The following is a 144,179-nucleotide window of genomic DNA, read 5'->3' on the forward strand; positions in this document are numbered from 1 at the left end:
TTTCTTCCAACCCTCTTCCGATTGGTAAAGAGATTGACTTGGATTCATCTCTTTCCCATCCTGTTCTTCCTGAGTGAAACTCTCTTGTGTTTGTTCTTGACCAACCATTGGTCGAAAAGAGTGTCGACGCGGTTCCGCCTTCAGTTGTTCACTCTGTTTCGGAAGGGAGTAGTGATCATACTTCTCATGTTCTTCTCATCTCCTCATATTCTCATGAATTGAAAGGGGACCCTCCCAACCTGGTTGTTCAAGAGAGTCCTTCTTCTATTCCTGCAGAGCATGGGGATAATCATATGATACCCCCACCAAGTAGTTCTATCATATGTTTCGATTGGGGTCCATTGACTGCTTTTTGCCTCCCATCTTTTGTGCCTTTCTAGATTACAGTAGCCTATAATATGGTAGTACCTAGCACTATATTAGATGAAGGTGTGTCTGTTAGCATCATGTCTTCTACTACTTGGCAAGCTTTGGGTTCCCCACAACTTGTGCCTATCACCCAGAATCTGTTGGCTTTCAACAAAGGAACCAATCAACCTTTAGGGATCCTTCTGAAGTTCGCTATTACTTTGGGAGGAAAGACCATCTATATAGATGTGATGGTAGTCCAAGGTCCATTAGATTTCAATATTCTCCTTGTACGCAACTATGTTTATATCATGGGAGCTCTTATTTCTTCGCTTTTTCATGTGGTTTGTTTTCCGCATGAAGGGAGAATAGTGACCATTGATCAATTGCCGTTCATTGGTCACCAGGCACCTCCTTTGAAACCATCATCCCCTATCGGCTCTTGTTTTTAGGCAGTACCTTCCCCACCATAGGTCAATTATGTGGCTACCCATTTTGTCTCCACCTCTACTGATGATCATACAGATGGTATAGTACATTATGTATTGGGACATGGAACCCGATCTATCTTTGGTACCAAATGACATGTATTCCTCCCATATCATGGTCCTTCCATCTAGTGAAGACCTCTTGGGAGCCATGTTCTCATATGGTCCATGAACAGATGCATGAGGATAGTTCTTGGTCTTGCATCAACCTCGTTAAAAAATGAAACAAAGGGTGTGAGCATAGTTCCTTGTCTTGTGTCAAGCTCGTTAAAAAATGAAACAAAGGGTGTGAGGATAGTTCTTTGTCTTGTGTCAACCTCATTAAAAAAACGAAACAAGGGTCTCGAGGATATTTCTTTTATTGTGTCAACCTCATTAAAAAATGAAGCGACTCCCTTTTCCAAATCGAGTCTTTGACTAAGATCTCGTAAACTCCCAGTTGAGTCTTTCCAAGATCTAGAAAGTGAACCTTCATTTCATCCATCTAGTTGATTGAAATGAAGCCTGGGGGGCATGTACCTCGATTGGGTCATTATGCGGGGGGCATTAAAACTTATAGCAAGCATAGCTTTTCGTTTCAAGCTTGTGTAAACATGAAACCGAATCCAAGCATAGTTCTCCATGGTTCAAACTTGTGTAAAAATGAACCCATGCCCAATTTACATCTCATGATTTCCGTTTTCATCAGCTAATTAATGCTAGATGAGCCTTAGATGTTTCATTCCATCGCCACCATCTCTTTGGCCGATTGTATGCTTTCACCTGGTTGTTTTTCCTTTCCTGAGGGACCGCATCGATGAGTGGTTTTATTAGCCAGCCTCTTGACCATTACACGTTTTGAGCAGTTCCACCGTAATTGGAACCAGTTGCTACCCTTTATACCACTCGTTCCTTCAGGATGAGTCACCTTTAAGCTCTTTTCTTAACTCGTAAAAATCAAATGAAAAGATCGTCGAGTTTTTTCCCTTTACTCATAAAAGAGAATAAAATGGGGGGTCTTCTTTCAACTCTTTTCCAACCCTTTAAAAGCGAAAATATGGTCAAGCCCTTATCATTTTGAACTCGTTAACAGATGCAACACGTCATGCGCCCAATATAAGTTTACCCCTTTTTCAGGCTGGGAGGCAGTATTTACGAAAAATGTACTCCTTGACTGAAATGGTCAAGTGGTTCTCTCAAGTATCGTTTTCTACATTTTCGAGCTTGAGAGACACAAATGTACGAAAAGGGACCATGTCGAGTTTTCCTTTACATGTCTTTTTCAAACTCTCTAAACATGAAAAAGATACCGAGTTACACCTTTGTCAAACTCATTAAACCATTAAACAACATCGGATTCATCACCATGATGAACATGAGAGTCTCCTTCCTAGGACTTGTTAAACTTACTAGGTCAAATTTGTCCGAAGGATGAACTTACAGTGTAATCATATGCTATCCCCTTCAAGCTTGCGATTAAAAAATAATTGGGGTACCTTCTAGAAATGGTGGGGGAAAATTTGGAAATCTATCAGTTGTGTCGGCAGCTCACTCTTGAACATGATACTTTTTGCTTCGTGTCAGGTTGGGATATCCTCCTTTGTATCATTGATCTTCTTGGGTTGGGCCATTTATTTTTTCCTTCCATTTGATCTACACCACGTCATCATGACCACCAATCCCATGGATCCAAAAAGCTACCAAACTTCCAATTGTGTCGTCGATATGTTCAAGAGTTGTCCTTCTGCAGTTACACTTACCTCTGATTCTTTGTATCATCCAAAATCATTTTTCATCCTCTCATCTCATGTCGATGATGTGGGATTCATTATGGCCCTCCTTCGACATGGTCGCTTTCCATCGAATTCAACTCATTATCCGGGAAGTTGACCGAGAGACTCCTTTCCGATACCTTAGAGCTTGCATGCCCTAATGGCAAGTTCTTTGCACTCGACGACAAGCTCACATCATTGGCTTTTGATTGAGTGATTTCATGGGTGTTTGACTTCAGTTCCTCTATTCACATTCCGTAGATTGTGCTGATAGTACCTTGAGGACCATTGTCATTATTGGTGGTTTCTCTCGCGCATGTTAACAGTTTACATCATCGACTAGTAATTAAGCAACTTTCTAGCATGTTCGACATCAGCACATCTATTCACATGTTAGAATTTGTATTTTGATCGAATTGTGTTGGAGCGCAAGACCCTGGACTCAGATCACAAAATTCCAGGTTGTGAAGTGATGTGACATGGTTATGATGACATCCATGTCTCTTTCAGATCGTTGGATGCGACCAGACCATGAGTTATCATATGTGATCCTTCTCATTATTGGATGGATGCGACCATACCTTGGTTTCATTATGATCCTCTTTTACGGATGGCTGCACCCATACCTGGATCCATTTACATGATCATTCTCTGGATGGCTACATCCATGCCATGATTTCATGTATCATTTGACAAAGATCTTAGTTTATGTATATGTATCTGTACTTGGTTGCAGGTTTTCCGACAGCAGACTGGTTCCCCGCACTTATTTATAAATCATTTCATCCCTCACTCTAGCTCGACCTTCATGCTTTATGGGGCATCTGTTACACAAAATTTTGTCATTGTCCCTGTACTCCCCATTCCTTGATCCTAGAAGACCTCTACAGTGAACCCCACATGCTTTCCCTTCATGAAGAAACCCCCATTGTGTCCCTCTTCATGAGCAAATCAATTCCCTTTTGTACCATTTCCCCTGAAACTCCTGTTTTTCCCAGTTTACAAGACCGGCACTAATGACCTTTGTCTCCCCCGTTCCTATGTGCAAAGATTAGCACTATCCATCGCACCGATAGGACTGACTGAGTTGTGTTCCAGTCACTCGGTCCTGTCATGGAACATTTTTTAAATTAGGAGCCGAAGCTTCCAGCTCTAGAAGCTTCGTAATGGAAGTATGGTAAATGGTTTGGCCAGATGGGGTCGAGGATGTCAATTTGGGATCCCTTCCCCTATAATGATGGAACTACCCTAAGGGATAACACATTCTCCCATGAGAAGAGGATCTATCTCCCATCCATTCATCTTATATAAACCCCCCTTTTTCCCAAGCACAGGCTAGTGTTAGTGTTGAAGTGTTGATATTGGTGTGCTTATGCTATTTTGGTTTGGAGTAGATAGCAAGCTATTACTAGTTGTAGCTATCTAGTTGTGTGAGGGAGAAGTGTGATTTGGTTTGGAGTGAAGCCTAAAGGGAAGAGCCTTAAAACTATTGTTGATTGAGGCCATCATGGAATGCTAGCAGAAGTGTGTGGGAACCTAGTCTTGTTAGAGGAAGACTACAATGTCAAGACAAATGGTTGTAATCTCTCTTTGATATTAATACATGCAACTATCGATTGATTTCATACATGTTTTTTCATATTATACATTCAAGGATTAATGTTTCTTAACTTGTTAAGTAGGTTGAATTACAATTTGTTTATTATCATGTTTGTTGTTTATCGTTGTTTACTTGTTTCAAGTGCTTTAAGAAGGAAGCGAGAGATAGCTGGAGCAAGGAAACAAGGACATATTTAAACAGGATAAGTGGACTAAGAGGTAGGCCCTCTTATTTGGTTCTAACCTAAGGAAATCTTCCATAGAATTATCTGTTATGGCTAGACCCATTATCGGGCTACAGGAATTCATTCGTGTCCACACTTATAATTTTACTTCACCACAGGCCCTCCTCTTTGGCATGGATTGCAGTGATTTAGGTAGTGTACATTCCAATTTAGTTCATTGATTTATGGTTTCTCGCTATTGTTGTACAAATTATGGATTGCATTCGATGTTGTTTATATCTATCTTACATTGTTACACAGAGTTAATCAACAGAGTAATAGTAACCAGCTGGAATAGATGTTAGTTCTTGTGTGGCGTGCCTTTACTTTAATAGCTACGAGTTGTGATTTAATTCTGTAGAGTGTTTTTATATCTACATGCATGGCTTGATTCAGTAATTTAGATCAATGACATCTTTTACAGTTTTTCTATATTTTCTTATGCTTGGCTGGAGTGTATCGGCACAAATAGTGCGAACTCCATTGAAACAGTAAGACCTACCCTTGGGTTTACAATTAATGTTGCAGTCTGAGTCAATTAAGGTTGATTAAAACAACACTACTTTTTGGTGCCATTGCCGGGGATGGCAAGTTGACGATACAGTCAGCCAAGTTGTTTGTTTGATATAGAGTGCTCCTAGTCCACAGTTGTTGGGCGGTAAGACGAGAGGTAATAACATGTGCATCGCTCTAACATACCTGGGCGGACTCACCATTGTGATCACTAGGACACTTAGGACATTTTTATGCTTTGATTAGTGTGTCTTTAGCTCTTCAGTTGATGGGTGGTAAGATGAGAGGTAAGAATCTACACATCGCTCTAACATACCTGCACGGGCTCACCACTATCGAAGGCTAAGATCCTTAGAGTGTGATTTAATACACATAGGGTCCATGTGTGCACTTTTAGGACTTACAGAGATACTGAAATCACCCCCACTCTAATAAGTCACAGGAACGACGGGTCGTAAAAAGGAAATGAAGGGTGAAGATTTGGGAAGGAAGACATTTATCTAGGAATTAATCTCCAAGGGGAAAGAGGACAATCTAGCTCTCAAAGGAATGCAAGGAAAACAGGGCCGCAGAAGGCTATTACTCCCATAGTGAAAGCAAAAACCTCCAATCCCTCCACCTCGAGAACGTATCTTTCTAAGGCTAGCACTCATCCATGGTCAAGGATTTGATTTATGAACAAGAAGGGGAAATTAGTAGCCAGAATTCGAGGATCGAGGGTCAAGGGGAAACTAATGGGGAACATCAGACACCTGAGACGGAGAGGCATTTGTTGATTTATCAATATCCTGATACATGTAGTGCAGTGAAACAGCAAGCCCCAGGAGTATCTGAGGCATTAATCACGTCTGCAGGGCCATCACAAACGCACCTATAGGAATGTCTACTACAGAAATGGTTAGAAGAATTAATCATGGGGGACAACAACGATAACAATGCTAAAACAGACACCACTACCACCACCTTTGAGTTCCCAATTGGGAATCTCAGGGGTGAAGCTCCTATGAAGAATATTCCTCTATCATCCTTACCATCCTTTCAGGGGATAATTGTGGAAGATCCAAATACATTTATATTTGAGTTTGATGTATTGTGTAGAAGTTACGATTATACAACAAATGCTCAGAAGTTAAAGTTATTTCCTGCTACCTTAAAAGCATCAACCTTGATTTGGTTCATGGGATTAGGCCCCGCTTCCATTTCAACATGGAATTCTATGAAGGAGACGTTCTTGTTAAAGTACCAAGACTATTGCAGGACCAGGGACTTAAGGGAAGAAATATTTAGAATGACACAGAAGGAGGAAGAAAGACTGGAAGATTATGTGGAACAGTTCCACTACAATCTGCAGAGGTCTAAACACAATGATTTAGACCCAGAAATCTTGAAGACTATATTCATCAGAGGAATGAGGGATGACTGCCTTGACACCCTGAACCTATTAGGCAAAGGGGATATATCACAAGAGACATTCGCTGAAATTATAAAGCTCTGCCTACGATGCTCTCGAGGGTCGTCTAGAGGAAGGAGTACAATCCGAGATGCCTCTGTTCGCATACAAAAATCTGCAGGCAGAGGAGTAACCAAAGCAGAGATCAGAAATTTGTTCGAAAATTTCAAGACCGATATCCTCATTACTATCTCGGCCCAGATAAAAACAACACAAATCAAAAAGACACAAGCAGAATCTATTACACCCCTGGTCGTGTTCTGTCTGACTTGTTGGAAGAAACATCCTTACAGGGAATGTGAATTGAACAACATCGGCCTGTGTAATATCTACGAGTTGAAGCATTCAACAGAGAAGTGTCCAAAGCTTCCTAGACTAAAGGAAGTACTCAGATAATCAAGCAAAGAGGTGCAGTCCTCTTACTTCATCGCACCAAGGAGGCCATGGAAACTACAACCTCTAGGTATGTCTCAAGACTTTTCCTCTTTAAACTCATGGAACAATGCATATAATAACCAACCATATCCATGGAAATGCTCTACCCCTCCTTCAGCTCAGTTCCCTTCACCCTGGAACCAATGGTCTCCATCTCCTCCTGTCCAATATCCTCAATCCAAACCATACCCGTCGAACTAGAACTGGAGAGGAAAAGCTCAGAATTCAGCTCTGCCTGCACCACCCATGCAGCAATAGCTACAGTTACCTCCTTTCCAAGCTCCTGCTCCTCCACCACCTATAACAGCTAATTCAGGGAACACTGATACACCTGTAACAATAGATTCAATTGTTGTTACGTAGGACCCCTCGTACCTTCATAGACTGGCCGAACCTAGGATGACTTCACAACCTGAATCTGATTTCCTTAGGGAGTTGCAAAATCTGTATGTACGAATTCCTTTGCTGCAAGCCCTTAAATAAGTACGCATCTATGCCAAGACAGTGAGAGATTTGTGCATCAAGAAGCCTAGAAGAAAGCCTGAAGACCCTTCCACCATACATGTGATGGGAAAGTTATCCGAATTAATATCTGCACAACCTTTCCTTACTAAGTACAATGATCCAATAAATCCTACAGTCACCGTCTACATTAATGATCAGCGCATAGCCAATACATTGATTGATATTGGGCCTGCCATTAATGTAATGACAAAATATCTCTTTATCGCTCTTGGGCTACAAAGAGTCAGACACACTCCTACTGTGTTGGAATCGGCAGACAGGTCCCGTGTTAAACCCGAGGGGATGTTATAAGATATAGTGATTATGATAGCCTCCTGGAGATACCCTATTGATTTCCTTATTCTACATCCCAAATCCAATTTTGGGGGCATCCTTTGATCCTAGGGAGACCTTGGCTAGCCACTGCAGATGCATTCATAGGCTGCAGGACGGGATCCATGGTGATCTCAAATGGCCAGGCAACCCAAAACCTTAATATTTATCCCCAAAAACCAAATGTGGATGTGTACAACCCTTGGTGGGATGAGTTGTGGCCTGAGTCAGATCTTTCCCTGCCACTCCTCACTCTGGGGAAAGCCCAGTATTTCAAAAATGAGATAGAAGATGATGTTATTAATGGTTTTATTAGTAATTCACTTTCTGTTGCTTTTGTTAAAAATGCAAATGAGGAGGAAGAGGTGGAAGATATAGATTTTGAACAAATGAGAACAACTCCGAATATTGCTAGCAGTCCAATTGAGATTGAGGCTAGAAAGTTTTTTAATGTTAATCCCAATTTGACTGTTGAGCATAATAAATAGTTGTTACAGCTGTTATATAAGTATTAAAAGGCATTTGTATGGGATTATACGGATATGAAAGGGATACACCCTAACCTATGCACTCACCGTATTTATTTGAAGGATGGCTGCAAACCAGTTAGACAGCCACAGCGCGCATGAACCCTGCACTAAAGGAAGAGGTGAAAGAATAACTACAAAATGTTGGGTTGTGTTATATTCTTTCCACGTAGTTAACAGGGAGTTTGAAGGGCACCCGTAACCCCACTTTATGGGGTCCAGGGCAGTGCCCCAAAAAATTTTGGTTTTGGACCCTATGACAGGTTGGGTGGGCCCACCTATGGTTTTGTGCATGATTTTCCCACATGTTTTTTGGACGCGATGGTTTTTCAATCCATGGTATTGGACGCGATGTTTTTCGGTCCATGGTATTGGACGCGAAGTTTTTCGGTCCATGGTATTGGATGCGATGGTTTTCAGTCCATGGTATTGGATGCTTCGGCATGTATAGATATGTATTATAACATTGAAAGGAACATAATGAAAAATCAAGCTGGTAGTCCCAGTTTTGGGATCCAGTGGGAAAATCTCTATGTATATGTGTTTTATGTGTTATGCTCTTGCATTGTTTATTTTTCTGTGTTTTAGAATTCATATGCAGGTAATTTCTGTACGGGGTTAAAACCTACATTTGGTATCAGAGCTGTTTTGGCTTCAAGGGGACGCCTTTGTTGCTGAGGGGTTTCGCTCAGGCCTATGGTAGACCCTGTTCAGTGGGAGATCTGCGAGATCGATTTTGGTGGTGAAGGAAGATGGCGAGCAGTGGAAAGATGGAGATCGAGAAATTTAATGGTCAGAGTTTTGAGTTGTGGAAACTCAAGATGGAGGATCTGTTGGTGGATAAAGATCAGTGGATCGCGGTAGATCTAGGTATTAAACCAACGGGCATGATAGATGAAGAATGGAAGAAGTTGGATTGGAAGGCAGAGAGTACAATACAATTGTGTGTCTCAGATTTAGTATTGCTGAATGTATCAAGGGAAGCTATGGTGAAGGCTTTATGGGACAAGTTAGGGACTTTGTACCAATCTAAGTCTTTGGTGAATAAACTATTCCTACGGAAAAAGCTGTATAACCTGAGGATGAAAGATGGAGACTCGACGACAGAGCATCTGAACACATTTAATACTGTGGTAAGTCAGTTAGAATCTGTTGATATTAAAATTTCAGATGAAGATAAGTGCATCAGTTTGTTGTGTTCTCTACCAGATTCGTGGGATAGTCTAGTTATTGAAATAGGCAGCAATGCAACTGCCTTACATTTTGATGAAATAGTCTCATCCTTGCTGATGGAGGAGATGAGACGGAACAATATGGACAGCCAGAATGGTGATGCCTTGTCTGTACGAGGACGGTCCCAGAACAGAAACAAAAATAAGTCATCGAGTGGGAGATCTAAATCTCTAGGAAAACCTGTTAAGGTGGTGTGCTGGAAATGTGGAAAGGAAGGGCACTTCAAAAGGGACTGTAAATCTAAAGCTCCTGATAAAGGAAAGGGATCTGATGATGCTCCTTCTATAGAGGTGAAAACCACCTCAAATGAAGGGGGGGATGTGTACTTGGCTTCTTCAAGTACACATGTAGATCATGAGGCATGGTTGATTGACTCAGGTGCATCCTTTCACTTCACTCCCCATAGAGAGTGGTTCTGCGAGTATGAGAAATATGATGGTGGTGATGTCTTCTTGGGGGATGATAGGAGGGCTAGAATCATTGGTCGTGGAAAAGTAAAGTTGAAGTTACAAGGTGGAAGGGTTAGAACACTTCCGGGTGTTCTATATATTCCTGCATTGGCTAGAAATCTGATTTCTGTAAGCAAGTTGGATGATGTAGGTGTAAAAACAGTGTTCGAGAAGGATACCTACAAGATGGTTCGGGGAGCACTAGTATTGATGCGGGGAGTTCGGACTGGAACTCTGTACAAGCTGCAAGGTAGCACTGTTATTGATGGGTGCAATAGTTCTGTGGTTCCTGAAAGTGGAGCAGAAAATCTAGTGGTCTCTGGAGAGAAGACCATGTTGTGGTAGCAAAGGCTTGGACATATTGGAGAAAAGGGCCTTCGGATACTTCATGGTAAAGGTATGGTAGAAGGTATGAGTAATAGCTCTCTAGATTTTGATTTCTGTGAAAATTGTGTATATGGGAAGCAGAATCGGGTGAGTTTCCCCTCTGGAAGTAAGAGGGCGAAACATATATTAGAGCTTGTGCACAGTGATGTGTTTGGACCTGTGAAGGTTCCATCACTGGGTAATTCTATGTACTATGTATCATTTATAGATGACTTCTCAAGGAATACATGGATATATTTCCTTAAGAAGAAATCTGAAGTCTTTGACAGGTTTAAATAATTCAAGGTTCTGGTGGAAAACCAGACAGAGAAGAAGATAAAGGTGCTGAGGACAGATAATGGTGGAGAGTTTTGAAATAAGGAATTTGAAGAATTCTATAAGAAGTGTGATATAGCACGGTAGAAGACTACTCCATATACACCTCAGCAAAATGGAGTTGCAGAAAGAATGAATAAGACATTGATGGAAAGGGCAAGAAGCATGCTCAATGGTGTCGGGTTAGGACAGGAATTCTAGGCAGAGGTGGTGGATACTACATGTTACCTGGTCAAAAGGTCACCTTCATCAGCGTTGGATGCTAAGACTCCACAAGAGGTATGGACTCGTAAGAAACCCTCTCTTTCACATCTGAGGGTATTTGGATGTGATGCATATGTACATGTTCCAAAGGAGAAACGAACCAAGTTGGATAGTAAATCTAAAAAGTGCATCTTTATTGGGTATAAGGATGGTTTAAAGGGTTATAAGCTTTGGAACCCAATAACAAGGAAGGTAGTGTACAGCCGAGATGTGGTGTTCAGAGAGGTGAAAGATATTATTAAACAGGAAGTTAAACCAAAGGAACCTGAGAAGATAGAGTTTGAGCTAAAGGAGGAAGAATCAGACTCTACAGCAGAGGAGGAATCAGAAGATGAAGAGCCACAAACTCCGGGTGTAAGAAGATCAGCTCGAGAAAGAAGGCAGCCAGAAAGGTATAGTCCATCTGCTTTCTGTTCAAATTTTTCTTTATCCATTACTGATGACGATCCCAGAACTGTGAAGGAAGCGATAGATTCAGAGGATGGAAAACCCTGGAAAGAGGCCATGGTTGATGAAATGGCATCTTTGCACAAAAATGAGGCTTAGGATCTGGTGGAGTTGCTAGCTGGAAGGAAACCCATTGGCAGCAAATGGGTGTTCAAGAAGAAGACAAATGTAGAAGGAAAGGTGGAGAAATACAAAGCTCGGTTGGTAGCAAAAGGTTATTCCCAGGTGCCGGGAATTGATTTTGGTGATATTTTTTCTCCTGTTGCCAAGGTAACTTCTATTAGATTACTTTTATTTGTTGTTGTTGCTTTTGATTTTGAGGTAGAACAGATGGATGTGAAGACAACATTTCTTCACGGGGATCTGGAAGAGGAGATCTACATGAAGCAACCTGAAGGCTTTGCAGTGAAGGGTAAGAAAGAATTGGTATGCAAGTTAAATAAGTCTCTGTATGGGTTAAAACAATCACCAAGGATGTGGTATCAGAAATTTGATACATTTATACGGGGACTTGGCTTCACCAAAAGCAAAGTAGGTCACTGTGTGTATTTTAAATTAATTGGTGACCATGTTATTTATTTGGTCTTGTATGTGGATGATATGTTTCTGGTTGGAAATGACAAAGAAATTATCTAGGATTTGAAGACCCAATTGTCCTCCAAATTCGACATGAAAGATCTTGGTGCTGCAAACTATATTTTGGGCATGGAAATTAAAAGAGATCGAGCAAAGAGGAAGCTCTGGTTAAACCAGAGGAAGTATGTTGAGACAATATTGCAGAGGTTTAATATGCAGGATAGTAAATTGGTGAAGGTTCCTATTCCTGTAGGTGTGAGGTTATCTGTTGAATAATGTCCCAAGACACAAGAAGAGGAAGAGGACATGTCCCGTGTTCCATATGCAAGTGCAGCCGGTAGCCTGATGTATGCAATGGTCTGTACTAGACCAGACATTGCACATGCAGTGGGAGTATTGAGCAGGTTTATGTCAAAACCAGGAAAGGAGCATTGGACAGCAGTGAAGCGGGTTTTTAGGTATTTGCATGGCACTAGTGATTATGGTCTGTGCTACCAAGGAAGACCAGGATTGGATAGAGTGTTGGATATTCATGGCTTTTTTGATGCAGACTGGGCTGGAGATCTGGATCAGAGAAGATCTACAAGTGGGTATGTGTTTAACCTATTTGGAGGTGTAGTCATTTGGATGAGTAAGAACCAGTCTGTAGTGACACTATCAACTACAAAGGCAGAATACATGACAGCCACTCATGCAAGCAAGGAAGCAGTTTGGTTGCATAGATTGTGTTCAAGTATGGGGTTAGTACAGGAAGCTATAAGGATAGACTGTGACAGCCAAAGTGCAATTTTCTTGGCAAAGAACCCTGCATATAATTCAAAGACAAAGCACATTGATGTTCAGTATCACTTTGTGAGGGATATGATAGAAGACAAAAAGGTGTTGCTGGTAAAGGTGGACACTTTGAAGAATACTGCAGATGCATTGACAAAATCTGTGAGCTCTGAGAAGTTCTCTTGGTGTAGAGAGACAATGGGCATTTTAGGGCTGGGAAAATGACTAAGCTCTCTTGTGGCCCCCTGTGGAAAGAAAACAACAAGTGGGAGAATGTTGTGTTGTGTTATATTCTTTCCACGTAGTTAATAGGGGGTTTGAAGGGCACCTGTAACCCCACTTTATGGGGTCCAAGGCAGCGCCCTGGAAAATTTTGGTTTTGGACCCTATGACAAGTTGGGCGGACCCACCTATGGTTTTGTGCATAATTTTCGCACATGTTTTTTAGACACAATGGTTTTTCATTCCATGGTATTGGACGCGATGTTTTTCGGTCCATGGTATTGGACGCGATGGTTTTCGGTCCATGGTATTGAATGCTTCGGCATGTATAAATACGTATTATAACATTGAAAGGAACATAATGAAAAATCAAGCTGGTAGTCCCAGTTTTGGGATCCAGTGGGAAAATCTCTGTGTATATGTGTTATGCTCTCGCATTGTTTATTTTTCTATGTTTTAGAATTCGTATGTAGGTAATTTCTGTATGGGATTAAAACCTACACAAAAACTCCTGAGTGCTAATTTTATTTATCCAATATCTGATAGTCAGTGGGTGTCACCGCTTGTCATCATTCCTAAAAAGAATTGCAAGTGGAGAGTCTGTGTTGATTATAGAGAACTCAACAAGGCCACTTAGAAGGACCATTTTCCATTACCATTTATAGATCAGGTCCTTGATACCCTCTTCGTAAAGAAATTCTTTTCATTTTTGGATGGATTCAGTGGCTACAATCAAATACAGATTGCCCCAAAAGACCAGGATAAAACAACCTTTACCTATCCTTGGGGAACCTAGGCATATAGAGTGCTACCTTCTGGGCTATGTAATGTGCCAGCAACCTTTCAAAGGGAAATACTGGGAATTTTTTCTGACTTATTGAATGACTGTCTAGAAATCTTCATGGATGATTTCACACCTTATGGAGATGCCTTTGAAGTAGCATTAGTCAATTTGGAAAAAGTTTTAGAACGATGTGTACATACTAATGTTGCCTTGAGCACTGAGAAATGTCACATGATGATGACTAAAGGGATCGTGCTTCAACACTACATTTTTGCTGACGGAATCAAGGTAGACCCTACAAAAATAGAGGTAATTCTAAAAATTCTAACCCCCAAAACACAGAAAGAGGTATGTAGTTTCTTGGGGTATGCAGGGTATTACAGAAGATTTATAGAAAAATTTTCAAGAATTGCATCGCCATTATTTTCCTTGCTCATGAAGGATGTTGATTTCTTGTGGATAGGGAAGTGTGAGCAGGCCTTCTTAAAGCTGAAATGTTTTGTATCAGTAACTCCGGAATTGTGAGGACCTAATTTGGAATTGTCGTTTCACATAGTTACGGATGCATCGAACATTGTTGTAGGTGTTGTTTTGGGCCAATTGGAGGATAAGAAACCTTATGCTATTTACTACATACGTAAAAATCTAACTCCAGCTGAGCTCAACTACACAGTGACTGAGAAGGAGTTCTTAGCAGTCGTGCACACCATCAATAAACTCCTGCATTACATCACCGAATATCAAGTATTTGTACACACTGACCATTCTGTCATTCATTTTTTAATGAATAAGCCAATTACAAATGGTAGGATTACACGCTGGTTATTGTTGTTACAAGAATTTGATATCACTATTGTAGATAAGCCTAGAAAAGACAATGTAGTAGCTAACTTTCTTTCTAGGCTAACTATTGATGACAGTTGCACTCCTACTGAAGATTCTTTCCCTGATGAATATCTTTTTTCTATTTCTACTTACTCACCTTGGTATGCAGATATAGCCAATTATCTTGTTGCAGGGAAGTTTCCCCAGTATTTTTCCTCCAAGGAGAAAAGGAAAATTATACAAAAAAGTGCTACATATACTTGGATAGATGGGAACCTCTACCACACTGGACCTGATTTCCAGTTTAGACATTGTGTTAGAGAGGACAAGGTCTTTGATATCCTTAAAGCCTACCATGAGGAACCTTGCGGAGGACACTTCGCAGAAAAACGAACAGGATACAAAGTCATTTCAACAAGCTACTACTGGCCGACAATATTTTAGGATGCCAAGAAGTTTGTGAAGGAATGTGATAGTTGTCAAAGGATGGGCCAACCACTGTAATTAGATGAGATGTTGTTACAACCCCAGATCGTCATAGAACCTTTTGAAAAGTGGGATCTATATTTTGTAAGACCAATCAATCCTTCATCTAGACAGAGATCCTACATCTTGGTTTGTATTGACTATGTCACGAAATGGGTCGAGGTGAAGGCACTAACCAAAGCCACGGAGCAGGCTATCTCAGACTTTCTGTTTGAAGACATCTTCGTCTGGTTTGGCATACCCAGGGAGATAGTCACAGACAGAGGGCCGCAGTTCACATCTCATAAGATCCGAGAGTTGGTCGAGAAATATAAAATCCATCATAGAATCACAATACCTTACCATCCACAGGCGAATGGCCAGGTAGAAAGCACTAATAAAGTCATTGAGGGGATCCTTACTAAGACTGTGGCTAGTCATCGAAGAAATTGGGCTGACAAACTTCCAGAAGTGTTATGGGCATATAGGACTACATGGAGGAACACCACTAGATTCTCACCATATGAACTTGTGTATGTCAAGAACCCTTTATTCCCCATTGAATTTAAAATCAAGACACTAATGATAGTATTGCAGGTCAATTTGGATTTGGCTACAGCACAAAGGCAGAGATTGAACCAGCTCAATGAATTGGAGGAGAAACGGTTGGTTGCTATCCAACAAACAGAGATTATCCAGCAATAGAGAGCTAAGTGGCATGACAAATTTATAAAGAAGAAACAGTTCCAGAAAGGAGATTGGGCTCTCTTATATGACTCAAGGTTTAAAGACTTCAAGGGTAAGCTCTGCACCAGATGGCTAGGTCCTTATGAGGTAGATGTAGTCTTTGACAATGGGACTGTAAATTTGGTAACCATTGACAGTGCAAGGACACCATTACTTGCAAATGGGCACCGTCTTTGGTTGTATCACAAACCTACCTCGAAGGATTCATTTGTCAACATTGTCACAAATTCAGATCTATAGGTTACAGGAACAGGGGAAATCCCCCTTGTGCTGCAAAAATTTTAATTTTTCTAATAAGTGTAACAGCTGAAAACCACCTGGTGGTGGTTGTTACACCGTCAAGCAAATAATAATAATAATAATAATAATCTGGCTGTGAAAACCTTTCTCAAGCACAGATAGACACTTTTGTAGAAGTTGAAAACCACCTGGTGGCCGCTGTTACACCCTCTGTAACAACATTTGTTATTTCAAAAGTATATCATATGATAAGTGTTGTTACACGATCTTTTGTTCTTTATCTTTTTGTAAAATTGAATTAATATATATCAGTCATCTTGGTTGTTACACCTGTAACAGCCGACGACTTTTCAAGGATAAAACGAGATATTTTATTGTAATAAACAGAAAAAACATCACCATGAGCCTCGTCATCAGGTCTACGTTCGCGTGTCTCAATGCCCGAGTATGATTCGACATTGTGCCGCCCATTACTTCGCCCCACGTCACCCAGGTACGTCATCAAGAAGGTAATATTGCATTCGATTTATTTTGTAATTATGGCAACTTAACATGACTATTGATGGCCGAGGACGGCTGTCATAATTAAGCTGGGGAGGACGAACCATATTGCAACATGAGCATCGCATGATTTGTAATTATTTGAAAAATCTAGCAATTAAGGCATGTGACCTGGGAGTTATTGTTACTTAATGTTGAATCATACCAAAAAGGGTAAGGGCACTATTGACGAGACCTCCCCATGACTCACCATTAAGGCAAAATTCATTGAGCAGTACAAACCATGCATGCCAAATCCTAATCCAAAATCTTCACCTGCACCACCCTACCACCCTACCATTTACTCCTGTTGGAAGCACTGAATCCCCATTCAGAGTATTCGGAGAGGAGGAAGATAGCAGTATAGGTTGAAACAACTAGAGTGTATGCCAGAGGGAAGGTAAGCAGGTGAAACAACACTGAATTGCAGAAGCAATGGGAGGAGCAGTGATACGACACGAGCCAAGAACTACAGAAGCCTTAGAAGATTGCCCTGAGGCATGCCAGGTTTTCAAGGATGCAAGCTAGTTCGAATTCTTCTAGAGATTGGAAGGATCAAACAGTGGTGTGGACATGGAATTCACAAAAAACCTGGAAAGAAACCAGGCGGAAGTCAGACGACTGAAATTGGAGGTCATGGAAGAAGTTATCACCAAAGTAACAAGATTTCTAGCAGAAGGGAAGAGATGGTTTACTAGGAAGGTTAATGATCCCTCACTGAAAGGGGATTTTCTTCAGGAAAGCGAGTCGTTGGTTAAGGAAGGCAAGGGAATTGATAGGTTGTCACTCGCCCAGCCATGGGCGGATATTTCTCTCTTCCTCATTAAGTACATTACTTGTGAGGGAAGAGCAGCAATTGTCTTTAATTACTATTTCCCATTGCTGAACCATATTTTCCATCAGTAGCTGATCAACCTTCCATATTTCTTGCTGGGAAATATTAGGCACATGGCCGCAGCTGTGAAAACGGCTACACATCCAAAAACGTGTGTTACAAACCATGGCCTTATTAAACTCATTGTGTTGGATGCCTTGAGCTGACAGGGGAAGAATTGGGAAGAGTTCATGCGTAAAAGGCCCAGGACCACTCGCAAAAGGGAAACAGAGATGGTTGGGGAAACTCTAGAGGTAACAAAAGAGCAGCCCCAGTCCTCGACAGTGAGGGTCAGCAAGAAGACGGCTAAAAAAACAATTGGCGATAGAGGTTGAAGTAGAGGATAAGGGTTAGCGGGCACCCAGAGTCCCCATCCACGTCAAGAAAGAACAAGGAAGCAATTTAGCAGAAGGACGAGGAGAAAGCTCAGCCAGAAAAACCTCCTTCACCTAGTAAGAGTGAAACCCAGTCTTTGTTTTCGAAAATTGAAATTTTAGAAAAAAAGATTAATGAATTAAGGGAACAACTAGCAGTAAGAAAGGCAGAGCCAAGAGCCATAGGGTTGGATACTTTGGCAGAGGCTGTGGATAGGGCCAGTAAGGGAGAAATCCAAAGCACTCTGTGTGTAGCCTGTGTTGAGAAGTTGGTGGAAGCCGGATTCAAAGTATGTGCAACAGACACTACCTCGAGGGGGACTCAAACTGAAAACTGGGAATCTGTTACACCAGAACTTGTCGAGGACGTTGCTGATGCACAAGAACCAAGAACCCAGACAGTACAATCCACAGAGAGTGATCAAGCTATGGATACGCAAGAACCCTTGGCTGACATTGTTGTTTCACCAAGAACAACAGTGGAGGAGGAAATTAGCCAAGTGGAGGAAGAGAAAGATAACATCCATGAGCCGATGGTCACTGTTGCTACTACACAAGAACCAACAACAAAGACCAAAGTTGATCCGAAGGAAAACAATGAGCAAAAGCCTATGGATATTACCGTTGCCACACAAGAACCAACAGTAAAAATGGAAGCTGACCAGGAAAACAAAGAAACTGTGATAAAACCCACTAACGAAGCTGTTGTTACACAAGAACCAGCAATTGAGGTGGGACAGTTTCACCCTCAAGAGGCTGCTACACCTTTAATTGATGATGGGAATGAGATTTTGGGGGTTAATCAATATCCCTTTTCCTTAACAAATTAATCCTGAGGCCTATGGGTTATGGCCCACAAAGCCTATCGGAAGCATATTGAGGCTATAAGCCTTTAACCATGGACTTACGTTAATATCGAAGCCACCACACTATCGGCCTTTTCCCCCATCTATCAGGAGCATTACATATATCGGGTCTTAGCTTTAACCCTTCAACCATTACAATTTACACAATACAAAGAATACATGGGAAACCATAGGAATTCCGCCTAAACATGGACTTCAAACATTATAGACCTGCCTCTATAAATGTCGGCGGGTCCACCCTTATCGCTCTTCGCTGCACCGATTCCCAATCGCCAATAAGGAAAAGCTCCAATTTCCGATTAGTTTATCGGCGATATCGCCATCAGCGTATCGGCCTTCCACTGCACCACTGTCCAAGACCTCTGTCACTCCGATATGCGATCACTGATTTCCTTTAAACTGTCAATCTCGATCCTCGATCCGACGGTTGACATTTGTTTGCGCAATCGCTTATCGCCATACCTTAAGGTCTATGGTCCGCCTTCTTATAGCAATCTGCCGATGTGATAAAGGATCTGGACCATTGATCATTTAGATCCAATGGTTCCTGTGTGTTCTTGCCCATTTCCTCCTTAATCTAATCTTCCTCGTATTCGTCCGTCGCTTGATGGATTTCTGTGTTTAATTATAGGATCTGCCACAATCTACACCATACTCATATAAACAATACCTCATTAATTAATGGATCACCATCACACCTGATGGTCGATCAACACACATAAAATTTGGATTTGAACCCGCGACATATATATATATATATATATCTATATATATATATCTATATATATATCTATATATATATATATATATATATATATATATATATATATATATATATATATCTATATATATATATATATATATATATATATCTATATATATATATATATATATATATATATATATATATATATATATATATCAGAATCGAAAAGAGACATAACACAGACATGCTGGAAACACAAACACATATTTATTATAATAAACGCAGCATGATTACAGCTAAGGCATTTCAGCCTTAGAACAGAGTCTCCTCTGGCTACATTTTTAATCACTCTATTCTCACACTTTCTATCTATATTACTCTGTCTCTCCTCTCTTCTCTAATTTGAACACGCAGGTTCAACACACACACATATATATATATATGGAAGCATTGTTGGATCGAATCACGGAAGGATCCGATCAATCCTCTAGTAAAAAGCCTGAAAGCTCTCATACGTATGCATGCATATAACACATGGAAGATTACATTTTATAAAGTCTTCGAGACTTATCCATTCTGTCTTTAAATATGTTTTAAATCTGTTTTAAAGCATATTTTTCTCCTTGTTTTGCTCCCCTGGTCCACGCCTTCCTCCTTTTTCCGCTTTGGATTGCTCCCTTTGACTAAGGTTTCTGGATGCTCTTGCATCAGACTCCTGAGGCACAAAAATTTATGACCTCTTGGCCATATGCTTCTCCTGGTCCTTAGCAATTCTACCCACTGATATTTCACTTCCTTAGTGGAACTGCCTTCATGGTCTTCTGTGAGCTGCAACCAAGCCTCTGCAGTAATAGTCTTCGTCTGCTACCTGATACCTCACCAAGCTTTCCTCACTCAGTCTTTTGGCATCCTTCAAGTTCTCTCCTCTGGAACCATATGAGCACCTCATGCTCTAGGTTTGTTGCAAGTCGTCTCACCTTCTGCTGCCACTATCTGTATGACAGTAAGACCACAAACTCTCTAGCTTTAAACAACTGTACCCCTTTCCCTCTGGAATCCTTTAATCTTCCTTTGCACACAGAATCTTCGTCTGCTCTGATACCAAATGATGGAAAGAGATTTTGGGGGTTAATCAAAATCCCTTTTCCTTAACAAATTGATCCTAAGGCTTGTGGGTTATGGCCCACAAAGCCTATTAGAAGCATATTGAGGCTATAAGCCTTTAACCGTGGACTTACATTAAAATCGGAGCCACCACACTATCGACCTTTTCCCCCATCTATCGGAAGCATTACATATATCGAGTCTTAGTTTTAACCCTGCGGCAGCAACACTTTACACAATACAAAGAATACACGGGAAACCATAGGAATTCTGCCTGAACACGGACTTCAAACATTATAGACCCGTCTCTATAAATATCAACAGGTCCGCCCTTATCGCTCTTTGCTGCATCGATTCCCGATCGCCGATAAGGCAGAGCTCTGATCGCCGATTAGTTTATTAGCGATATCTCCATCGGTGTATCAGCCTTCCATTGCACCACTATCCAAGTCCTCTGTCACTCCGATATGCGATCGTTGATTTCTTTTAAACCGTCGATCTGGATCCTCGATCTGACAGTTGACATTTGTTTGAGCAATCACTTATCACCATACCTTAAGGTCTGTGGTCTACCTTCTTATAACAATCCACCGATGCGATAAAGGATCTAGACCATTGATCATTCAAATCCAATGGTTCCTGTGTGTTCTTGCCTATTTCCTCCTTAATCTAATCTTCCCCGTATTCGTCCGTCGCTTGATGGATTTATTGTGTTTAATTACAGGATATGCCACAATCTGCACCATACTCATATAAACAATACCTCATTAATCAATGGATCGCCATCACGCCTGATGGTCGATCAACACACATAAAATTTGGATTTGAACCCGCGGCATATATATATCTATATATATATATATATACATCAGAATCGAAAAGAGATATAACACAAACATGATGGAAACACAAACACACATTTATTATAATAAGCGTAGCACGATTACAGCTAAGGCATCTCAGCCTTAGAACAGAGTCTCCTCTGGCTACATTTTTAATCACTCTATTCTCACACTTTCTATCTATATTACTCTATCTCTCCTCTCTTCTCTACTTTGAACATGCAGGTTCAACACATATATATATATGGAAGCATTGTTGGATTGGATCATGGAAGGATCTAATCAATCCTCTAGTCAAAAGCCTGAAATCTCTCATACGTATGCATGCATATAACACATGGCGGATTACATTTTATAAAGTCTTCGAGACTTATCCATTCCATCTTTAAATCTGTTTTAAAGGAGATTTATCTCCTTGTTTTGCTCCCCTAGTCCACGCCTTCCTCCTTTTTCCACTTTGGATTCCCCACTTTGACTAAGGGTGTTGGATGCTCCTGCATCAATTGATGATGCATGCGGGAGAACGACAGGTCCTGTTGAAGGATGGTGTTCTGAGAAATTGTTGTTATTGGCAGAACTGCAAAAGTGGAAGCAGCTGGCACTCTCTCTACAAGAGGGAGCGATTCCACACAATGTGCATAAGAGAATGATGGATTCCTTGAGAGAAAAATGGTTAAAGGAAGAATGGGAAAGAGAAGAGGAGGCACGAAGGCATAAAGAAATGATGAAGAAAAAGGATGAACAGTTGTACCAGCTGCATCGGGAGGTCTTTGACCTAACTTTTGATAAGACCAAACTCCATGACCTCGCTCTAAACCTGTTAGCCTACAGGCGGTCATCCCCGTCATACCCTGTGTTCATGTGGGAACGTTACTACTTATTTCAGTTGAGGGCAGTTTATGAGAACAAGTCCTATATGGGTTCTTCAACCCGCACCTTTTTGGAAATTTTTTGGTCCTATGATTTTGATGATCATAGTTTGCTATGCGAGTTGTTCTTGCACAATATGATGTTCAAATACGTGAGCACAAAGATGGTGGCGAATGACCTTTCTTTCATGGGAGACTTGTAGTTGTGGGCATTCCTCTCATTTATGAGGAATTAGATTGAGTGGCACCTAGCCAAGAAAACAATAGAGACCAACGAGGAGAAGACATCATTGTGGGTCAGGGCTGAACCAGGAATGGCCTACGAACTTCGGCGAGATTCCAGGCAATTCTTGAGCACTCCAAATGAGAGATCGATCGGCCATTCACAGAAGGTGAGGGTCTACCTCAACTTGTTTGCAAACATGAGCCAAGCGCTAGTTGGATGTGTCAAGCGCACTGAGGCCTGTAATGCAGAATTGCAGGACGGGGACCCATTTGAGTACAAGAACTTTGTGGCTGCTATTTCACGGGTGTCGGAATATGCTTATATTGTGTTGAAACTGGGGGCATTCTGGATTGGCATCAGGTTCAAATTCCCTTTGATTTGGTTGCCATTGGAAGAGTATCAGCCCAATTATCGGTTATGTGATTATGAGGAGGAATCATGGCCTTGTGAGTTGATGGCCGATCAAGGATTTAGAGCTCTAGGCAATGATACTGTTGTTGCATACAATTTTATAGATTTCCACCAGGGGCACAGTAGAAGGATCTGAGATTCTTCATGGGGACATGCATTTGCTTCAGTCGGGATGAGATGTTGGGTGTGGTTTTTCACCCATTTTATACACCTTCTTTCCCTTGTTTTGACCTTTTTGTCCTCCAGGCCTGTGCCCTTATATGACCAAACTCCCTGTTTTCTTACCTTTTTAATCCATTTTACTGTCATGTTACTTTGTTGTATTTTACCGAATAATACGAGGCTTTATTCCTTTTTTGTGGCTAACTGGAAGAGCATTGAAGGAGTATGTTGGGAAGTTCATCTTTTTCATGTGTTGGATCACGAGAATGAAGCTATGAAGAAGATAGGTAGCAGGGGTTAACTGTAGGAAAGGGTAGAACAGTTCATTGTTACACCCTGAGTGCTATTACAGATCATTGCTACATACTAGGTTTTGTTACAGGTTGTTGCTATTACAGATTGTTGTTACACATCGGGTGTTGTTACACCTCACACAGATCCGTCGTTACACCAACAATGATGTCATCAGCTATGACTCGTCATCCTGAACCACCGTTTTCTCAATGTTGTTGCGCCGAAGCTGGAAATGTGGGCACTATTCCACAGAATAGCTGGCGATAGTAGGATTGTTTATTTTTGAGGTAATAAGACTCAAGCAGTTGCAACTAATGTATTAGGTTGTAACTTCTTTATTTTTGGATCAGCATGAGAATCGGGAGAATCGGGAGATTCTCATGACTGATCTATTTTCTAATTTTCAGGTTGTAATAATTATAAAAGACTCGACTTTTTATGTATCAACAAATGGCATATAGAAGAGTACTGTTACTCTATTTCTATAATTCTGAACTTATTTTAATACGAATGAGAAGGTGATGCTGTTATTACTTTCCAACTAATTCGTTAATCACTTTTTGTGTTTTTCCTGTGCCCTGCTGAGGAGGAAGAGCCCTCCTCTTTGGTAGGGATTGTAGTGATTTAGGTAGTGTACATTCCAGTTTAGTTCATTGATTTATGGTTTCTCATTGTTGTTGTACAAATCATGGATTGCATTCGATGTTGTTTCTATCTATCTTATGTTGTTACACAAAGTTAATCAGCAGAGTAATAGTAACCAGCTGGAATAGATGTTAGTTCTTGTGTGGTGCGCCTTTAATTTAATAGCTGCGAGTTGTGATTTAATTATGTAGAGCATTTTTATATCTACATGCATGGTTTGATTCAGCAATTTAGATCAACGACATCTTTTACAGTTTTTTTGCATTTTCTTATGCTTGGCTGGAGTGTATCGACACAGATAGTGAGAACTCCTTTGAAACAGTAAGAACTACCCTAGGTTGACAATTAATGTTGCAGTCTGAGTCAATTAAGGTTGATTAAAACAACACTACAGAGAGGTCGATTATAGGGGGGCATAGAGGGAAAGATAACCAACACCAAAGATCTATTGGGGCTATCATTAAGGGAAAGAGGATCCTGATGAGACGAAGTGGACATAGCTTGTCGATTCAGCATAAGGGTCATCGGAAACAACAATAGGCACAAAGGGGGTTGAGCAACAATGGGATTCCATAGGTTTCTAAAAAGCCGAAGAATGTGCAGATGTGAGGGGAGGAGACGAACAAATATTGTGATGTGGAGGAGAAATATGAGGAGGAGAAGTACTAATAAGTGAATTCCCCGACGAGTATTTATCCTGATTATGGACCTCCTTGGAGAACGTCACATGTGACTTCAGCTCAGAATGTTAAGATCTCCTTCGTTCCGGGAACTAGTTTAGTAGGTGGCTAGTGCGATGGCAGAAGAGGCACCAGAACAATGTAACCTAGTAGTCAATCCACTGGAAGAACCGTATCGACCCCAATTCCAAATCAATATTCTTCGGAAGGCCTCCCGAAAATCTTATCTTGACAAGAATCGAGGCAACTCGTTTGTCTCGGGCACCCACAATCCTAGGCTACAAATAAATGAAACGCCCGATCGATTTTCCAATTGCCATCAAAGCATTTCTAGTGTAGAAATCCAAATGGATTCCTGCGAGTTTGACCCACACAATATCATTTCTCGACGTGTCTAATAAGGGGTTGAAGCTAATATACCACTTGTGTAGCTGAAGGAAACTTCTTCCCCTCACCCAGGGAGCCTTTAGAACTTTCTCTGCATCATCAATATCCATAAAATTAAAACTAAACCAAGCATTCATCAAAATTCTAACCTTAGGCATGTACCCTAACATGGTCGACTAGGTCTTTTGCACCCAGTCTTGGATATCTTTCTCATAGGGATCTGCAAAAATCTAACGTCCAACAAGCACTCGCTTATGTAATCTTGCCACCCGATCCCATGTTACATCGTATCTGAAGCTAAACAATTTTATTTCAGCGCTAGAGTTACTAGGACGGGCCTCCTTCCTCATGGTTCTCTTGTTGCGAGGAGAAATGAAAAGATGGGCATGTTGTATAGAGTCAGTATATATTGAAAACTATCCAGAAGGATTGCATGAGTGTCACCATTTGCATGTAACATGTCGTCCACCACCTTCGGTTGAGATTCCAGCCCCTGAGACTGTTCCGCATCCACCATTGCTTGAATGAACACCTCTTGTGTAGCCACGTCGGAGTCAAGAAGGGAAAGTACCCCATCCATATGTAGCCCACCAAACACCATACCTACTCCGATATATCAATAAATGACTAGTCAGGTGCACTATGTAAGGAAGATCCAATAGATCTCGATCCAGATTCAGAGAGAATGTCTCAGGGATGTGGAAAGGAATAAATATAGTAACATAAAATGCATACCCACTTGGAAAAAATAAATGATCAAACGAAACCTATATAGAGTGGCAGCACAGGACCTTGGGATCCCCAGATATGACAATACCACTACGACCCCCTGAATCAACAGATGCGCCTTCCCGTAAACCAAATACCACGATCAAGAGAGGGCATTAAAGCAACTGCCAAATTTCCATAAATAGCACAACCCCGCAAGAAAAGGGTCGATCAAGGATCCAGGAATATGAGAAATCCCGTAGTGGAAAAGTCTAGAAGATGTCAGATAGTACTTGAATGAACCTCAAGAAAGTAATCAAAACCCCCCCCGAAAAAAATCTGATAGATGAAGCAGGTGAGTCAATTCCCCAGAAAAAACACAGTGAGACCAGCAGCACCTCCGAAAGAACGTAGGGAGAACAACCAGGGAAAAACCATGATAAAAAAGCCTCAAGAGCTTAGCAAAAACTACAAATGACTAAGAACAAAGGTCCAACCACACCATTCCCCAAACTTCCACCACAAAAATATGGAGACATCCACATCAATGGAGAAATGTAATAAAATCAGCTCAGAAAAAATATGTATATAGTCACACTAGCCAACCAATATCAATAAACTCCTGTGTAATAGGCTCTAGACCCACAACAGTTCCACCAGAACCAAGTAGGAAAAACCCATTTCTTATATAACATCAGGTGCAATGAGCACATAGTCCATAGATTCTAAACCAACACAAACTACATCACCACCAACAGCACCCGCACGGCCACCCAACACTACTCCCACCACTACACCATGGACCATAGATATAGTTGAAACAGGAGAAAGCATCACATACATACCACTCATGGAAAAAAGGATGTTAACCCACCAGGGGAACCAAAGAGGGGCCAACCGAAATGAGAGATTGATCTGGGGGAGAAGTAGTCAAAGTATTCTCTAGAGACGAGGATGGCGGCCAGCAAGAGAAAACACACATGGCCACCTAAAAAAAATCAAATACAAATTAGAAGAGGGACACCATAATCATCTGAACTGTAAGAACATTCGTGATAAGGAGAATGAAGAGATTTTTCATAATAAGTATTATAAAGTCATCTCCATCATACCATGGGAAATCCATGTGAGAACCTCACGAAGCGAAAAATAGAGAAATTGTTTATAACAAGTATATCAAAAACCCACATAAAGTCAATCGTTCCTTGCAATCCGAAAAAAAAAAAAAATGGTGCCACTACCCACCAAACCAGGGCAAGAGGCACACCAGTCTACTCACTCTCTCCTCACGGTCGATTCATAGATCTAATAGAAGGCTCCCACAAAGGCCTTAACAATAGCATTGCACATCACCATCTAAAGGTGACTTTTCTCTAAAGGATTTATCTATTTGACATTGCCACCGTAAAACAAATTTCTACCAAAATATAAGAATATCTATTCAATGCAAATATCTGAATAGAACTGTGAGTCTTCGCATTAGCCGGTCCCTTGAAACAGTTTTGCAGGTCATACATATTTTCCAAAGATACCACACCCTTAGGCATGGGGATTCCTTTGTTCTCCTGAGCTAATCCTTGCAAGGCTTTCTTGTGCCCATCTTCATCAATGAATGCATCTTTGAACACATTGACATTTTCCATGAAGTCTAGTATTTGTTGGTCATCATTAAAAACATGAAAATTAGTAAAGTTATCTGGCACGAATGTCCTATAAATAATCTCAACTGAAAATCCATCTTTTAATGGTGACAACCTAGCAACAACGTTATCTAATGTATCTGTAGCAACATTATGAATCTAAGGAACAAAATTAATATTAAAATCTTAGAAATGTGAAATGAGATGCTATACCTATTGTTTATAATTTCTAAAATTAAGCGACACACAATGAATATTATTATGTACCTGGAGTGCAACAATTTTTTAGTCACCTGTTACATTGAGTGCTTCCACTTTAAGGTCAATGGATTTCTTTATGCCTAGAATGAGTGCTTCATATTCAACAATGTTGTTTGTGCAATCAAATTCTAAGCAACATGAGATCATATGTTTTTTCTTTCGTGGGTCTATTAAAATACAACCTGCTCTAGAACCCTCCTATGTCTTCAAATCATTCAAAATACATTTTCCAAATATTAGCAATATTAGTGTTAATTCCTACACTACTAATATTTACAGATATAATACAAGAGTCATTTGCACCAATTGCATTTCAATGAATGTGCTCCGACAATGTATTTGGCCGTATGTGTGAAGGTTGTGCTAGATAGCATCAATGATCAACCTCTAAAAACCAATCTCCAAATATCACTTATGCATAACTGATAGGCTCATTAGACGCTTAAAGCGTTGTGATGGTATGCTTTATAAATGTCTCACTCTCAACTCAGTTTTGATTGTTCTTTCCCTTATACAGAAGCCACAAATGTGACTATGTAGAAAAATATCCCTACAACGTACTAGACTAGTCTCTACTCAACAACAAACCATAAACTTCTGGAATGTCCACAATGAAAATATCGATACATTGGTGAAATCTATGGTCTGATGATAAATGGATTATAACATTGTTAAGTTCACCAACTACTTGTACTAAAGATATATCTAATTGAATAATTATGGCATCGGTATTTTCCCATTTAGCATTGATTTTCTTTGCAACAGATAGAGGCATGACATTTGCAAATGCACTAGAATCAACTAGGAAATTATGGACATTATAATTAAATATCTCAAAAGTTAAAAGAAATGGGGGGAAAGTAGACCACGAATTTACATTTATTGCATTAACAATCAATTCAAGAATGGTTGGAGTTATCAGACAAAGCTTGAGAAGTAGAAACCATTCTACCTGACGAAGGTTGAGATGCAAATGCTTGGATGAGAAATTCTCATTTCCCTGCTATCTTGGCTAGTTCATAAATGGAAATATTTGCACAAGCATTTTTCATGTCTTCAATAATGTTGTAATCAATGTCTTCATCATGATCAGGGTGTGTCAATGTGGTAGGTGGTGTAACTTTTTTTGGATACTCGAGGTGGTGGACTTATTCTTATTTCTCCCAGAAGCACCTTTCTATGACTATGTACTCGTAGAATTATTTTGAGTATCCTGAGCAAGATTACTAGGTGGTAATATTTTTCTTCATAATTTCTTTCTCACATCTTGTTCAACCACTGGTCCTTCGCTTCTCAATTTATATTCCTTAGCAAGTTGTTGAGGAGGAGCATCACCTGCTGGGAGCTCACCAACACTTGTCGATCATTGTTAAGAATAAGGTCAAGAGTGAAAATTTCATCACCAACATTTGATTTTTCCTCTGTCGAGGCAGGTTCATCAGTGTCTTGTGTCTTCTCAAAATTCCCTTCTGCTGTCAAATTTTCAATAACATTTCCACTGAGGGCATGTTTTCTTTGAATGGGAATCTTGGTGAAAGTTACAATAATTATCCATGCCCAAGTTCTCCACATTAAACACAGCATTAGAGTTTTGTGCATACTTGGCCTATTGGTTGAAATTCTTCTTAACAAACTGCTTAAAATACTTACTATTGTTATAAGCCTCGCTTGACTTCCTCTTAAGTTCTGATACTTTGTTGATTAATAAATGTATAGATCTAGTCAAGTTGTCCATATCAAAAGGATTTTTCTCTTTAGCTTTGGAAAAAGAGGCTTGTGAATTCTTAGAAGTGTCTTTGTAGTCCTTTGAATCCTTATGATCAGTGATAATCCCAATAGACCTTGCGTCCTTTTCAACGGAAATTTCTTCTGCAAAGATACGAGTCAGAGTTTCTTTTGCAACACGCTTGACAAAAACTGAAATGTTAGTAAGCAAGGAATCAATATAATAATATTTTGTAACATAATCATGTAGTTGAACATATATGGGGAACTTATTCAAAAATCATGTAAACCTTTGATTAAAATCTTTAACGTTTTCCTTTTCCCCCATCTTAAGATTTCCAAGTTCTTTTAATAACATGGTTGGATTTTTATCATCAACAAACTTTTCTAAGAATAATTGTTTAAACTCCCTTCAGTTATGGATTGAATTAGGTGGAAGGCTATGGTACCAAATTGATGCTCTACCTTCTAAATTATAAAGAAATAATCTACAAGCAACATCATCAAAGCATACCTCTAACATCCATAGATGCAAGTAGAAATCATCGATATGGTCCTCGACCTTCACTTTCTTGTTAGTATCGTACTTTGTAAGCAACTTTTCTAGGTGTTTTGGTAGAGGATGAAGATTGCTCAGAAGAGAAAGAGGCCCTTAGGCCATCCAATCTAATTGGTTATCAGCCATGTCTCCGTTATCCTCCTCCTCTTCGCTATCTTATTTCAAAGAGCCTTCCTCTTCATTGTTCAAATATTCGTTGTAATCAAGATTTTCTTCTTCTCTCGGTTGTTCTTCGTCAGAAATTGAAAAAATCTTCCCCCTCTCCATCTAGATTTTCATCAATAGGTGGAGGGTCCCCTTTTTGACGTATTCCTTTAGTATGATCAACTTACTCTTTAAGGGTTGCAATAACCAAATCTTCCACTAAAGAAACCAATATGCCATGATGAGTCGTCTCTTTCTTTATTGACTTATGAGGAAGGATAGCAGTGGCAGGAAGTAATCCAAGAGCTCTAGAAAACTGACGAGTAATAGGCCAAATTTTTCAAAGTTGATTGTAAGTGACTTCAAAAAAAAATTCTAGACCTAGATGAGAGGACTCTCATTTCTTAGGAATGTGAGTTGGAGTTGAACTCGGACTGTCATTGCCTTGCGCAAAGGGTTCTTTGTTAGAATGTCATTAATTTTCAGCCATAAAAGGGTCTCCTTTCTTCTAGCACCATAACTGTTGATGGTGTTGGGTGTCACAAATAGTAATGGGGTCTCCCTGATATGAAGTCCCAATTAGACCTCACACCATTTGGAGTAGTAGCCCCAATAGGAAAGTATGGCCAGTTTCCATTATCTTAAAGATTTACCTTGGCTGCAATAAATGACATAAGAGAAACACATGTACTTTTGAGATAAAAAAGTAAGTTAGCCTTGTGATTAAAGACACGTGCATATATTTGAAAGAGTTGTAAGTAATATTGTGAAATAGTTCACAAAGAAAAGACAATCATGAAAGAAAAAGACACATGATTCAAAGAAACATACTAAAGCCAACAAAATAGTTCATTTTCATTAGTATGAATTAACACAAGCAAATATTGCAAACAATGGAAGAGTAGTCTCATAATCATTCACAACACATGCATGAAAAATGTGTCAGCTCCAATAGCTTCAAATTATGGAGTGAAATTTCCAAGATACATCATGACAATAATACAAAACTTATTCCAATATTCAAACTTTAAGCAACTACGTGCTTCTCAAAAGCCTATTCTTCTCTCCTATGTCTGCTTGAGAAGCCAAGGAGAAAAGCCCTTTGCTTGAGCTATGAGGGTGTATATGAGGTGACTCTTCACCTCCCTTGTGACTCTTGATCTCCCCTCATGACTCTTGAGCTTCCATATGACTTTTCAAACTCCTAAGAGACCTTTATACTTATATATGACTTTATAACTTTCTTGTGACTTTACACATTCCATGTGGGACCCTCAGTCTTCCACGCATTTTAAATTTTTCACATTCTTGAAAATACAATAATCACATCCACAAATAATGTGGCAAAATGATGACTCATATGACTCTTGAGATGACACTTGGACAAGACAAGACTTAGAACTGATGACATGGACTCCATTGTAGAGTGCTTATGCAAAGCTTTTCTTCTTGCTTCCATCTTTATATCTTCATGATAGATGTTGAATGTTTTTCATCTTTCTCCTCCAAAAGGCTTGAAGATATGGATTTTTCTATTTCATCTTGATATTCCATCTTCTATCGCGATCTAGTGTCCCTTTATCTTCTTGTTTTATTATCATCCTTGTCTTTGTAGCTTCGTAAGTGTTCTTTTGCATAATTTCCTTGGCATCCTCTGTAAACAACATTCTATAATGTCAAGATACAATACCTACAGATGAAATTCACTCATGACAAGATGACATCAATCTAAAAATATCATAATCTAACTCTCTTTATGCAATTCATTGATCAGACACGGGACTAAGTGTAGGACAAAGGAGAAGGTTCAGGGATTGTGTAGTGCATGGTTCTAGAAGGTAGGAATGAGGGACTGATGACTATGACAATGAAATGTGACAACACTGTGATGACCTTGACCTCATTACTTATCACAACAATACATGTAATATTGTTGTGTTAAATGACTACACCAAAGTCTCATTTAATAATGCTTTAATCATAAGACACTACAACAATATTCACTATTGACAATGGACATATAAAAATCCCTTGAATTGCATTCTATTGCACGCTAGGTATCTGTAACCACCACTCCCATATCTACCCACTTTCACCAACCTGTTCGGGGTAGACATGAGATGAGGGCTACTATGATATGACTCAATATCCTAGATCACATTAAGGAAATGGAGTCGTAAAAAGAAACCTTACTGACCTTCCTCGGGAAATATAGGACCCACAAGAGCTAAACAACCACTCTAGGTGTCCAAAACCTTAGCTTACATGTATTTTTAGTGACTTGGACTCCTGGTCACATGCATAAGTTTGCATCCATGCAACTGTAGGCCTCTAGTCATATGCATAAGCCTACAAGCCAACAAATGTAGCCTCAAATCCTTAGTTCTAAGCCAGAGAATTCAAGATATAAGCCATCATTTAAGGCTAGCCTCTAGACTACTGCCCAAAACTTGATAGAACTTTTCAAAATGATTAATGACACAAGGAAAAAGCCATTGATGTAGAACTTAGTCAAGAACCTGACCTAACCAAACCTAACCAGGACAAACATTTTGTCAAACATACACTACCAAGCTTTACCACAATCCCTCCAAAACCAGTCAAGGGATCACTAGGCCCTAAAGAAGCTTGTATGCCTTCGGATTTCTTCACCAATACCTTGAGGAATTTGTTTGTCTCGAATCTCAAGCTTTACTGTGTATCCCTCCATTACCGGTCAAGGGATTTCTAGGATCTTGGGAATTTTCCTAAGACCACCTCACTTGGTTCCAAAACCATTCAACAATCCAAATCTCAACCAAGTAAAAGAACCCCATCACACCATGGCTATCCAGAAGAAAGGAAATGTTGAAACCACTCTCACACCTGGAAAAACCCATGTGAATGCCAACAAGAGAACCAAAATACATACATGCATGTATCATGCATCCATAAATGAGCTAGGAAATCATACATGCAACATGTTACTTGCAAGTAGTCCTGTTGAAGTTGCTTGACTCTAGATTTCCTTACGTGATCCTTGTTTTCCTTTTATTTCTTGTCCTTCTTTTGACTTGCTTTTTCCAATGCTAGAGTGCTCCAAGAATGCTCTAAGTGTGCAATAAAGAGAATAGAGAGAGAGCTCCACCACAGAACTGTCAAAAGCTGTGAATTGATCCTTAGAAGCCTTTTTATCATTGAAGCCTTTAATTTCTTCATTTTCCTCTATTCTCCTTCAATTTTATCTTCACATGCAACCTGTGACCTTTCACCTTCCCTTTCTCCTATTTTCCATCATTTTCATAAATAAATGCCAAACAATGTATCTTTGCATTTTCCAATGCCTTTGCCTTTGCCTTTGCTAATTTCCTTAGCCATAATAAACCAAAATGAACACCCACTAGGATGTTTTGCCCAACATTTAGCTTGGAATACGTGTCCCATGACCATGGTCTTATTTTTCCTTTATTAACTTTATTACATGGAATTTTAACCCGAGATTGTTACAATATTACTTTGGATGGGATCAAAAAAAGAGTCGTGGGCATGCTCAAGTTGAGTAGGAATGGCTAGGTTGTGACCGCTCAATTGTCCACAATATTTAGTTCAATAATAAATTCCTTATTTACCTTTCATGTGGTGGTTAGAATGCTTCCACAGTGATCATATCTAATAATGAGCCTTATGCCTTGTCTCTCAAGATGGATGTATATAAGTGGCTCACCTAGATTTCTCTCATCAAGAATCTCTATAAGAAAAAACTACATCTCCCTTCTCTAAACAACATCTAAATCAACAATAAGAAAGGCATCATTTGTAGCTTCGCTCCCCTCAACTCTATGACATGTCTTGCTTGTATTTTGCCATATCATTTTACAGTGCATGGCCTTTGTAAAGCCTCTCATTGCTATCTTTGATCCCTAGATCCTCTCTTAGGCAAGAATTGAATCAAGGATGGCCAACATCCATTTCATTTTACACAATGATATGACAATACATAATGCATGACGTATCTTGTATTCCTTAATGCATGTCTACATGAAGACATGTCATTGGTTCTCTTTAATGTGAAATACCATTATGTAGTTTCATCTTGGAAATAATCAAGTAGTGTTCTCTTCTACATTGGTGTGTTTGCAAACCACTTGCTTCAAACATCACCTCCGCCTTTGTAATTTATAGATTTTCACTATCCCTTTGCTCATCTCACACATGTGCTAATGCTCTTCTATATAAATATGAATGCATGTGATCTGAAATATTGTCAATACAAAACATAAATATTTTGGAAATGAGAAAGTTGAAAAAATCTTGAAATAGTAAATGTGTATATAAGTCTTTTAAAAAAAATTATCATCTAAATTATCTATCCAATTTTAATTATATATTTCAATAAACCTATTATATTTTATTGATAAAATTTATAAAATTAAAAAATATTTTAATAAAAAAAATGATAATTTACAAATTCCTTATTAATAAAATATTTTAATAAAAAAATTATAATTTACAAATTCCTTATTAAAACTCACATCGTAAATTGATAGTTGAGACTTTGCGTGTAGATGAGGTTTTTAAAATTTATTATTTCTACACATAAATATAATTAGACATAATATGAAATATGATGATCTATAAACTATTGTCGATATTCCACTTGATAGTTCGTCATAACATATATGATAAAATTATGCTTAAAAAATCTAAAAATCTACACTATTACAATTTTATATCTCTTTAGATTTATATATTTGTAGATTATTGTTAATAGTGTATGCATTCGAATTAAAACTATGAAAAAAATAGATAATGATGAAATAAAAGCTTACAAACACATTTAAGATACAATATGACTTGGGAAACCCTTTCGGGAGAAAAATCAAACTAGAAGGTGAGGTTGCTCCACTCTCTTTCTCTAAATGAAAATATGACTGTGAATACAAAGAAGTATAGTTTATGGTCTGTGGGCTACTATAGTGCACAAATCTTCTATGTGTGCTCTATCTCCTATCCCTTTCGGCTATTTTTGTTCAACTATGGAATAAATGCACTAGATAGAGTATAACCCCTTTTCCTCCTAATGGCCTGGTTTTAACAAAGCCCAATAGCCTACTAGTAATTAGATTTGACTACCTCAACTCTTTAGCAAAGTGACAATATACATTGTTATAGAGTCTTTTTCATCATAATCATGTGGGTAGCCCAATTCCTGTGAATTATGGGGGCTGACTTGACATCCTATTGAATCATGGTGGTCAAAACAGAAATGTCAAGTCCTAAGTGGCATAACTTTTGCATAAGGACTCTGATTGATGCAATTCTTGTGTCCTTGGAAATGCCTTTGGATATAGAATAAGAAAAAAATATGTTACACTAAAGAGGCAAAGTTTTACACCAAAATAACGTCATTTGATCCTTCAACATACTCTCGGATGGTTTCAAATCCTAATTTGCCAAACTAGGTCTCATTGGTTAAAAAAAAATTGTGAATTGATTCATCCACTCTTTCCACTCTAAAAACATCAAAGTAGATGACAAACAATATAATAATCCAATCAAAATCATATAATATTTAAAAAATAAACTTTTTATTTGTATAATAATATAAAATTCCAAATTAATTTCTCAAACTTGAATTAGGAAAAATGTAAATTTTTTCCACAGCTTTATTCTTACGAAAAGAGTTAAATGTTAAATTCATGTCAAAGGATGAGTGGTGAGATTGCTAAAGGAATGCATTGAGGTTGGTGGATTCACCTAAGACTCCATACGATCTTGAGGTAGAGGAATCGAGCATCAAAAAGTGTGAAGCCACTACCATTTCGATTCATCCGTGGAACGCACTAGGGAGAAGAACGTGGAGCCCACCACTTAGGGTTCGGCAGACAGTACATGGACAACATGGAGGGCACTACAGAGTGAATTAAAGCCTGGGACGGAAATTGACGGGCAGTTTAAAAAGTAATTTATTTTTTTTTCGGGGAATATCGTGAGAACTGCCGGCCATTTTTTATAACTCGCCTTTCATATGCAGTTGGTTCAGAAATCGCGTGAACACTTAGTTCAGACAAGTGTGTTGTGATTTTCATTTGTGAGGGAAATACTCTGGTCTTACCATCGTCCCATTGCTTGAGTCAATCAAGTGAAGGCTCTTGTGTTTCACAAGAACAATGCCAATCAAACCCCGTTGTTGCAATCCCTTCTGCTGTTTTTCAGCAGTTGAGAAACGACCCGATCCCACTTCAGCAGGTGCTCAGACAGCGCCTTCAGGTAGAATACTTTCGTTTATGTCTCTGGATATTGTTAATAATAATGTGGTCATTTCACAGAAGTCCCCTCCGATTTTACAATAAGCGGCCATCATCGCATGGTTCTGCACAATGACAATACTAATGTTGAATGGTGATTGTGATTTTGATTATGCAGAGAGCGGTCCAGGAGTTTCCCATGATGTGGCTGATGTTTCAGGAGTCCCCGGGTGCGATAAAGCTCCACCCTCGGGTTCTTCTAATGTTTCCCGTTGTTGCAATCTCTTCTGCTGCTTTTCAGCAGTTGAGAAACGACCCGATCCCACTTCAGCAGGTGCTCAGACAGCGCCTTCAGGTAGAATACTTTCGTTTCTGTCTCTGTCTCTGTATATTGTTAATAATAATGTGGTCATTTCACAGAAGTCCCCTCCGATTCTACAATAAGCGGCCATCATCGCATGGTTCTGCACAATGACAATATTGTGCAATACTAATGTTGAATGGTGATTGTGATTTTGATTATGCAGAGAGCGGTCCAGGAGTTTCCCATGATGTGGCTGATGTTTCAGGAGTCCCCGGGTGCTATAAAGCTCCACCCTCGGGTTCTTCCAATGTTTCACTGAAATCTGAGGGAGAAGATGTGGACGCCAGACTCAATGCTGAGAAACGACCCGTTACCACTTCAGCAGGTGCTGCGCCTTCAGGTATGTCTCTGGATATTGTTAATAATAAAGTCCCCTCCGATTCTACTTTCGTTTATCTCTCTGGATATTGTTAATAATAATGTGGTCATTTCACAGAAGTCCCCTCCGATCTTACAATAAGCGGCCATCATCGCATGGTTCTGCAAAATGACAATACTAATGTTGAATGGTGATTGCGATTTTGATTGTGCAGAGAGTGGTCCCTTTTCTCAAGCTCCTCCAGGAGCTTCCCATGATGAAGCTTCAACCTCTGGATCAGATCCCATTAGCAGCATACGTAAAGATATTGTTGGAGTCGAGGATGTCAATCTCGATGACCTTATGAACCACATATCTGAACTTTTGAAACTAAGGGAGGAGGTGGGTCACGATCTTTCATATCCATCTGATAATACTACGATTCATATTCTGATTCTCATTATTGTGAGATGTCTGATTTGAACATATTTCATTTCTTGCATTTTCTTAGGGAAAGCAGCAACAAGCATCGAATCTCCGTAAGTTTCCTTGGCCCAATGTTCCAGGCTTGCAGAAATTAAAGGAGATTGTGTCAATTGGACCGGACTTGCAGAAATTACAGAATATGCTGTCAGCGGCATTACAATTTGGTTCTGAATTGGTGGGTGTTAATTTTATTGAGAATTTCATAAGTATCAAATATGAAAGAAAGATTTACATTTTCAATTTGAAGTAGAACTTTTATTTTGATTAGTTTTAAGCTTTTAATATTGACGTGTTAAAATAAAGTATTTTTTTAGTGTAAAAAAAAATATTGATGTGTTAAAATAAAGTTTTTTTAATGAAAAAAATAAAATCATATATATCTGATATGTTATAGATTTATGATGTTAAATTTGGTAGAACTTAAACAAAGAAATTATATATGTATGCTAAAATTCTAAAGTATATTTAATAAAGTAGATATAGATGATATTGGTTTACTATTATAATAGTTTATAAAAAATTATATAAAAAAAAATGATAGGACTATTTATTTATATTCTATATATAAATCAAGTGGAGGAAATTTAATTGGACTATTTACCTATAATTTATATAAGAATTATATGGAGGAAATTCAATAAATCTATTTGTTCTTTTATCTCATGTGTAAGATTCCCAATGATAAAAATTTCGATAGATCTAGAACATCTTAGTGTTCTAATTTAAAACAATTTTTCATTAAGAACAAGAACACAGAGAAGATCTAGGAATGCAACCCTTTTTATTTATATTATTAGTTGAAAAAAAAATACATGCCCATACAATAAAATCGGAGCTCTTGCAAATGGCATGCACGACTGTTGGTTAAGACACTGACCTAAGACATTGAAGCTCAATTGTGGACCTTGGATGGATCCACCAGACAAATTCACCACGTGGTTTTCGTCCTGGGATCAAAACTGGAAACTGGCCACGCCAAATTCTCAAGAAAACACAATAGGATAGATAACCCAGAATGATCCAAATGCTTAGTTTCTATCCCCTTTTATAGGCTTGATGGACTCTCTAAAGACCCTATTTTATTATTTTTCCCTCCAAAACCAAAGGCAAATACCATGGGAAAATACCACGGTAAATACAATGGACAAATTCTATCCATTTTGACCAGATCAAGAAAGGGAATATTACAAATCCTCCTACCCAAAGATTGTTTTCCCTCAAGCAATTCACTATTATCCACAACAGAAGTATTATTACTAGGATCCCATGCAACCCAGTGTGTTATTCCATATCTTCGCACTACATGATCATGAATGGATCCTTCGATACAAGGATCCCAAACGATCGTCTAACCATTCTTTCCCTCGATAGATTCATCTGGATCCCAAACAATCCTCCAACCAATCCTCGCCCAAATGGATTCTCCTGGATCCCAATGCTACCTAAGTCTTGGGACCTATGGGTTATGGTACCATCTCAACCTTCCATTACTGCCCATGCCAAAGGGCCTGTTGTAGTGGCTACAACCACCCTCCAATATTTTTCCTTCGCTTTGTTTTGGAGCCTCCCTACCAAAATCCTAGCAACTTGTCTTGCACTACTCAGGTACTTGTGTTTTCAATTAAGTTTATCTTTGGCTTTATAACTTGTGTTTGCTAACTTGTCTTGTTTTCCGACCACAAGCTGACTTCACGTGACTTGGTTTGAACCTGGGTCTTGTGTTGTCTTGGAAAATTGTGTAGTCCTAGAGGGAAACCAACCTTTCTCTCAGGAATTGCGCAGAGCAACCCAACAGTCAGGCTTGCTCTTAGGAATTGCACAAAGAAGCTTGACAGTCAGACCCGCTCTCCATAATTGTGCAGAGCAGCCCGACAGGGAGCCTTGCTAATAGAAATTGCACAGAACATCTAGACACTGGCCTTAGGCTCAGGAACTGCACATACCCAACTGGCATCTTGTCTTTGACTGGGAAATCGTGCAAAGCATGATAGGAAACCAGAGCCACTCAACCCAGGAATTGCACAGAAGCATTCTTTTATTTGTTGTTCGCTGCATGTGCCGGTAGGTTGCTTCGTTCCCTCCAGAATTGCACAATTCTTCCTTCCATACATTGCAGCCTTTCCTCAAAAAGCAAAAAGCAAAAAGCATCTCTAAAAATAGGTATCTATTTTTAGCACTGGAAGTTACACTCAAGTAAATTGTAGAAACTTCCCACCACTTGTCGTTTTTCCTAGATTTTTGGCATGTGCATCATAAACCCTAAATCTACCAAATATATTTTATAGACGCCCCATAACTCATTTTACACATTTGATTTCGGAGCTCTGGCATTCCCGAGGCATCTAGGAACCTTCAGTACAACTTTTCCAAGTAAGTTTTTTTTTTCAAGTCTTTCGTTGTTTTTCTTGTCGCTTTTGTTTCATTGGCTTGTGTGAGTGTTGCTTTACATGTTTTATTGAACGACCACTGGCGTTTTAGTTTGTTTTAACTTGTAGAAGTGTTGTTTCAAGTTTTTCGTTGTATTTCTTAAGTGTCGCATGCATAACATTGTTTTTGCACTAACAGTCGTCGTTGCAGCAACTTAGCCCACCAACTTCATTGTTCATTCGTTTGACTAATTCTTGCATTGGTTTTGATTGTATGCATCTCCATTCACTCAGATCTGCACCATATTTTCCCATACACTCAAATCTACTTATTTCCAAGTCGCCCCTTGGCAAATATGGGTTGCCTTAGCCCGGATCTTGCTTTGCCCGACATGCACTACACTTTCCTGGGACTCAAGGCTCTGCCTTGGATCTAGGAATCGCATAGAGCATGCCTATCACTAGCCTCTAGCTATGATCTGCGCAGTTCTGGGAGATAGTGTCCAGACTTGCCCACTGGGATTGCGCAATGTGCAGTCCCAGCCAGCAATCAAGCCAGACTGAGATGTGCATTGCGCAGTTCTAATCCATAGCAAGCTCAACTAGACTACACTTGTCCCAGCCAACAATCAAGCTAGACTGAACTGTGCATTGCAAAGTTCTAGTCCACAGCAAGCTTAGCTAGACTGCGCTCTGTGCAGTTCTAGTCAGTAGCACATCTCACTGGCAATTGGGACTGCGCAATGTGCAGATCTAGTTGACAATCCCTCTGCCTTTGAGAGTCACTAATGTGCAATCTTGCCCAGCAGTCACCCAGTTTGTTACATGATTGATCCTTGAAGTGCTTTGTGTTTTAAGTTCACATTTGCTTGCCATGAGTGTCCACTCTGTCTCTAGGTACATCATTTGTTGAGAAATCTCTCAGCAATACAGGCATCATCATTTCCAAGAGTGTTGGATCAAAGGACACTATAGAGAGCAACACTCGAGACGTGGTTGAAAAGGTGCCAATGAAGTCACCCATCTATGCAGACATGCAGTTATTTGTAGAGAAGGACATGAAGATCACATGGGAAGAAATAAATGACATATTTGCAGGCAGTTTCAAGGAAGATCTAGAAGATCAACAAGTCTATGTCAACATTCACAAGTCAGGCATGTTTAGGGTTTCATGCAGGTACCCTGCCTTCCTGTGCATGGATATCATTAACTGGGTTGTCTCACATACTGATCTCAAGACGATGACACTGAGCAGTACCATTGGAACAAATATTATTGCCTACAAGACGGAAAACTTCCATCAAATGTATCAGTTGCCACAACTAGTGAACTACATGGATGCACTTCACTCTCAACAGCAATGTGAACACTAGAGATATCATGAAGCGTTGGGTAAAAGAGCCATCGAAGTTCAGGACAACACCCAACTAGATCTACAAGACAAAGTTACTTAGGAAGGTTTACCAACTCCTGGTCATCTTCGCATGTCTCTTGTATGGTCAAGGGACCACAGAGACCTTCCCACAAAGTTGGGTTGTTATGTTAGATCAGTTGGAAAAGGAAGGAAGGCCTTTCAACTGGTCGGACATGTTGGCTCTTCAGCTGAAAGTGCATGTGTCTAATGCCCAAAATCCACCTAAGGATGGACAAGCAAGATTCTTTATGTCTGTGTATCTGCTTGATGCAATTTGTGCCCAACAACAATTCCTTGTCATGGGTTGGACATGGACACCATCAGATGATGTTGTGAACGTCTATTGCAAGTTGCTCTCTAAGTGCAGCTACCGAGGAGTCATGGCAAGACTATCTGGCCACTTCATCACCCAGCTGTCCAAGATGATATTCGAACAGGATCCACCTTGCATGTCCCAAGAAGAAATGTAGCTATTTCTTAACGTTTCAGATTGATATGTCGCACCTGGCAGCACCTTCATCAGGATGTTTGGCCTGGAGAAGCCTCTACAAGAGCTACTGAGGTTTGCCACAAACAAGATGGTCATGCAAGAGGTTGAATATCACATCTCCATAGGGTTGTCAACATGACTGCACATGAAGAATAAGGCACCATGGCATGTTCTTCCTTTGCGAGTTGGGTTGTATGAGATCCAAATCTTGAAAGATGTGGATGTCGAGGCCAAGGACTTGAGGAAGTTTCAGTTTGGCACCAAGAGTTACGATCCGTACGACCCCCACCGCATATGTGAGAACCACTGTGCGAAGGTGTATTACCCATGGGTCCACGGGGCATGTCATTGGCCAAAGGAAGATCCTTGGAGTTATTACTACAAATCCTCTAGGCTCAATGAATCGGTCAGCATGGTTGTAGAATGGAAAACAACTTAGCAGGCAGCAACACCATAGGAAGCAAAAACCACACCAGTAGTGAGTAGAAAACCGACGCAAGACAAAGGCAAGAGGAAGATTTGTGAGAGCGCAGAGGTTGAGCAAAGCTACAAGTTCAAAGAAGATACACTACTAAGGAAAGTATCCTTGGAGATAGAGGTGAAGAAGCGACATTGCGAAAGGAGAGTAGAGCGGAAGAAGAGAGAGAAGAAAATTTTGGAAGATACATAGAGGAGATTGCAGGAGATGAAGAAGAATATGAAAGCAGAACAAGAGCTCAAGAGGAGATAAAGGGAAGAAAGGCAGAAACAGGAACAGGAAGAAGGAAAAGGTGCACTAACAGAGAAAATTGTGCAGATACAGGTTGAAGAAGCAGAGAAACACACAGATGAAGAAGAGGGTGAGAAGGTGCAGGTTCAGGAGCTTGCTCAGCAGGTTGAATAGTTGGTTGAGGCAACAAACATGGAGATGGAACAAGAGCTAGAGGACCAAGACATCGATCTCATGCCTACGGCATCTGAGGTCGCACCACTATCTCCACCACCTATAGAAACACAACCAGTCCTGAGCGAACAAGGAGAAGCTTTTCTCCTTGATGATGATCCGAAGACAGATGTGTACAATATGTGTTTTGATGAGTCACAGTAGAGGATTGTACATGCACGAAGAAATCAGATCTCGAATGATCATACATCACCTACGCACACAGAAGGAAGGGTGATTGTACCATATGTGAGAAGACACTAGTTTCCATGGCTGAGACTTTGAAGGCTTATGCAGAAGCCACAAGTTCGATAGTCAAGTTCTTCATATCAGAGAATGAATGAATTGCGAAGGACTTGCAAGAGGCCAAGAAGAGAACATAGAAGTTCGCAGGATCTGCTATGGTAGAAATGAAGAAAGAAATACTGGCAGAGATATCAACTTTGGAGGCCACGATGCAAAAAATGTATAGCAGATTGTCACCATGCACAAAGCGGTCATCCATCTATATGTCTTTCAGTAGAAGTGCGCGTAGACAACACAAACTCTCAAATACATTCACACTGCTACTATGCACATGAAAGAATGGACAATGAGATATAAGGGGGGCCTGCTTTACTTGCACAAGAGAATGAAGCCATTGGCTGTGCTAGAAAAAGCACGGATTCAGATGTTGATATGGAACTATGAGCAGATCCCCCTGCTCATCACTAGCATTGAGGCTTCCGCTCTGTCTCCAGGTACATCGGATGTTGAGCAGTCTCTTAGTAGTATATGCATCATGGTTTCCAAGAGAGATAGATCAAAGGACACTGTAGAGAGTAGCACTGGAGACATGGTTTAATAGGTGCTAATGAACTCGCCCTATCCAGACACATAGTTGTTCATAGAGAAATACATGAAGATCACATGGAAAGAAATAAAGGACATATTTGCAGGTTGTTTCAAGGAAGATCTGGAAGATCGACAAGTCTATGTCAACATTCAAAATTTAGGCTTGTACAGGGTTGCATGCAGGTACCCACCTTCCCATGCACGAATATCATTCAATGGGTTTTCTCACATACTAATCCCAAGACGATGGCACTGCACAGTACCAGTGGAACACAGCTTGCCACCTTCAGGACAGAAAAATACCATTAGATGTATCACTTCCCGTAGCCAATGAACTACATGGATGCACTTCACTCCCAACAAAAATGTGAACACTAGACATATCATGAAACGTTGGGTAAAAGAGCCATTGGATTTCAAGCAGTACCCAACCAAGTCTACAAGACAAAGTTACTCAGGAAGGCTTACCAACTCCTGGTCATCTTCTCATGTCACTTGTATGGTCAAGAGAGCACAGTGAGCTTCCCACAGAGTTGGGTTGTTATGTTAGATCAGTTGCCACAGGAAGGAAGGCCTTTCAATTGGTCGGACATGTTGGCTCTTCAGGTGAAATTGCATGTGTCTAATGCCTACAAGATTCTTTATGTCTGCATATCTACTTGATGAAATCTGTGCGCAACAACAGTTCCCTGTCATGGGTTGGACATGGACACCATCAGATGATGTTGTGAACATCTATTGCAAGTTTCTATCTAAGTGCAGCTACTGAGGAGTCTTGGAAAGGCTATCTGACCACTTCATCACCCTGCTGTACTGGATGATATTCGAACAGGATTCACCTTGCATGTCCCAAGAACCAATGGAGGCATTGCTTAACATTGCAAATTGGTATTCCTCACCCGTTGACACCTTCATCAGGATGTTTGGCGTGGAGAAGCCTCCGCGTGAGCTACCATGGTTTTCCACAGAAAAGATGGACATGCAAGAGGTTGTATATCACATCTCCACATGGTTGTAAATGGGACTGCACATGAATAATAAGGCACCATGGCCTATTCTTCCTTTACAAGTTGGGTTGTATGAGATCCAGAGCTTGAAAGATGTGGATGTCGAGGCTGAGGACTTGAGTATGTTTCAGTTCGGCACTAAGAGATACAATCAGTACGACCCCCACCGCATATGCGAGAACCACTGTGTGAAGGTGTACTACCCATGAATCGATGGGCATGTCATTAGCCAAACGAAGATCCTTGGAGGTATTGATACAACTCCTCTATGCTCAATGAACCGGTCAGCATGGTTGTAGAATGGAAAGCAGCTCAGCAGGCAGCAACACCACAAGAAGCAACAACCACAGTAGTAGTGAGCAACAAACTAACACAAGAAAAAGGGAAGAGGAAGATTACCGAGAGCGCAGAGGCTGAGCAAAGCTACAAGTTCAACGAAGATACACTTGTTGAGAAAGTAGCTTTGGAGATAGAGGCGAAGATGTGACAGCGCGAAAGGAGAGTAGAGTGGAAGAAGAGATAGAAACAAAGGTTGGAAAATACAGGGAGGAGATTATAGGAGGTGGAGAAGAAATTGAAAGCAAAACAAGAGCTCGGGAGGAGAGAAAGGGAAGAAAGGCAGAAACAAAAATAGGAAGAAGGACAAGGCACACTGATAGGGAAAACTATGCGGATACTGGTTGAAAAAGTAGAGAAGCCAGCAGATGAAGAAGAGGGTGAGTAGGTTTAGGTTCAGGAACTTGCTCAGTAGGTTGAGCAGTTGGTTGAGGAAACAGGCATGGAGACAAAACATGAGCTACTTGACAAAGACATCGATCTCATGTTGAGGGAATTTGAGGTCGCACCACTGTCTTCGCCACCTCCAAAATAATAACTAGTCCCGAGTGAACAAGAAGAAGTTTTTCTCCTTGATGATGATCCAGAGATGGATGTGTACAATCTGGCATTTGACGAGTCACAACAGAGGATTGTACATGCACGAAGAAAGAAGCTCCCGGATGATCATACATCACCTGCGCACATAGAAGGAAGGGTGATTGTGCCAGATGTTAGAAGACATCCATTTGCCATCACCGAGGCTTTGAAGGCTTATGCAGAAGCCATCAGTTTGATAGTAAAGTTCTTGATTATAGAGAATCAACAGATGACAAAGGACTTACAAGAGGCCATGAAGAGAACAAAGCAGTATGCAGGATCTGTTATGGGAGAAATGAAGAAAGAAATGCTGGTGGAGATATCAAATTTGGAGGCTACCATGCAAATAGTGTATAATAGATTTTTCACGTTGAATAAAGTAGTTATCCATCTATACGGCTTTCACCAGGAGCACGCGCAGACAACATAAACGCTAAAATACATTCACACTACTATTATGCACATGCAAGAATGGACAATGAGATACATGGGGGGCATGCTTTACTTGCACTAGAGGATGAAGCCACAGGCTGAGCTAACAAAGCATGAATTCAGATGTTGATTCAGAACTATGAGCAACTCCCCCCGCTCATCACTAGCATTGAGGCTTCCTATGCATGGTTGTTTAAGAGTCTGGATGTCATAGCGCGAATGCACATGATCCCTTCCATCGAAACCCTCACTTAATCCATGAGGAAGAACCAAGTCATGTTGGATGTCGACAAGTACATATAGTAGTTGATGCTCAAAGCCACCAATAATGACTTGCATATCAACATAGAGAACATGCATAAGTACATCGTTGGTCCAACCACACTCAGGACAGTGTTGCGCATGCTTAAGGTTGAGTTGAACAGAGGTTTCAAAACCATTACTAGGAAGCCATGGAGGCAAGAGTCTGCCTCGACAAAGATGCACCAAATAGTACGAGGACACAATAGCACAGTACCAAGCTTGGTATCAGTTCGTCACTGAAGACCATTGCGAGGAGGTTACCGAGTTGGTCTTTCCCCAAGACCCCAAGTGATGTTATTTGTCTTGTCAGGCTGACTCAAGCTTTTTTTTGTCCCACATGGGTATATGTGCAAATTGTATTATTGTAAATATATTGTAAGTGAAATTCCAAGTGTCATTAGTGGAATGTGAATAATCACTATGTAATGTGAAGATTCATGAGGGTAGTCCAAGAGTCAAAGGGGAATTTCAAGGGTCACCCCACCCTTTTCTATATATAGAACCTCATAACTCATAGTACAGGCTTTTGGGAGCCAAACTTTTGTCTAGGCATTTCTTAGAGAAGGCTTGGAGAGTATTGTGATGAGCCTTGGCTTCTCCACAGTGCAAAGCAAGTACATCTCTTTGGAGGAGCAAGTGGTGTTGACTGTAATGTTCCACTATTGGGGCTAGTGGCTATCAATGGTGTATGTATGGATGGAAATTTCACTTTATATATATATATATATATATATATATATATATATATATATATATAGAACCAACATGTTTTCATGCATATGTTTGTATGTTATTTAACTTACGCATTTGTGTATGAACGATTTTGTATGCAATTGTATGAATCTTGTTGCAAACATGTTGTTGGTTTAACCTGACACTTTGGAATGTGTACTATTCTTCTTTCCAGCTTGATGTCATTCCGCTCATGTGTTCCCTTCAGGTTGCATACTATTACAGGCTCCTAAGGGACACACTTCCTTTTCCCCTTCGCGTGATAGAACCCCCATGCATCTCACTTGACTCGCTACAAGGTTACACACTTGCTTCCGATAAAGATATCACACTTACCTCTATGCGTTATCGTAGTCAAGGCATTACTTTACTACCCACTACTAGTGTTATCACAAAATCGTGTACTAAGGGCTGCTACTTAGCAAGATCTCATGCAACTATTTCAAACCAGGCTTTTAACTAAGGCTTAGCCTCCTTAGTCTGAGAGGGCTCTCTCACAGATTTTTGATATGCATTAAGGGCAAGAAAAGATGGCTAACTCTTTAAACAGTAAATGAAATTTAAGCTGGTTGGAACAACAAAATTAGGCTTCTCCCATTGGGCTCATGGAGTCATACACTTCTGCAGTAAACAAGTGGCTACTCAATCATGGAAACCAAGGCATATAATGTCTAAATGCTCAAAACATTTACCAAGAAGAACCTCAACTCAAAAAACATACACAGGAAGTCTGAGCACTAGGTGAATTCAGAGTGATTGCATGTTTAGTGAACTGTAAAACAAGATGAATAAAACCAAACCACATATACTCTGAGCATTTGAGACACAAGATGAATCTTGGGAAGAAAAAGTACTCTTTCTTATTACTGTCAAAGTCTTTTACATAAGCCAATATGAAAACTCTGTTTTTATAAAAATCTCCAACCCCTCTTACATCAGAGTTTCTCCTATATATAGGAAAACAAAACTACAACTACTTGAGACTCCTCCTCCAGCATGAGGGGAGCTCGAAATCCTATCATTAATTGCCTTATCTATATCTAAACAAACTTATTAAATACAAAGGTATTGCGCTGTGAATACATAGAGTCCTAATCACATTGAAATTCAAAGTCTATCTCCTCGTGTGCATGATGCTTTCCTGAGCCTTGACACCTGTACCCTTTCTGTAGTGGCCGAAATAAATTGGAGAGGCATTCACTGAACGAGCTGCCTTGGATTCTAGCTGTGCAGATGACTCATTAGTTGGTGAAGATGTGTGCCCTGTTTTCACGGTCCCTGCCTTCCATCGGTCTTCATTTCCAAAAGAACATGCTTCAAGCTATTTAATACCTTTAATAACCATGCATAACACCATATGCCTTATGATCTGGATGCTTTGTGAACTGAACAGGTGTCCAACCCAAAATTCCGGTAACCCTACCAGAACCCTAATAATTCGGTCATAAAGTAGCTTTAGGAAGACTTTAGCAAAAAACAAAATATTTCACCTTTTTCTCCAACACTCACACCTGTCACCCTTTGAATATCTGGATAGCTTTGTATAGTCTTCTTACTGGCCTCGAGTCATCCTTTTCAAGATTTGCTGACCTCAGCATCAATTTCATTTTTTCTCATAAAACAGTCATCTACAGCAGTTTCGTAGCGCGCTACGAAACTGCTGTAGATAATCAAAACAGAACATATGAATCTTAAAGCACTGTTGACTTAACTTCATGATTTCTTCAGCTACTTTGTACAGGTGTAAAGGATCCAAAAAGTTTCAAAATGATGGAAACCAAAATTTATCAAAACTTGAAAACCAAATTTCCCCTTGGATTAATCAGCTAGTTTACCTAGCTTCTTCTTCAAACTGCTAACTTCTTTCTTCAAAGCCTTGTTTTCTGCTCTTAGGCTTGTGTTCAGCTGTTTCATGGTTTTTGCCTGCTTCAGAGCTAGCACTGTCCACAAATATGCATCAGACACTGAGTCAGTTTGGCCCATTAGACTTGTACTGCCTTTAAGTACAGCCTTTTTATAATTTGCATATCTCACTGCCCTTTCCTTAGAAAATTTTTTAATCTGAGGCACTTCTTCTTGTGTTGTTCCTGCCTGTTGCTTGATAGCAATGACATTTCCACCTTTACTGATGATGACCCTATTACTCGTGTCTTTACTCCTGGTTGCATGAACTGTTCTGGCCAAAACCTCAAGTACATCTGTACTAGGCACTTCTAAAGGTGCCTCCTCTTTCTGCGCTTTCTCCACCTCTTTCATTTGTCTTCTTGTGACTGGCCTACATGGCTTGAAAGCATATTCTTTACTAGGCTCCTCAAATCTCAACCTTTTTGAAGCTCTTGGTTTCTTAGTACTTTCGGGTGAAGATTGAGTGAGGTCAATATGCATTGGCTGCACTGGGTGATCTTGCTCAAACTCTATTGGTTCAATCTGTATTGGCTGATCTTGTTCAAGTTCAATAGCTACAAGTAAGTCACTTAAACTGCCTTTTGACATAGGGCTTTCTTCCACAGTAATTGACTTACCTTTCTCCTTGTTTAGTTGACCTCTGGTTTTTACCCTTGAAATCTTTTCAACTTCACTTGGTCCAGCTTCATCCTTCTTTTTCTGGATCTTCTGCTTTGATGACTGAGGTGTCTCCTTAGATGATGACTTAGGTGTTTCCTTTGCTGATGATTTAGGTGTCTCCTTTGCCACCACAGACTTCTCTGATTTCCTTAACTTGGTTTTAGGCTTCTTTTGGTCTGTCACCTCCTTTCTGAGCTCAGCCAGAGTAGGTTCTTCAATTCTTTCTTTCCTTTCCCTCACAGGCAATGGAGTGAGGCCTGTTTTGCTTTGAAAGCCGGCCATAAAAACAAAACAATCCCAATCTCTGCCAATCTTTTGCAAACCATCCAACACCAGCAACTTTACCAAACCATGGTGAAACAAGGATGTTTCACAACCATCTTTCTTTAACTGGATTTTATCACACATTTTACTAATGCTTCTGAACAAATAGAAAGGGATATCTATTGAAGCTTTACCTGTGAAATGCAACAAAAGTTTGAAGTGATAGGCATAAACTTTGTTGTACCTTCCCTCGCATGTTAGGTATTTCTGGATGCATGTAAGGAGCATAGCATAATGTTCTTTTACATAACTCCTTGGCACCGCTTTGGTGAGGTCCTTATTTACATATGGTTCCTTCAAAAATTCTTTACAGGGACTCATGTCAAATTTAAAATTTTTAAACCATTCTTGTCCTCCCCTCGGAATTTTAGTGACCATAGAAATGGCTTCAGGAGACACAGGAAATTCTAACATTGACACCTTTGAATTCAATCCAGTAAAATTCAATGCAAAAGCCTTCGTTACCTCTGCATGTCCTCCCTTCAACTTCTCGCAGAACCTCCAGCAACCAGCATTTCGAAAGGCTCTTGCTACACCTTCATCTCTGAGTGTAACATCAAGCCCCTCTGGCTCTGTTCTCAGGCACCTACCGGATCGATGTTCCCTCTTTTCCATCTTGCTTCGAATATCTTCACACAGGAAACTAATAGCAGCTACAGCTCGAAAACAATCTCGACTTTGGAGTGCAGGCTCGCTTGCGATGATCCCTTTAAATGAGAACTCGGGCTTCTTTGCGTTTTTTTTTTAAAAAAACTCTCGTCATACAGCAGACATGTTTACACATCATGAAAACACATTATGACACAACCATACCTCATAAAATCCCTTAAGATGATATTCATATGCGTGATCCTGGACCTTATGGCGGAATGATGATCTATCATGACCTGGAGAGGACATCAACTGAAAAACGTGGACGGACCTATGACTCACCCCTCCCAGACTTGACATTTCAAGAAAAGGCGCTACAAAAACCCCGAAACCCCGATTTCGTAGCGCAGACAGTTAAGATTTGACAAAACGCGCTACGAAATGGCTGGTAAACAGTACGCTGCGAAAAGGCGGAAACATCATTTCGCTGCCAAATTGGCCAATCAGACTGCGCTGTGAAACTGCGCAAAGGACAAATGACGCAAACAAGACAAGACATGCCTTAACCAAATATGATAGAGAATGATTAACGGTTTTTTGCAATGATTCACAACAATACCTTTTTAAATCATAATCCCTAAGTGACACACATAGGATCATAACCACTAGACACATTTTTTGACAATGAAAAATTTTGTTGTTTGGGACAACCTTATGTACATGAACTGTAGTTCTAGGTGATAACAACTAGGACTCCCACTCCAAATGGTCTGAGGTCTAGTTGGGACTTCTTACCGAGCAGATACCCTGACATGTTGGCGCGTCTAGAACTTTCAACATTTTTGACGCTAAAAGAAGGGCCAGATGACAAGCTGAGTCCTCAAAGTCTATTTTCAATCTCTGCACATTATTCATGACTTACATTACAGTTAATCCTTCGACATGTATGTCTCATGGACGTGATTTTGTAGTGTCGGAGGATCTCCTTAATGACTTGTCACGTAACAGATATGATGGTGAAGGAAAAGTAAATTTTCTTAGTCACAGTGTTGCCTTCATGGGTTTCTGTGAAAGGAATGAAATCCATGAGGATCACATTTCTTGCTCGTTGTTCGCATTCACGTTCCAAGGGAACGCACTACAATGGTGTGTTGCATTTCCCTCAACTTCTATTAGCTCTTATGATCAGATGATCGAAGAGTTGGCATGTGCTTTCTATCAGCATGATCACAAAGCACTCAATAAAAATTATGCAATTACGGAAAGCACCTGATGAATCCCTTCTAAAATTTTTCAATCACTTTCTTAATCTTGCTTTTCAAATCCCAGAAGATGAAATTGATTAGAGAATTCTCAATGAAATATTTCAGTATCTTCTTCACATATCTGAAAATCCACGTGTTAGAATAATTTGAACCCCTCCCAGTATACCTCAATGTTAGAGTTGCCTAATCCAAGACGGACAAGGTTGTTGTCACAAGTGACCCTCCGTCTGATTCTCATCAAACAACTCTAACTCAGCAGTGCGAGGTAGGAGAAGTTCTGAACCCATATTTTGAACTGTCACATCTTCCCACCCCATTCGCTCTGGATATTTGTGTAGATTTGGACTACAAGCATGTTGGTTGTCACACTATCTTGTCTTCTCAACCTCCTTCCTCTGGTTCCTTTGATCCTTCAGATTGTACTGTGTTGTGTTCTCCCTTTCTGGACTCCACATTTGTTGTTCATGAGGATCAAGTTGTCGATGGAGTTGGTGTTGAGCAGCCAACCTGCGTTGTCATTTTTTATGAGTGTGTGTGGGAATCTGAAGAAGAGCACGCAGCGAAGGATGATCTCCTTCTGTCTGCACCTAATCCGTTGTTTCCTGACATATTTTGTGATTCTACCATTTTTTATTTCCCTTGTGAAAACTCATCATCGGATGTTTTTACTTCTGACCATTCACGGAACACATCGAATGATAGTCCATAATTGCATTGTGAAGAGGAAACATCTTTCTTTTTGAATCCACTCAATATTTCATCTATCATTTTTGAAAACTCAAAGGGTGAACATTCTTGTTTTTCATCAACCCCTCTGTATGGTTTGTCAGATCATGAGGATGTCGATGAACATCTCGAGTTTTTTCATCGTGGCCGACATGATCTCTTCACTCCTTCATTCGGTCATGATGCTAATTCATTTGTTGTTGATCTTTCTAAGCCATTGGTCTTTGATCATCTACCTGATGATGAAGTGGAAACCCCTTAAGATGTCGAGTCACTTCAGCCCAAGCTGATGGTTATGTCAGGTCCCCATTATCTTGAGGTCAATTATGCTTCTGATCAGAAATCTATTGAAACACCCCATGCTCTTCATCACTCTCCTATTTGCATTGAAGATCAATATAGTTTATAGATTTCACATCCTCCACCACAATGACATGATCCCATCGCTCATGCATTGGAGGAATCATACACAACGAGCACCATTTCTAAGTGAAAGTTGTCTTCCTTTTTCATGTTTTCTCATTTGTCACAGTCAAAAGAGTGTATGTCCTCATTGTCTGCACACAGTGTGTTGCAACACTATGGTACGTCCGCAGAGTGTTTGTCTTGCGCTTTTACTCTTTTATTTTTTGGATGCATTTAAAATTCGAGCATGTTGGTCTTCATTGTCTTATCTTTTTTGTGCATTGGTTTACTTGTTTATCTTTATTTTCAACCATGTCTTCACCAACATGGGCCAACCAATGCGTCTGCATTGGAAATATCACTTTACGTGAGTAGGCCCATGCACTTTCTAGCGTAGGAGTAGGAGTAGTGTTTTGCTTTCTTTTTTCCTTTGCTTCCTTGTTCACTTTGCATGCATGTTTTGCTTTGATTACTTGTTTTCCTTTCGTTTACTTTTGTGCTTTGCTTGTTTTTTCTTTGCTTTTTATGCACCCATAGGCTTAGCTTCACATGAAACCGTGTTTGGTTCTTGAGGCAAGCAGGGTGAAGTACAAGAGGACTTGTACAACTATCAAAAATTGGTTATCCATTTTCCTCTCTCTTTATGAAGATCTTGTTGTCTTCAATTGATGGTACCCTGATGGAAAATATGTTTTGTTCAGAGTGAGTCTTGGTGAAAACACAACGCTTTCACTTTTGACTAGTATCACCTACTCTAATCAGTTTTTCTATATTCGGCTAACCCTTGTCAGCTTGGTTAGGTAGATTAAGGTGAGGGGGAAAACCTTAACAAATATGTGAGAGGTATATATATAACATACTTCTCTGAAGGCAGAACCTCTTTTTCTCTCAATAAGTCGGGATCCCTCTTCTGCCTCATGAAATAAATAAGTGTCTATGCATAGTTCTCTGAAAAAAAATAAATAAAATAATAATAATAATAATAAATAATAATAATAATAAATTAATTAATTAATTAAAAATTAAAAACTAAAAAAATAAAAAATTAAAATAAATAAATAAATAAATATATATATATATATATATATATATATATATATATATATATATATATATATATATATATATATATATATATATATATATATATATATATATATATATATATATATATATATATATATATATATCTATAGATATATATATATATATATATATAAAGGTGAAAGAAAATAAAGCATTCCTGTGTAGAGATTTGATGCAAGTAACAACATTGGGGTACTAACCAGGCTCGTTGGAAGCAGAGCAATGCTTGTGTTCCTACATGACTCTATCGAGGTACTGTCTAGGCATGCTCACAGCGGAGAAACACCAGAGATGAAACTAAGACTCTGACAATTATATTACTTGTGCATCATAATACCTCTCATCCCCAATCGAAACAACTCAGTTGACTTGGGTTGGTATGTGTGTTGACCGATCAAGAGAAGGGTAGGGACTATATCTTTAACACAAGTTAGTGAAGAAGCCATGATGATCAACGAATTGAACAATACTTCCGGAGAAGTTAGACTCACTTTACATGAAACAAGGTCCATACAGAGAGCTAGAGTTCAACTAGTGTGTCACCAATGTTATAGCGGCTACAACAACCCTCCAATTTTTTTCCTTCACTTTGTTTTGGAGCCTCCCTACCAAAATCCTAGCAGCTTGTCTTGCACTTCTTAAGTACTTGTGTTCTAAGTTGAGTTTATCTTTGGCTATATAGCTTGTGTTTGCTAACTTGTCTTATTTTCCAACAACAAGCTAACCTCTCATGACTTGGTTTGAACCCGGTTCTTGCACTATTTTGGAAAACTGCACAGTCCTAGAGGGAAACCAACCTTGCTCTTGGGAATTGCGCAGAGCAAGCTCTCCAGAATTGCGCAGAGCAATGTGGCAGACACCCTTGCTCAAAGAAATTGCGTAGAACATCCAAAAACTGGGCTTCCACTCAGGAATTGAGCAGACCCAGCTGGCAGCTTGTCTTCGGCTGGGAAATTGCACAGAGCATGAGAGGTAGCCAGAGCCACTCAACCCAGGAATTGCATGGAAGAATTTCTTTAGTTTTTGTCCATTGCATGTGCCAGTAGGTTTCACGGCTCCCTCCAGAACTGTGCAATTATTCCTTGCATTCATGACAACCTTTCTCAAAAAAGAAAAAAGAAAAAAAAAACATCCATAAAAGTAGGGATCTATTTTTAGCACTGGGATTTACACTCACGCTCATTTTAGAAACTTCTTGCCACTTGTCATTGTTCCTAGATTCTTGGAATGTGCGTCATAAACCCTAAATCTACCAAATCTATGTAATAGACTCCCCAGAGCTCATTTTACACATTTGATATTGGAGCTTTGGCATTCTTGAGGAATCTAGGAACCTTCGGCACAGTCGGCGCAACTTTTCTAGGTAAGTTATTCTTTTCAAGTCTTTTGCTGCTTTTTTGTCGCTTTTGTTTCATTGGTTTGTGTGAGTGTTGTTTTTCATGTTTTATTGAATGAATGTTGGCGTGTTAGTTTGTTTTAACTTGTATAAGTGTTGTTTCAAGTTTTGCATTGTCTTTCATAAGCATCGCATGCATAAAAAAAATTTTGCACTAACAGTCACCATAGCAACGACTCTGCCCACCAGCTTCATTGTTCGTCCATTTGACGGATTCCTGCATTGACTTTGATTGCATAAATTTCCATTCACTCAGATCTGGACCATCGTTTCCCATCCATTCAAATCTACTTGTTTCCAAGTCGCCCCTGGACAGATCTAGGTTGCCTTGGCCCATATCTTGCTTTGCCTGGCATGCACTGTGCATTCCTGGGATTCAAGGCTCTTCCTTGGCTCCAAGAATTACGCAGAGGCTTCCTGTCACTGGCCTCCAGCTGTGCTATTCGCAGTTATGGGAGATAGTGCCTAGCATTTCCCACTGGGATTATGCAATGCACAGTCCCAGCCAACAATTAAGTCGGACTGAACTACGCATTGCACATTTCTAGTCCAAAACAAGTCCAGATGGACTATGCTCTACGTAGTTCTAGCCAACAACACATCTCGCTGGAAGTTGGGACTATGCAATTCACAAATCCAGCTAACAGTCCCCCCACCTCTAAGAGTCACTACTGCATAACCTTGGCCTGTAGTTACCCAATTCATTGCACGATCGATCCTTGAAGTGCTTTTTGTTTTAAGATGACATTTGCTTGCCATGAGTGTCTGCTCTGTCTCCAGGTACATCAATTGTTGAGCAGTCTCCCAGTAGTACATCCATCATGGTTTCCAAGAGACCTGGATCAAAGGACACTGTAGAGAACAACACTGGAGATGTGGTTGAACATGTGCCAATGAACTCGCTCATCTATGTAAACACGCTAATATTGGTAGAGAAGGACACGAAGATCACATGGAAATAAATAAATGACATATTTACACGCAGACTCAAGGAATATTTGGAAGATCGACAAGTCTATGTCAACATTCACAAGTCAAGCTTATATAGGGTTGCATGGAGGTACCCCGCATACGCGTGCAGAGATATCATTCACTGGGTTGTCTCACATACTGATCCCAAGACGATGACACTAAGCAGTACTAGTGGAACACATCTTGCCACCTTCAGGACAGAAAACTACCATCAGATTTATCACTTTTCGTAGCTGGTGAACTACATGGATGCACTTCACTCCCAACGGAAATATGAACAGAGATATCATGAAGTGTTGGGTAAAAGAGCCATCAAAGTTCAGGACAACACCCAACCAGGTCTACAAGACAAATTTACTCAAGAAGGCTTACCAATTCCTGGTCATCTTCACGTGTTGCTTATATGGTCAAGAGAGTACGGAGACCTTCCCATAAAGTTGGTTTGTTATGTTAGATCAGTTGGCAAAGGAAGGGCTTTCAACTGGTCGGACATGTTGGCTCTTTAGCTGAAAGTGCACGTGTCTAATACCTAGAATCCGCCTAAAGATGGACAAGCAAGATTCTTTATGTTTGCTTATCTGCTTGATGTAATTTGTGCCCAACAACAGTTCCCTAGCGTGGGTTGGACATGGAAACCATCAGATGATGTTAGTGAACGTCTATTGCAATTTTCTCTCTGAGTGAAGCTACCAAGGAGTCATGGAAAGGCTATCTTACCATTTCATCAACCCCATCATACAAGATGATATTCAAACAAGATCCACCTTGCTTGCCCCAAAAAGCAATGCAGGCATTGTTTAGCATTGCAGATTGGTATGCCTCACCCATCGACACCTTCATCAGGATGTTTGGAGTGGATAATCCTCTACATGAGCTATCAAGGTTTTCCATAGACAAGATGGTCATGAAAGAGGTTACATATCACATCTCCACAAGGTTGTTAGCAGGATTGCACATGAGGAATAATGCACCATGGCTTGTTCTTACTTTGCGAGTTGGGTTGTACGAGATCCAGAGCTTGAAAGATGTAGATGTTGAGGCTAAGGACTTGAGGAAGTTTGAGTTTGGCACCAAGAGTTACAATCTGTATGACCCCCACCACATAAGCGAGAACCACTATGCAAAGGTGTACTACCCATGGATCCATGGGGCATTTCATTGGCCAGAGGAAGATCCTTGGAGGTATTGCTACAAATCTTCTAGGCTCAATGAACTGGTCAGCATAACTATAGAATGGAAAGCAACTCAGCAGGTAGCAACACCACGGGAAGCAAAAACCACACCAGTAGTGAGAAGCAAACCGACGTAAGACAAAGGCAAGAGGAAGATTGTCAAGAGCGTAGAGGTTGAGCAAAGCTACAAGTTAAAAGAAGATACACTTGTTGATAAAGTAGCTGATCTGGGTGGATATTGGTGGCCACCTGCCAATTCCACTTGGACCCCCACCATTGTTTCTTTCAGTTTTTCAGTTTCCTTAATTGTAGTACAATTTACTAATTTTAGTAGTTTTTCGGGTCCTAAACTTCCGGAGCCATTTTGAGGCCCTAAACGATGTTTTTTTGTCAATCTAAAATCGTCTTTTCCGTCGAAGTCCTTGGAGAGATCTTTCAAACGGGTTATCATGCGCATCAAATGGAGATAATATGACCAAGTCGCGACCCCGGGAAGTTGGCTCTCCAACTCACCCCAACAGGACCCATAAACTGTTGGTGTTACATCTCCTCGAGTTAGGGTTTTGGTTGTTTAGGGTTTACTCTTGTTGTTCAATAATAAAAAGGCCCTTGAGCCTCATTGTAACGCGGTTCAGAGGCATGTAGCCACCATAGCTCTTCTGAAAGATAAGCTACCATCGCCCGAGCTAGTCTTATTTCCATTCTGTTTGTAAGCATATTTCAGTATTTGATATTAATGAAATGAAGTGTTATTTATACTGCATATTTGTATTTATGGTTATATCTGTAATTTGTTGCATTCTTGTTTAAATCTAGATCAGTGGTATCAGAGCGGTCTGCCCTTTCTCTATTTTTCTTTGCATGTCCCTCACGAGGTCGGGATATAAGGAGTTAGGGCTTGAATTGGTCGAACCTTTGCAAGACTAGCCTCGCAAATCTCGATGGCCTCCCATGGTGGATGAAAAGAAAGACGAGGAGGCAAGAGATCCTATCAAAATCTTTCTCGAGGAAGCCCTTGAGCGACAAAGGAATGCGATGATGGACAACTTTTCCCAAACCCTTCAGCGGCTACCCAGGGGCAACGCATCTATTTCCAACAGCTACTCTGGAAGTGCCACACCCTTTAAGGTACAAGTTAAATTTGACATTCCCATATTTGAGGGTCAGATAGATCTAGATGTTGTAGATAAATGGTTGAATCTGCTAGAAGGATATTTTTCCGTTCATGATTTTTCCAGCCGGGAAAATATCACCTTTGCATTTCTCAAAGCAACCCCCCACATCAAGGACTGGTGGGAAACCTACTATGAGCAGAAGGATGAAAGTACGAACTCACTGTTTTCAGCTGCACCCACTTGGGACTCATTCCGGGATGCCATCAAGGAGTAGTACTACCCTGTAAGGAGCTATGAAGATAAATACATAAAGTGGACAACACTGCGATAGGGAAGGGACCAAGATGTGCTAGAGTTTACCAATGTTTTTCATACCCTTCACACGAAGTTGGGTATCAAGGATTCTGAGAAGCATTTGGTTCTCAAGTACATTAGTTGTCTGGATAGGTACATCCAGGACGAGATGGAATTCCTGGACATCTCCTCGCTCGGCACGGCATACCGATATGCGATCAAGATTGAGCAAAATTTTAAACAGAAGAAGTGAGACTTTGGATCTGCAAATCTGAAGCAAGGGAAAGGTGCCCCCAAACCGCAGAACAAAGGAAAAATCCAAGGCGAGGTGGCCCAGGACAACCCACCAAAGCTGCAAGCAAAGAACAATGCCTTGATGCCGAAGAAGGACACAGGAAAGTGGTGTGAGTTCCATAAGAGCTCCACTCACAACACAAGTGAGTGTCGGGACAAGCAGTCACTGGTGGCGGAGCTAAAGGCTTTGGAATCATATGCATGTTACGACTCTGAGTCAAAAATCGAAAAGGAGAATGACAAAGGGAATCAAATTATCGATGCGGAGCCCAACGCCACCATTGCCAGCACGAAGATCCAGAAGGAGGAACCCAAAGATCCAGATGAGGAGGAGCGTCTCTTCCACTCCTAGATGTGGGTAAAGGGTTCCTTGCTACAATTCGTTGTCGACAGCGGGAGCCAAAAGAACCTCATTTCGGCAGAGGTCATGAAGGGCTGGTCTTACTGACCACAACACATCCACAACTGTACACCATCGGGTGGCTTCACCAAGGACAGGATCTTCGCGTGAGCCAGCAGTGTCACCTTCCATACAACATCAAGCCCTTCACGGATGAGGTATTATGTGACATTGCTCCCCTTGATGTTTATGATGTATTATTAGGCAAACCATACTTATGGAAGCAACATGCTATGTATGAGTCAAGGCCTCGTGCTGTTATTGTTACTTTGGGAAATAAGTTGTACAGGATACTGAAGGTAGCACCGCCTACCACGATCTCTTTGGTTACTGCAAAACAATGCAGTAAGCTCATTTCCAAAACTGGGGAATTTTTTTCCTAATGATATGTCCTCAGAGAAAGAAGAAGATGGTGGCCATGACCTTCAGACAGGGCCCCTCAGCATGGCAACAATAGATGGACAAGGTCGTGGAGGAGTAAGAGGACATATTCACCTCCCCTAAAGGGGTGCCTCTGCACTATAAGGTCAAGCACTTCATCGATCTGACCCCAGGTGCACCACTTCCCAATGGACCAATCTATCGACAATTTGTTTTGGAGAACGATGAAGTCAAGAGGAAAATTCAGGAGCTGCTGTAGAAAGGTCACATTTGTCTGAGTTCATCGCCCTGTGGGAGCCCGATCGTGTTGGTACAGAAGAAGGATGGGACTTGGAGACTTTGTATTGACTACCGGGCACTGAACAAGATCACTGTCCCAAATAGGTACCCGCCCCCACAGATTGATGACCTTCTAGACCAACTAAAGGGGGCAAAATATTTCAGTAAGATCAACTTGAAGTCTGGCTATCACCAGGTACCAATCGAGCCCTCCGATGTGTGGAAGACTGCCTTCAAAGCCAAGGGGGGCCTTTTAGAATGGTTGGTTATTCCTTTTGGGTTGATGAATGCTCCTGCAACCTTCATGAGGCTGATGGATGACATCTTGCGGCCATTCACTAACTCATTTGTAGTGGTATACTTGGATGACATCCTGATCTTCAGTCAGAGTTGGGAAGAGCACCTCCACCACATCCGACAGGTTCTCCAAACACTGCGGCAACACAAGATGTGTGCCAATTTGGAGAAATGCACTTTTGGCATGACCCAGGTTCAGTATCTAGGATACATTATTGATGAATGATGGGTGCATGTGGATCCAGCTAAGATCCAATTCATTCAAGATTGGCGAGCCCCAAGCACTCTAACAGACCTTTGTAGCTTTCTGGGTCTTCCCAATTTCTACTGCAGGTTCGTGTTAGGATTCTCTCATATCACTTGGCCCTTGAGTCAAGTCACCAAGGGAGGAGCGAAAGAAAAATTATTTTGGTCTGAATCTTAATAGAAGGAATTCACAGAGTTGAAACATCGCCTCTGCTCTACACCAGTGCTCACTTTACCAGACTTGCAACAACCATTTGAGATCAAGACAGATTCCTCTAACTATGTTATTGGGGCAGTCCTTACCCAACAAGGGCATCCAGTAGCATATCACTGTGAGACACTTTCAGACACAGTTCGAAAGCATCCCACTTATGACATAGTGATGTATTCCATTGTGCAGGATTGTCGACAATGGAAGCATTACATTTTGGGGAAGGAAACAGTCATCCACACAGACCACCAACCCCTATAGTTCATACAGACAAAAGGGAAGTTGTAGAATGATCACCATAAAAAGTGGTCCACATACTTGTAGCAGTTCCATTTGAATATCAAGTATAAGAAGGGTAGCACCAATAATGTTGTAAACTGCCTCAACCAAACACTGATCATGGCATTAACCACTGTACTCAACTCTTGTGGGCAAGAGACTTCTGATTGGCCACTTCTCTACAAAAGCGACCCAGAGTTTGGCCACACATACCAAATGCTCTTGGAGGGTCAACAAGTTCCAAATTTTCACCTCCACGATGCCCTGCTATGCCACCTAGGACACCTTTGTGTTCCTTCAAGCGAGCGAACTAAGATGATTTGGGAAGCGCACCACAGTCGGGTCGTTGGGCATTTTGAGGTTGAGAAAACAGTGGCAGTACTGTAGAAGTATTTCTATTGGCCGAATCTTTGACAAGATGTCGGGAAGTACATCAAATCCTGCACTACCTGTGCCATTGCCAAACCGACCATCAAGAAGCAAGGCCTCTATATTCCGCTGCCTACCCCTAGTCAACCTTGGGAATCCATCTCCATGGATTACATGTTAGGCCTTCCTTCTACTAAGCATGGCAATGACTATGTTTTTGTGGTCGTCGACAGATTCTCGAAGATGGCCATTCTAGCGGCCTGCAAGAAGAATATCACAGTAGAAGCCACTGCTAAACTCTTCTTTGAACAAGTTTGGGTACATTTTGGGATCCCACGGTCTATCATCTTAGATCGGGACAACAGGTTCCTCAGTACATTTTTTTCCAGTCTCTGGTCGATGCTGGACACCAAGCTCACTAAGTCCACAACTTTCCATCCCCAAACTGATGGCCAGACAAAGGTCGTCAATAGGATGATCGTACACATTCTGTGCATGTACAACTCAAAACATCCACACACATGGGATGAGAGCCTTCCCTATGTCTAGCACAGTTATAACCGATATCTCCACAGCTCGACTGGCCACAGCCCTTTTCAAGTGGGCTTGGGATTCCAGCCACTATGTCCCATTGATGTGGCCATACCATTTGCAGATACTCAGGTAGATTTGGCTCATGTCTAGTCGGAAGTCGATAAGGCCAACAACTTCATTGAGCACATCCAACATATCTTCCAGTAGGTCCATGACATTCTGGAGAAATCATATGCTAAGTACAAGCAGCGACATGATCAACATCGGGTGCCATACAAGTTTTGGGTGGGCAACAAAGTCTAGTTGCATTTGCAAAAGGAACGCCTTACCAAAGCCTATCGTAAACTCAAACACTCCGATATTGTCCTTACACCATTACCAAAGCTGTGGGTGACAATGCATTTGAGCTCAACATTCCCCCATTCCTTGGCCTGCACCCAGTGTTCAATGTGGACCTCCTTCAACCGTACTTCCCACCATTGTTGGACACATCAAACATTGCATAACAACTCACACCTACAGAGTTAAATCCAGATTGCATGGAGCAAGCCACAACTAAACAGATCATGGACACACAGATCAAGTACACTCACCTACAGAAGATCCAACTGTATCGACTTGTCAAAGCAGGCCAACTCCTTCACCAGGGCAAGTGGCTCACTAGGGACCAAGTTTAGTAGAAGTTTCCTCATCTCATGGAGGAACTCAACAAAATGGGGACCATTGCTTCCTAAGGGGGGAGGAATGATCCAGGTGGATATTGGTGGCCACTCGCCAACTCCACTTGGACCCCCACCATTGTTTCTTTCAGTTTTTCAGTTTCCTTAATTGTAGCACAGTTTACTATTTTTAGCAATTTTTTCAGGTCCTAAACTTCTAGAGCCGTTTTGAGGCCTTAAACGACGTTTTTTTGGAAATCTACCGCGAATGACTTTTTATCAAAAATTGTCTTTTCTGTTGTATTGCTCAGAGATATCTTTCCAACTGGTTATCATGTGCATCAAATGGAGATAATATGACCAATTCGCTACCCCGGGAAGTTGGTTGTCCAACTCACCCCAACAGGGCCCATAAACTCTTGGTGTTACATCTCCTCGGGTTAGGGTTTTGGTTGTTTAGGGTTTGCTCTTATTTTTCATTAATAAAAATTCCCTTGAGCCTCATTGTAACACAATTCAGAGGCATGTAGCTGCCACATCTCTTCTCAGAGATAAGCTACCATCACCCATCTAGTCTTATTTCCATTCTGTTTGTTTCAGTATTTGATATTAATGAAATGAAGTGTTATTTCTACTGCATCTTTGTATTTATGGTTATATTTGTAATTTTTTGCGTTCCTGTTTAAATTCAGATCAGTAGCTTTGGAGATAGAGGCGAAGACGTGACAGTGCAAAAGGAGAGTAGAGCGAAAGAAGAGAGAGAAGCAAAGGTTGGAAGATACAAAGAGGAGATTGTAGGAGACAAAGAATAAGTTGAAAGAAAAACAAGAGCTCAGGAGGAGAGAAAGGGAATAAATGCAGAAACATAAACATGAAGAAGGACAAGGCGCATTGATAGAGAAAACTATGCAGATACAGGTTGAATAAGCAGAGTAGCCAGCATATGAAGAAGAGGGTGAGCAGGTGTAGGTTTAGAAACTTGCTCAACAAGTTGAGCAGTTGGTTGCGGCAACAAAAATGGAGACGAAACAAGAGCTACATGATCAAGACATCAATCTCATGCCGAGGGCATCCGAGGTCACACCACTTTCTTCACCACCTCCAAAATCACAATTAGTCTCGAGCGAACAAGAATAAGTTGTTATCCTTGATGATGATTTGAAGATGGATTTGTACAATCTAGAATTTGATGAGTCACAACAGAGGATTGTACATGCACAAAGAAAGAAGCTCCCGAATGATCATACATCACCTACGCACAAAGAAGGAAGGGTGATTGTACGAGATGTTAGAAGACATACAATTTCCATGACCAAGGCTTCGAAGGCTTATGCAGAAGCCACGAGTTCGACAGTCAATTTATTGATTATAGAGAATCAATGGATGACAAAGGACTTGCGAGAGGCCAGGTAGAGAACATAGCAATCTATACAATCTTCTATGGGAGAAATGAAGAAAGAAATACTGGCAGAGATATCAACTTTGGAGGCCACCATGCGGACATTGTATAGAATATTTGTCACCTTGCACAAAGCGGATGTCCATCTATATGAATTTCAATAGCATCATGCGCAGACAACACAAAATCTCAAAGATATTCACACTACAATTTCACACATGTAAGAATTGACAATGAGATACAAGGGGACCCTGCTTTACTTGCACTAGAGGATGAAGCCACAAGTTTAGCTAACAAAGCATGGATTTAGATATTGATCTAGAACTATGAGCAGCTCCCCCTGCTCATCACTAGCATTGAGGTTTCCTATGCATGGTTGTTAAGGAGTCTGGATGTCATAGTGCCAACTCACAGGATCCCTTCCATCGGAACCCTCACTCAAGCCATGAGGAAGAACCAAAACATGTTGGATGTCGATAAGTACATAGAGTATTTGTTGCGTGAAACCACGAGCGATGACTTGCAGCTTAGTGCAGAGAACATGCAAAAATACATTGGTGGTCTAGCCACACTCAGGAAAGTGTTGCACATGCTTCAAGATGAGCTGGACAAAGGTTTAAGAACCATATACCCGGAAGCCATTGAGGCAAGAGTCCGCTTCAAAAAAGACGTCACCAAATAGTATGGGGACACAATAGCGCAATACCAAGCTTGGTATCAGTTCGTCGCTGAATACCATCGCGAGGAGGTTATCGAGTTGGTATTTTCCTAAGGCCCAGAGTTATGTTGTTTGTCATGTCAGGCTGACTCAAGCCTATTTTGTCACACATGGGTATATGTGTAAATTTTATTATTGTAAATATATTGTAAGTGAAATTCAAAGTGTCATTAGTAGAATGTGAACAGTCACTATGTAATGTGAAGATTCATGAGGGTAGTCCAAGATTCAAAGGGGAATGTCAAGGGTCACCCCACCCTTTGTTATATATAGAACCTCATAACTCATAGTATGGGCTTTTTGGAGCGAAGATTTTGGATAGGCATTGCTTAGAGAAGGCTTGGAGAGTATTGTGACAGGCCTTGACTTCTCCATAGTGAAGAGTGAGTACATCTCTTTGGAGGCGCAAGAGGTATTGACTGTAATGTTCCACTATTGGGGCTAGTGGTTGTCAATGGTGTATGTATGGATGTAACTTTCACTTTATACATATATAACAGAGCCAACACATTTTCATGCATATGTTTTTATTTTAGTTGGATTATTTTGGTTGCTTTAGAAATGTATGTTATTTAACTTATGCATTTGTGTATGAACTATTTTGTATGCAATTATATGAACCTTGTTTCAAAAGTGTTACTAGTTTAACCCATCACTTTGGATTGTGGACTATTCTTCTTTCCAGTTTGTGATGTCATTCTACTCATGTGTTCCTTTCAGGCTACATACTATTATAGGCTTCTAAGGGACACACTTCCTTTTCACCTTCACATGATAGAACCCCCATGCATCTCACTTGACTCGTTGCAAGGTTACATACTTTCTTTCGAAAATGATATCACACTTACCTCTACATGCTATCGTAGTTAAGGCATTTCTTTACTACCCATTATTGGGACTCTTACTCCAAACGGTCTGAGGTTTAGTTCGGACTTCTTACCACGAAGATCCCCTGACATGTTTGTGGATCTAACACTGTTAATAGGGCCCAAGATGCGATATTCCCATGGTTGTGAGTGTCTTTCTAGGAATCAATCCATCAATAGAGTACCAACTCATAATTTCTCACCGATCCATGCTTTGGGAAGGTTGTATACCTGCAAATCTACTATGTTGATTTTGCTCGACACTCAACTCATGTTGCTCCACTCAATCACCCAACACGATGCATTTGGAGAACTCTGCCCTACTCTTCCCAATGTATAAGGGGGGCTTGGTAGTTTTGCAAGCCTTATATATGTACTCCTATAGAGGACTTTTCTAGAACTCCCAACTATTCTCCTTTTGCTTCCTTGTGAGGGACTTGAGTCGTTCCTCAACACTAGATAGCTAGGTCGTTGATTTGGCACATACTCCTATTAGCTCCCCAATTTTCTATTCTCCTGTAAGATAGTGTCTCGCACTGTCCAAACTCTTTGCTTCAACATTATAAGATATGTCTTGAAATGCATGATCCTTTCCCGAAATTCCTCTATTGGAAATTCTTGTGCCTTGTTGAATATATTTTTATGTCTCTATACTGGATGCCCCATGACCACAACTTCAACTTGAACACTTGACTGACCCTGCAGAAATAGATCATCCTACATACAATATTTGTCATGTTTCCCCGTATGATCATGCTCATCATGTCAGTTTATTATTACTGGCTCCTCATTTGATTCTCCTTGAATGTCTTCTTCCTCGCCTTCTCCACATGTGTGGATAAGTTGTCCACCCTCTCTGATTGTCAAACATTGATGTATTGGTGGACTGCTATCTATACCTAGTTGCCCATCTTCTTTATGGATGTTCTCCTGGATATCTATAAACTCAAATACTTCACCATTAGGAGGAATTCCCTTCTTCCTTTGCCCATGTACTTTTTCAAGCTGACTGAATATCATTGGCTTGTCCTGCAAGTTTTTCTAAGAAACATGGTGTTGTTTCTCACCATCTGTACTTGACGGCTTGGATACTTCATAGGTCTCTTCTAAAAACTGGTGAACCCAACTATGGATGAATCACCATGATCTGCCTTTTTGCCTCCTTATCACTTGGACATGAATGGTTAAGGGCCCAAGGTCCCTTACAGATAAAGCACAGTCCTCTCCTCCTTAGTTCATTCTTGTTGTAGATTTTGTTATTGCTTCCTCCATCAATCCTTATCAGCTGCTTCCTAGTCAACACCCTTCTGAGCAATTTTATGTTTCTCCAGACTAAATTCTCGATTAGATCATAGGAAACTGGTGATACCTATGATTCCTTCCTCCAAATTGTCAACAATTTGGATCTTAGTATCTTGTAGATGTCAACATCACCTTCTAAGAATAGAGACACAATTTTTTTCATGCTTGTTTTGTCATGGCTGATGTAATAATGGTGTAAATTTTTTTGAGAAACTGAAAGATCATCTCATCGCATTCCAGATTCAGCATGAATGTGCCAAAGCTTAATTATGCCATGAGTTTTAAAATTTTGCACCGCTCATGAACGGTAGGAAGCATGATGTTATTCAACACTTAAAGACCTTCTACTATCAGCTGCAAGATATCCCTCATGATATCATTATTATAAGGTAGTAGTGGTGATATTAAAGCTATGATCCTATTGAGACAAGAAGCAACTGTGAGAATGACCTCTTCACAAGGATGTTCCAGAAATTTGGATTGCACTAGTGCAAGCATGGATGGCTTGAGGGCCCAATTGAGTTTCTTCCATTATGGTTTCCCTACCAAGGACAAACATGTGTCTAATTCTACCAACTTACAGAAGTCTATGACTAACTTCATTCATTGTAGCTCGTATCCAAGTGTGAAGAGCTTATCACTTTTTACATCTTCCTTCTGAATATTTGTGTATTGTTAAAGGATAATATGGACCTTTCGAGAGAAAGGCTTCTTGTTCTACTATTTCTTCTGATTTGTAAGTTGTTTCCATTTTTTATCCACATAAGTAGTGTAGCCCAGAGAATCAATTGATGTATTACTATGTTGATTCCTGAGGTGTTTCCAAAGTTAAAGTGATGACATTATGGCTTAGCATCAATGGATCTTAGTATTTAACCTACGTTCTTTGTTCTCAACTTCCTTTAATAAAATCAATTTCCCTCCCTTGAGAAGAGATGACAAATTGTTCTCCTGTGAGAAATCAACTTCTACAATAATAATCTTGATTTAGGTGTCTCATGCAGTGATACCACTCAAATATAATAGGAGTAGCTAACAAATAAATTAGGGTTACAATATCAAAATGGCGTCGCCAGGAAATGTCATCTCAGCACCCAATTATAAGAATAAATCCAATATGTTGTAGGTGACACCACGATCCTCAGCCTTAAACCCATAATTCAACCTTCAAAATAATTATGAGATCAAGCTCTTGTGGAGTAATAGAATCATGCCCAAGTATATGAACTGTCTCGCTTAACCAATCAAGAAGAACCACGCCCAGTTCTTATTCTTGTAGTTAAGGAAAATTACACCCATAAGGTAATGGGTTTTAGCATATAAAAAATAAATAACCAGACCTTAAATAAGAAGGATTTTTCTCGCCCAAACAATGATTAATTCACCAAAGAATAATCGAAATCGATATGTCAGACCAAGATAATCATGCTTAGAAAATTCAGCGAACTCGGCCAGATCACTAGCAAAGGAAATCCAACTCTAGAAGTAAAGAAATCCCTCTTGAAGAATTTATTCAGCACTAAGATGAATTCAACCTTCCAATTTTCTAATTGAACCCCTGCAAAAATATCGAAACCACAATTGTCTGGCAGCAATAGTTGTTCCTTAACCCTTTCTTCAAAGCTCAATTGACAAACTTTGGTACAGTTTTCGAATACCAAATCTTCCTATATCAGAACAACATCCTCGCCTTGGAAACACTTGTGTACTGGATGTTTGGTCTCGCAATCTGGATTCCTTCGTGACCGTAATTGCACAATTGTGTATGGGTCTGGTGTATAAGTGGCTATGATCCTATGTCCTTTTTGCTGCAGTGGGTTATAGACCCTAAGCCCAATGCAATGATGAAAACTAGATCACTTTAGTTTTGGAATATTTGGTTCAGAAATGGACTGCGGCTATGGATCATCCACAATACAATGCTCCAATTTAATCTTGTCCCTCCTTGTAAATCAACACCAACACTTGATTTCATGAGAATTCAACCTTATATTAAGAAATAATTTTAACATCATCCTAGATCAATTGGTTTAGAATTCAACAAGACTCACTCCAATGTTGATCTCATAGGAAAATATGACCCGATCATTGGTAGTCTAACTGTATGCAACCTCCCAATAACTGCATTATCAGTTGAATCAATGGGTCAAACCCCCACCATTGTTGCACACAGGAATAATGAATTTAATGCTCAGATAATTCACGGTCTTGGGCTAACAGTGGAAGTGGATTGATAAATGTGCGGTGGGGAGTTTTCGTTGCAAGCCTAGGAGAATTTGGTGGCCCCTTAGTCCTTTTATCCTTCACAATGTCCCAGGCTGAGAGGAGATCGACGGAGGTAACCTCAAACCAAGCTTTCAGTTCGATAGCTAGCCCTACCAAACTAGAGACGACTCTCTCTATGATCACAGCCAATGAATTGACTGGAAAAGGAATAGATTTTAGGTTATATATGTTAGGCTCGGGTAGGGTTTTGAAAGTTTTAGGTTTTGATGTTGGATAAGGGAGAAAAACCAAGTAGCTAGGTCAAAGGATCAAATGGTTATAGCAGCAAAGATATGGAGGAGCAAGGTAGCAATAATTCTGTGATGGATTTAGATTTTTTCGGTGTAGTGTAGTGTTTGGAAGATGAAAAAGGGTCTTAATGAGCATGAGCACATGAATTCATTAAACATGAAGGAAATTAACACATAATGATATTCCCATAAAAACAGAGTTTTATGCAAAGAATTATGTTTATAAATTTTAAGGAAAACCACTAAAAAACTGATGAATGGAAAGAGAAGATGAATATATTTCATATAAAGCTATAACAGAGAAAAAAACCATCACAAACTTACTGCACATGAATTCCTAGATAATAGTTGCAAACGGTATCCTTTGATTTTGAGAAAATATCCAAGTACAAGCTACAATAGTTCTCTCCTCTAATGTCCAACCTGTTCTATGACTGATAAAATGATACATAAAGACCAAAATAACATCTCCTTGCTCTCAGGGGTCGAATCCATGAGTCTAGGAACTGCTACATGAGGTGTTCCAACCAAAACCCTAAATACTAGGGAGGCTAAAACAACTCCTCCAATTAACTTTGACTCCAACCACACTCATAAATGAGGCTAAATTTACATCAAAGCAACTTTAACAAGTCTAATTACTGACTATTACATCATATTTACATTAGTATTAATCAATTACATCATAGAAATCCAAATACAACTAACCAAACAGGAGAAAAACTGCGACAAACAAAAACGCAGTGAATTTCTAAGAAAACATGGCGAAGCTAAGGAAAACACAAAGAAATCGGAAAAAGTAGTTTTTGAAAGTCTTCCTAAAGTCCAAATATGATCTTGATAGCTCATTGGAAAGATAAGGATGTCTGCTATAAAATGGACTCTTCAGGAGCTCAAAAATGTTACTCCTCGCTCCTCAAAAATTCATTCTCCCACAGGTACTGTGGAAAACACGGCGTGGCCTCCATCAGGGTGGCAGAAAGGTGGTTTTTTGTACTTTTTCACATGTTAAAATTTGTCAAAAGTATGTTCCCCTTAGGGAAAAAATGATGTATGGACCATGAGGAATCTAGAAATGCAAACCAAACTTCATTTGGATCTCCCCAACTAAATTGCAGTGTGGGGCACGGTGTGTTTTCTCCTACATGACTATGCTAAAATATGCAAAAATTCTCAAAAAACTAAATTTCCTCCAAAACTCTTCAAAATTGGTATGTGAGGTCACCAAGTGGTATGATATGCTATGAGGGAGACATCAGCAAGCAAATCTAACTTTTCCTTCCCTTTTTGCTTGATTAGGGTTTCATTGAGCTTCTCCTTCAATTGCTTGACCTTAACCTTAGCAATCAGGTTTCTTGTGTAATAATGGGAAGCCATGTGTTTTTGCAATCTTTTGTCTCTATTAGCCCTCCTGAGAAGCTTCTCCAAGTGACAATTTACCTTGTCAAGCCAAAATTCCCTATCTTCATTGATTTCTGCTTCAATTAGGTCAACAAAAGTCATCTGCTCTCTTTGTTGTTGAAGTGCTCTTTTGAGGCCTCTGGTCCTTGGCCTTTTCCTTGTTACTTGCTCTTGATGTTCCTCTGAAACTTTTGCATCCATCACTTCCTTTCCCTTGACATCCTCTTTACCAACATCAACCCCATGATTTTTCAAAAGTAGTTGCTTTACCTTCAACTGTTGATTTTCCTACTCTAGAAATGAAATCATGAAGTTTGCCTTGAATAAATTGTCCTTGAGCTTTGCTATCTCAACAGCTTTCTCCTTTATGACCTGCTCCATTGTTTTATGCTCCTTACTAACCTCCAACTCAACCATTTCAGTGTCAAGGTGACAAGTTTCCTCATGTTGTGAATGTAATCCATGTTTTGTTGATGCTACTGATGTGAGCTTGGCCCCTTCCACATGATGTGGAGTAAACACAAGCCTCTTTCCCTTATGATAAGTCTGAGTTATTTCAGGCCTAGGTATCTTCTCAACTGCAAGTCTCTTTGAAGAACTACCTTTCACATGCTTAGGTGGGGTTGATGATGTACTTGGGTTTGCAGATTGACTAGTAGAAGACAATAAAACATATGATTGAATGAAAGTTTCCCAAGTGATATTATTTTGAATCAGCTGATTCGTTATAATAATATTGATGAAGGCATGGTGGAAAAGGCTCTTTTCATGGTCAATATGCCTATGTTGCACCTTTTCTTCCATCTTAGCCAGACTTTTGTAGAGGTAATAGGTTAGGTTTAGTGGCTTTACTCTTATGAAATGCATGAGTAATATGACATGATATTTGTACAAGCTTGAGAATTTTCCTTCACATGTAAAGTATTTCATTATGACCTTCATCAATGGAGAAAAATTTTCAAGGAGTTGTACAAAAGGAAAAACTTTCTTAATTGTCTTTTTGCAGTGGCCTTTGATGAAGGGTTGATAGTTTTGCAGGCCCAAATCTAAGTTATTAAACCATTTTTATCCATTATTAGGTATCCATGTGGCTGCTGCTATGATCTCAGTTGAAATACTGAATGTGACACCTATAATAATAACCTTATCCCTCCTCAAATTAGTGGAAAACAGACTAGTCAATTTTTATCATGGTATTTGACCCTTTCAACCAACTCACAAAACCCTAAATATTCTGCATTTTCAAAGCATTGCTTGGATAGTGGGGAAGACATCAGCTCCTCAGTGTTTAGGGGTTCATACCTCAATATTTTACCTCCTTTTTTATAGGTTTTCTTCTCCTCCTCCATTTGATTGTTTTGCAAGTGAAACCCTAGCTAGGAAAATGGGGGATTGGAAAGATGTGATGGGATGGAGGGTTTAGGGACGGGGAAGAGGGGTAGGAAAATTTAGGGAGGTGGGATGGGGTGTTAGGGACCCCTAGGAAATGGAATGAGGGAAAATGAGCAGAGAGTATGGTGTAGGGAATTAAAACAGAGTCAACTAATGAAACAGAGAAAAACGCAACGAAGGGAGAAAAATAGGTTTTGCATCATGAAAAAGTTCCAAGCTACATAGTTTTGCAACATCGACCTTCATTACTTGCTATAACGAATTTTCCGTAGGATCCTAAAAATCATGAAAAATTGGCTCTTGCTGATTTGGAGGAATCAAGAAACATCCTTCTATTGCAACTAGTCACTCTTCATGATGAATTTCAGCAAGAGTGTGCTCTTGATCTTCAAAAAATTCTGAACATATAGATGGACAAGTTTCATCTTGAAACAGAAATTCAAGAAATGAAATATTTGAAGAGAAATCTAATTGACACTCCTCATCAATGTCTTGGTCTCCTGAACACTGTTGAATACCTTCATATAATTCAAGGGAATGAATGTGATCTTCATCAATTGATTGTTGATTAATATTATCTTTAGTCAAAGAAGACATTGTTTGCTGGAAATTTTCCTGAATACAATTTTCTTTTGCAAGATGCTTTAGAACAAACTCTTCTCTTTCACTGCTCTTTTCTTGATCCTTGACAATCTGATCAGTTTCATTTTTAGCTGCATAAATTGTTGTCTGTTGGGGATGTTCTTGTGGATCATAAGACTGCTGCAAATCAACAAATGATTCTTCAATGATATGCTCAATTACTTTTACCTGATGATTGGCAAGAGGACTTTGTTCGACAACCACAGTGCTAATGTGTACACCCACAAGATCTAAAATAACATGTTCTTTTTCATTATTCTCCTCTTCTTGATTAGTTTCAGGCTGTTGAATTTCTTCCTTAACCTCTAGCTGATCAGTGTGTTGTGTTGCTGCCAGAATTGTTTTCTGTGGGGAATCTTTATGAGCATCTAGACAATATTCATCATCTGTTTCTTCATCAATCAAAGAGGAGGCTATTGTGTGCTGAGTATGATCTTGTGTATCAAAGTGATTAGCTTCTTCAGATTGTTGTTGGAAGGAAAAATCATAGAAGGCTCCAATGATCTCTTCATCATCCATACATTCAATATCATCAATACTTTTAAGATATGCAATAAAACCTTCACAATAATCACAACATATTTGTAAAAGAGACTTCCCATAATTCTCAGAGAACACTCTATGGAAATATTTAAGAGAGTATAAGCTACCTGGGTTTAACCCTTCATACCATGATCTTGCTTTTCCTTCTAGGGTAGCCATAAACATTTTCATTAAACAATCCTCATGAAACTTAATCTCGAGCTTATGTATATGCCAATGAAATTTTATTACATGCAGAATAGCTTCATCCTCGTTTCCATCTATGAATTTGGGTAGATTGGTTTTCCAATCTATGCAAGGAATACGATTCGGAAAACCAAGAATATGAGCTTGATTCATAGGAGCATACCTTCGAGCAGTTGAATCCATCTTGAAAATAGTTAAGTCACCAAGAATCTCTTAAAACTATCAATTTTTAAACAATGGAGTTGACATGAAAATTCTAAACTTTTGGATTCTTCAACACTAGAGTCGCCAAGTGAAATATGCACAACCTTTCTTGTGTCTGATCATTGTTCACCATCAGCAATCAGATCTGATCTTTGTCGTTCTTTCCCAAGGAAGATATGATCTTGTGTTCCCCAACAATGGCGCCAAAATGTTATCCTCCACAATGTCCCAGGCTGAGAGGAGATCGACGGAGGTAACCACAAACCAAGCTTTCAGTTTGGTAGCTAGCCCTACCAAACCAGAGAGGGCTCTCTCTATGATCACAACCAATGAATTGATTGGAAAAGGAATAGATTTTACACTAGATATGTTAGGCTCAGGTAGGATTTTTAAATTTTTAGGTTTTGATGCTAGATAAGGGAGAAAAACCAGGTAGTTAGGTCAAAGGATCAAAGGGTTACAACAGCAAAGATATGGAGGAGCAAGGTAGCAATAATTTTGTGATGGATTTAGGGTTTGTCGGTGTAGTGTAGTGTTTGGAAGATGAAAAAGGGTCTTAATGAGCATGAGCACATGAATTCATTAAACATGAAGGAAATTAACACATAATGATATTCCCATAAAAACAGAGCTTTATGCAAAGAATTTTGTTTATAAACTTTAAGGAAAACCACTGAAGAACTGATGAATGGAAAGAGAAGATGAATATATTTCATATAAATCTATAACAGAGAAAAAACAACATCACAAACTTACTGCACATGAATTCCTAGATAATAGTTGCAAATTGTATCCTTTGATTTCTAGAAAATATCAAAGTACAAGCTACAATAGTTCTCTCCTTTGATGTCCAACCTGTTCTATGACTGAGAAAATGATACATAAAGACAAAAACAACATCTCCCTTCTCTTAGGGGTCGAATCCATGAGTCTAGGAACTACTCCATGAGGTGTTCCAACCAAAACCCTAAAGACTAGGGAGGTTAAAACAACTCCTCCAATTAACTTTGACTCCAACCACTCTCATAAATGAGGCTAAATTTACATCAAAACAACTTTAAAAAGACTAATTACCCACTATTACATCATATTTACATTAGTATTAATCAATTACATCATAGAAATCTAAATCCAACTGACCAAACTGGAGAAAAACTGCCACAGACAAAAACGCAGTGAATTTCTTAGAAAACACAGCGAAATTGGAAAAAGTAGTTTTTGAAGGCCTTCCCGAAGTCCAAATCCTAACCTTGATAGCTCATTGGAAAGTTGAGGTTGTCTGCTACAAAATGGACTCTTCAGAAGCTCAAAAATGTTACTCCTATCTCCTCAAAAATGCAATCTCCCACAAGTGCTCTGGAAAATGCAGTGTGACCTCCATCACGGTGGTAGAAAGGTAGTTTTTTACTGGTCTTTTGACTTTTTCACCTGTTAAAATTTGTCAAAATTATGTTCCCCTCACGGAAACAATGATGTATGGACCATTAGGAATCTAGAAATGCAAACCAAACTTCATTTGGAGCTCCCCAACTAAAGCGCAACGTGGGGCACATTGCGTTTTCTCCTCCATGACTGTGCTAAAATATGCAAAAATTCTCAAAAAACTAAATTTCCTCCAAAACTTTTCAAAATTGGTATGTGAGGTCATGAAGTAGTATGATATTCTATGAGAGAGGCATCAACAAGAAAATCTAACTTTTCCTTCCCTTTTCGCTTAATTAGGGTTTCATTGAGCTTCTCCTTCAATTACTTGACCTTAACCTTAGCAATCAGGTTTCTTGTGTAATAATGGGAAGCCATGTGTTTCTGCAATATTTTGTCTCTATTAGCCCTCTTGAGAAGCTTCTCCAAGTGAAATTTACCTTGTTAATCCAAAATTCCCTATCTTCATTAATTTATGCTTCAATTAGGTCAACCTAAGTCATCTGCTCTCTTTGTTGTTGAAGTGTTATTTTGAGGCCTTTGGTCCTTTCCCTTTTCCTTGTTACTTGCTCTTCATGTTCCTCTGAAACTTCTGCATCCATCACTACCTTTCCCTTGACATCCTCTTTACCAACATCAACCCCATGCTTTTCCAAAAGTAGTTGCTTTACCTTCAACTACTGATTTTCCTACTCTATAAATGAAATCATGAAGTTTTCCTTGGATAAATTGTCCTTGAGCTTTGCTATCTCATTATATTTCTCCTTTACAACCTGATCCATTATTTTATGCTCCTTACTAGCCTCCAATTCAACCATTTCAGTGTCAAGATGACAAGTTTCCTCATGTTGTGATTGTAATCCATGTTTTGTTGATGTTGTTGATGTGAGCTTGGCCCCTTCCACATGATGTGGAGTAAACACAAGCCTCTTTCCCTTCTGACAATTCGGAGTTATTTCAGTTCTAAGTATCTTCTCAACTGTAGGTCTCTTTGAAGAACTACCTTTCACACGCTTAGATGGGGCTGATAATGTACTTGGGCTTGCAGATTGACTAGTAGAAGACAATAAAACATCTGATTGAATGAAAGTTTCCCAAGTGATATTCTTTTGATTCAGCTGATGCAGTACAATAATCTTGATGAGGGCATGGTGGAAAAGGCTCTTTTCATGGTCACTCTGCCTATGCTACACCTTTTATGCCATCTTAGCCAGACTTTTGTAGAGGTAATAGGCTAGGTTTAGTGGCTTTACTCTTGTGAAATGCATGAGTAATCTGACATGGTATTTGTACAACCTTGAGAATCTGCCTTCACATGTAAATTATTTCATTATGACCTTCATCAATGGAGAAAATTTTTCAAGGAGCTGTGCAAAAGGAAAAAATTTCTTAATGGTTTGTCTATAGTGGCCTTTGATGAAGGGTTGATAGTTTTGCAGGCCCAAATATAAGTTCTTAAACCATTTTTCTCCATTATTAGGTATCCATATGGCTGTTGTTATGATCTCAATTGAAATAGTGAATGTGACACCTGCAATAATAACCTTATCCCTCCTCAAATGAGTGGCAAACAGACTAGTCAATTTATCATGGTATTTGACCCTTTCAACCAACTCACAAAACCCTAAACATTCTGCATTCTCAAAGCACTACTTGGATAGTGGGGAAGACATCAGCTCCTCAGTGTTTAGGGGTTCATACCTCAATATTTGACCTCCTTTGTTATAGGTTTTCTTCTCCTCCTCCATTTGATTGTTTTGCAAGTGAAACCCTAGCTAGGAAAACAGGGGATTGGAAAGATGTGATGGGATGGAGGGTTTAGGGAAGGGGAAGAGGGGTAGGAAAATTTAGGGAGGTGGGTAGGGGTGTTAGGGACCCCTGGGAAGTGGAATGAGGGAAAATGAGCATAGGGTATGATCCAGGGAATTAAAACACATAAAAACACAGCGAAGGGAGCAAAATAGGTTTTGCAACATGAAATCAAATGAAACAAGGCTATGGAGAGATGAAGAGTGTTCAACTTACTTGCAGGAGGCTGATAGATACTTTCATTTTCTGAAGAAACCTTTCAGAACCAGTATTAGGGCTTGAAACAAGAAAATGCAGCGAAATTACAACAAAACGCAGCGAAAATGAGAAAAGACAGCGAATGGTTAGAAAACGCAGCGAAATGCAGGGAAAACATAGTGAAATGATTCTAATAACTTTTGGGAGTGTTTTTTCCTCTAAAAATACAGAGAAACTATCTAGTGATGGATGAGAGCTTCTTTGGCAATGAACATAAGGGTGAGAGGTGGAATGAAGTGGTCTTTATAGGCTATAGAACTCAACTTTATAATGGTAGGGTGGCCCACCATAATTTTCATTTTGCTTTTGATAAAACTATGTAACTTGGAACTTTTACATGCAACTTTGAAACATAACTTATTACATCATTTTAAAGTGAATTACACTTAGAAACAAAACTTTTTTAACAAACCCTACCACTAATCCTTCATTTCTCGGTTTATTGAATGAAATGACAATTTTGATGACTCTAACCCTAATGACCTAATGGAGACACTTGGTTGAATGAAGACCGTGGTGACATCACTAAGACGATGATGATGATGATTTTTTCAATGATGGCACATCCAACTGAGTGATGACAGTGGCCAGAACATGAAAATTTTGAAGGAGTAGCAATAGACCTAGACCTAGACACACTACCCAGTGACCAAATTTTATTTTGAAAACTTGGTGAAATGATTAAAATTTGACTTTGGACCCCTAACACAACCTTGTAAGAGAATATTTGGTCACTGGTGACAGGCAAAATGGACTGACACTAACAAGTCCAACCTCTACATCCTACTCAAGTGGTTTCGTCCTCCTTTCCTGGCACAATGGAACTCCCTCTATTGCAACAGATAGACAAAATGGAGTCATGGTGATGAGTGCCCTTCCAATGTCGAATGATGCTCCATGATCCTGTGTCTCAGTCGATTGGCTCCAATATGCCCTCGATCTGCAGTTTTACTGAGCTATCCTCGTTTATTGACTGATCTTAAACGCTGGTTTTGATGCCTATTGCTTGAGATCTGACCATAGGCCTTTCTTCTGACGCCTTAACAGTCTGGATCGCTGATCCGGACTTAAACAGGAACGCAACAAAATACAGAGATAACCATATACACAAAGATGCAGCGGAAATAATACTTCATTTCATTAATGGAAAATATTGAAATATGCTTACAACCAAAAATAGAAATAAACCAGCTAGGGCGATGGTAGCTTATCTCTTAGAAGAGATGTGGCGGCTACATGCCTCTGAACTGTGTTACAATGAGGCTCGAAGGCCTATTTATTGTTGAGAAACAACGGAAAACCCTTCACATCCCAAAACCTAACCCTAGAAGATGAAACGCCAAATTGTGGGCCCCGTTTGGGTAAATTGGTACATCAATTTCCCAGGGTCGTAACTTTGGCATACGATCTCTGTTTGATGCATACAATAGCTCGTTAGAAAGATCTATCAGAGCACTACCACTTTGGGTTCAAGGACAACATCGGTCCAAGGACCCATGTTGCCCCCAGATTTCCCAAAAAACGTCGTTTAGGGCCTCAAAACGGCTCCGGAAGTTCAGGACCCGAAAAACTGCTAAAAATAGTAAACTGTGCTACAATTTAGGAAACTGAAAAGACTGAAAGAGACAGTTGTGGGGGTCCAAATGGGATAGGTGGGTGGCCACCAACATCCACCTGGATCATTCCTCCCCCCTTAGGAAGAAATGGTCCCCATTGCGTTGAGTTCCTCCCTGAGATGAGGAAGCTTCTGCTGAGCTGGGTCTTTGGTGAGCTGTTCTGCAATCTCTGATGTGTCTAGAAATGGTGGGAAGCATGGTCAATGACAGTCCACATTGAACACTCGATGCAAGCAAAAGGAATGGAGGAATGTTGTGCTTCAAAGCATTGTTGCCCGTAGCCTTGGTACTGGTGTAAGGACCATGTCAGAGTGGTCTGAGTTTCTGATGGGTTCTGGTAAGGCGTTCTCTCTGCAGATGCAACCAAACTTTGTCACCCATCTAAAACTTGTGTGGTACCCCTGTGGGTGAGGAGAAGTTGTTCCTGTGTTCTGTCGTGACCGTATCCCTTTGATGCTGCTGCGTGGAGGAACCCTTCGCAGGGGTCATGGATGTAGCAACGATCTTCCCCTTACTTTTGGAGTGAACCAGACAGATGAATTTACTGGTCTGGGAGATGAGCTTGCTGCCTTTCTTAGCAGTGATCAAAGAGGTGGCGGTAGGTGGGGCTACCTCCGGTATCCTGTATAATGAATCACCCAAAGAAATAATGACAGCGTGAGGCCTTGAATCATACACAGCATGTCGCCTCCACAAGTATGGTTGGCCTAATAATACATCACAAACATCCAAAGGTGTAACATCACACAATACCTCGTTTATGAAGGGCTTGATGTTGTAGGGAAGGCGACACTGCTAGCGAACTTTGAGATCTCGTCCTTCATGAAGCCACCCGATACTGTACGGCTGTGGGTGTGGTGTAGTTGGTAGGCCCAACCGCTTCACGACCTCTACTGAAATGAGGTTCTTTTGGCTGCCACTGTCGACAATGAATTACAGTGGCGAACCCTTCACCCACATCTATGAGTGGAAAAGACGCTCCCCTTCCTCTGGATTTTCGAGATCATTTTTTTGGATCTTAGCGGTGGCAACAGTGGCGCTGGGATCCGCATCAATGATCTGCTTCCCTTTGCCATTCCCCTTGTCAGGTTCTGGCTCAGGATCGGAACATGCATCTGATTCAGAAGCCTTTAACTCGGCCACCAGAGACTGCTTGGTCCAACACTCACTTGTGTTATGAGTGGGACTCTTGTGGAACTCACACCACTTTCCTTTGTCCTTCTTCGGCTTCGTGGTGTTGTTCTTTTCTTGTAGCTTCGATTTTCCTTTGGGCTTCGGATTTGTAGATCCAAAGTCTCGCTTCTTCTGTTTGAACTTTTGCTCGATTTTGACAGTGTATCGGTACGCCGTGCCGAGCGAGGAGATGTTCAAGAACTCCATCTCTTCCTGGATGTATCTGTGTAGGCAGTCGTGGTATTTGAGTACCAGATGCAGCTCATAATCTTTGATACCCAACTATGTGCGAAGGGTATGAAAAATGTTTGTGAATTCCGGCACATCTTGGTCTCGTGCCTGCCGCAGTGTGGTCCATTTGATGTATTTGTCCTTGTAGCTTTTGACAGGGTAGTACTGCTCCTTGATGGCATCCCGGAATGAATCCCAAGTGGGTGCGGCTGAAAATAGTGAGCCTGTGCTTTCATCCTTCTGCTCGCAGTAGGTTTCCCACCAATCCTTGACGTGGGGGGCTGATTTGAGAAGAGCGAAAACAATCTTTTCCCGACTCGAAAATTCATGAACAGGAAAATAACCCTCTAGCAGATTTAACCATTTATCTACGGCATCTGCATCTATTTGACCCTCGAATATGGGGATTTCAAAATTAACTTGTACCTTAAAGGGTGTGGCATTTCCAGAGTAGCTGTTGGAAGTCGATGCGTCGCTTCTGGGTAGCCGCTGAAGGATCTGGGCAAAGCTGTCCATCATCGCATTCCGTTGTCGCTCGAGGGCTTCTTCGAGCAAGATTTTGATAGGATCTCCTACCCCCTTGTCTTTCTTCTCATCCGCCATGGGAGGCCGTCGGGATTTGCGAGGCTAGTCTTGCAAAGGTTCGACCAGTTCAAGCCCTAACTCCTTATATCCCGACCTCGTTGGGGACATGCAAAGAAAAACAGAGAAAAAGCATACCGCTCTGATACCACTGATCCGCATTTTAAACAGGAACGCAACAAAATACAAAGATAACCATATACACAAAGATGCAGCGGAAATAATACTTCATTTCATTAATGGAAAATACTGAAATATGCTTACAACCAGAAATAGAAATAAACCAGCTAGGGCGATGGTAGCTTATCTCTGAGAAGAGATGTGGCGGCTACATGCCTATGAACTGTGTTACAATGAGGCTCGAAGGCCTATTTATTGTTGAGAAACAATGGAAAACCCTTCACATCCCAAAACCTAACCCTAGAAGATGAAACGCCAAATTGTGGGCCCCGTTTGGGTAAATTGGTACATCAATTTCCCGGCATCGTAACTTTGGCATACGATCTCCATTTGACGCGTACAATAGCTCGTTAGAAAGATCTATCCGAGCACTACCACTTTGGGAAGGGAAACATTGGTCTATGGACCCTTGTTGCCCCCAAATTTCCCAAAAAACGTCGTTTAGGGCCTCAAAATGGCTCCGGAAGTTTAGGACTCGAAAAACTGCTAAAAATAGTAAACTGTGCTACAATTTAGGAAACTGAAAAGACTGAAAGAGATAGTTGTGGGGGTCCAAATGGGACAGGTGGGTGGCCACCAACATCCACCTGGATCAATCGCTGAGTTAATTGATGCACACGAGTGATTAATAGCTCTATCTAGTAGTTGGGACTTCCTCTGTGCTATGTTGGACTTGTAATGCCTAGACTTTGGCCCGAAAACCCTACAAAGTTGAGCTCAAGAAAAATTTGGAGAATGAACATTGAAACAGATATAGAATTTGGATACATTGAAACAGATATAGAATTTGGATACATTGAAACCACCATTGATTTGTTTGGTGCTAATTTCTAGCTTTGATCTTCAAATCCCTGGGGCAGAGGCTAGCTTTTGCGACACCTTTAGCCAATGGTGCTTCCTTTGATCTTTGGCTTCAACCTTGGATGTGCAGCTACCTTTACCATCCAATGAATAGCTGTGAGTTAACAAACACTCGCTCCACGACCTCTGTGATCTATTCTTCATTCATAATCCATGTAATATCCCTCATCTTCTGACTAATGTTAACTGTAAAATTGAGATGCATTCCTACCCTGATCTCCAGGTACTGTCGCATTGGTGTCTGACCCTCACAATTGGCGCTCACAATTCACCACTTAACTCACTATGAATGACCTTGGGCTGGACTCGACCAAGTGTTGAATCTTGTTGGTGTGAGTCCAATTGGCGCTCTATCCAACATGCAACATTATTATACCAACCATCTAAAAACGAATGGCTGAGTCAAATAGCCCCATCACACAATGAAGCAAACTTTATGTTTGATTGCAGAGAGTAGCAATTCCCAATCGACAAGGTGGCTCCCAAATTTGAAGCATCTGGTCCCTCTTTAACACGTTATGGGCATCTATCTGATGCAATAGTCTTCCACAATCTTCTCAATGTTGACATTCAACAAATATCACCTCTTGAATTTGAATGTGAATGGGCAGAACTACAGATCTGGTACACCAGATCCAATCTAATAAGCTTTGCAAGAAGAATAACAATTCTCAAAATAATTAATTGAAAAATAAAATAGCAACTAGGGTGATATTAAATATCACCGAAGACGAGAATGTCTGCTAGGGTGAAAATAAATTCCTTTGTGAAGAAGCACAGCTCTGATACCATTGTAAGATTCCCAACGATAAAAAAATCGATAGATCTAGAACATCTTAGTTTAAAACAACTTTTCATTAAGAACAGGAACACAAACAAGATCTAGGAATGCAACCCTTTTATTTATATTATTAGCTGAAAACAAAATACACATCCATACAATAAAACTGGAGCTTAGACTGCTCAATTGTGGACCCAAATTCACCATGTCACCACGTCTCGGGATCAAAAGTGAAACTGGCCATTACAAGTTCTCAAGAAAACACAATAAGATAGATAACCCAGAATGATCCAAATGCTTTGTTTCTATCCTCTTTTATAGGCTTCATGGACTCTCTAAAGACCCTATTTTATTATTTTCCCTCCAAAAATGAAAGCAAATACCATGGGTTTACACCATGGGAAAATACCAAGGTAAATAGCATAGACAGAAAATACCACAATAAATACCATAAATATTACATCATGGACATCATTCTTCAAATAAAATGAAATTGTTTTATTATTTTACAAAGTAATTAATTCAATTATTCAAAAACTTGCAATTAGCTTTTACAAGGAATCAAAATATAGTACTATTTTATAAATATCATTGCAATATCCTTTAAATAGCTTTTACAGGGAATCAAAATATAGTACTATTTTATAAATATCATTGCAATATCCTTTAAAAAAAAATAGAGCAAACTCTTTAAAACCCCAATAACACAATTTTTATTAAAGAAATATAACTTTAAAAAATCATTTGCCATAACCATTATAGACATAATGATTAGTGCGTATGATGCATGGCATCATAACACATAAATAAAATTATATTTTAATAAAATATTAATTATTTAAGATTAAATTTGATAATAATGAATTATACCTTTGATTTTTGGTGATTACATAAAGAAAGCATAAAAATAAAATTCATAAATGCCAACCAGAATAGTAATAAATGTAAGCAAAATATTTAAGAGTAAATACAAATAAACGTAATAAGAATCAGAAGTAAGAAGATTTGCAAGGAAGCAATACAGAAAAATTGTTAACATTATTTGTTTTTAATATTATAGTGTATGGAAATAACTTTAATTTGAAACTAATATTTTTTTTAAATGGTTTCGGACAAAATTATTTATATTTAAATGATTTAAAAACACATATTTATATTTAAATGGTTTCAAAAAATTATTCAAGTTTTCATTTGTATTCGAAATAATCTTATGTCCAAGCAAAGGAGCTGTTAAAAGGCAATCACTAGTTCCAATTTGAACAGTACTTGCACTTAAAAACTAAAATTCCAAGTATAATTATATTATTATTTATTTATTTTTAATGTTGTTCAGAAAGATATCATACATGGACCTGTTACAGCATTGCTAAAGGATATGGGGAAGGTAAGCGTTGCTTCTGCTGGACTTCTTGTGGTCGCCCATGCTTTAGAAAGACTTGACGATGCTTTTACCAACAACAAAAAGTGCTGGGATCTAATTAAAGAAATGAGTTACGTTGCAAGTGTTGTTAAAAGATTAAAGGAAAGCCCCCAGGGAATGGCGCAGTTTGTAATGGAAGAAGCAACATCATTGTTAATTGAAGGTGCGATTATGTGCTGTAATCAAATTGACGGTTCCGCCTGGAAAAAGTAAGTACTCAACATCCCGTGGTTAATGTTATCTACCACGCTGTGTATATATAGTACAGGTCAAATGCACACAAAGGCCATGCTTAATACCCAAGGATAGGAAATAAGTGTTTTCATTGTTTGATTGCAGATTATTCTCATCGTCAAAAATCAAAGGAGATCTGAGTGACATTAGACAGAAGTTACATGCCATGTACTTGCAAATTAATACCGAAATCGGGTTTCGTGTTTTAAGTGCCGTCGAGCGTGAGGGGAGGTCCCCTTTGTCGAAAGGATACCCTACACATGCTGGTAAATATGCAACCAAGTTAATTTATTTAATTTTATGAAAACATGCTAGTAAATATGCAACGAAGTTAATTTATTTTATTTGTGAAGTTATTCATAATGTTATTCCCTTATTAAAAACTTTAAATATTGATCTGGTCTTGAATATTGTGGCAACAGTTGGAATCGACGAGCCAATTAAGGAGGTTTTTCGTCTTTTGGAAATTGAAAGTGATCAGAAGGCTGTCACGGTTATCCTCCACGGTTTCGGAGGGACGGGTAAAACGACCCTCGGAGATGCGGTCTTTTCAGAAGTTGGGGGATGTAAATATTCCAAGGTTCGGCTTTTTAAAGATATCAACTCAACTCCTGATATAACAGAGTTGCAAAAACAGATATTAAAAGATTTGGTGGAACCTGGAGAGACTATTCCAGAAATTAGATAGCCTGAGGATGGACAGCGAGAGCTGGAACGCGTGTTAGCGAATGTCGATGCCTTCATTTACATCGATAATGTTCTGGAGGCACGTGCGCTTAGAATGCTTTTGCCACATGATATCACTAAAGCAAAGAAGGTCAGGTTCCTTCTTACAGCACGTGACCATGGAGTGAAGATTTCATGTCCAAGGTCTGGTACAATACCCAAAATCTATGAGATGAAGGGCATTCAGCCTCAATCAGCATTGATGATTTTAAAGAGGGAAATAAAGGAAGGAATAAATGATACACAATTCGATCAGATCACACAAATATGTGGCAAAATTCCACTCATGTTGGCATTGGTGGCATCATTCATAGGTCGCTCTGATAATAAAGAGGAAGCTTATTCTACAGTGATGCGACAGAAAGAGAAATGGACAAGTGATGAGTTTCAGGAGATTGTTAAAATGTTAATTTGAACAGCGCGGTGGAGGTTTTCGGAAAACCACCGTGGTCTCCCCGCACCACCATTCGGCGAAGGTTGTTTCCGTATGAAGGGTGCCGCTGCAATCACAACCCGCCACGCGTCTCATGTACGAACACCCCAAAACCATTTTCCCCGGACGGTAACGAGCGTTTGTTTTGCTGGAGGTTGGCGTGCGAACAACGTTGGATCGGCTCAGCGATTTGATCGCATGATCTCCGCCGTTGACTTCCAGAATGTGCTGTCCGCCCACGTCACATCAAATCTTGTCATTTTCTTGTTGACCGCCGTAGGTGGAAACTTATGGTTTTTAATGCCTGTCGTATTTTCTTTGGTGGAGGCTTTAATACGTTATGGGCTTGTTTTAATATAGTAATGGGCACATTTTTTTATATATTTTTTTTGTACACGTTGTTATATGTAAAACAAAAAAAACAACCCGTGTGCTGTAGTTTTTGTGTGAAGTTTTTTTTTATGTGGTGAGTGGTGCATGCGCATGGCATTATGTAAGTTTTTTTTTGTTTTGTTTTTCTTGCCGTAAGCACAAAAACGCACAGCAGTGCGAGAGATAAAAGGGATGTAATGTTTTGTTACGCTGGCCATTTTGAAAAACAGAGGTATGTTTTGAAATTGGTTTATGTAACATCCACAGCAGTGGAAAACAAGAAAATACAGAGACAGAGTTTTTTTTTTGTAATTCCCTCTTTGCACAGAGGAAGAAATATGTAACAGAGTTTCAGTTTTAATTAATAGAAATGCTTTGTGACTGTGTAATGGTGTCTTCTGAGTCATTTTGATTTTAAGAGGTTCTTGTCAAAAGATCCTGGACAGAGAAAACAGAGCATTGTCTCTGTGGTGAATTTTATTCTGGTTTTGGTATTTCTCCATTAAAAATACCCAACAGTGGTATCGGAGCAAGGCTTAGGCTCTTTGTAGGAGACAAAGAAGCTGAAGGGAGAAGGTTGTTGCTGCAGCAAAACCTCTCAGGCAGTTAGAAGACTCAGACAACGAAAGATTCAGGTATTCTCCAAAAGCATTTCTCTTGTTATTGCAGAAGACAGTCAGTTTTTTAAAAAAATCACAGTGAAAGATTTAAAACCATAGTTCAAGATGCAAGGAATGGCAAGCACAAGCATGGGTATGTTCAACACCCAGCTCCCACACTTTAATGGGAAGAACTATGACTACTGGTCTATAACCATGAGAGCTTTGTTCATCGCTCAAGATATATGGGAACTAGTAGAATATGGGTTTGAGGAACCAGCAGATGAAAATGAGTTCAATGCACTAACTCAGGGAGAGAAGGATCAGCTGAAGCTCAATAGGAAGAAGGATGCAAAAGCCATTGTCTTGTTGTATCAAGCAGTGGACCAGAGTATATTCCCAAGGATAGCAGCAGCTACAACATCACACAATGCATGGCAAACCCTCAAGACTGCCTATCAAGGCATGGAGAGAGTAAAGACAGCAAAATTGCAAATGCTGAGAAAGGATTTTGAAAACTTGAACATGAAGGAGTCAGATAACATTGACTCATTCTTCACTCATGTTATTGGTGTAATCACACAAATGAGAACTCATGGAGAAACAATTGAAGATAGAAGAATAGTGGAGAAAATATTGAGGGTCTTACCCTCAAGGTTCGATGCCATAGTCACCACCATTGAAGAGACAAAGGATCTCTCAAAATATTCAGTTGATGAGCTACATGCATCACTGATAACTCATGAGCAGAGGTTGAGTAGGAATGAAAACTCATCCCTAGAGCAAGCCTTCAAGACCCAGATGTCCTTTGGAAGAGGAAGAGGTCAAGGCAGAGGAAACAAGAGAGGAAGAGGCAGAAGCCAGAACAGAGGTGGAAGGAACAGCACAGCAAATGCACAAGGAAGAGGCAGCAATCCAAATCAGAACCAAGGTCAAGGCAGCAGCCAACAAAGAGATCAGTATCAGGCTCAAGGACAAAGGTATGATAAATCTAATGTTCAATGCTATTATTGCAAAAGGTATGGACATTATGCTAGTGATTGTAGAAAGAAACAACATGATATGAACAGCAGACAAAATGCAAATGTTACAAGAGAAAACAGCAGTCAAGAAAATGTCCTGTTAGCTTGTAACATGGCTGAAACACATAGTGAGGACATATGGTTTTTAGACTCAGGTTGCAGCAACCATATGACAGGGAATGTAGCCCTCTTTTCAGCCTTAAATCAGAATTTGAAATCAGAGGTCACACTAGGAACTGATAGTAAAGTGTCTGTTATGGGAAAAGGGGAGGTAAAAATATTTACAAAGCAAGGAGAAAGGAAAACCATAGCAGATGTATACTATGTCCCTGGAATGAGATGTAACCTATTGAGTGTTGGACAACTTATCCAAAAGGGTTACAATGTTTACTTTGAAAATGATGTGTGCACCATCATGGATATACCACCCAGCAAAAGATGCATTGCTGAAGTGAAGATGACAAGGAACAGAATGTTCCCTCTTAGAATAAGAGCAGACTTGAAGAACAAGAAGGAAATGGCAGCAGTCACCCAAGAGGCCTTCCAAAGCGTGCCAAAGGATGAGAACTGGTTATGGCACTTGAGATTCGGGCATCTAAATTTTGGAGGTCTAAACTTATTGAGCAGAAAAGGAATGGTAAAGGGATTACCGTTGATAGAAAAGCCGGACAGCCTTTGTGAAGGTTGTATATTGGGCAAACAACATAGAGAGAGTTTTCCATCAGGGAAAAGTATAAGGGCAAAGGCACCCTTAGAGATTATCCACTCAGATTTGTGTGGACCAATGCAAGCTCCATCATTAGCTGGCAGCCTATATTTCTTGACATTCATTGATGATTTTACAAGAAGGACTTGGATATATTTCCTCAAGAACAAAAGTGAAGTCTTTGAGAAATTCCAAAACTTCAAAGCACTTGTGGAGAACCAAAGCGGGCTGCACATAAAAGTATTGAGAACTGATAGAGGAGGTGAGTATATCTCCAATGAATTCCTAAAGTTCTGTAGAGAAAATGGAATACATAAACAGTTCACAACTCGGTACACCCCACAGCAAAATGGAGTTGTTGAAAGGAAGAACAGAACCATCATGGAGATGGCAAGGAGCATGTTGAAGGCAAAGCACTTGCCAAATGAGTATTGGGCTGAAGCTGTACATTGTGCAGTGTATATTCTGAACAGGTGTCCTACAAAAGCAGTCATGAACAAAGTGCCAGAAGAGGCATGGAGTGGGAGAAAGCAAGGAGTCACCCACATGAGAGTTTTTGGGTGTGTGGCCTATGCACACATTCCAGATAAACTAAGGAGGAAGTTGGACAGCAAAGGGGAGAAATGCATCTTCATTGGATACAGTGATGAATCCAAAGCCTACAGGCTGTACATTCCATCTACCAAGAAGTTCTTTGTCAGCAGGGATGTTCAATTCATTGAAGAGGAAGCTTGGGATGGAAGCATAGAGAAAACAGTGAACATTAAAAGCTGTTTGCCTCATGATGAAGATGAAGAGGAGGTGGCTGAAATGAATCCCCAAACAGCAGCACCAACACAAGAACAGCAAGGTACACCATTGAGGATCAATGAGAGTGCTTCTCCAAGCACACCACAAGGAGGAAATTCAAGTGCATCTTCAAGCACTTGCACACCAAGTGAAAGAGGTAAGAAATTTAGAAATCTAAGTGAAATTTATGAAGAAGGAATGAATTCCTTATTTGCCTTGTTTTGTCATGTTGATGATCCTATTCATTTTGAAGAAGCTATTAAAGATAGGAAATGGATAGAAGCTATGGATGAGGAGATGAATGCCATAGAGAGGAACAAAACATGGGATTTGGTTGAGCTACCAAAAGGCAAAGAAGTCATTGGTGTGAAATGGGTCTACAAGACCAAGAGCAATGCTGAAGGCAAGATTGAAAGGCATAAAGCAAGGCTGGTTGTCAAAGGCTACAAGCAGCAGTATGGGAGAGATTATGAGGAGACTTTCGCCCCGGTTGCAAGAATGGAAACCGTGAGAGCAGTGATGTCCATAGCAGCTCAAAACAAATGGAAAGTCTACCAAATGGATGTGAAATCAGCATTCCTAAATGGAGTGTTAATGGAAGAGGTCTATGTGGAACAGCCTCTCGGATATGAGAAGAAAGGTGAAGAGCACAAAGTGTGCAAATTGAAGAAAGCTCTTTATGGGCTGAAGCAAGCGCCAAGAGCATGGTACAGCAGGATAGATTCATATCTATTGGAGAATGAATTTGACAAATGTGAAGGAGAACCCACAGTCTACATCAAGGAAAAGGATGGTAAAATTTTAATTGTTGTCTTGTATGTAGATGATGTTATTTTCACTGGAAATGATATTTATCTTATTGAGAATTTTAAATCAGTCATGAAGAATGAATTTGAAATGACTGACATGGGTTTGTTGAGATACTTCTTAGGCATAGAAGTAGATCAAAATGAAAAAGGAATTTTTATATCTCAAGCAAGATATGTAAATCAAGTTTTGGGCAGATTTAAGATGGAAGAATGCAAGGCAGCAATCACTCCCACAGTAATGGGATTAAAGCTCAGCAGAGAGGACAGCAGCAAGGATTTTGATCCTAGCTTGTACAAAAGCATTGTGGGCAGCCTTATGTATTTAACAGCAACTAGGCCTGATATTATGTATGCTGTTAGTTTGATTTCCAGGTTCATGGAGAGGCCAAAGGAGGCACATTGGCAGGCAGCAAAGAGAATTTTGAGGTATGTCAAAGGCACTAAAATGTTTGGAATTTTATATCATGCCTCAGAACATTCAGATTTGGTTGGGTACACAGATAGCGATTGGGCTGGAAGTGTAGATGATCGGAAGAGCACTTCCGGTTATGTTTTCAATATGGGTTCAGGAGCCATCTCATGGGCTTCCAAGAAGCAGTCCATTGTAGCATTGTCTACAGCAGAGGCTGAATATGTGGCAGCGACAGCAGCAGCATGTCAGGCAGTATGGATGAGAAGGATGTTGAGAAGCTTAGGCCAAGAGCAGGCAAAAGCGACAGTGGTCTTTTGTGACAATAGCTCTGCTATTGCTTTGTCAAAGAATTCAGTGTTTCATAAGAGAACGAAACACATCGACACAAGGTTTCACTACATCAGAGAATTGGTGAGCAATGGAGAAATTGTCTTAGAACATTGCAGGACTCAGGAACAGGTTGCAGACATCTTGACAAAGCCACTGGCTCAGAAGAGTTTCGAATTTTTGAGAAAGTGTTTGGGAATGACTGAACGCGCAGCTGTTAAAATTAAAGGGGAGTGTTAAAATGTTAATTTGAACAGCGCGGTGGAGGTTTTCGGAAAACCACCGTGGTCTCCCCGCACCACCATTCGGCGAAGGTTGTTTCCGTATGAAGGGTGCCGCTGCAATCACAACCCGCCACGCGTCTCATGTACGAACACCCCAAAACCATTTTCCCCGGACGGTAACGAGCGTTTGTTTTGCTGGAGGTTGGCGTGCGAACAACGTTGGATCGGCTCAGCGATTTGATCGCATGATCTCCGCCGTTGACTTCCAGAATGTGCTGTCCGCCCACGTCACATCAAATCTTGTCATTTTCTTGTTGACCGCCGTAGGTGGAAACTTATGGTTTTTAATGCTTGTCGTATTTTCTTTGGTGGAGGCTTTAATACGTTATGGGCTTGTTTTAATATAGTAATGGGCACATTTTTTTTATATATTTTTTTTTGTACACGTTGTTATATGTAAAACAAAAAAAACAACCCGTGTGCTGTAGTTTTTGTGTGAAGTTTTTTATGTGGTGAGTGGTGCATGCGCACGGTATTATGTAAGTTTTTTTTTGTTTTGTTTTTCTTGCCGTAAGCACAAAAACGCACAGCAGTGCGAGAGATAAAAGGGATGTAATGTTTTGTTATGCTGGCCATTTTGAAAAACAGAGGTATGTTTTGAAATTGGTTTATGTAACATCCATAGCAGTGGAAAACAAGAAAATACAGAGACAGAGTTTTTTTTTTGTAATTCCCTCTTTGCACAGAGGAAGAAATATGTAACAGAGTTTCAGTTTTAATTAATAGAAATGCTTTGTGACTGTGTAATGGTGTCTTCTGAGTCATTTTGATTTTAAGAGGTTCTTGTCAAAAGATCCTGGACAGAGAAAACAGAGCATTGTCTCTGTGGTGAATTTTATTCTGGTTTTGGTATTTCTCCATTAAAAATACCCAACAGAGATGCGCTACGCCTTTGCGTACGATGCTATTCCTCGTCATTGTAAAGATCCATTTCTAGATATATGTACATATTTCAAGGGATGGAAATGGGATATCGTCCAAGATATTGTGGGAAAAGATGAGCTGAGGATGTTAGAAAGCAGAGCACTTGTGACTAAAGCCACAAATGGGGATGCGAGTGTACACGATGTCATCTTAACACTCGCTCGCCAAAAGTCAGAGGAAGAGTCAAATGGTAAGGAAGTGAGAAAGAGATTCACCAGTGCAGGTGAACTCGAGAAGTTCCTGGAAGAGGAGGTAACAAATCTATGAACTCGGAAAATTTAAAACACGGTCATATACATGTTTGATTATACAGAGTCTGTCTTTATTTTGATTTAATTATACTTAATAATGGCATGCAGGACACTCAAGGGATTAAAGGCATCTGGTTGACTGATTATTATGTTCATGCATCATTGCATATATGTGCATCAAGACTTGACTCAATGCATAATTCATTGAGAGTTCTTCATTTGGAAAGTAGGACAAAAGTGGAGGGAAATTGCAATAAGATATTTAAAGAGCTGATTTATTTAAAAGCGAGGATTATCCAGCTTCCGTTTCATGTGTCACAGTTAAAGCAATTGAAATACTTGAGTTGTGAATTCCGTGAGGCAAGTGATTCTATTTCTCTCTTCCGTTTTCCTGAAAATTTTTGAGTATCTATTTAAGAAAACGTTTTACTAGTTATAAAGATTTCATACGGTTGACACTTATGATCAATTACATAACTTGCAGCATATGCCTCCAATCTTGCGACTCGTGAATTTTGATGGAAGCTCGCAATCCCGTGCAGTTCAAGATTCTATACAACTTCGAAATTTGAGAGTATTAATATTCGACGGCTTTGAAAAGTTGAAAGAACTGCCCAAAGAGTTGGGTAAATTAGTAAGTTTAAGAGTGCTGAAACTCATACGGTGCCAGGGTATACATAAGCTTCCTGAAGGTTTTGGTCAACTCAAACATTTGGAGGAGTTGGTTCTTAAGGATGCCGCAACCTTAGCGAGTTATGCGATGACTTCCGTGAATTAGCAAGTTTAAGAGTGTTGAAACTCATAGAATATGAGAGTATACGGAAGCTTCCAGAGGGTTTAGATCAACTCAAAAATTTGAAGGAGTTGGAACTTCTAAGAAGATGCGGCAACCATACAGAGTTATGCAACGACTTCAGTTCCCTCTCCTTGCAAATTCTAGATTTGAGTCAATGCGACAGATTAGAGCAATTCCCTGGCGATGGATCATGCCCTTCTACAGATATTTCAGTGCAGGTGATCATACCACCCATCCATATTTTTGATACCAAAAATGTTATTGCCTGCATTATGTTAATTTTTATAATATATAATATATACGATAGCCATTTTTTCTTACACGAACATTTTTCTTTTAGGCTTTGTCAATTTCGGAGAGTCAAAAGGAGAATATGGAAAACAATGTTTTATCAGAATTTGATAGCATGCTAACTGATGGACGAGGAGAGCCATTCCATCTATCTCATCTTCCACCAAACACTCCCGTCCTTGTCATAGCTGATACCCATATCTACCCTTGGATGGCTTTCCCGTGGGGCTTAATTAAGGAGACGATAGATGAAACGCAAACAAAATTTGAAATAATTTATATTGGTCCACATTTTGATGAGTTGCCCAGGAGAATCAAGGATAGAATATTTGTGATCGGTCTGCCGTATAGTCGTGTTCAAAAGATGCTCAAGCAAGTGTGCTTGACATTAGATGCAGCAGAACCATCAGATCACAGCTGTGCGTATCTTCAGATGCATACGAAGACGGTGGGGGAAAAGAACGATAACTATCGCCCTTGTTGGAGATTTTTGACAGCACGTGAATTGGAGGAATTTGTGGTGCGTAACTCTGGGAGATACCTACGGTTGAAGCAACTTCAAGCAGAAAGGGATGAAGAGAGTAGTAATATAGAGATGTTGAGTGAGTTGTTTACACGTTACAATGTCTTTGAAAAGAATGATTCATCAGGGCAGGTATGCACACGTTTTGAGTTTTTGTTACTCATTCTATTTCTCTATTATATAAAACAATTTTTTACTTCATTTTTCTCACTACCCTCCTTTATTTTGTTGACGTTCACCATTGTAAGATCGACCTGAATACTCCAAATTGAAAATTTTGTCAGTAATTCTATTTGTCTCTCTGTGTAAAGCAATTTCTTACCTCGTTTCACAAATTTCATCTTAATTTTGCTTGATGTGCTCATTTACTTTCTTGGTGTGACCATTATAGGTAACTAGATGTGGGGTTGACCAATTGAAAGGAAAAACTATTCTTTTAGATTTCAGGAGCGACTATTTTGATGACATGGGCCTTCTGTCTCTGAAGGAAATGTATGACGTTGTGGTGAAACAGAAACTTGATCTTGAAATTATATCCATTCCTATCAGGCAGATGGGGACAACAAATGAGCGCTTTTTAAGAGAAATCCCTTGGTTTGTCTTCTTCCAATTACCGTTTCAGGCAATAAGGAATATTAACATGTTCTTTTTGACTGAACAGTGTGGATGGGAAGAGTGGGATGAATGTGAAAAATGGTATGCAAGCATAAACGGTATTATTGAACCAAATGGGAGAGTTATCCCCTTTAGACCTTTTACAAAATACAGGGAGGCCAAAAGTACGCCAATTTCAGAGTCTCTCTTCAACCACTTGGAAAGAGCCTCAGATCAGGTTAATGATTTTATTTATTTGTTTCTTAAATATTTTGAGATTATAATATAAGTTAAAAAGAAAATGATAGATGAATAATTGAATGGCCGTTGCTTTTCAATTTTCAATTTTACTATATTTTTGTTGGTGTTTCTTATCAATTTTACGTTTATTTTTGTTGGTGTTTCTTATCAGGTGAAAAGGATCATGTTTCAAGTTAAATGGGGGGTAAAAGCTTGTCCTACTGTGCATGTGCATGAGGAAATCGAAAACTTTAAAAAAGAAGAATGGGAACAGCTGAAGAGTATGTCAATTTTAGAATTCCTTTTCAACCACTTGGAAAGTACCTCAGATCAGGTAAATAATTTTATTTATTTCTTTTTATATATTTTGACACGGTAATATTTGTGTTCATTCTTTTATATTGACACTATAATATAAATTAAAAAGTAAATGATCATGACTCAATAAACTGTTTCTTATTTATATTGACACCATAACATAAATAAAAGGGAATATAAATGATGATGAATAAATAATCAATTCTATTTTTGCTTTTGCTGTTGTTTCTGATTAGGTGAAAAAGCTGATGTATCAAGGAAAAATTATATGCTTGCTTAGTGCCTATGAATACGAAGAATATGCTCAACTCATGAAAGATCAGTTCAAGAAGGGCATTCACATTATTACTGTGGGTGATACAAGGACGAGGAGCTTGCGTCTCACTGCTACTATTTACAAGAATTATTATTATAATCCCATGAAAATTCCAACTGATGCGGAGAAGATCTCTTCGCTAAATCTATCAAGCCGTGAACATATGAGATTTTTATCACGTCTTCACTATTTGAAGGAAGAAATTAATAGAATAAAAGAGAGTGACAAGAAATTGTGTGAATTGAAAAGCCTTTTACACTCTTTTCAAGATGAAGGATCCGTGACCTTCTTTGACCAATATGGCAAAGTGGTTGCAACTTTAGGTGCAAATAATAATAAGTTAATATTCCCAAAGGGTAACAAACATAGAGCACGGCGATTCATTAAGTCAATGATGAAGGATATCGAAGGAGGAGGAAAAGAAATGCATGATAAGGACCCCGGCGTCTCCGACAGCCTTATTCAGAACATGCAAACAGCATCCACTAGTGTAGCAGTTGAACAAAAAAATATGGATGTCTATTTCAAGAGGTTGCTAAAGTACATATATGAGCTTTGGGGAGTGAAACTTTATCAGCTTTTCAAATTCAACAAGGTTGATCGCTTTCTTTAGCATCTATCCTCAATTTTCTGTAGCATATAATTTTTCATTAACATAATGACTTCCATTTCTTATTTCGTATTAGGAGGGGAAAAAGTCGTCACCGTCAAGGGTCACTTGGCCGGCTTCAAAAGGCTTGTCTATGTTAGAGAATTTCCTGTCAGAGGGAAAACACGCCAATTGGGTTGTGCGTATTAAACATCTCCATAATTTGACAACTTTTAATTATATTTTTATTTGAACATGAATTTCGTTTAGGGTCATGTCCTGCTTCTATTGCAAATATTGAATCTAAATTTTTCTTTTATGGTTTTCAGAAAGATGTCATCTCTCGGCATCCTGAAGAAGTTATGTGCGAGACCGTCATTAAGAGTCTCCTGAAGGATATAGAAGAGGAAAACTGGGGTGTTGCAGTTTTTCTTGGGATTGCGCATGTTTTGGAGCGCTTTGACTCTGTTTCTGCCAACGGAATTGAGTGGCTGCTTGTTTTAGAGGAGATGTTGAGAGTGGCTCAATATATAAAGCAGTTGAATAAAAAACCGGAGTTGTCAAGGATTAAGCGTTTCGCAACAGTATCGATCGTGATGTGCTCCATCGCGTGCAGTGCTGTAGTTGATCCATCCAAAATTGCCTTGTGAGTACTGTTGGAATTTTCTGATAAATCCCATAACAAACAGACAAAAATCGCACTCTGTTTTTACACAGAAAAACAGAAAAATTCGCTTGCTGGAAACAGTGTTTCAGTGACACAGTTTTTTTTTTCACAGTTGCTGAAACAGGTGTTTCAGCAACGGTGTTTCAGCAACGTAAAATTTTTCAGTTGCTGTTCGTGGTGTTTCAGCAACAGTGTTTCAGCAACAGGAAATTTTGACGTCACATATTTTTTGAGTTACGAGCTGTTTCAGCAACTAAGAAATTTTGACGAAATAACAGAAATGCACAGGAAGGAATATCTTTTTATGAGAATAATCCAACACATAAAACTAAGTCTTCCTCACGTAGAGGGATCTCCCTAACAGATTACAACAGGAACACTTCAGTTCCAGAAAACATTTATCTCAGAAAATTTCAGCACTGCTGTGCAATACAAAAAACTTACAAAACTGCACTTCTGTGCATTTCACTGTTCTGGAAATATTTTTCTTTCTCTTCACGCTGCTGCATGCTTTCCTCTGCTCTGTGTGATTCTTCAGCTGCTGCTTCCTCTTCCACTGCTCTTCTCAATCCATGCACTGCTGTGCAAAAGGGCTTCATACATGTGAGCTCATGTTGCTGCACATTCTTTCTTAAAAACACAGAAATTACATTCCAGCGCTGCTGCGCTATATTGCTAAACTCTTAACACTGCTGTGTGCTGCGTTTCCATATTCACTAACAGAAAACTATACTCACGCTGCTGCGTGCTCTCCTCTGCTCTCTATCTTTCTCTTATCTTCTACACTGCTGTGTCTACACATATATATAGTGCAGGAAAGGTTCTTCACCGCCTTAACTTGCTGATGAAATATCTGCTGCTCATAATTAACAGATTTGATTTCTTGCTGTATTTCTTGAGTCGGTTGTGCTGAAACCCAAGACTGATAAGTGTTGCGGCTGGTACTTTCCTTCTCGGCCATGCTTCTTCTTTAATGCTGTTTGGTGAGCTGTTATGGCGCAGAGCCCAGATCTGATCTTCCTCCTCCTTTGGGAACACAAACAAGCAAACGGTGAAAAGATGGTAATAGCGGTGATTTAACAGATCGGGGGAAAAATGTGGGGCGCCGGATAAAGACAAATGAATAAAGTAAAACAGCTGTTGCTGCTGCACAACAGTTGGAATTAATATTCCAACACTCCCCTTTTAATTTCAACTGCTGGGCGTTCAATCATACCCAGACACTTCCTCACATAGAGGAATTCACCAACTGCTTCTGATGCAGTTCCACAACCAATTAAAATTGTCTTCCTCTTAATAGAGGGATTTACCTAAGACTGTGCTTAAGAGCACCTTCCTCATGACAGAGGGATTCACCAGTGACTATGCTGAAAAGCATCTTCCTCTCAACAGAGGGATTCACCAAGGAACGCTTCAGTTCCACAACCAATTTCTGTTATCTCAGAAAATTACAGTTTCAGCCACACAGGCTGTTGCTGAAACACGCCTGTAGAATGCATTGCTGCTCCAAAACACAGCGACTCAAGGAACTGCTGTTCATTACAGACTCTGTCTTCTCCTGAAAAAACATTACACTTGTAAAATTTTCAATACATTTATGCTACTGCATATTCCATTACAAAACTTTATCTCAGCACTGCTGTTTCAGCACTCTGTCTCAGCACTCTGTTTCAGCACTGTTGTTTCAGCACTCTATCTCAGCACTGTATCTCAGCATTGTTGTTTCAGCACTCTCTCTATCACTACACTGTTGTGCATAAAATAACTTCTCAAATTTCTCTTGCGCTGCTGCGCATTTCTTTCACAACAAAAATACGCACTGCGTGCTCCCCTTCATTGATTACACTCGCACTGCTACTGTGCCATTACCTTTCATTTCTCTGCTGCCACACATTATCATTCACCCATGTGCATTAAAAATCTGCTATCCCTGTTTTTCTTTATGCATTTCTTTGCATACTGCATTGCATATGAAGAAAAACACTACATGTTTTTACTGATGTGTATTGTACTCACTCTGCTGTGAGTATGTTCTTTCACATTACATAGAAGGAAACTACCTTCCATTGCTATGCATTTCAATGCATGTGCTCCATAAAAAAATTTCCAAACTGCTATTTTAAGTTCTGTCTTCCCACTGCTGTGAGGGTCTTCTTGCTTTGCATACTTTTCTTCTCTACTTCTATGGCAGATTTAACTTCATATCTTTCCCTTATAAAAAGGTCTTCATCAAAGAGTGACTGTTAAGACAGTTCAACAACAAAAATTACAAGCTCCCCTTTAGTGTATGCTTTATCTTCTTTCAGCAGAATCTTCTCAAAAGAAATTTAGATCGGCTGGAGAGCTCAAGAGACATTCTGACTGTATTTCCTTCCTTCTCCATACTTGTTTAACTTTCTTCTTTTGCATGGGTTTAGCTTGTGTAAAGGCCCATGTCAAGTTACAGTCACGTGCCATATGCCCAATGTTATGACACTTGAAGCATTCAACTTTATTCATGAATAAGAATTCATGATTTCTTCTTGTGAAATTATTTCTTGGAGATTGTCGGGAACCACAACATCTATCTCCATGAAATGCTCTACAGTCTTTTGCCATATGACCAAAGTTTGAACAAGCATAACAATAACCAAAAAATGAACTTTGGTACCTAGGAGATGGAGGTTTCCTTGATGTACTTCTGAAGCCTTGTTGCCTTGAGATCCTTTGTTGATGACCATTGCATCTTGCCTCTTTGCCATCAGCTATATTTCTTCTTGGAGCTGGTTCTCTTCTTGGAGCTGGATTTCTTCTATTGCAGCCTTCATTTTTCTCCTTGCCTTTGCTGGAACTAGGAGCATCACCATCTCTCTCTGGCTTCTTCACATCTCCTTTGCTTAAGGCATCCTCATACTTGTTTGAGGGTTCACCTACATACCCAAGTCCTGATTTATCAAATGGAGATCTGTGATAGCTGAGCATATCATCCAAGGCTTGAGAGCTCTTCATGATCTTGTTCATCCCTTCAACCTTTTTCCTGAGGAGGACAATCTCTTCTTCTAACTTTTCACATTCATTATTTTTCTTTACTAGTTGTCCCTCAGTTTCTTCCTTGCTACGAGTAGCTTCAGCTGCTACTATTTTAAGGGAGATAATATCAGACTTCATTTTGGAGATTTCTGCTTGACTGCTCTCCATTTTCTTCCCAGCTTCTTGTGCCTTCTTTCTAGCTTCTTGTATTTCGGACTTAAGGGAGGAGACCTCTGCCTTATACTGTCCAATCTCTTCTACAAGTTTTTTCACTCTCTTGTGTCTTTGTTCAAGTTGACTTGACAAGACATCTGCCTGCTTCTTTGCTTCATTCAGCTGATTTGTCATGGATATGACTTCTTCATGATGTTTCTTCTTGCTTTCATCAAGTTCCTTCTTAAGCTTGGCAAGCTCTTCATCTCTTTCTTGTACTTGAAGTTTGATGAGGTCAAGCGTTTCATTCTCAGCTTCTATGATGAGTTCTTCTTGACTCATTGTCATGGTCAGTGCTCCGTTTGCATGAAGGTCATGCAGTCTGTCCCATATATCCTTTGCTGATGAATATTTTCCGAGATTCTTCTTCACTGAATCAGGGAGACCATCCAAGATAGTCTTTGCTGCTTGTGCATCATACTCCATGGATTCTTTATCCATATTGCTGTCATCAATCACTGACTCCCAGACTTCAATCCCTTCAAACATTAGGAAAGCCCTCATCTTTATTTCCCATACATCAAAGTTTCCATCAAACTTTGGAACCTCAAATACAATGCTTTCAAACAGATTGCCTTCTAGTTTAGTAGAGGGGGAGACACAATTTTAACAGGCCTGGAGGCTTTCTTCTTTGATCTTGCCATTCTTAACTATTTTTAAAATCCCTGACTGTGTTTTCAACAACAACACAGAAAATTATTCTGAGAAATACCTGGATCCTTTCTTGGCTGAGTCTTCACACTGCTGGAGAAGTTGCTGCTGCAAGAAATCTTCCTTCAGCTTCTTTGACACTTCAAAGAGCCTGGACTAGCTCTGATACCATGTTGGAATTTTCTGATAAATCCCATAACAAACAGACAAAAATCGCACTCTGTTTTTACACAGAAAAACAGAAAAATTCGCTTGCTGGAAACAGTGTTTCAGTAACACAGTTTTTTTTTTTTTCACAGTTGCTGAAACAGGTGTTTCAGCAACGGTGTTTCAGCAACGTAAAATTTTTCAGTTGCTGTTCGTGGTGTTTCAGCAACAGTGTTTCAGCAACAGGAAATTTTGACGTCACATATTTTTTGAGTTACGAGCTGTTTCAGCAACTAAGAAATTTTGACGAAATAACAGAAATGCACAGGAAGGAATATCTTTTTATGAGAATAATCCAACACATAAAACTAAGTCTTCCTCACGTAGAGGGATCTCCCTAACAGATTACAACAGGAACACTTCAGTTCCAGAAAACATTTATCTCAGAAAATTTCAGCACTGCTGTGCAATACAAAAAACTTACAAAACTGCACTTCTGTGCATTTCACTGTTCTGGAAATATTTTTCTTTCTCTTCACGCTGCTGCATGCTTTCCTCTGCTCTGTGTGATTCTTCAGCTGCTGCTTCCTCTTCTACTGCTCTTCTCAATCCATGCACTGCTGTGCAAAAGGGCTTCATACATGTGAGCTCATGTTGCTGCACATTCTTTCTTAAAAACACAGAAATTACATTCCAGCGCTGCTGCGCTATATTGCTAAACTCTTAACACTGCTGTGTGCTGCGTTTCCATATTCACTACCAGAAAACTATACTCACGCTGCTGCGTGCTCTCCTCTGCTCTCTATCTTTCTCTTATCTTCTACACTGCTGTGTCTACACATATATATAGTGCAGGAAAGGTTCTTCACCGCCTTAACTTGCTGATGAAATATCTGCTGCTCATAATTATCAGATTTGATTTCTTGCTGTATTTCTTGAGTCGGTTGTGCTGAAACCCAAGACTGATAAGTGTTGCGGCTGATACTTTCCTTCTCGGCCATGCTTCTTCTTTAACGCTGTTTGGTGAGCTGTTATGGGGCAGAGCCCAGATCTGATCTTCCTCCTCCTTTGGGAACACAAACAAGCAAACGGTGAAAAGATGGTAATAGCGGTGATTTAACAGATCGGGAGAAAAATGTGGGGCGCCGGATAAAGACAAATGAATAAAGTAAAACAGCTGTTGTTGCTGCACAGCAGTTGGAATTAATATTCCAACAAGTACTGGACACTTCAATGTGTAACGGCAATGCTCTTAGATTTGCTCCACCTAATCAGAAACAGTTATATGCACTAGTTTTTTCACTTTGATTATTAATTAATAGACTTGTAAAAAAAGGTTCTTAATCGAAGTTCTACCACTGGCAGGTTTGATCTCGCGACCGTAGACAACAACATGCTGAGTACAATTCAAAACGAATTAGAAATGAATATCCGCAAGCCCATTGCCAAAGCAATCACCAAAGGTCTTGATGGTAGAGATGGATGGCGGATCCTATATAGTTGCGATGAGTTGGACTTCTTCTTTGGAAAGTCTTGGTAGTGAAAGTGGGTCCCACTTAGGACAAATGTCCAACAGTTTGGACTTTTTCTCCGGAATTGGAGATGGCGGTCCGCTATGCTGCGTCGCTGCCGCCAAAGTTTCTTCAACCGCTACAACAAGAGAAGAAGAATAAGTCTGAACATCATCTACTTCACGTGTAGCAGCTCCAAAAGCTCCCTCACTTCCTCTACCTCCTCACGATGCATGGATAATAAAATCGTTTAAAGAAATTAACTTTTGTTGCATCGTAGTCGTTTAAAGAAATAAGTGTAATTAGTTTAGTGTCAAACTGTGTACTCTAAATATTCACCTACAAAACATTCTGAGGACAATCTTATCTAGATCCCCTATTTGAGTTATTCTGTTTCCACGGTCTATTATTGTAATCAATACATTTACAGGTCTAGAAATTTATCGACGAGGCTGCCTTGTAGAGTTGAAAAGCAGACATGAATATATATGATGAGTTGAACTGCAGCAGATCAATAAGTTTCAAATTTAGTAATGACTATGAGTGTTTGGATGGAATTTCAATCCACATAAGCAAGCTGCCTGCTTTTATGTGTGAATTTAATTTTTGAGTTTAAAATTCGATATTATTTTTTCCTTTATTTGATTATTGCATCGTAGTGTCCGCCCCCATCGTAATAGCAAAGCATTAGTTGTTTTACAAAAAGCTAAAACATAGCAAACCGCAAGCTATGAACCAAACATAACATCTTATACCGTTGACTTGTTTAACCCAGTTTTGAATCTTGATACGGTTCTTGAATTTCTATGCGTAACATAACTGGGTGTTGATTTTTGAGTGATGGATAAAGAGTTATTGCAGTTTATATTTAGAGTGTGGGTTAAACGAGTTAACTGTGTATATGTTAAGATATTTTTAAGAAGTTTATTAGTCAAAAAGGTTTAAATAACTTTCACAGAGTTTATTGTAAGAATCAAGTTTTATGTGATCAATTAAAGAACCCGGACTTACATGATTTATGCATAAATTTATGCTTTGTCTATTTTACCTTTCCAACAAATTGATATCAAAACAAAATTACAAAAAACCGAACCAGTAAAAACAAATCAGCAGCAGTAATCCATGAGATAAAAAGGATAAATAATTTTTCCTCTTGTTTGAGCTATAACGCTCTTTACATTGGTATTCAGAGCATTTGGACTTAGCATAAAACCGCGTTAAAGATGAAAAACTTAACGCGTACGCAGGTTGTCGTTGCCGTAAAGAGCATTAGGAGGCAGGCCTCAAGCAGTCACGGCCGCTTTAACCAAGTCCAGAAAAAGTTTTTTTTTTTTAAGTTACGTGGATTCTTTTTACCCATATTAAAGTGTTATGGTTTATTGAAGGACGGATTTATTAAAGGTTTATGGGTTATTCACGGTGATAAACGTCTACGCAATATAAAAGGTTTTGCCATAAAATTGGAAGGATTTTAACATAAAAGGCATTCGAAGGTTTTTTAAATCATTTTTGATATATTGAAAAGTTCAAGTTTAAAAAGGTTTTTGTTTTTTATATCTAAAGATATTTTATAAAATATATATATATATATATAAAATAATCAAAGGATTTTATTAAAAGGTTTTTAAAGATTTTTATTGGTAAAATAATTTAGGGTTTTGTAAAGTTCGTTAATTATTTGGTTTTTTTGTTAAGCAGGACAATGTTTTTTGGTGAAGATTGTGTTTTATGGGGCATATTGAAAATCATATTTTTTTCAGAGGTGATATGGAAGACAATCTCAATTAATCAGCAAAACAAATATAAAAAAAGAAAGCAATGACATTAATCATAGGTCGCAAAGTGCAACTAAAGCATATTAGGAAAAAAAATCGAAAAGAAGAGGTAAAGATCAGTGTCATGGTTAGAGAGGTTCAGGCCCCGACCAAAAAACTGAGAAGTCTCGCAGAAGACATAAAAGAAATTGAAGGTGATTGGTGTAGCTTTGATTTGCTACCACCTCCTATGTTTACAGGCGATTATTTTGATCATTGGGTTATCAAGATGTTAACTTTTCTTCGAGCGAGAGAGTTAATTGACTACGAATCTAATAACCCATATGATGCAGTATGTGATGTTTTAGCATTGAATTTTATAAAATAAGCATTGGATGAGAAGTGTTTGTGCAAGGTAGCAAAAACTACAACTTCCAAGGAAGAATGGAAGTTCCTGGAAGCAGAGTTTGGTGCAAGAGGGAGTGACATGCAACATCAGGTTATGTCACAAGCAAAGAAGTCAATCGCAGATCTGAGAGTAGACGAGAAAGACTCTGAGAGGAAAACAAACCTTGGAAAATCCCACTCAAAAGTGGATGATGGTTGTCAAAACCATAAAATTGAAACTCATTATGCGAGCATGCATATGGATGAAGAAGATGCAACAAAGATTGCAGAGAGAGAAGCAGGAGCCTCTATGTGTGAAACAGAGCAAGAGCAAATAAATGCTCAAGGACTCCACTGTAATGTGGATGATACAGATGATGGTGAATCCCACTGTGACGAAACACATGTGGATGATGACTACAAAGTGATATGTGAATTGGTGAATCCAGCTGTTATCGGGAAAACTAGTGTCCATTCAGAGCTACTAGTCCCACTAAGATAGGTAGTTATCTTAGAAATAAACAAACCAAAGTTACTTGTGTTTTACTTTATGAGAGATAGATGAGAGAGAAGCAGAGAGTACCAGCCTCAGTCTTTCGCTAGTCTCCTTGCTTGTTTCCTCTCTCCCTTGATAGAGCTTTCACCACTCCTTTCTCACTTGTCCCGCTTCAAAGAACACCTATAGAGTCAAAGCAGCAAAATACCATCAAAGCATAGAGATCTATAACCATAAACAATATAGGATTAGATGTACATTAACCATACAAATGCATATATAAATACAAGATTCAGAGATATACAAGTATATGGAGGAAAACTCAAATAGCTTTATTGATAGAAGTAGTAGAAGAGAGGATTACAACCAAGCTGTTTGATCCAGCATCATCCTCCCAGCATGAAAGCCCTCTTCACCTCATAAAAAGCAAGATCACCCAACAATACAATGTCTCAAAGAGAAACCAACAACACTTCCTTACAAATTACAAAATTCCAGCCTCTGGATCTCTAGGATGAGGGATCCATATATAGATGTTTGTAGGAGAGTGAGTCAGCTTCTGGGATTTTGATTAGTGTCATTTCACTGATAGTTCTTGGTTCCACTTGGAGATTTCATGATCTCTTACTCATCCCTAGGTGAATTCAGAGAGGGAAGTGTCATATGAGCAGTTTCTAGAAGATTCTTTGAGTTTCCACCTAGCAAACTGCCTCTACCATTTGCCTGCTCTCGCCCATCGCACCCTACAGAAGGGCTTTTCAGTATGCATCGGACCCTTTGTGTGTAGCAGGTGAGATGCATCACACCCTCAGCATGGAGCAGTCTATATGGTCCAATTTTGACCAGTTCTGAGCAGTTTTTCAGGGAGAACTTCTGGGAAATGATGTAATCAGTTGACCTTGATCTTTTAGGGTATGAAACAACACTTTTAAGGGTTTTAGAAGCCCTGGTTTATGGACATATGTGATTGGGGTTGCAGTGCCCAAATATGTCTATAACAGTTGCCCCCTAAAGCATGAGGTCGTAAATCTTCTAATGTCGAGTGAAATGCTTTATCATGAGGATCCGAGGTTTTTCGAACTAGAAGGTGACCTGTAATAAGATACAATACAATACATTATCTTCATACTATTTTCATGATCTAGCTGAGGCAGGCATTCCCATGCTCAGCTTTATAAATTCATTTTCATGTACATAGGACAGACAATCATCTGTGAGGCAGACTGATGATTCTAGTAGAGCCATCATCCCTTAGTTTGGATGATTATTTGTGCAGCTATGATGTACATTTGATGTCTTTATTTTCCTGAATATATCGCAGCCCGGATGAATGAAACTAGATCCAGGGTTCTTCAAACTCGTTCAATCTTCGCCTGAAGTACAAGTCGATCCATGTGAAAAGATGTTCTGATGTCGAACATGGAAAGACATCACCTGATTACTAGCCAATGATGTAAGCTGTTAATAGGCACGATGGGAATCACCACGCAAAATCTTTCAGTCGAAGACCATTGATGTAAACCTGTCGCCGGAAGTGAGAAACTTGCCATTGAGGCATGCAAGCTTCAAAGTACTGAAAGGGTTGTTCCTAAGTCAACTTCTTGGATAATGAGCTGATGTCGACAAGAAGTGACCCATCGTAGGAGGGCCTTAATGAATCCCACATCTACGACATGGAATGGAGCAAATGATTTTGTGGAGGTGAAAACGATCTGATGATACAAGGTTCAGGGTGGCAGTCATGAAAGAATGGAGCATTAAGGTATTGCAGCGAATGAGGCGTTAGCTGGGTTGGTGAATTCTCTGAGCAACTTCTCTTGAACATATTGGCGACACTGAATGGATTGGTAGTGTTAACCCCAAAATGGATGGTACAGAGAACCAATGGTGATATGACCGGTGAACGGAATAACCCAACCCGACTCAATCATGGTGATGGAGTGAAAGTGTCATGTTCAAGAGCGACCTGCTACCAATGAAGTTCTTCAAGTTTTCTTCCCTTTTTCCCCAGTCATTGCTGACCAGTACCTCTTTATTTTTGTCAAGCTTGAGGAGGATAACATATGCTTGTTCTATAATTTACCCTTCGGGCAAACTTGTCGCTATGTTTTAACGAGCCTAGCGACAGTGAAACTCGCTCTTGTCTGCATGGACAAGTTTGTCGCTATTTCTTTAATGAGTTTAACGACAAAGATAACTCGGTCCTTTTTAGTTTTAGAGAGTCTGAAAAGAGACGGAAAGGAAACTCCAGTAGTCCTTTTTCGTAGTATAATCCCTTAAGTCCGAAAAAGTATAAAATAATACGAAAGGGATGACTTTTCGATTGTTTTAACGAGCCGAACAAGACAAGCGCTTGATCTTTTTGTGTAATGATCCCTTAGGTCCAAAAAGATTAAAATATAGAGGAGGGATGGCACTTTCAATCACTTTAACGAGCTGGAGATGCCAATTGCTCGACAATCTTTTCATATTTTACGAGTCTAAAAAGAGCTTAAAGGAGACTCGTTTTTTGAGGAACGAGTGATGTTTTTGGATAGAAACTGGTTCCGGGTAAGTTTTGGAACTTTTCGATCACGACAGTGTAAAGAAGGTGGCCAATAGAATCACTCGTCATAGCTGTTCCTCAAAAGGGTAAACTATCAAAGGCGTATGATCGGCTAAAAAAGAGTGGAGGTGATGGTAAGAACATGACCAAGGTTCAAAAGTTGATAGCTATGCAATCACAAAGGTTATTTACCGAAGGTGGGTTCATTTTTTAATGAGCTTGAACTCTGGGGGAACATATGTTCATTGCTAGGTTTATTTTTTAACGAGCTTGAACTTCGTGTAAACCTAGTCGTGCCAGTCGTATAATAAGGGTGTCTCTCATTAGTAGGTTCATTTTTTAGGGAGCTTGCCCCATGTGAAACTTTGCTCCAGAGCCTTTTGTATGCAAGCTAGGAATGACCAACTACTGTCCTAAGGGTTAAAGAACTACTAAGGTTAGGTAGGATAGTTTCTTGGTGGGAAACATCTCCTTTACTTTGCCGTTTCCGTTGGTCCCGGCAAAGGTGAATGGTGGATCAGACCAATCACCTAACTTAAGCAGTTGAAGTTAGTAAAAAACTACGGGGTTAGAGTTATGCTGGTCGCTTTTCACTTGCATAAAAAAGGTTTGCATGCCCCCAGGTATAAAGAGAAGTAGAGTTTCCAGGTTACTGTATGGAAGTTCTTGCATCAAAGCAAGATTGTTTCATCTGCAAAGCAGACAAAACACTTTCTTGGCTCTGTCCATCGAAATAGACAAAGGTGAATGGTGTCAGTTCCAATCACATAACCTTTGACAAGAGAATCCTTTTCCAGTCTAATCCCATTTTCCTAAATGGACGGGTGTGTCAGACTAGTCATATATCCTACGCAGAAACCTACCTTATATCTGGGGCTTTCCTGCCGAAGCAGACCAGGGCGCATGCCCCCTGGGTTTAGTCACATTCACCGAATCACTTGTGCTCATCAAGTGGATGAACTGGAGGTTGATGAGACATTCCTTGTGCAAAAAGACCATTTAGGGATGGCATTTGACTAGTAGCCATGTTTGAACCGGGGAATGAAAGCTGGTCTACAATCTGGACCATTCTGCCTTCATACGGGAAACACATCACCCGAAAGAGTGAGGAAACAATAGCTCCCATGCTGTAAATGTAGTCACGCCCAAGGAGTAGATTTTAATCTAGCGGCCCTTGGACTACCATCACGTTTAGATGAACGATTTTCCTTCTCAAAGTTATAGGCAAATTTGGAAGGATCCCTAACGGTCAACTGGTTCCTTTATTGAAGCCTGATAGATTTTGAATCTCAGGCAGAAGCGATGGCGAACCAAGCGCTTTCCAAGTAGTTAAGGAAAGGATACTCACGGAAGCCCCTTCATCTATGATAGTACCAGCCATGATCATTTTGTAAGCTTGTACTATGATTCGGAATGGTACATTAGATGGTAGGCGGGGTCTCCCTAGTAGATTCCAATCGAAGGAAACGACTAGATTACTTGGAGGAGGGACCGAATAAACGGCCAGAAGAATCTCTGACGAACTTCCTTCCTGCGATAAAGGAACGGGTAGATTGCCCCCATGTTCATCAGATTATGAATTAACAAAAATAATTTGAACGGTGTCGTTCTCATTCTCTTTGGTGACTTTATCATCTGAAGGTGGACCTTCTGAAGACAAGAATGGGTCGACTGTTGTCTCGACTTGTTAACTTTGGTCCGGTGTGGACTCAGAGGGTTTATCTTCAATGATAGGTGCTTCGAAAGATAACAAAGGTGTGTCAGTTGGATTTTTAACTAGCGATGGACTCGGCAAGGGTTTCTTGTATCTAGGAGGAAGTCGCTGCAGTGAAGCAGAACGGTTATCCAAGACACTTTTAGCTTCGTCAAGGAAAAGACAACGGTGGAGGGCATGATCACCTTCACACAATCTACAAGGAAATTTAGATCTTCCTTTCTGTCCATTGACTTCGTTTTCACTAGTTGATGGTGTGCTCTCAACATGATCGTCAGATGTTGAAGACACCGAATTGTGCAAGCGGGGAGACTAGTCTCTTAAGATTCGTAGGATGCAAGGACAATCTCGATGATAATGGTCTCCTTTGAAAATGACACATGGAGATTTAGGTTTGGATGGTGCAGTGTGTGGATTTCCGCCAGATGATGCATGGTTGCCCCCTTTCGCCGTTGGCTTCTTCTTCTTCTCCTTCCCTTTCTTCTTCTTCTCAGTTACTTGGTTTTTAGCGTTACTAGCTTCACCAAGCGAAGAGGAAGAAGGAGAGGGAGAAACAAACGAAGTAGAAGGTGGGGGAGCGACTTCAGTATCATCTGGTTGTTGATTCAATTGCTGAGGAATTACAGTGTTTTGAACGACAAAGGTCGAGAAAAGCCATACTGGCAGGCCAATTGTGAGTCCTGGAAGGGACAATGTTGCCATGTGTGGAGCACCAACATCTCCCCAAGAAGAGAAAGGACTAGGATTCCCCCCAAGGGAAAATCCTTGATTGGTGGACTCCATTTTCTCAACCTAAGACCAATGAAGGAACAGTGATGCTATTCCGATTAAAATAAATTTTATGACGCTTTGACACAACTTGCTTTTTCAATTTTTAAGAGTCGAGAAAAAGCTAAAGGTGGCTCTAGTCACCTTCGATTTTTAATGAGCCTGAAGTGACAAGTGCTCAAATGGACCTTTTCTTTTAAGGAGTCTGAAAAGGAACGAAAGTGACTACTCTGGAAATCTAGATAGAGGGATTACCAAACCAATCGCAAAACTACAAAATACTTTTTATATACGACAGTCAATCTTCCCGAATGTTGTGTTCAGTGCATTGCGATCGATAGGGTGGCAGACACGGCTTCCTAAGGATAAAGGATATCAGCCTATTGTGGTCTCCCAATATATACTCGATGGTACGTGGGAGCACAAGTCCATACTGGAACTTGTTGTATCAAAGAGGAGGAATCACCCAACCTACGATGAAAATGATAGTTACCAGGCTTTACGATGCCGGAATACGTCTCTAGCCTAGACTTCTAGATGTTGTGCGTTAGGTTCCAAAGCGTTTTTATGTTCATTGAGGTTTATTTTATAGTTGATCTTTCTTAAGAAGTTTGCCTTTAAGGTTCACCGCGTGATGTAGATATACAATTCCTAAACATGCAATCTAAGATGATAAACAGTCGTTTAATTTCTTTTAGCAATGAAAATCCTAGCTACTAAGGAGAGAGAAATAAAATTCTTTAACCATAGAGCAAAGAGCACACACTAGATGCACTTTTCCTAAATCAATTTCCGCATGCAGTCTAAATGCAAATGCACATGCATGTATTTGTTTTTCAGTTCCCTTAATGTGAGAATGACAAAAAGAAAACTAAGTACAGATCTGAACTATTTTCTTTCAAAGCAACAGTACTAACAATTTTCTCTTTTCGAAATGAAAGGAAGACTAAGACGACACTTTGCGATTTTGAATTTAAAACTGCTTTCGACACTTGAAATATTAATAATTTCAAAATCAAGTACAATGGCAAAAGTGTAATCGACTATCTAAAAGAGGAATACTTTAGGACACTCTTTTTCTTGACTGCAAACGACAGTTGTGACACTTTCAAATCAAAAGACGACAATTTTATTAAGCTACTTTTTGTAAAGGAGAACTGTAAATGATGAAAAATACATAAAAAAAACATTCATAAATTTTTATCAATGGAGGCTAAATAATGCAAAGGAAGAAGATTTCAACAGTGATATACTGATCATGGACAGCAAAACTACTAAATAAAGCTGAAGACAATGAAGAAAAAACCAAAATCTGGAGGCAGAAACAGTCTCACTCAATCATCGCATCTGTAACATAGGTGTTACCGGGAATAGTATCCACTCGGATGCTGCTATTCCCACTAAGATGGGTGGCTATCTTAGAAACAAACAAGTAAAGTCTACTTTCGTTTTCTTTTATGAAAATAGACAAGAGGAGAACCAAGAAGACCAACCTTAGTCTTGTGCTTGATTTCCTCTCCTTCTTGATAGAGCTTCGCCGCTTCTTCTTCGTCTGCCCAGCTTCAGAGAGAACCTGTGGAATCACAACAACATACTACTATCGAAGAAACAAATATCTATATTCATAAATAACACAAGACCAGATGTGTGTTAACCATACAAATGTATATATAGACAAGTACACAAGAATATGGAAGAAAACTAGAATAGCTTTATTAAGATGAAAAGTAGCAAGAGGATTACAACCATATGTTCTGACCCAGCATCATCCTCTAGCTAGAAAGCCCTTCTTCACCTCAAGCAAAGCTTATATCACCCAACACTATGAATATACATCAGAAAACCAACAACACTTCTCTATAAGATACAAAATTCTAGCCTTCCACCCCTGGATCTCTGGGATGAGAGATCCATATATAGATATTTGCAAAGGTGTGAGTCAGCTCTGGGTTTTTTGATTAGTGTCTTCTCTCTGATAGTTCTTGGTTCCACTTGGAGATTTCATTGATCTCTTACTCATCCTTGAGCGAATTCTGAGAGGCAAGTGTCATATGAGAAGTTTCTAGAAGATTCCTTGATCATCCACTTAGCAAACTGTCTCCGCCACTTGTCTATTCTCGTCCATCGCACCCTGTAGAAGGACTTTTCAATATGCATCACACCTCTCGTGTGTATTAGGTGTGATGCATCGCACCCTCTGCACTTGGCATTCAGTATGGTCTAGTTTTGACCATTTATGAGCAGTTTTTAGTGGAGAACTTCTGGGAGATGATGTAATCAGTTGACCTTGTTCCTTTAGGCAGTGAAGCAACACTTTTAGGGACTTAGGAGCCCTTAGTTTATGGACATTTATTATTAGGGTTGAAGTTCCAAAAAATGTCTATAAAGTTGCCCCCTAAAGCATGAGGTCGTTAATCTTTCCGATGTCGGGTGAAATGATTTACTATGAGGATCCGAAGTTTTTCCGAGCTGGGAGGCGACCTGTAATAAGATACAATACAATACATTATATTGACAACATTTTTACATGATCTAGCTGAGGCGGGCATTCCCATGCTCAGCTTTATAAATTCATTTTCATGTACATAGGACAGACAATCATCTGTGTGACAGACTGATGATATGGACTCATCATCCTTTGATTTGGATGATCATCTGTTCGGCAATGATGTACACTTGATGTCTTTATATTCCTGAATATATCGCAGCCCGGATGGATGAAACTAGATCCGGGGTCTTCAAAACTCGTTCAATCTTCACTCGGAGTACAAGTCGATCCATGTGAAAAATGTTCTGGAGTCGAACATGGAAAGACATCGCCTGATTACCAGCCAATGATGTAAGTTGTTAACAGGCGCGAGAGGAATCACCAATAATGACAATGACCCTCAAGGTACTACAGTACAATTCACGTGGTGTGAAAAAGGACTTGGCGTCGAACACCACGTAAAATCTCTTGGTCGAAGGCCATTGATGTAAACCTGTCGCCGAAAGTGAGAAACTTGCCATTGAGGCATGCAAGCTTCAAAGTACTGAAAGGGTTGTTCCTAAGTCAACTTCTTGGATAATGAGCTGATGTCGACAAGAAGCGACCCGTCGCAGGAGGGCCTTAATGAATCCCACATCAACGACACGGAATGAAGCAAATGATTTTGGAGGTGAAAACAATCTGACGATACAGGGTTCAGGGTGGCGGTCATGAAGGAATGGAGCATGAATGTATTGCAGTGGGTGAGACACAGGTGAATTGTCTTAATGACTTCTCTTGAACATATCGGCGACACTGACGATGGATTGGTAGCGTTAACCCCAAAGATGGATGGTGTGATGGACCAATGGTGATGACCAGTGAATGGAACAACCCAACCCGACATGGATGCAGAAGGAAAGTGTCATGTTCAAGAGCGACTTGCTACCAATAAAGTTTCTTCAAGTTTTCTTCCCAATTTTCCCCAGTCATTGTTGACCAGTACCTCTTTATTTTTGTCAAGCTTGAGGAGGATAACATATGCTTGTTCTATAATCCACCCTTCGGGCGAACCTGTCGCTATATTTTAGCGAGCCTAGCAACAATGAAACTCGTTCTCGTCCATTTGGATGAGTTTATCGCTATTCGGTTTTAACGAGTTTAACGACAAAGATAACTCGGTCCCCTTCAATTTTAGAGAGTTTGAAAGAAACGGAAAGGAGACTCCAACAATTCTTTTTCTTTATGTAATCCCTTAAGTCCGAAAAAGCGTAAAATAATACAAAAGGGATGAATTTTCGATAGGTTTAACGAGCCGAACAAGACAAACGCTCGATCTTTTTGTGTAATAATCCCTCTGGTCCAAAAAGATTAAAATCTAGAGGAGGGATAGCACTTTCGATGACTTTAACGAGCCGGAGAGGCCAATCGCTCGGCAATCTTTTCATATTTTACGAGTCAGTTGAAAAGAGCTTAAAGGAGACTCGTTTTCGAGGAACGAGTGATGATTTTGGGTAGCAGCTGATTCCAGGTAAGCTTTGGAATTTTCCAATCACGGTAGTGTCACAAGGATGGCTAATAGAATCACTCTTCGTAGATGTTCCTCGAAAGGGTAAACAATCATGTGGGGGTGAATGATCGGCTAAAAACAGAGTGGAGGTGATGATGAGAACACGACCAAGGCTCAAAAGCTGGCGATAAGGCATTCATAATGGTTATTTACCGGTTCATTTTTTAATGAGCTTAAACTCTAGGGGAAACATTTGCTCATGACTTATGTTTATTTTTTAACGAGATTGAACCCAGTGGTAACACTGCTCACGATAAGTTTGCATGCCCCCATCATAATAACGCAAATCGAGGTGCATGCCCCCCAAGCTTCATTGCATTCAATGCGGTGGTTGGAATGAAGGTTTACCTTCGAGATCTTTGAAAGACTCGATTTGGAAAGGGAGTTGTTTCATTTTTTTAATGAGGTTGACATAGTAAAAGAACTATCCTCATGGCGACCTTTGATCACAATTCATAAGGGGTTATGAAGGAAAGATCTGGCTCTAATGCCCCCAGTACATAATGTACAACATCACTGAAGTGATCATCAGATGATGTAGCTATGGTAGGGCTTGGAGGCAATGCCTCGCGATGATCCACACTATCAAAATGTTCTAAGTTCTTCTTCATTTTTGTTGACGTAGAAGATATCATGGGACAGGTTTCCACTGTGGCCACTGTTAGCCTCATATTGCAATAGGTGTTCATATTTCATGATTGACAGTGGAAGTGCCAAAAATGTTCATCTTTTCCATGCTGCAAAAGTTCCATTTTTGAAGGATTTCATAGTTAAGGGAAGGCCAAACAGTTTAATCTTGGCTTCCCTAGGTTTAAATTTCATGCTTTAGAATATAGAGATGAATATCTGTCCAAATTGTTTAATCTTGGCAGATTTGTAGATAGGTAGAGAAGCAAGGGCGCTCAATAGCTTAATCTGAGCCCCGAAAGAAATAAGGATCGATTTAGATAGGAGGATATCCAAAAGAAAAGTTGTAAAGCTGGGTTTGCAAGTTCAAGTGCACCCAAACCAAAAAGAAGATAAAATGCTAGGTAAGTAGGCTAGGTAGGTAGTTTTGTGGTGGCAGAATAATGAATTGTGATCCATTTTATGTTCTCAAGTGTCAAATCTGTTCAGATCACAAGTATGAGGCAGTTTTTAATTTGGGCAGCTCAAGCGAGGCATGTCTAACTCCCCCTACTTCCTTTTCCCCCAATTCATTCACTAATTTTCCCAAAGATATTGGGATCTGCTCAATACTCCTAAATTGCTCCATTTAAATCTTTTCTCCCCTTTTTAAGCCTAAGCATTCCTATACTTAGCGCTTTCTTGTCATTTTCATATTAACTTCTAACATTATTATGTAAATCCCTATCTATTCCCCCCCCCCCCCTTACTAAAAAGCACTAAATAGCTCCCCTACGTACATGTCCCCTCCTTCTGGTTGAAAAATAACCATAAGTATGCTTGGGAATTGCTAAGTTTGCCTAAAACTTAGCAAGAACCCTCCTCTTACCTCTTTAAGCCATCTCCCAATGCTTTGGACCCCTTCCAAAGCATAAAATCCTTCTTCCTATGCATTAAAACCCTCCATCAGCCATGTTTTAACCTTTTCAAGGCTCAAAACCCTCATTCATACTTTCGGACCCCTTCCGAAGTATTATAAATCCCTCATTTTGCTTAAAAACCCTTCTTTGATCAGAGAATCCCTTCTCCAATCATATATATTCCTTCTAAAGCATTGGAAACCCCCTCTGATTGCCTCCCCCTCCCCTCCGACGTGATATCGCTGTCGGAGGTCGCAGCAAGCATTGTTGGCCTTTATATGTAAGTCCCCCGATCCATATTCGCCGATCGCCGATTGCGATATCGCAAGTCGAGAGTCGGCAGTCGCAAGGGTTTACGCCCACATAACATGCCCCCACTCCTCCGCCGATAGCGATATCGCTATCGCAGCCGAAAGCATATCGCTATCGGGAGCCATTCCATATCGCATTCCCCATTATATATCGTTTCCCCGCATTTATCGTTATAAACCATGTTTATTGTTTAAACTGTGTTTTCGCCGCAAATCCATATTATATCGCGCCGCAAGCCTTATCGCTATTTTCACATATCACATCGCAAATAATACATAAAGGCCCGCCCCCCGGGTTTCCTCGATTGTGATATTGTGACCAAATCTCAGCCGTCCATCGCCCCCGCTCATCCAACGACCCGTATTTATTCGCATCACCCCCATATATGGCTCTGACCAGCGGAGCCAAAATATTATAAAGCGCGGCATATAGATTTTTCGAGTCCGAAAAGGCCCTTTGTACAGCGAAGAGGGAAGGCTTCGATATTCCGAAGCCGAAAAGCAATAAAGCAAAGCCTAAAGTGTGTCGGGTCTGAAAAGGGGTAGTATTGTACGCTCCTTTTTGGGGCCCGAAAAGCTATACAAAACAGTTTTGAAGGGATTTCGGGTCCGCAGACCCGTTTCAATTGTAAATCCGCCGATTTGGGTTCGCCGATGGGCCAGACCCGATTTCAAATAAAAGTGGGCCTATAAGCAGTTCGGGTCCGCGGGCTATATCGCTCATCGGAGGTGTTGTGTGTTGGGACTGTCGATCCGCCGATCGCCGATTTAGCGCCAGCCGTTGGATCGGCCCGCACCGGATCCAACGGCCAGGATTTAATCTAATGAACAGTGTCGCACCCGCCCATGTTTTTCGCGATTTTTGCGTGTAAATGGGCATTTTGCCTGTTATAAAGGAAAAAAGGCTATTTTTCATATTATTCATATCTATGTCGCGCGCGCCTCTTCTTCAAGGGAACAGGGTCACTCTTCAGTCAATTTTGATCGCTCCAGGTCCAGATTAACTCCAAAATGCAGGATTTCAGCCTCAATATGCCTTCAGCATCTGTTCTTCCGCCAGTTTTGCAGTTTTTCATCATGTTTAGAGATATTTGATTGGCCAAGCGCCGAAACTCCTCCAAAGCCTCCAGAAGCCCGTAGACAGCACAACAATAGTCAGATCTTGTCATAAGTGGCCATAAAGGGACAATGGGACAGTCAAAGCACATCAGAAGCCAAGAAAGAGCCCATATGCATGCCAAAGTGTATCAGGATGCAGCAGGGACTATCAGTGAAGGTTTTCAGTGGAAGATATTTATTTTCCAAAGCAGATGAATAATAAAGGCCCCCATTAAATTCAATAAGGTAGTTTTGAGCGATAAAGGCTCACTAGATCGCAGTTAATGCGCTCCAATGCCACTTAGCAGCAGCAGAACCGCCTAAAAGAGGCAGTTCAAGTGAAACAGGCCTAGATTTTGCAGAAACTGTGTATGAAGACACATATGAGCGGTGCTGCAAGTCCCAAAGCACAGTTATGGCTAAAATGACAACGCATTGCTCAAAGGACCATATTAATTCATTCTTGAGGCTGCTGCCCCGGTGCAGCTGTTAGATAGATATTTTTTACATTTATTTTCGATAGATGTTAGGTTAGAAGCATTCATTTCTTCAGATCTGTCTCAAATCTGCTGTTGTAGATATTTTTTAGATATTTTATCTATAAATACCTCCCTCTGTATTGTGAAAAGGGTTGATTGGTTGATTTCCTCTTTCCGGATTTGCCCTGTAAGTTTAAGAACCTCTGTAATCAAAGATTGTTGGAATATTTGCATCTGAACTGGCTGGTTGTGCTTTCAATAGCTGAAGAGCTTGATATGGAATTCTCGTGCTTGCTCATGGTTCAATAAGTCTTTCCTCCCTCTGTTTATCAGTTTATATGTATCAGTATAATCTATATATCATAATCTAAGTTGCAGGAAGAAGGAATAGATCAAAACTGGCTTTCATGCCCTCTGTGCTCAATTCTTGTAACTTTTCTATGTTTTCCTCTGAATTAGTGATGAATATGCATGCTTTATTAATCATGTTTAAGCTAGTTCTCTCATTTCTGAATGATGTTTAGGAATCCTTCATTGCTCCTACATAGTCTTCATTCACATTCCCTCTTTGGCTGGATGAAAGATCCTTAACTGCCTCTCATCCCCTGACCTCCATTTCATCCTTGTTCCAGCATTAATCATTGTACCATGTGTAGCTATCCTGCTCCATATTCCCCTCTTCTGCCAAGGAAAACCCACCCTTTAGTTCACATTCATGGACTCCATGCCCAATGGTTTGAACTTCGTACACTTTGCATGCCAACTCTGCTTGAATAAATCAACCATCCCACCAAACTAAAACAAAACCCATGTGCATGATATCTAGCCTAAAATCATCCTTTAAACAAAGCTAAATCCTAAAGAGAGAGCCCTCTCTGACTGCTGGTAGGCTAGGACCTGCAGTCCAAAGATTGGTTTATGGTTACCTCGGTCGTATTCCCTTAGGAGTCAAAGGGAACAACCTGAGTGTTAACATAATGGCGACTCCACTGGGGAAGAATCATTTGTTTATTGCTGTAAATCCCCATTTTTGATTAGTTTTCCTTTCGAATAAGTCTTAAACTTGTTTTGAAAAATCCCAAAAAATCAAAAAATCTCAAAATATTTTGTTTCCTGAAGAAAATTCCCCTTTTTCTTCAAGTTTATTTCATATTTAGCTCTGGTCTGTGTTGGTGGACAGAGATCAGACCCCTCAAAGTTGATTTATCCACCTGGCGACTCCACATAATCCTCATAATAAAGACTCCGCTGGAGAAATGAACCCAAAAGAAATATATGAGCAGATCAGGCTGTTGACCCGGATTATTATCCAAGAGGTCATGTTCTTTCTCTTCCATAAAATTTTGTTGTGTATATTGTATTTTAAAGACGAGTTTAAATTTGATTTTTATGATTTGCCTTTTGAAAATGTTGAGGAAAGCCCTCCTTGCACATTAGAACAGCAGCCTTTAAATGCTGTTGAAGATCATCATGCAGCCAAGGAGGAAACAAGTATCAAAGCAAATCATCCTATCCCTGTTCATATCGAGCCGAGTCATTCAATCCCCGTACATAATCTCTTGCCTCGTAAGGTTCCTGATAGATATAAGCCTCTCATTTTGCCTCCCACGCTCAATCCTTTGCCTAAAGATCATCCTAAGTATCTCCCGAGATTTGATGGAGAGAATGGTGTTACTGCCCAAAGGCATATCCAGGCTTTTGAAGACTATCTTAATATATTTGAAGTGCAAGATGAGGATGTTAGTATTAGGCTGTTTGCCCTTTCTTTGCAAAGCGAAGTTAGGACTTGGTTTAAAGCATTGCCTGAGGCTAGCATCTCTAATCTTCAGCAGTTTCTCAATCTTTTCCTTGATAGATGGATGATTAAAATTAATTTCCTCTCGCTCATTCAAGATTATGATCAGTTAAAAAGGCTTCCTAATGAATCTGTTCAGCAATTTTCTGATCGATTCAATCAAGTTTATCTTTCTATGCCATTGAATATTAGACCTCCCCCTGATCTAGCTCTATTGCATTATCCAAGAGCTTTTGATGCAGAAATAGAATTCCGTTTAAGAGAAAGGAGCCCGTCCACCATGAAGCAAATGCAGGACATAGCTGTGGACGTGGAGGCAAATCTGAAAATGAGGGAGGAGCAGCGCAAAGCAGAGGAAAAGGAAAGACTTCATAGTTTGTTACAAAAGTCAGAGGAAATGATGCAGCTGATCACAATGAAAGTGGAATGTTTAGAGCACCAGAACAGATCTGTTTTGCAAAAGGAAAGTAGTGATATTCATGAACAAACCTACCACAAATCAGATGACATATTCATACAGCCATATGTGAAGGAGCAATCTCCTGATATACTATGTGAATATGGCGGCTTCTCTTCTTTCAACTGCTTGCCAAAATACGATGAGTATGATGATGATTATGAGCCTAATGACCAAATCGGCCTTGCAGAGGAATCAGAGCCTATTTTGGCAGAAAGCACAGTTCAGGAGCAGCAGCCTGAAATCGGTGACCAGCCCATTCATTTCAGCTATGAAGAAAAGGAGGAAAAGGCAAAAAAATTTAATTTCAGCGAAGGAACTTTACCTTTCTGTTTTGAATCTTTTCAATTTATTAAGGAGAAATATCATGCAATTAATAAGCAAGTGTCAGCAAGTGTTGATATTGACCATATGGAGGATAATCAAATCGTTGTTCAAAATGTATTGCCTCTAGTTTTGCAGCCCCAAAGAGCCATTAAATATCAGATTGAAGAAGACTTCGAAGCAGCAGCATGTGATCAAGAAATCCCAGTTCTTTCCCTGCCTCTTTGTTTTCAGCCATCTGAGCTATTTAAAGAGGAGGAGCAGCCTGTGCAAGCCTGTCATGTGCCATCTGAGCCTGTTTGTAATGAATTGCAAGTATCATTCCATGTTTTGAATGATTCATCTGCTGGCAGATTAGATGATGAAATAAATCAGTGCTCTTCTCCACTAGAAGGCAGCAAGGCTCAATATCAAGTTGTTGATAGTCTCCCAATTCCAAGGCATGATAGCTATCCAAATCCTTTGTACAATTATTTAATTCAGTTCAGCAATTGTGTATATATGTTGCAGGACCCTGTTGTACAGTTTTTAGATTCAGCAAAGGAGATCAAGACTTTTTCGATCTTCTCAGAGTTTAACAAAACCATATCTGATTACAAGATCTCAATTTCAAGCATCAGCAAGCACAGGCAGCAAAGCTCATTGATGTTTATAATGCTTAGCTGGCTGCATTGGCTGTTTCATTTCACCTAACAGCAAAGAATGTGCTGATTAGAGTAGGTAGGTAGGATTTCAGTTTTTTGTTTGGATAGCAGCTTGCTGCAGTTGAAGCCCGAAGTGAAGGCCCTAAGCTCTTCAAGTCTATTGTCATGTATATAAATAAAGCAACCAGCAAAGGGAAGTTTTCAGAGTACAACAACAATTGAAGATCAAGGCAATCTGACCTGCTATTCTTGACTTTTCACAAGGAAAAACCATCCCCAAGTGGAGCCATTGTTAGCCTCCTATTGCAATAGGTGTTCATATTTCATGATTGACAGTGGAAGTGCCAAAAATGTTCATCTTTTCCATGTTGCAAAAGTTCCATTTTTGAAGGATTTCACAGTTAAGGGAAGGCCAAACAGTGTAATCTTGGCTTCCCTAGGTTTAAATTTCATGCTTTAGAATATAGAGATGAATATCTGTCCAAATTGTTTAATCTTGGCAGATTTGTAGATAGGTAGAGAAGCAAGGGCGCTCAACAGCTTAATCTGAGCCCCAGAAGAAATAAGGATCGATTTAGATAGGAGGATAGCTAAAAGAAAAGTTGTAAAGCTGGGTTTGCAAGCTCAAGTGCACCCAAACCAAAAAGAAGATAAAATGCTAGGTAAGTAGGCTGGGTAGGTAGTTTTGTGGTGGTAGAATAATGAATTGTGATCCATTTTATGTTCTCAAGTGTCAAATCTGTTCAGATCACAAGTATGAGGCAGTTTTTAATTTGGGCAGCTCAAGCGAGGCATGTCTAACTCCCCCTACTTCCTTTTCCCCCAATTCACTCACTAATTTCCCCAAAGGATATTGGGATCTGCTCAATACTCCTAGATTGCTCCATTTAAATCTTTTCTCCCCTTTTTAAGCCTAAGCATTCCTATACTTAGCACTTTCTTGTCATTTTCATATTAACTTCTAACATTATTATGTAAATCCCTATCTATTCCCCCCCCTTACTAAAAAGCACTAAATAGCTCCCCTATGTACATATTCCCTCCTTCTGGTTGAAAAATAACCATAAGTATGCTTGGGAATTTCTTAGTTTGCCTAAAACTTAGCAAGAACCCTCCTCTTACCTCTTTAAGCCATCTCCCAATGCTTTGGACCCCTTCCAAAGCATAAAATCCTTCTTCCTATGTATTAAAACCCTCCATCAGCCATGTTTTAACCTTTTCAAGGCTAAAAACCCTCATTCATACTTTCGGACCCCTTCCGAAGTATTAGAAATCCCTCATTTTGCTTAAAAACCCTTCTCCGATCAGAGAATCCCTTCTCCGATCATATATATTCCTTCTAAAGCATTGGAAACCCCCTCCGATTGCCTCCCCCTCCCCTCTGACGCGATATCGTTGTCGGAGGTTGCAGCAAGCATTGTTGGCCTTTATATGTAAGTCCCCCAATCCATATTCGTCGATCGCCGATTGCGATATCGCAAGTCGGCAGTCGGCAGTCGCAAGTGTTTACGCCCACATAACATGCCCCCACTCCTCCACCGATAGCAATATCGCTATCGCAGCCGAAAGCATATCGCTATCGGGAGCCATTCCATATCGCATTTCCCATTATATATCGTTTCCCCGCATTTATCGTTATAAACCATGTTTATTGTTTAAACTGTGTTTTCGCCACAAATCCATATTATATCGTGCCGCAAGCCTTATCGCTATTTTCACATATCGCATCACAAATAATACATAAAGGCCCACCCCCCGGGTTTCCTCGATTGCGATATTGCGACCTAATCTCAGCCATCCATTGCCCCTGCTCATCCAACGACCCATATTTATTCGCATCACCCCCATATATGGCTCCGACCAGCGGAGCCGAAATATTATAAAGCACGGCATATAGATTTTTCGGGTCCGAAAAGGTCCTTTGTACAACGAAGAGGGAAGGCTCCGATATTCCGGAGTCGAAAAACAATAAAGCAAAGCCTAAAGTGTGTCGGGTCCGAAAAGGGGTAGTACTGTACACTCCTTTTCGGGGCCCGAAAAGCTATACAAAATAGTTTTGAAGGGATTTCGGGTCCGCGGACCCGTTTCAATTATAAATCCGCCGATTTGGGTTCGCTGATGGGCCGGACCCGATTTGAAATAAAAGTGGGCCTATAAGCAGTTCGGGTCCGCGAGCTATATCGCTCATCGGAGGTGTTGTGTGTTGGGACCGCCGATCGGCCGATCGCCGATTTAGCGCCAGCCGTTGGATCGGCCCACGCCGGATCCAACAGCCAGGATTTAATCTAATGAACAGTGCCGCGCCCGCCCATGTTTTTCGCGATTTTTGCGTGTAAATGGGCATTTTGCCTGTTATAAAGGAAAAAAGGCTATTTTTCATATTATTCATATCTATGCCACGCGCACCTCTTCTTCAAGGGAACAGGGTCACTCTTCAGTCAATTTTGATCACTCCAGGTCCAGATTAGCTCCAAAATGCAGGATTTCAGCCTCAGTATGCCTTCAGCATCTGTTCTTCCGCCAGTTTTGTAGTTTTTCATCATGTTTAGAGATATTTGATCGGCCAAGCACCGAAACTCCTCCAAAGCCTCTAGAAGCCCGCAGACAACACAACAATAGTAAGATCTTGTCATAAGTGGCCATAAAGGGACAATGGGACAGTCAAAGCACATCAGAAGCCAAGAAAGAGCCCAGATGCATGCCAAAGTGTATCAAGATATGGCAGAGACTATCAGTGAAGGTTTTCAGTGGAAGATATTTATTTTCCAAAGCAGATGAATAATAAAGGCCCCCATTAAAGTCAATAAGGCAGTTTTGAGCCATAAAGGCTCACCAGATCGCAGTTAATGCGCTCCAATGCCACTTAGCAGCAGCAGAACCGCCTAAAAGAGGCAGTTCAAGTGAAACAGGCCCAGATTTTGCAGAAACTGTGTATGAAGACACATATGAGCGGTGCTACAAGTCCCAAAGCACAGTTATGGCTAAAATGCCAGCGCATTGCTCAAAGGACCATATTAATTCATTCTTGAGGTTGCTGCCCTGGTGCAACTGTTAGATAGATATTTTTTACATTTATTTGCGATAGATGTTAGGTTAGAAGCATTCATTTCTTCATATCTGTCTCAGATCTGCTGTTGTAGATATTTTTTAGATATTTTCTCTATAAATACCTCCCTCTGTATTGTGAAAAGGGTTGGTTGGTTGATTTCCTCTTTCTGGATTTGCCCTGTAAGTTTAAGAACCTCTGTAATCAAAGATTGCTGGAATATTTGCGTCTGAACTGGCTGGTTGTGCTTTCAATGGCTGAAGAGCTTGATATGGAATTCTCGTGCTTGCTCATGGCTCAATAAGTCTTTCCTCCCTCTGTTTATCAGTTTATATGTATCAGTATCATCTATATATCATATTCAAAGTTGCAGGAAGAAGGAATAGATCAGAACTGGCTTTCATGCCCTCTGTGCTCAATTCTTGTAACTTTTCTATGTTTTCCTCTGAATTAGTGATGAATATGCATGCTTTATTAATCATGTTTAAGCTAGTTCTCTCATTTCTGAATGCTGTTTAGGAATCCTGCATTGCTCCTACATAGTCTTCATTCACATTCCCTCTTTGGCTGGATGAGAGATACTTAACTGCCTCTCATCCCCTGACCTCCATTTCATCCTTGTTCCAGCATTAATCATTGTACCATGTGTAGCTATCCTGCTCCATATTCCCCTCTTCTGCCAAGGAAAACCCACCCTTTAGTTCACATTCATGGACTCCATGCCCAATGGTTTGAACTTCTTACACTTTGCATGCCAACTCTGCTTGAATAAATCAACCATCCCGCCAAACTCAAACAAAACCCATGTGCATCATATCTAGCCTAAAATCATCCTTTAAACAAAGCTAAATCCTAAAGAGAGAGCCCTCTCTGAATGCTGGTAGGCTAGGACCTGCAATCCAAAGATTGGTTTGTGGTTACCTCGGCCGTATTCCCTTAGGAGTCAAAGGGAACAACCTGAGTGTTAACAGCCACTTCTGCTAGCTTACTCGGAGGCAGAAGGGCAAAATTCCCCACTAATGAAGGGTCTTTTAGGAGACCTACTCCGATATTTTGAAGCGACTGAGAGCTTCCGTGGATCATCGGAATGCTTCCCGTAACTTGTGAACTGTTGGGGAGAAATGTTTGTTGGTTGACGATTGCGATTCCTCCTTGGAAGGGAAATGCAATCTTTCTGAAGTATGTCGACACAACGACAACCATAGCATATATCCAGGGCCTTCCCAGTAGGATGTTGTAATAGAGGTTTCCGTCGATAACTTCAACATCAATTTCTATTGTTTTGCCCCCCAGTTCGACTTGCAAGTTGTTTAAAATCCCATATGGAGTGTATGTTCGCCCATCAAATTCTTTTAACGTCGTTGATGATTGCGACAAGGGTGGTGAGCCTAAATTTTTCCAGCAAGTCATTAACATAATACATGTAGATGCCCCCTCATCAATAATCGTTCGATGAATAGTTTTGTTGAGGGCTTTCACTTGAATAAGGAAAGCTAGTTGAGCTGGTAATTGAGGGTCATATCCTTTGTGATCAAAGGCCACAAGATTGGAATCTGCTAGGTCAATCCCACCTATCGCTGATAATAAAGCCTGCTTTTGGGAGGGGCAATTTTGCAGTACCTCAAGTGTCGACATAGCGGACGGCGATTGGGCCAAATCATCCACTATATTATAATGTTGTGCTGCTTTGGCACGAGGATTAAATGTCGATTTGTGTACTACTCCCTTTGGCGGCTTTATCGTTAGCTCAAGAATGATGGGTGGCACAACTTCGGTCGAAGTTGTTGTCGAACTACTAGGTTGATCTGTAGCCTTGTTGTTCGACAACTGTGGATTTCCGTAATCTTTATTCCTTGTCGATATCAAAGCATCATTTTGTTGTTTTGAAATGGACAACATAAGCACTCGAGACGGGGAAGAATTGTCACTAGCAACCAGATTTGTTCCTGGGTTCGAAAACGGATCAGTCAATACCACTGAGGTTTTTGAATTCTTGAAGAATTTTCTAAGCTCAGCTTTATATAGACAATCTCTTGTCTGATGATCCTCATCGCATATCTGACACCCTGAAGGAGGTTTCCTTTTCCTAGAAGGGTTTGTAGAAGATTTTTTAGGAGATGACTCCTCTTGTTTCTTCTTTTTCCCTTTCTTTTTCTTCTTGCCTCCTGGTTGCTTTGGTTCTTTGCCTTTGTCAGTCGACACGACATTAACCTCCGAGGTGAGAAGTTTGTCATTTGCATTTTGCCTAGAAACCGTACCGGCTTTCTTTGACGTAGCCTTTATGGTTTTCGTGCTAGTCGTACCTATCATGCCATTGCCGGCATGAGAGTCTTTGTTTGATTTAGGAGGGGGAGGAACGGAAAAATCCGGTCTAGGAGCATCAGGGATTTTATCGTAGAGCGTGCCAGACTGAGTATATATCAAGTCTAGATATTGTGCATGAGCAATAACTTGCTCTTCAGTGACGACTCCTCCCTTTGCCACATCTTTTGTAATAGAAGGTAACAATAACTTAATAAACCATTCAACCAACAGCTGATCAGGAACATATGTTTTTACCATTCTACGACGACGTCGCCACTCATGAATATGATCGGATATGTGAGTGGCCGTCGTTTGTTTGAAATTGGTAAGAAGCTCTATTCCCGTTTCGTACCTTATGGGTAACTGAAAATGGGTTAAAAAGGTTGTGGCTAGGGTACTGAAGTTATCGAATGAAGCTCTAGGCAATTCGATATACCATTTTGCTGCCAGACCAGTTAACGTTCGCTGAAAAAGGCGAAGCCTAATCAAATCATCGTTGAGAGTGTTTGATGAACACCATAGATGAAAGGTCATCACATGATTCGATGGGTCTTCACCGGGATTTCCATTAAATTTAGGAATATCTGAAGGAAGTTTATGTGGAATCGCTGGCCACCAAGGGGCGTAGGCAATTGGATCGTTTGTTAGTCGACTCAGATCCGGTAACTCTAAAGTTGCCACGAAAGGCAATTGTTGATTCAAGCTTGGTTGAGCATACCCGGGATAAGACAGAATTGTTTGAGCAGTCGGTCTTTTCATACCAGCATAATGCATTTGATGTTGGTAACTTTGGTAAGGTTGATGGGCATAACCATTATGATATGGTTGATACGGTTGCCCATTACTTGTAAAGACTTGTTGCTCATATCCTCGGTAAGCCTGCTGGAATTGCGGTTGTTGGTATTGCACCAGCCATGGTTGTGAAGCCATGGAATGTTGTCCAGTACCGACTGTTTGACCAAGATGGGGATTGGTGTTCCCCGTTTGAACCTGTGCCATTCCACTAGTTGGTGATTGTGGTTGTGTCAGAGGTACAAGAGATTGTTGTATTGCAACCTGCGAAACTTGAGGTTGGCATACAACTGGTGACGCTTGTACTTGCGATACTGCCACAATAGCCGGCGTAGTGGGGATGTTTTTCATAGGTAAACCTTGTTGTATTGAGCATACAACTCTTGGTTTTTGAGACAGGATTGGCACCCAACCGCTAGTTGTGATTCCAGCATAACCCAAATTTTGTTGTGAACTCATGCATGGTTGTCCTTTTGAGGAAGACAATGAAAGGGTATACGGCCCTCCATACGACGGTAATCCAGTACTCAAAGGAATGATTTGCCTTTGGGGACCAGTTTGCCCAAATTGACCTTGTGACGGATCAATTTGTTGAGACTCAACGTAAGAGATTCCAGATATAATTCCGGATGAACAAACGGGAATAGTCCATACTGTCGAAATAGCCCCTGGATGGACTCCATCCAGCGATTGAAAGCTGGTTGGGACAGATGGCACGCCGACGAACATTGTCGGAATAGCAGAAGGAGCTTCTGCTGTTGCTGTGTCAGGTGACACGGTCCTTGATGTTGACGATTGTTCAGACATATTAAGCCTATCCAAAAGATTCCTCAGCGATTCTTCAGGAACTTCCGAGGGCGGGTGAATATTTTCTGATGAAGAAGGATATAGGGTGATCCCAGCTCCAAGTTGCGTTGGAGTGCTAGATGGAGGATCTTCCACAATCTCTTCTATGGCAATCAATCCAGGAGGAAGAGGCAGACCGTCAGGTCCGTAAAATATTTCTGGTGCCGAAGAAGATGTAAGTTCTGCAGCAACAGACGGTTGGGGAGTAACACCTTCCGAATCGGCTGTAGACGGAGCCGGTTCAGGAATAGAAGTGTTAACCGTCACACTAGGATCAGTTGTAATGTCCTTTTGCTGTTGCGGAATTTCTCCTGTAGAGGCAGGGATACCAGAAATGTTTGGAGTAACCGAAGTCTCTGAGGATGTCGGAGTGCTTACTCCAACCAACCTAGGGGACTTTGATCCGGTTAAACGAGTTCGCTTCGTCCGGAATGGTTTCGCTTCCGGAGTCAACGACGGTTGACTCGTAAGTCTCCGCGAACGACGGGGTTTTGATTGACTTTATTCCACGATTGCGGATTACTTTATCAACTCAAAATAAAAAGGGAAAAATGTTTTTTCGAATTAAATGAATTTTAGACGCTTTGACACAACTTGTTTTTTCAATTTTAAAGAGTCGAGAAAAAACAAAAGATGACTCTAGTCACCTTCGATTTTTATTGAGCCTGAAGTGACAAGTGCTCAGAGGACCTTTTCTTTTAAGGAGTCTGAAAAGGAGAAAAATGGACTTCTCTGGAGATCTAGGCAGAGAGGATTACCAAACCAATCACAAAACTGCAGAATACTTTTTACGGTACAGCAGTCAATCTTCCCGAATGCTGTGTTCAGTGCATTGTGATTGATAGGGCGGCAGACACGGCTTCCTAAGGATAAAGGATGTAGCCTATTGTGGTCTCTCAATATATACTCGACGGTACGTGGCAGCACAAGTCCGTACTAGCACTTGCCGTCTCAGATTGGAGGAATCACCCAACCAACATTGAAAACAATAGTTACCAGGTTTTACGACGCCGGAATACGTCTCTAGCCTAGACCTCTAGATGTTGTGCGTTAAGTTCCAAAGCGTTGTTAGATTCATTAAATTTATTTTAAGTTGATCTTGCTTAACAATTTGCCTTTCAGGTTCACCGCGTAATGTGTATATAATTCCTAAAATGCAGTCTAAGATGATAAACAAATGTTTAATCTTCTTTCAGCAATGAAAATCCTAGCTACTAAGGAAAGAAAGTCAAGAATCTTTTCTTCACAGAGCACAGAGCACACGCTAAATGCACAGTCCTAAATCAAACCAAGCTGTCGAAATGCAAATGCACATGCATGTATTTGTTTTCAGCCTTCTTAATGTATGAATGATGATAAGAAAGCTATGTGCAAATCTGAATTACTTTTAAAGCGACAGTACTCAACAAAATTCTTTTTCAAAATGAAGTGAAAGCAAGAGAGACACTTTGCGATTTTGAAATGAAAATTTCTTTTCGACACTTTAAAACTACTAATTCAAATCCTATGCAATAGTAACTGTATAATCGACTATCAAGAACAATGGGATTGTTTTCTAAAACTGAAAACGACAGCTACGACACTTTCAGATCTAGAGACGACAGTTCGACTATGCTACTTTTTTGCAAAAGAGAACTGAAAATGACACACAATACATAAAAAACACTTACAGTTCTTTGCACTAAGGAGGCAGAATAATGCAAGAGAAGGGGGTTTTCACAGAAATACACTGACTACAGTCAACAAAACTCCTGAATAGGACTGAAAACAGTGAGAAAAAACCACAGTCTGAGGGTAAAGTTAACCCTCCCTGACCATCGCACCTGTTACACAGTGAAACCAGTATGCAGCGCACCTACTGCACTCGGGAAGTGCGATGCATACAGACTGCCTTGAAGGCAGGGTGCGATGGTAGCAGTGCGAGACTTTAAACAAGTTTTCACTCACAGTTTGCAATTCAGTTCAGGGATTTAGGCCGAGTAAGTAATGTTTAGTGTATGTAAAACACAGGGGTGATCTAAAGAGGTTACTAGAGCCACCACTTAGGGCAATTAGATTGCTTGCAGATCTATTGTTTAATTCATAAACAAAACCTGGAGATAGACTGAAGCAGCATTGATCTACTTTGCATTTGTATAACAAATGCAGTTCGAAGGCTAGCTGGCTTGACTTCAGGCTCCGTCTGTAAGTTTATAAAAGAAACAAGGATAGATAGGCTAACAAACAATCTAGTCGCTCCCTAGCGGAGTCACCATTTTGTTACCGGGAATAGTGTCCACTCAGATGCTGCTATTCCCACTAAGATGGGTGGCTATCTTAGAAACAAACAAGTAAATTCTACTTTCGTTTTCTTTTATGAAAATAGACAAGAGGAGAACCAAGAAGACCAACCTTAGTCTTGCGCTTGATTTCCTCTCCTTCTTGATAGAGCTTCGCCGCTTCTTCTTCGTCTGCCCAGCTTCAAAGAGAACCTATGGAATCACAGCAACATACTACTATCGAAGAAACAAAGATCTATATTCATAAATAACACAGGACTAGATGTGTGTTAACCATACAAATGCATATATAGACAAGTACACAAGAATATGGAAAAAAACTAGAATAGCTTTATTAAGATGAAAAGTAGCAAGAGGATTACAACCATATGTTCTGACCCAGCATCATCCTCCAGCTAGAAAGCCCTTCTTCACCTCAAGCAAAGCTTAGATCACCCAACACTATGAATATACACTAGAAAACCAACAACACTTCTCTATAAGATACAAAATTCCAACCTTCCACCCCTGGATCTCTAGGATGAGAGATTCATATATAGATATTTGCAAAGGTGTGAGTCAGCTCTGGGTTTTTTGATTAGTGTCTTCTCTCTGATAGTTCTTGGTTCCACTTGGAGATTTCGTTGATCTCTTACTCATCCTTGAGCGAATTCTGAGAGGCAAGTGTCATATGAGAAGTTTCTAGAAGATTCCTTGATCTTCCACTTAGAAAACTGTCTCTGCCACTTGTCTATTCTCGTCCATTGCACCCTGTAGAAGGAATTTTCAGTATGCATCGCACCTCCCGTGTGTATTAGGTGCGATGCATCTCACCCTCTGCACTGGGCATTCAGTATGGTCCAGTTTTGACCATTTATGAGCAGTTTTTAGTGGAGAACTTCTGGGAGATGATGTAATCAGTTGACCTTGTTCCTTTAGGCAGTGAAGCAACACTTTTAGGGACTTAGGAGCCCTCAGTTTATGGACATTTATGATTGGGGTTGAAGTGCCCAAAAATGTCTATAACAATAGGGAAACATGGATGCATCTCACCTGCAACACACAGGAGGTGCGATGCATCCAGGTTTCCAATGAGAGACAATGCGATGGTCTAGGGTCGAGACTGAGCTTGGTTTTCACTCACAATTTGTAGCTAAGTTCAGGAGTTTAGGTTGAGCTTTTGATAGGAAGTAAACACAAAGTATAGGGATTGATCTAATGAGGTTATTTGAGCTACCACCAGGGCACTTAGGATGTTTGCAAGTCAAATGTTCAGTTCATAAACGAATCCGGAGATTGACTGAAGCAACATTGATCTACTTTGTAGTTGCATAGCAAAAGCAGTTTGAAGGCTTGCTGGCTTAACTTCAAGCTTCGTCTGTAGTTTATAAAGTAAACAATAGTAACAAAACAAACAAACTATTCACTCCCCAGTGGAGTCGCCATTTTGTTATCGGGAAAACTAGTGTCCATTCAGAGCTGCTAGTCCCACTAAGACGGGTAGCTATCTTAGAAACAAAAAAACCAAAGTTACTTGTGTTTTCCTTTATGAGAGATAGATGAGAGAGAAGCAGAGAGTACCAACCTCAGTCTTTTGCTAGTCTCCTTGCTTGTTTCCTCTCTCCCTTGATAGAGCTTTCACCACTCCTTTCTCACTTGTCCTGCTTCAAAGAACACCTGTAGAGTCAAAGCAGCAAAATACCATCAAATCATAGAGATCTATAACCATAAACAATATAGGATCAGATGTACATTAACCATACAATTGCATATATAAATACAAGATTTAGAGATATACAATTATATGGAGGAAAACTCAAATAGCTTTATTGATAGAAGTAGTAGAAAAGAGGATTATAACCAAGCTGTCTGATCCAGCATCATCCTCCCAGCATGAAAGCCCTCTTCACCTCATAAAAAGCAAGATCACCCAACAATACAATGTCTCAAAGAGAAACCAACAACACTTCCTTACAAATTACAAAATTCCAGCCTCTAGATCTCTAGGATGAGGGATCCATATATAGATGTTTGCAGGACAGTGAGTCAGCTTCTGGGATTTTGATTAGTGTCATTTCACTGATAGTTCTTGGTTCCACTTGGAGATTTCATGATCTTTTACTCATCCCTGGGCGAATTCAGAGAGGCAAGTGTCATATGAGCAGTTTCTAGAAGATTCTTTGAGTTTCCACCTAGCAAAATGTCTCTGCCATTTGTTTGCTCTCGCTCATCGCACCCTACAGAAGGGCTTTTCAGTATGCATCACACCCTTTGTGTGTAGCAGGTGAGATGCATCGCACCCTCAGCATGGAGCAGTCTGTATGGTCCAATTTTGACCAATTCTGAGCAGTTTTTTAGGGAGAACTTCTAGAAAATGATGTAATCAATTGACCTTGATCTTTTAGGGTATGAAACAACACTTTTAGGGGTTTTAAAAGCCCTTGGTTTATGGACATATGTGATTGGGGTTGCAGTGCCCAAATATGTCTATAACACCAGTCACAACTGTTGGATTTGGTGAAGTTGAAATTGTCAATAAAATTGACAATGAGCACATGCATGCTCGGATATCTCACCATAGTGTGGATGAACATTATGTTGATGTTATGTGTGGTTTCTTTTTTGAAACAGAGATTAATTGTGGCAATATGGTAAGCGCAATTTTTGATGAAACATTGAAGGTTGAAGCTGCCACAGTAGCGGCAAGATATGAAGCAATTGGAACTGCTCATGAAGCAATATGTCATCTAACAGGAGTTGATGACCAAGAACATGATAAAGTGATTGAAGAGTTTTTTATGAGAATATCCACTAATAGTAGAAGACAACCTCCATACAGTTGAAAAGAAGGCAGATGTAGAGCAGAAATCTCTCACTGAAGAGAGTCATATTATATATGTTTTTAACATTGTTTTTTAATATGCAGGTGTTCAAAATAGTATGGGAGTAGAAATTGAAAGCAAGGTTGTTAATAAATTTGATGCAGATTTGAAGCTCATTGAAGAATGGATTTAGAAATCAATAGAACAAATTGAAGCGAGTCTTAAAGCAGAAACTAGAATAAAAGAATTAAATGAAATGGTGAATAATGATCTTGAGTATGCAGATTATAAGAAAAAAACAGCGTTACCTGATGATGAAAGTAAAAATAATGATATGGTTGTTTATGAAGACAAAGATGAATGCATTGAAACCATTTTTAGCAATGGAGTCAAGAAAATATAATATTCTGCTATCAAGAAATATGGCAGAAAGAAACTCATGAATATAAAGCACAAGAAGCAAAGCAAAGAAGACAATTTGAAGATACAATGTTATGGCAGCAGTCCATAGTTGAACGAATATTTGAAGAGGATGTTGTAAAAGACATGATCCAATTGTTTTTCAGAATAAGTTCAAAACAAGTCAAAGGAAAATTGCAGTAGCAACAAGTGAATAAAGCCTACAACAAAAAAGTTCAACAAAAAATGAAGCAATTTCGAGGATTTAAAATTTGGAAGAAGTAAAAAAAAATGCAAAATTGTGAAAGTCTTGAGTCATTGTAAGCCTAGCTGAGACATAGACCAACAAGCATGTTTAAGTGATAATTGAGTCAATTTCTTTTGTAAGCCTAGCACACAAAGTTGAGTCATGTTTGAGTTATGTTGAGTCATATGGTTGTAATTAAGGGGGAGTGTTAGAAATTGTAATTACTCTTGCATGAGGAGTTGGCTAAAATTAGAGATTCAGTTAACTGAGTGTTGAACGTTGAGTCAAGTTGAGTGATAGATAAAGAGTTAAGTGCAGTCCATATTTAGAGTGTGGGTTAATTGAGTTAAGTGTGTGTGCATGTCAAGATATTTTAGGTGAGTCGCTAGTCAAAAAGGTTTAAATACCCTTCACTGGGTTCATTACAAGAATCAAGTTTCATGTAATCAATAGAAGCGCCACGAATAGTGCGATTTGTGTGTGAATTTATGCTTTATCTCCTATACCTTTCCAACAAAATTATTATATTTTGAAGTAGTTAAAAGTTACGAATATTTTTGTAGAAACTACCCGGCATTCCTCTATATGGCATATTAAGCAGAGCTTTGCTATAGCGGCAAAAAAATCAATGTTTGGATTTAGTACTATAGACTCTGTAAGACTAATTTTAGGGTTGTTTGTTTGAAACGTGCACAAAGAGATTGAGAGTGACAATAGAATAGCGATGCATTCAAGTTATATAATGAATTTGTAAAAGAATAACAAATTTAATGAGTTTGCATTTAGTTGGTCAAGAAAAGTGAAAATGTAGCCTCTGCAAAAGATATAGCCTGGAACTTTCAAACAACTTTTAAATATCACGTTAAAGCTTTGGCACTACCACTTTGAAATGATAAATGAAGTTGTAGATTTATATGTCAGAACCTCAAAGTTAGTGATGCTTTATATAAATTTGGAGAATTATATAAATAAAATGTATTTTCAGAGACAGCTTTTTATAACAAGTTAAAATGCTATGAGCAACATCCATGGTGGATGGGAAAGCCCAAGGTTCAAGAGGAAAAGGACTTTTCAACTGCCAATTCGCCCAGCAATCAATAAAAGCATATGTCATTAAATGACTTAAGACATTCATGTCATGCATGTTTTCGTCGATCACTTTTTTCCTGGTTTATATTAATAATCACAAGACCAAACGAAGAGGCTCTTTACAAATTGCCATAGCTGAAGTGATTGATAGCAGGAACACAAGTAAACCATGCAAGGTTGTATTTTCTTACCAATTTATTCACCAAGGGTTGATATCTAAATTTTTCCCATGATTGGAAGGTATTAATACTTTTAATGAAAAGGAATAAAAACAAAAACAACGAAAGAAAATTGATATATAAAATAATCGAGCTAAAACTTAAAACTTACAATGCGTAGGGAGAGTTATTATAAGGAGCAAGTGTGAATCACTATGAGAAATTAAACAATAAGTAAGTTAATTAGTCTGAAATATGTTTACATTAACAATGTTACTTCAATTAAGAGAGAAAATAAAAGAGAAAGATATGTCATGATAGCTATATCTAATAAGGTATTTAAATGTAAAATAGGTTATGATAAGTAAAGAAAAAGGAGGAAAAATCGCATGAAAGGAAATTGTTTTTTAATAAGAAAAATAAACATAAAAGCATGTAAAGGTAGATTTTGAGATGACTCCTATTACAACTTCTTTCACCTTAAATATCAATTGTAATTTTAAAAATATGGCAATGCCAAAGATCTAGTTCACATTACCGCCCTTATTCTTTAGTGGACGAATGCTCCATGTTGAAAACACCATATTGAATGAATTTTTAAATGAAAAGTATGTTAATCTTAATATGTTTTCTTTGATGGTGCTTCATTAGGTTGCAAGAAATATGTATGGCACTCTGATTATCACACCAAAGAGTATAGGGATGATCTTGTTGATTGGCAAATTTTTCATAAGTCATCAAAGCCAAAGAAAATGCTAACTAGCAAAAACTAGAACACTATACTTAACATCTACATAGAATAATATAATTGTTGTATGCTTCTTGAAAGACCATAACTAAGGTGATAGACAAAATTGTAGTTGGAATTTTGATGATCAACTAAACCAACAAAATCTCATAATTCATTAAGTTGATGATAAAATGAGCATGCGGTGTGTATGAAGCCATGATGACATCGGCAATCAAAGGCCTAATAAATCTTAACCACCGGGTTTTATGATATGGTTTGATGGGTCGACCCACTCCTTAATATAAATACCCAACGTGTATATATTGGCTCAATTTATGACTATTGTGACTTATGTTGAAAAAGTGCAACAAGAAATTCCTAATTTTATTTTCTGTTGAATTAAATTAGGAGAAAATAGAAATTCCACATCACAAGACAACTTGAATGAGTTAACTGAGTTGTTATCACTCAATTAGCTTAGTTTTCGAGTTGAGGGCTTAACTTGAGTTGTGTACAATGATTCCAAAATTTTAGGAACCTAGGTTGAGTTTAATTTTAGTTGTAACAATTTAATTCAGTCAAATTGAGTTAAGGTCAACTAAACTAGTTCTAACTTTTAGAGGAACTAGTAGGAGGTCTAGCAGTGGGGTGTGAATTAAGTGTTCAACCAGTTAACTGATCAATTAACTAATAATTAACTCATGCATGCATGACATTCAAGTTACTCAATCGATATTGGAGCTCAATGGCAGTGTACTATCAGTTGTATAATTATCCAAGTTGTATAGGTGGTGCATGCAGTCAGAGAAGGCCCTACATGGATTGCGCAGTTCTAGATGGGGATTTCCCTAATTAATAGGGGGCTACTTGCTTGAGAAACAACACAAGGAAATATGAGGTTGGTAGGCAGGAAAATTGGCTAAGTATTGGCTAGAGTCAATCTGTGAGACAATGTGATAGATTATACTTGTGCAAAGGTTGCTCAGGCTTGAGCAAGCATTGTATTTCTTCTTTATTTTCTAACTAATGCAATACAGATAGGAAGGGGTTTTGAGCAGTTTCTTTCCCCTAGATAAATCCTCGTGTATGTGTATTAAATCAGGATGCATTCTTTTGATATATGTTCTCAATCATGAATTGATTTCCGCAAATGAGTAGAGTAGATTTGAGTCTTATGTTTTTGTAGAGATGTGAATTTCTATGAAGATAAGGAAATGAGGTCTTCCCTTGAGAGGGAGATTCAGTTGCATGTAGATGAAGAGATTTTGGATCCAAAGGAAGAAAGTTAGGATGTTGTGTAGTAGCCACAAGCAGAGGAGAAAAGAGTGGAGACACCCACTCATGCATAGACATCCAAAGAAGGAAGGAAGTGCACCAGGGAAGCCGACATATTATTGCATGATGTTAGAGATAATGTGGGAGCACCCACATCACATAGCAGATAGAGAAGGTCATCGAATTGGTACACTAGGTACATGGCTCTGATGAGTGAGATAGTTGAGACAGAACCATCATCATTCGAGGAAGTAGTGTAGCAGCCAATATGGGTTGATGCCATGGTAGAGGAATATGATTCCATAGTCAGAAAAAGTGTTTTGGAAGTGGTCCCAAGACTAGAGAATAAGCTAGTAGTACGTTCAAGGTGGATCTACAAGGTGAAGCAAACAACAAACGAAAGCATCGAGAAACACAAGGCCAAATTTATGGCCAAGGGGTTCTCTCAGGTAGATGGAATTGATTACGAGGAGACCTTTGCTCCAGTAGCAAGCTACTCTTCTATCAAATCAATTCTAGCACTTGCAGCATAGATGGGATGAAAGATCCATCAAATGGATGTGAGGACAACATTCCTCAATGGAGTGATTGAGGAGGAGGTATACAATGAACTATCGAAAGGATTTGAGACCTTCGAGAGAGAGTAGCATGTGTGCAGACTGAAATGAGTGTTGTATGGATTGAAACAAGCACCCCATGCTTGGTACACCAGGGTTGACAATTATTTCACCTTCAAAATTATAATAATCCTTCAGATCCCTTGTTTTTCTCGGTGAGGTATAGAAATAATATTATGGAAATGGAGGGAAAAAAGAGGGTTATTCTCTTATCATAGGAGGTTGCAATCAAATTGAAAATTTGGGCCACCTGGGTGGCTCTTGGGGATAAGAACTCCAATCAGGAAACATGCTAATGTTATTCGGGGAATTTGGGACAATGATGGACTTTATTATGAGACTCAAACAGATATTGAACTGGTGGCGGTTAAACACTTTAGTTGTTTATATAAGGAAAGTGACTCATACTATAGTTCCCAACTAGAGTTCTTGGCTCATTTACCAACAATGTTCTCGGGGGAGGACAATGGAAGATTGTGGTGTTTGGTCACTAAGGAGGAATTGTTGTAGGTCTTGAAAGGATGTGCAAAGGATAAAATCTCAGGGCTTGATGGTTGGGGGCATGGAGCTATTCATTCACTTATTTGAGATAATGATGTTGGATCTCTTGGTGGTAGCAGAGGAGTCGAGGTATCTTGGATTCATTTCGGGGACCCTTAATGCTACGTTCATTGCCCTCATTTCAAAGAAATTGAATCCTAACACTTTTGTATATTATCATCCTATTTCCTTGTGAAACTATTTTTATAAGATGGTATCAAAACTAATTTCTTGTAGGATAAAACTGATTTTGTCGAAGCACATATCTCCCAAACAGTTTTGGTTTCTGGAAGTCAAACAAATCCAGGATAACATCGACATCACTCAAGATATTGTGCACTCTATCAGGACTTGAAAAATCAAGGCATGTTTAATTAAAGTTGATTTGAATAAGGCATCTGATTGTGTTGATTGGGAATTCTTAAGCATGATGATGCAAAAAATTGGGGTTACATAATGTCAGATGGATTATGTCTTGCATCAACACTGATAATTTTGTTGTCATTATTAATGGTTTTATTGACTCAATTCTTCAGGGCTTATAGAGGACTACGACAAGGATGTGCATTGTCCTCGTTTGTCTTCCTTCTCGTCATTGATTTTCTGAGTATTCTGGGGGATGCTACGGATAGGGCTCATATTTTGGGCATTAGCGTTTCCATCCATAAATAAATCATGCACTTGATTTTTGTGGATGACCTTTTATTTGGGGGAGTGACAAATCTTGAAGAATTGAACCACATCTACAGTATAATTACTACTTTTATTGTTGTTATCACTCCGTAATTTCCCAAGGTTGTAAGAGAAACCCAGAGGTAACCACAAAAACACTTGTAAAGCTAGGATCTAACCCTTCCAGCCTTAGAGAGGGAACTCTCTATTGGATTTAGGCTAGTTGTTGATTACTGAGTTTGGTTTTTTCAAAAATTTGGTTGAAACTATAAGGAAATTCCATTGGGAAATGGAGTCACAAGTCTTAGGGTGATCAAATACATATATGTCAGAACAGATGTAACAGGGAAAGGTAGGTAGATTTTTGGACCTTTAGATATTTTGTGGAGTGAATAGGATGAAAATATTCAAATTCAATTAAATATAGACAACTCTAAGATGAATTCTATACTTAATATTAGTGTGAAAACATAGATATTGTTTATAAGCCGAAGTAGAGTGTATTTAAACAAGTTTCATCCCTTAATATTCTATAAACAATAAAGACAGGAAAACATATGAAAAACAGGGAAATAATAATTTCACAAGAGGAAAAACATCACCAATTTGCCTAACACAGGAATCCTAGAACGACTTTTTGTATTAATGAAAATGATCACTTTATCTCATGCACAACTTTACATCAAAAGTCTGCTTTCTTCATACAATTTCCAACATTGGTACTTCGATATATGAAGTATTTGTACAATTCTTATTAAAATATCAAGATTTCAAATATCAAGATTTTCTACAAAATATCATGAAAAACTGTTTATAAAAACAGTACAATAATATAGGAAAATAAAACTATTGTAGCTCTTTTTCGCTGAATTCGAGTATTATGGTGTTGACTTGGCCTGAAAAGGTTGTTTCTTTGCTCCTAAAGTAGAATATCTGTTTACTGTAGAAGTTGACATAATTTATCCCATCTGTCTTCATCTAGGTTTGAGAATTTGATTAACTTTTTGTAGGTTTCATCTACCTCGGTATATTTTTGGAAATTAGGCTTGACTAAGAAATTAGCCCAAACCCAAACTAAGAAAATAGTAGAAGCTAATGTGACCAAGATCCTACAAATTCTACCTAGAGGAGCTCAGGAGGCCTCTAGCCCAAAGATTGTGGACATAACATCAACTGAAACTCAAACTTCAGCTACACCTCAAACTTCAAATGCAACTCAAATTGTTCCAAACAATAAAATTGAAAACAAAACAGTTGGCACACAAACTGAATTACCAAGTGCTGGTAAAGAAAACAAAAACACACAAACCACAATTGCTAAGGATGAAATCATTCAATTAGGCAAAACTCAAATACCATTCAATATCAAAATTGAGTTAGCCAAATTGAAAATACCAGTTCCCTTAACAGAGCTGGTAAAAAATGAATCATACAAAGCACAAATAACTAAAACACTAAACATAGGTGAAGGCGAAGATGCTGTGAACCTTAATGATGATCAACCTGAGTTGTTATTTGGTCCAGAAGTAAATGGAAAACATCAACAAGGGGGTATCCCTCCATTCTATATTAGCTTAAATGTTCATGATAAAATCTTACATAATGCTATGTTAGATTCAGGAGCATCTCATAACCTAATGCCTAAAGCAGTCATGGAAAGGTTAAACTTAGACATCACTAGACCCTACAAGGACCTGTTTTCCTTTGATTCTAGTCAAGTCAAATGTCTTGGCCTGATAAAAGATCTGTGTGTAACTCTAGTCCAGTGCCCAGCAAAGAGTATTGTTATGGACATAGTAGTTGCTGATATCCCACCTAAATATGGTATGTTGTTATCTCACTCATGGGGAGCAAAGTTACAAGGGTCATTGCAATTAGACATGTCATATGCTACCATTTCTGTATTTGGCCAGCAAAGAAAACTTTACAGGGAAACCCTGATGAAATACATGGTAAGTAGTTCAGAAAGACCACAGAATTACCCTATTTATTCCATGCATTCTGATCTGGACTCATTTATCTTATATAATTCAGAAAATAGCAAAGACGAAATCACCATTGTAGAAGAAAAACACAAAGAACGTGATAGTGAAAACATAACACATGAGTCTCTATGGCATTTAGATTTTGATGGCTCTGTAAATAGGTTAGGAGCAGGAGCTAGTGTATGGATTTACAATTTAGAGAATGATCATTCAGAAGGACATGCTTTTAGATTAAATTTCAAATGCACTAACAACATGGAAAAATATGAATCATTAGTGCTAGGCCTTCAAATCATAAGAAAACTTGGAGCTAAAAGAGTTTCCATCATGGGAGACTCGGAACTCATTATAAAATAGGTCAAGGGAGAGTACATTACCAACAACCCTAGGCTTAGCTGCTACAGAGAAACCATCTTAGACTTGATAAATTGTTTCCTTGAGACTGACTTTATTGTTATTCCAAGAAAGAAAAATATGCAAGCTCATAGCTTAGCCACTTTTGCCAGCACATGCAGGTTTCCCTTCCAACCAAATCATCAATACACAGCTGAGGTAAGACATAGGCCAACCATACCTGATAATTTAAAGTATTGGCAAATTTTCTCACATGACAATCAAATTCATGATTTTATGATTTCTGAAGGAGAATTTGAAAATGGTAATATAGACACTGACTATACATCAGATTATACCATAAATAATGAAATAGATGTAAATGATGTAAATAAGTTAGAACCAACTAAATTCACTAAACTAGAGATAGATTAATTAGAAAATGTAGGAATTGAGGAATTAATTAATGATGAATCAGAAGTTTTAAACCTCAAAGACAACTTTTTGCCTAAGGGATTAGTCCCACTAGAAGACATCTTTGATTTCATTGATGTAGCTAGAAAACCTAAAATGGAGCCTCTAAGGTCAGATATAGAGGAATGCAACATAGGGATAGATGAAAATCCTAAGCTCATAAAGATATCTAAGACATTACCCCTAGAAGAAAATTTGAAATACATTAGCTTGTTTAAAGAATTTCAAGATGTCTTTGCTTGGAGTTATGAAGACCTCAAGTCTTATGACACCAGCATTATTCAACATAAAATACCCATCAAAAAAAATCAGAAGCCCTTTAAACAAAAACTAAGGAGAATTAACCATGTTCTTATTCCATTAATAGAAAAAGAATTTAAAAGGATGTACGATGCTCAGATCATAGCACCCATTAGGTATTCTGATTGGGTCTCTAATTTAGTCCCCACTAGAAAGAAAACAGGAGAAATCAGACTTTGTGTTGATTTCATAAACTTGAACAAAGTATCACTGAAGGATAACTATCCCCTCCCTAAAATGGATCACATTCTCCAGAGGGTGGTAGGGTCATCCAGAATTTCATTACTTGATGGATTCTTTGGTTACAATCAAATCCTAGTCCAACTCAAAGATCAAGCAAAGACTGCATTCATCACTCCCGGGGAACTTTGATGTACTTGAAAATGCCCTTTGGATTGATGAATGCTGGGGCAACATTCTAAAGAGCAATGGACATAGCCTTTGCAAAAGAAATCCATGAGTTTTTGGTCATTTACCTAGATGATATCACAATGTTTTCCAACTCAGATAATGAACATCTAGATCATCTAAGAAAGGTATTCATAAAATGTAGAAAATTTGGCATATCCTTAAATCCCAAAAAATCACTTTTTGGATTAGAAGAAGGAAAAATCTTGGGACACATAATTTCAAAAAAGGGCATTAGAATTGATCTAGGTAGAATAGAGGCAATCTTAAACATCAGTCATCCTAGGAACATTAAAGAATTGCAATCATTCTTAGGTAAGATAAATGTTCTTAGAAGATTCATTTCTAACTTAGCAGAACTAATTAGATATTTGAATAACATGTTAAAAAATGATTCAACACTTAAGTGGACAGTAGAGGCTAAGTAGTCCTTTGAAGCAATCAAAGAAGCCCTTACTAAAACACATGTCCTCATAAGTCCTAATTTTAACAAAGATTTCATATTTTTTTCATTTGCTTCGGAGCACACCATTGCAACAGTCTTGTTGTAAAATAATGATAAGGATTATGAACAACCCATCGCTTTCTTCAGTAAATCTTTGAGAGATGCTACACTAAAGTACAATATAATGGAAAAACAAGCTCTTCCTTTAGTGAAAGCCATAAAGGATTTCAGAGCATATATTCTATACTCTCATGTAATAGCATATGTTCCAAACTCAGTTGTAAAGAACATTCTAACTCAGGATGGGCCTGATGGGAAAAGGGGCAAATGGATTGCCACCATACTAGAATATGACATTGAAATCAAGCCTACAAAATTGATTAAAGGCCAAGGTTTAGCCAAACTCATGGTTGAATCGAACTATCGAGCCTTAGACATAAATTTCATTGCTGCCATAGATGATCAGCAAGAGATGGCGACTCCAAAAATCAGTGAAGCTTTCATAGATTCACCCTGGTATGCAGACATTATTTTCTTTTTACTCAACCTACAAGCTCCTCTTGGTTTATCTAGAACTAAAAGTAGATTCCTAAAAATGAAAGCAATGAAATATTGTATCTTAGACAATGTTTTATTTTGGAAAGATAATGGTGGCATTTTGTTAAATTGTTTATTAAAAGATGAAGCTGACAAAGTCATGCAGGAATTTCATGCAGGGGATTGTGGGGGACACCTATACTGGAAAACAACTGCTAATAAGATTTTAAGGGTAGGTTTTTACTGGCCCAACCTTTTTCAGATGTCAGAAAATATGTGACCTCCTGTCACAAATGCCAAATATTTTAAGGTGAGAAGAAACTCTTACCATTACCCCTCAAACCTATCTCAACGGAAATGCCTTTCCAGCAATGGGGTTTAGACTTCATTGGGGAAATTCACCCAACCTCCTCAGCCCAACATAAATGGATTCTGACAACCACTAACTACTTTACTAAGTGGATAGAAGCCATCCCTTCTAGACAAGCCATAGATTCTGTCATCATTTCATTCCTTGAGAACAACATCTGTTATGGCTCTAACCCAAAAATATATGATAATAGAAATAACCCAATAAATAACAAGATCTGAATATAGAATAGAAATGCTTCTTTATTGATATCACCCAAAATAACAAGATCTGAATACAGATAGAAATGCTTCTTTATTGATATCAAAACCCTTACATACAGATCTGCTTCGCAAACTCGCCGCCCCAAAAAATGTTTGCAACCCTACTGAAAAAAGAGCTGATTTTAAATTAGCGATATCTCCCTCATCCAGACTCCAATTCGGCTGATTTTTTTTTTTTGAAATCAGGTATTTTTTCACAAAGAATCCAGATCTGCAATTAGATTTTGAAGATTTTGCACCAAAAAATACAGATCTGATCTATAAGTCACCGACCCAAAAACTTCCTACAAAAAATAAAAAAAATTCTCCACTTTTGCCCAAGAAAGTGCTCTGATACCACTTGTTATAGATCTGATCTGAAAATATATGAGAATACAAATATACCCAAGAAATAACCAGATAGAAATAGAAATGCTTCTTTATTGATATCAAAACCCTTAAGGTAGGGCAACACCATACATTCACTCCTTAAGGAAGAAGAACACTCCACAAGCCATATGCCTGTGCAAACAATAATCCTTGACATCTCTCAGTGGGGAGTCTCTAGCCTCTATATAGGCCTCATACATATCATACCATGGGTCAATACCATGGTTCTCCCAATACCATCTATCTAATAACATGGGTCCATTACATTATTACTAACTACTTATGGTCCCTTACATGATACGGGTTAACCACCTTATTTATTACTATGGCCCATCCCCTTATTACATTATTCCCTTGGGCACCTCCCTTTGTACCCCATATTATGCTATAGATCTGATCTGAAAATATATGAGAATACAAATATACCCAAGAAATAACTAGATAGAAATAGAAATGCTTCTTTATTAATATCAAAACCCTTAAGGTAGGGCAACACCATACATTCACTCTTTAAAGAAGGAGAACACTCCACAAGCCATATGCCTGTTCATACAATAATCATTGACATCTCTCAATGGGGAGTCTCTAGCCTCTATATAAGCCTCATACATACCATACCATGGGTCAATACCATCTATTTAATACCATGGGCACATTACATTATTACTAACTACTTGTGGTCCCTTACATGATACGGGTTAACCACCTTATTTATTACTGTGGCCCATCCCCTTATTACATTA

The 144,179-nt window shown here is 39.6% G+C and overlaps 3 protein-coding genes across 4 annotated transcripts; all 3 read left to right on the plus strand.

Moving 5' to 3' along the window:
* Nucleotides 1–35,878: 35,878 nt before the first annotated feature.
* LOC149198452 (uncharacterized) lies at nucleotides 35,879–85,882 on the plus strand. Of its 2 annotated transcripts, XM_089399280.1 has the most exons (8): nucleotides 35,879–36,166; nucleotides 36,323–36,499; nucleotides 36,672–36,848; nucleotides 37,042–37,208; nucleotides 37,318–37,467; nucleotides 83,983–84,278; nucleotides 84,409–84,569; nucleotides 84,726–85,874. In XM_089399280.1, the coding sequence occupies exons 1-8, from the start codon at nucleotides 36,067–36,069 to the stop codon at nucleotides 84,989–84,991; spliced, it is 1,494 nt and encodes a 497-aa protein (XP_089255406.1). In that variant the 5' UTR covers nucleotides 35,879–36,066; the 3' UTR covers nucleotides 84,992–85,874. The 2 variants fall into 2 exon arrangements, with proteins under 2 accessions (XP_089255406.1, XP_089255407.1); XM_089399281.1 differs by lacking the exon at nucleotides 36,672–36,848 and having other exon boundaries at nucleotides 84,726–85,882.
* A 5,634-nt stretch (nucleotides 85,883–91,516) lies between these two features.
* Nucleotides 91,517–92,735, plus strand: LOC149198453 (protein SUPPRESSOR OF npr1-1, CONSTITUTIVE 1-like). Its single transcript, XM_089402063.1, has 3 exons — nucleotides 91,517–91,958; nucleotides 92,066–92,317; nucleotides 92,442–92,735. The coding sequence occupies exons 1-3, from the start codon at nucleotides 91,662–91,664 to the stop codon at nucleotides 92,733–92,735; spliced, it is 843 nt and encodes a 280-aa protein (XP_089258189.1). The 5' UTR covers nucleotides 91,517–91,661.
* LOC149198454 (uncharacterized) lies at nucleotides 92,733–102,328 on the plus strand. The gene is made up of 8 exons (XM_089402062.1): nucleotides 92,733–92,971; nucleotides 93,094–93,699; nucleotides 93,959–94,399; nucleotides 94,574–94,735; nucleotides 94,956–95,630; nucleotides 95,722–95,823; nucleotides 95,954–96,270; nucleotides 101,677–102,328. Exons 2-8 carry the CDS (start codon nucleotides 93,127–93,129, stop codon nucleotides 101,849–101,851), a joined length of 2,445 nt encoding a protein of 814 aa, XP_089258188.1. The 5' UTR covers nucleotides 92,733–92,971; nucleotides 93,094–93,126; the 3' UTR covers nucleotides 101,852–102,328.
* Nucleotides 102,329–144,179: the final 41,851 nt, after the last annotated feature.

Source organism: Pinus tabuliformis, chromosome 2_1, assembly GCF_031772625.1.
Source record: "Pinus tabuliformis cultivar Carrire ecotype Pingquan chromosome 2_1, CPIR1, whole genome shotgun sequence".
Classification (NCBI taxonomy): domain Eukaryota; kingdom Viridiplantae; phylum Streptophyta; class Pinopsida; order Pinales; family Pinaceae; genus Pinus; species Pinus tabuliformis.

Coding starts and splice junctions, on each gene's coding strand:
- LOC149198454 (XM_089402062.1), top strand. CDS start 93,127: ATGGAAAACAATGTTTTATCAGAATTTGATAGCATGCTAACTGATGGA. Junction 94,736..94,955: donor TGGAAAGTACCTCAGATCAG/GTAAATAATTTT, acceptor GTTTCTGATTAG/GTGAAAAAGCTGATGTATCA. Junction 96,271..101,676: donor GATCCATCCAAAATTGCCTT/GTGAGTACTGTT, acceptor TACCACTGGCAG/GTTTGATCTCGCGACCGTAG.
- LOC149198452 (XM_089399280.1), top strand. CDS start 36,067: ATGCCAATCAAACCCCGTTGTTGCAATCCCTTCTGCTGTTTTTCAGCA. Junction 36,500..36,671: donor TGCTCAGACAGCGCCTTCAG/GTAGAATACTTT, acceptor TTGATTATGCAG/AGAGCGGTCCAGGAGTTTCC. Junction 37,209..37,317: donor TTTTGAAACTAAGGGAGGAG/GTGGGTCACGAT, acceptor GCATTTTCTTAG/GGAAAGCAGCAACAAGCATC.
- LOC149198453 (XM_089402063.1), top strand. CDS start 91,662: ATGCGCTACGCCTTTGCGTACGATGCTATTCCTCGTCATTGTAAAGAT. Junction 91,959..92,065: donor AGAAGTTCCTGGAAGAGGAG/GTAACAAATCTA, acceptor AATGGCATGCAG/GACACTCAAGGGATTAAAGG. Junction 92,318..92,441: donor TGAGTTGTGAATTCCGTGAG/GCAAGTGATTCT, acceptor CATAACTTGCAG/CATATGCCTCCAATCTTGCG.